Source organism: Rhamphochromis sp. 'chilingali' (assembly GCF_963969265.1).
Source record: "Rhamphochromis sp. 'chilingali' genome assembly, chromosome: 19".
NCBI classification, from domain to species: domain Eukaryota; kingdom Metazoa; phylum Chordata; class Actinopteri; order Cichliformes; family Cichlidae; genus Rhamphochromis; species Rhamphochromis sp. 'chilingali'.
In genome coordinates, this window is record NC_137946.1 from 32,036,034 (window position 1) to 32,158,744 (window position 122,711).

The 122,711-nt window shown below is 43.1% G+C and overlaps 4 protein-coding genes and 1 long non-coding RNA gene across 7 annotated transcripts; 2 read left to right on the forward strand and 3 right to left on the reverse strand.

Annotated features, from left to right (window-relative positions):
- Positions 1-1,304: 1,304 nt before the first annotated feature.
- rars1 (arginyl-tRNA synthetase 1) lies at positions 1,305-26,086 on the reverse strand. The gene is made up of 15 exons (XM_080866868.1): positions 25,931-26,086; positions 20,234-20,368; positions 19,941-20,132; positions 19,439-19,547; positions 18,791-18,891; positions 17,663-17,784; positions 17,451-17,571; positions 16,534-16,663; positions 16,243-16,347; positions 15,769-15,947; positions 15,564-15,673; positions 13,289-13,394; positions 5,899-6,071; positions 3,520-3,767; positions 1,305-1,601 (listed from the first exon to the last, which is right to left on the reverse strand). Exons 1-15 carry the CDS (start codon positions 25,973-25,975, stop codon positions 1,492-1,494), a joined length of 1,986 nt encoding a protein of 661 aa, XP_080722994.1. The 5' UTR covers positions 25,976-26,086; the 3' UTR covers positions 1,305-1,491.
- A 2,593-nt stretch (positions 26,087-28,679) lies between these two features.
- wwc1 (WW and C2 domain containing 1) lies at positions 28,680-75,416 on the reverse strand. Its single transcript, XM_080866740.1, has 22 exons — positions 74,447-75,416; positions 58,410-58,519; positions 57,907-58,110; positions 57,012-57,088; positions 56,140-56,219; positions 49,964-50,093; positions 46,521-46,667; positions 46,176-46,246; positions 45,624-45,869; positions 43,701-43,790; positions 42,079-42,734; positions 38,262-38,379; positions 37,907-38,077; positions 37,273-37,465; positions 36,984-37,076; positions 36,345-36,394; positions 36,026-36,224; positions 35,624-35,794; positions 35,455-35,547; positions 34,162-34,392; positions 33,842-33,960; positions 28,680-33,734 (listed from the first exon to the last, which is right to left on the reverse strand). Exons 1-22 carry the CDS (start codon positions 74,563-74,565, stop codon positions 33,668-33,670), a joined length of 3,435 nt encoding a protein of 1,144 aa, XP_080722866.1. The 5' UTR covers positions 74,566-75,416; the 3' UTR covers positions 28,680-33,667.
- LOC308386910 lies at positions 52,591-57,102 on the forward strand. The gene is made up of 3 exons (XR_013969871.1): positions 52,591-52,725; positions 56,753-56,883; positions 56,967-57,102. It is a non-coding gene; the product is annotated as an uncharacterized lncRNA (long non-coding RNA).
- Positions 75,417-78,364: 2,948 nt separating the features above from the next.
- arl10 (ADP-ribosylation factor-like 10) lies at positions 78,365-117,112 on the forward strand. 3 transcript variants are annotated; one of them, XR_013969893.1, is made up of 6 exons: positions 78,365-78,645; positions 87,096-87,279; positions 97,286-97,461; positions 100,917-101,833; positions 110,378-110,505; positions 116,396-117,112. XR_013969893.1 is itself a non-coding variant. In XM_080867008.1 (4 exons), exons 1-4 carry the CDS (start codon positions 78,508-78,510, stop codon positions 101,088-101,090), a joined length of 672 nt encoding a protein of 223 aa, XP_080723134.1. In that variant the 5' UTR covers positions 78,365-78,507; the 3' UTR covers positions 101,091-104,445. The 3 variants fall into 3 exon arrangements, 1 of the variants encoding a protein (XP_080723134.1); XR_013969894.1 differs by lacking the exon at positions 110,378-110,505; XM_080867008.1 differs by lacking the exons at positions 110,378-110,505; positions 116,396-117,112 and having other exon boundaries at positions 100,917-104,445.
- nop16 (NOP16 nucleolar protein homolog (yeast)) lies at positions 111,656-119,717 on the reverse strand. Its single transcript, XM_080867009.1, has 5 exons — positions 119,489-119,717; positions 118,231-118,339; positions 117,119-117,173; positions 115,523-115,629; positions 111,656-112,364 (listed from the first exon to the last, which is right to left on the reverse strand). The coding sequence occupies exons 1-5, from the start codon at positions 119,593-119,595 to the stop codon at positions 112,221-112,223; spliced, it is 522 nt and encodes a 173-aa protein (XP_080723135.1). The 5' UTR covers positions 119,596-119,717; the 3' UTR covers positions 111,656-112,220.
- Positions 119,718-122,711: the final 2,994 nt, after the last annotated feature.

Below are 122,711 nucleotides of genomic sequence, written 5' to 3' on the forward strand. Positions count from 1 at the left end.
GATTTGCTAACCTGTCACACGTGTTCTCCTGCAGGAGGTTGCCAGATGGTCGCGGACCAGTGCAACTGAGGCCTTATTCACTTGTCCAAGCCAGACAAATCAACGTTGCTAGCAGTCACATGTCTGCAAAGGCAGTTACATGTTCGTGTCACATTTTAAACACAGACTTAGAAGTAGCATGTCCCACTTTTATATTGTCTATGATTCAACATCAGCAGACTAATAGCTTAAGGTTGGATTTGAGCTGAAAAACCAAACAATCCTTCTGCTTCTTGTTTTTTAGAGCTAATATTAGCTAATGCGGGCCTGCTAATACAAAATGCTAGCTCTGCTAAGTCCTATTTAGCATCATTAAATTATTCAAACGAGGTCTAGTAACTTCACCGTCCATTTTCATAGTACTTGATGTTTAATAACCATATTAGATGAACTCATTAACCATCAGTAAACAACATAATTACAAAATATGCATAGCTAACATTTGCTTTTTAGAGTAATGAAATCTCATAGCAGATTTTTATTTATGTAGCCAAATTAAAGCTAGCTAGCTAAGTCAACTTTACAGCTGACTTTGACTTAGCAGACCTTAATGTTGGCATACATAACATGAGATGCAGAAGTATATTGTCAGTTTTGTGTGCTGAATACCTAAACACTGTTTCATAGATATTAGCTTACACACAAACACAAGTAATAATATTATCACTGCAAATAGCAATCACAGATTTTTCAAGGCTTTTTTAGTTCATATTTTGTATCTCCGTCTTTTCTGGGTGAGGAAAAAAAATCATGTTAATCAGGGTTTACAAAACGCTGGGTACGCTGATGAGCCAGGTGTAAATTACCATGTGATCTCTCTGTGCAATGACATCCAATCAATGGGCCTTTCCAGCTGCACTTTCGGAAATTAAACCCAATGAGCAAAAGTGGCACCCATCCATCTCTGTGCTACACTTCCCAACGTAGAATCCCACAGATTGGCCGTCATTATCCAGACAGATCACGTGTTAACAGCATGAAGTGGAAACAGGCTCTTAATGAGCAGCAGCACATGTAATCTACCTCTGCTTGAAAAACAGCCAGTTTATCCTATGACATCCAAGATCGTAATCAAAATGCTTTTACTCACACACCAATGAACCGATTTCAGAGCTTTACCCTCTGAAGCACCGCTGTGTACACATTTTTTTTCCAGAATAGCTCCCAACCACGGAGTTTATATCCGACCAAACCAGGAAGCCGATATGTCTCAACTGAAGTTTACAGAACCAGCTTTAAAATGACTGACAGCAGACTGGGTGATATTTTGGTTTCAGAATCGCCCTTTAATAAAAAGATCCTTCACACGAGACATTAATAAATGAGTCGAACACAATGATTTCCCCGTCCCATGTTTGATTTAATAAGTGTTATGGAAAAATAACTTCCGGTTCACTGAGTTCAGACTGCCGAGGTTCATCTTCAGGCTTCCCCTCGTTCTGAACTCTGACATCACATCCTCTCGACCGGGGTCAGACCCAGGATGTCGAAGCTTTTGGCCATGATGGCTGCAGTAGCTTCGCAGAGCAGCATCCTCCACATGTTGATCTTGATCACCTCACCTGAAAAGGTAAAAACAGACAAACGGAGGAAATCAAAGGCGTGTTCGAGTTTATATCTCTTGAACTATCGGATTATTTTCTCAGTAAATACGCATTTTACAAAAGTGCTAGCACAAACCAATCCCATGATGAGTGTTTAACAGGACTTTATTTCCCCATTTATTGTCCTTATGTAGAGGATAAGAAATAACAAGGCAGCTAAAAGATACAAATTCTGAAACAAAATAAAATTAAGGCGGCGATGATGGGAAAAAAGACAATAATAAACAGAGGTGAGGTGAGACTGAAGCGGTCAGAGGTGCACTAGACAGCGAGACTAATAAACAACAAAAGGATCAGAGGGCGTGTTTAATGATGCCGCCATCACCCGGCAGCATCAAATAAAAATCAGTGACCTGAACATCTGCATCCGCACACAGCAGCCGTGACAGCCTCGCACTGTCAGACGGAGAAGAAATCCAATAGAAATTAAGTCGTTAATGAGCAGCAGAGGAGCGTTACACAGACAGGTCGTTAAAGGGGCGTGAACGTGGACCCAAACAAGCCGACATCCTGGTGTGCGGTGATGCGACAAGGATGGAGACAGGAGAAGATTTTTTTCCATTTAGTAATTAAACACACACTGATCTGTGGATCGCCATTTTCTCCATGTTGATTTGTTGAAGCCGGCAGTGATCATGTTCCAACGAGAAGGTGGAGTTACTCTTAGGTCACTCTTACTAACAGGCTGAACGAACTCGGCCAGTTTAAAAGATGATAATGGACCCAGCAAAGTGCTTCAAAGCTGCATTCTATTTAACAACCACCAGAGGGCGACTGTTCTGGCTGGAGAAAGAATTGCAGCCCTCGGCTGTGAAGGTTCTCAGTCATCCAGGTCATGGTAGTCTAAAGAGCTTGGAAAGAAAAACTTCTGGACTTCTTTAAGTTGCTTGAAGACGTTTCACCTCTCATCTGAAAAGCTTCTTCAGTTCTAAGGTCAAATGGTGGAGAGTCCCAGATTTAAGCCCTGTGGGAGTTTCCCCCAAGGGGGTCACGAACCCCCTAGCCCCACCCTATCATGTGATTTCCTGAGGTCAAGCTGGTCTTCAAGCAACTTAAAGAAGTCCAGATGCTCTTCTCCAAGCGTTTTAGAATTCCAGCCCTCGGCTCCTGGGATTTTTGTCCTCAGCCATCACTTTCCTTTAACATCAATCTCAAACTGAAAGCAAGGCCGCTCTATGATCTGCACACAGAATCGCAGGCTTTGTTTGTCCATCTCCGAAAAAGATCGTGTAACGTCATTACAAAGAAACGTTGCTGTAGTAAATCTAAGAAACCCACCAGCAAGGCGCTCTGGGCTCGAACGACCTTACACTGGTGTAGTCTAATAAGCCGTGGGCTCTTTGTTAGCAGGAAGGCTGTACAATGAGTCAGCCCTCAGCTCAGACTAACAGTCCAGACATCCTCTCTCTCATCAGGATTCACTGACGACCTGCAACACATCGAGTCCTTCTGCAAAAGCAACAGTGAAAAGTCGAAAATTCAAACCCTTCTTTGCAGCTTCATACTAAACAGTCGGGTCTGGATCCTTTGGCCATCCAATAGGACCTTGGCTCAAACTTTTGTTCTGACCACATTATGCCAAGTTTATTATTTCAAAGTTTGGACAGCTTTGGTTTTGTTTTACAATTTAGGACACAGAAAAGAAAACCAAAGAATTTAAGTACTTTAGAAACACAACTTGGAGTAACTTTTAAAAGCACATTATGAGAGGAAAGGACGTCATATCAAACCAAACTCTGAATATTCAAATCAAAGTGAAGAAAAAAAACGATCATCGGATGCACTAAACAACCAACACGCGAACACCAAACTGAAGTTTGGACCCTGACCAGAGAGTTGTCCCCCTGAAACTGATCTAAACTTCGACCCAGCTCACCCGTCTGCCGGTCCTTCTCCACGCAGTAGCAGCTGTCGTAGAACTCTGTGAAGGTGGTGGCGAGCTCGTACACGTAGTCGCACAGCGTGTGGAGGAGCAGGTCGTCCAGAATCTTCTGCAGGATCTCCGGGAAACGCTGGATGCACTTCCCCAACTTCCACTCCTTGTCGTGGTCCAAGAGGATCTCCGTGGTCTCTGCCGCCTTCTTCAGCGTGGCCTCGTCGATTTTGGCCAGACGGGTGATGGACCTGCGAGAGGAAGACAAACGTTTAAAAACCAGTTAAAGAGTCCAGGCTAAAAAGAAAACGACTGGGAGGGCTGTGCTGTCTAACACCTATAGCCTCAAATAGTTAATAGTTATGAGACGGGTAAATCTACTACAAAGGCCCATGAAAACGCTCAGAACCAACACCTGATGATCTCCAGCAGTGATTTTGTGAAGAGCTCAAAGACTTAATGTTAAAGGCAGATACCAAATATAATTGTTCTGTGACATTCAGGAGAATATCAGAGCAACAAATGATGGACAAACCAAGTCCTGAGACAGTTTATTACTTATCCAAACATCGGCATGAATCAGTTCAACTCAAAGACTAATGGGCTTTTACTTGTGATGGTTTTGATGTTTAAAGCAGGGAGAGTCGCAGTGGTTAGCTCCAGTATCCTGCACTCTCATTGGTTGTTGACCACTCCAAAGTTGGTTTAACTCAGGACCCGCCTACTTCATATGAACAGCGGTTATTCTGCTCAACGTGACTTTAAATCACTAAATATCAATGACCTTCGACAGTTTCCACGTCACTGGTCACCAAAACCCTTTCACACGCCCCCGATCTCCTGCTGGTGATAGGATGAGAACTCTGCTTTGGAAAAAATGTATAAAACAAGTCAAACCGGTCTGATTCTCCAAGCATCCACTCGGCCACAGTTATCCCATCGTGTTCCCAATAACGATCCATCTTTTATCCAAACCAAGCAGAAGCCGGCTTATAAAAATGACCCGTTGATAGTTCATCGTTTTCTCTTTTTATCCTCCACCTCAACAATGAATAAACCAATTTTAGGAAAATACATGAAAGAAGTGATGTTGGGGTTCATGTTGAGGAAACCCAACATCTCCTAAAACACTGATTAAGCTCAGTTTTTTCCTTCTGTGTCCATGTTCAGTTAAACTGGACAGCCCAGCTCATGGTTTTAAGTTCTGCTTCTGTCCATTTTTCTCTCTCTTCTTCTTCTCTGAATCTTGAACAGCACAGCAGGGGGCAGCTGCCGTCACTGAGTGCTCTATTGACTGAACGCACGAACATCGAATCCTCTCGGGCGAGCCTGCTCACCCCTCCCGGTTGGAGGGGAGAAAAAAAAAAAAAAAAAGAGAGAGAGAGAGGGGATCAATCCTTTGCCGGGCGCTCTGCCACCCCGACTAACTCCTCCGGGAAGCTGGAGAGGAAGATCAGTGCAGCTCTTGTGCAGCCTGGAGACGCTCAGTCGATGGAGGGGATAAGGGTGAGGACAAATTGGGTCTCACTGAGTGGAAATACCCCAAAGACTAATCCCAAGCCACAACGATCGCAGAGGGTCTGGCGAGGCCGATCTGATACGAGTAATGAAAGTATACTGGTGCTGATGGGAGGTTCTCGTACAGGACAGACGAGAAAAATGGAGGCACTTGATTTAACTTTCAGGATAGTTTCAGTGTCCTAAACTCAGGGTCAAGCAATAGTTCATATAACCGATGGACAGATTACTAAACAGACCGGCTTCTGCATTGCTACATAACTAATCTTAGCAGCAATGCCGCTCATTATTTTACACTGGGTTTGATGGGCTGCATGAAAAGAGCTGCAACAGAGGCGCAAAGCTGCAACTTTCCACTTTATCTCTGGATTTAGTCCGAATCTGAATCTTCAAGTGTAAAGTGAAGCCAAGACTAAGGTCGTCTCAGTGACTGTCAAATGCCAAGACTGCTGGAGAAGACTGAGGTGGCACAAAGACAGGATGGAGTGGGCCACCCAGGTTAAATGTGGAACTCCTGGTACTCAGCCGGGACTCGTCATCCATTCATCTAAGACTTTCAAACCTTTCCTGTCAGCCAATAACTTTGAACCCTGAGTACACATGTTTGATTTACCTCAGTTTTCATGTGCACTTCAGTAAGGCTGCAAACACTCGACACTTCATTAGCTCCTTTAGGGCTGTATAACAGATCAGGACTTCCGATTGGTCCACGCTCGTTTAGATCCAGGCTGTTCTAAACTTCAGAACTCGTCTAAATCTATATGCTATTTGTATCCTTGTGTGCCTGACTGTGTGCGGGAACACGTGCACTTCTTAAATCTTTTTTATCTAAACTAAGTATTAAAAGTTGTAGTGAACCCTGACCTGATGCGGGTGAAGGCGTAGAGGAGATACGCCGCCGTGTTGCCTCGGTCGTCCAGCATCTTATCAAACGAGAAGACGTAGTCGTTGTTGCGGTTGTGGGAGAGGTCGGCGTATTTGATGCAGCCGAAGGCGACGGCCCTCTGAGCCTTCGTGAGCTCCTCTGGAGTCAGGACCTGCAGAAAGAAGGTTTTCTTTTATTAAAGCAGACAATCTCTCCCCATCGCCGCCTTCGCCCGGCGTGCTTTATGGCATTAAAAATGCTGATAAGTGTCGTTTTAATCAGCTTGTAATTACTGAAGGCAGTGCTTCACCTTCTGCTTCCAACAGTTAAACCAGTGAGATGAATTTAATCCAAATAATGAAACCAATTTACAATCCTCAGGCAGAGATTAAATTGACTTATTGAGTCATAGCCTTCCCTTGAATCTGTGTGTGACGTGTTTGATACCGTAGGGAGTGAAGAGGAGGATTATGAAGATTTCGTGATAGTGATTAAAAAAAAAAAAAAAAAAACTGCAGTCAAGCAGAACACAGCAGATAGAAGAAGTGACGTGACAGGACAAAGATTAATGGCACAGGTGAAAACAGGGCTGCGAGTAACGGGCAGGTTAGATTTAAGGTCAGATTTGGAACAAATGGCCACTTTTCCACTGCAGAAACTTCCAACGTTTACACAAACTGGCCTTCGTCTGCTCCTCCAGCTGTTCCCACTGTTACATACGATCAACTGAACTTTCAAATCATTTTGAGATCGACTGAAACACCAAAATAGAGCTCGAAAAAAACAAAGATAAATATGATGGGAATACTGGTTATGTAACGTAACTCGGGCTCTATGACCAGAGGTGCACAGAGATGACCGGGTTCAAGCTTTTTCGGCCGATGTACGAGGAGGACATTTGTCCAGCTTCTGATTTTTTCAGATAATATGGAAATTAACTGTGAAAATATCCTGCAGTCTACATAAACAGAAATTCACATTAACTACGTATATTCAGGGTTTGAAATAGGGTTGGGCGATATTTTACAACCAACAAGCGTCAGTCCAATAATCGACGATGGAGGTATATTCACGCATGCGCAGACTTTTGATGGGCGGAGCAATGTAATCATGCACGGACTGATTTGTGCATTTACAACACAGAAGAAGTCCAAACATGGACGAACTAATTTCCCCCCAAAAATTAGTGCTGTCAGTGTTAATGCATTAACGTGGTCATCACCATTAACGCCATTAAAAATTTTAACACCCTCAACCCATCTGGAGCGCAGAAACTTTGGACAAACTGCCCGAAATGTGTTGACAGAGACATTTCAGGTATTTTGACTCTGTGCTCCAGACGGGTTGTTAATCACATTAGTTGTGATGATGGTGCGCTAACGCTGACAGCACTAAAAAAGAAATATAAAAGTTGCCAATTTGGGAATTCTTTGGCTTTAAACTAGATGAAAGAGGTAAACCTAAGGATGTAACTAAAGCGGTGTGCCGCTTGTGCAGACGTATAGCGAGCAAAGTACTCAAACGCGACTAACTTTGTTTCTTCTCTTGCCTGCTTCTATTAGCTCCATCACTATTAGCAAACTGACTCAAATAAATAAATCGCCCTTGTAAAAACGGCCGCCGATAGTCGATATATTCGTCCAATCGCCAAACTCTACTTTGCAGTCACTCTGCTTTTCTAAATTAGATCCAAGAGTCTGAGAGTGACTGCAGTGAGGTCGACTGTGATTGTTTGTAGACAGGTTGCCTCCCACAACGCAACCTGTGCAATCAGCTTATGACCCAAAGTGGTCGAACAGCGAGTGGTCGAGTGTAAACCTCTGGTTGAACAGCTGTTTACAACATCGAACATGCAATCGCTTATTTTTCCTGAACAGAAAAACAAATCAAGCACTAAAACCTGCAGTTCCGCTAATGTCCACTAGAGGCCGCCTCCAAAAGTGAGTCAGTCCCCATGGACATGTTAAGATGACCAACCTTACAGCCGTAAATAAATCTTCACAGCCCGCTATTAAATACAGTTTTGGTCTCCATCAATACTTTCCACCTTCAACAACTACAATGGGTGAATTTATGTAATTATTCCCAGCGGAGGAACAATTCCGGGCTTTGAGATTCTGGAATATAAAAATGTAAACATAAATATTTTATGAAATGATTGCAGTAAGTGTTTTTAATCATCCTGGCATTCACAGACATTTGTCTCTGGGCCGAATCTTCCATTTTCACTCCATTTATGAACCAAATCCTAAATCCAAATCCCCCTCCTGCTCCAGAGCCTCTAAAAGACATCAATGTGTTTTCAAAATTACCGCAGCAGATACAAGGTTTTCTCATTTTTGTCCCATCTTTTCAAAAGTGTTGAGGGGAAAAAGTTTGAAGTGGAAATTTCCGAAATGTTCTATAAAAATATGAATCTTTAAAACTCTGCCTTCCCCTCCTTTCATTGCATTCTGCCCTGAATCTTAATCCCATCTTTCAAACGGGGCTTGATGTTCTTTTATTTAGTACTAGAAGGTGTATGTTACTTCGCTGAGCTCTCAGAGTGGCTCCAAAGAAACAATAGATCTCATCCCCCTGGTAGCTGTGACCTGCTGATTCAAGGACAAACCTTCAATGTTTTATAAAATCTTGGATCCTTTATTGAATTACAGCAGAACAGAGCGAGCTCTGAGAGTTTAAAGGGAAGCCTCTATAATCCAAGACTGAGAAGCCTCTACTCTAAGAGTGTAGGAGAAAAGAAATAGCCTTAAAGACACATTCAGACGTTTAATAAGCTGGAGCCAGAAGTACTCGACAACTGGTACAAAGACTAGCCAACTGATTACTCGTCTTATCAAAGAAAGGCACTTTATTTTAATTCTCTTTGTATTTAGTCAGAAATTAAACATATTTATCACCATTTTTTGCTCCTAATACACAATTATTTCTTTTAAATGAGATATCCTGATCAAGGGGTGCAGTGATTCTCCAAAACCAGCGTCTGGGCCGTACCACTAGTTTCTTTAGAAGAGGGTCAGTGACATAAAACAGGCCTGACCCATTTTTCTGATGTGTTTATATTAACATTTACTCAGATTAAACGCATATCTTTGGAGTAAGTTTTACTTACATGTGGAGCTGCTGTTTTGAAACGTGAGTGAGGAAGACTGATGATCTTATTTTGATGTAGTAAGAGGAAGAGCAACCATTGAAGAGTGCAGATTAGAGAAAATCCTAAATAAATTCAAACTCGTGCACCCAATTCTTGTTTTAAAAGGTGAAGATAAAAATAAATATATAAAGTAAAACATATACTAGAATCTTTAGAGGATCTAGTGTCGTTAGGTCCAGAACACCTGATTACCAGGTCGCACAGCTTAACGGGGTGCTTTAGTGACCTCATCCACCATATCCAATCAAAACGGAGAACCAGGAATGAGAAATGCTAAAATAATCATAAATATAAACCTTTCTGAGACCCTCAGAGTCCAGCAGAGCTATAGGTGGATGTTTATGACCAAATAGGTTTTTGACTAATATTCTACTCAACCTGGCGACACGTTAGCGTTTTATGTACGCGCCTTGAAAATAAGCGACTAATCAGCTGAGCTGTTACATCCAGCAGATTCTCAGACCAGTTTAATCGATCCCAGATGGCCTGAGTGTTTGTCAGTTTGCGATGCTGAACATACGTTAGCTGTGTGACTTTTTCAGAAAACCTGACCTCTGACCTTGAGGTTACCTGTAGAGGCACCTGTGGTTTTAATTTGAATTTAATTCATAAACACTGCCTGATGCCTGCCCGGCGCTTCAGCCTGATGGAGAAAAAGAATGAACGGCTGAAGTGGTTGAAGGATTATTTTGAACAGTGAATCATGCAAAGCTACTTTGCAAATAAAAATATGGAGCTAGAATGAGGAGAAGAGGCCCCATCATGCTTAGAAAGGTTCCTGCTCTGTACTATGAGCTAAAAAAACCCAAAAACTGAGCTGTAAACTCAACAATCGGTCCCTGCAGCGAGAAATTCTTACAGTCTGGTCTGAAAGGCGCTTTTCTAACAGCCACAAAAGGACAGGTCAGGGCCGGAGAGGCCAGGATGTGTGTGACACACGGGGCAGGATGAGACAGGAAGGGCCAGAAAATAACAGGAAATAAAAGCACCAAACACAGAAGACAAAAAAATGAGGAGAGAGCAAAGTGTGAAACATCACAACTGCTGAAAACAAACATGAAGGAGCAGCAGTGTTAGAGAGCGGGCTGAGGTTCACGGAGGCCACGGCTGGGGTTTGTTTTTAATGAGGCCGGGTTAGCAGATGGTAGACGTGGGCACCGACCCAGACGGAGCGAGGAGCGCCGGGCCGGAGGGGCCTGCAGGGGAGCTGGCACCGGCTTCCGGCAACCTTCTCAGCATTAAAATTGCTGCAGTGCAACTGAAAGTCAGCGACTGCTTGCACCACACCTAGTGCTCCACGTAATAACTTAACCGGGTCAGGTTCTCTTGTTTTTCTCCTCTTTTAAAAAAAAAAAAAAAAAAATCTCCCTGCAAGTTTAACATCACAGAAACACCTCAGCACCAGCAGGTGAGACACGGCGAGTCAAAGTAACGGGAACGTCGAGAGCCTCGCTGTGTGAGGCGGAGAGAGCGGCTAACATGGCCCGGGGAGGGAAGAAAAGGATGTAAACAGGTATTTTCTGAGTTGAATCAGGCAGGAAACACTTCCCACCTCCAAACAACCAAACAAGCAGCTCTTAACGAGGTCCGGGCGAGCCGGTGATGGAGGATCGGGGCCGGGCGGCGGCGGCGTGGTTTGGTTTGAGGAAACAGAGAGGAGGGAAAACCGGACGGGAAACACGCTGGCAGAAGTTTGTTTTTCTGAAGAATGACTTTAGAAAAAGGAAAATAAACAACTCGAGGCTCGAAAGACTCGAAGGACTCTCCGCTGACAAACGCTCAATCCACCGAAGATAAAAAAAACGTGAAGTCTGACATTCGTCTGAGCTCTGAGCCCTGAAATGGGATCGCTGGGTCATCAGTCAAAACGCAGAGGCGCTCAGCAGAGAGTCAGGAAGTTTATGACACACAACTTCCTGCTTTATCTGTGCAAAAACTTCCATTTAACACAGAATATCTGCTGAACTCAAGCAAACTGAGGCAGTCAGCTTCCCTTTTACCCTCCACTAACCTCTGGTTTCCCATGATGCACTTTGCCTCTGTGTTTACACACCAGTCAGCTTTTTATCATTAATTATTACTAATCTCCGTCCCTCTTCCAGTGTCTTTGTCCTCCTCTCACCCCCAATGGCTCTAACAGAGATGGCCCCGCCCCTCACTGAGCCTGGTTCTGCTGGAGGTTTCTTCCTGTTAAAAGGGAGTTTTTCCTTCCCACAGTCGCCAAAGTGCTCATAGGGGTCATATGATTGTTGGGGTTTTCTCTGTATTACTGTTGGGGAGGACTCTTATATACACTTTACAGTATAACACACATAGTATACTATATAAATACATCTGAAGGGAATATGAAGACTCACTATGGGAATGGATGGAAAGTAAAAAGAAGACGTGGAAAAACTTCAGAAACAAGGAAAAGTGGGAGCATCTAAAGCACGACCACATGGTGATGAACGTTAGCTTGTTTTTAGCGATGTCATAGCTATATGAGCCGTTAGACGCACGTGTCACATGACTTCAGTTCAGGATCACCAGGTAGCCTAACGAGCACATCTTTGGACTGTGGGAGGACAAAGAAAGAAAAAATAAACATTTTCTGTGTGTTCTCCTAAACGTCGATGTTTTTAGTTAACGAAGCGAAACGCTCGTCCCATCGAGCCTCTGATCACCAAGCTTCACGTCTCCCGTCCGATTCTCCTCTCGAGGTCTTTTTAAAGCTCCACGTGTGTGTGGTGAATATTTAACCACGAGTCGTCCTGCTGATTCAAACTCGATCGATGGCGGGAAGTCTTTTTTTATTCTTCCTCCTGGGTTACATCTGCTGGAATAACTCCTGTTATTGCGATGATGTTATATCCATATTCTGTGTCAAATATTTTATCTTTTATAAGCAGACGTTTGGAGCGGCGAGGGACGCCGTCCAGCGAGTCGCTCATTATTTCTTCCCCGAGCCCGGCTTTCGATTCGCTCCGACGAGGCTTATTTTACAGCAATGACCACCTCGCTCTACAGTAGCCATTAATTCTTCCCGCTCTCATCCCGCTCAGAGAGAGCCAAACTTGGGAGCTTTCTCATCTCGTCCAGACACACTGAGGCTGAAACGCCACCGCCCGGCTGCTTCCCTCTCATCCTCTCAGCCCCGTGTGGTCCTTTCATCCTCCTCTGCTCATGTGTGAGCTCAAACCTCTGCAAACACTTTTCCTCTCGGCTGTTTTGAGTCATTAATCCAAACAAGAGCAGAACCGTTTGTGTCTGATTGGTCAATTTCACACTGATCGTCCGCTGATGAGTCAACAACAGGAAAACAATCATTCCGGTTTGTAACCTGATCTGTTTTTCATGCCCTCTTTGAGCTCTCCACCTCCACCACACGTTAAAGGCACACGTTTAGAAGTAGCACCGGCTCTTCCTGCTCAGAATACACTGGTTACCTCATACTGGGCTGTACTGGGACCCCAGGTTTGGTCTGTTTAAAGATCCAATGGGATATTCCCATTGATAACCTGTTTTTTTTTTTTTATGTGAAGGCGATGTACCAAACTGTAATATTCAGACGTTACCAGCAGCCTATGGACCGACCCGGGTCCAAAGAATGTGGCGTTTCCTTATGTTTGAGCAGTGATCATGAGGAAAAAGTTACATGCAGCTCGTTTTAAGGTCACGCTGCAAGTTGTTATTGTATCTATTTTATAATAAGTTAAGGCCCAAAACATTTTTACTGATAATAATAAAAAGACATTTGATGATTAATTCAGTCCATAATATGGCCCCTGAGAAGCATATTTACGATGTAAGATGAGGAAAACATCCAATTTTCAATATTGTCTTCTTTAAAAATCTGACCTGTTACCTTCTTGTTGTGCCTACTTTCAAGTATTTGTAGGTAAATATAAAGGTAGATTATTTATTTATTAAAAATGAAATGATGTTTAATTACACCCGTGTTATGAAGTGTTACCTTTTTTCTTTTAATTTCTTTGTGTGCTTTTCTTATGTTGGAGTGCTTTTGACCTCTCAGGGCCACCGTAGGGTCGTAAGTGTTCTTGCTTACGTCATCTCGTGGAAATTATATCTGAGTTGAAATGCTCGTTGGCCAGTTAGTTACTCTAACTGGGACTGTTGGTGAGGGCCGTCCCAGTTTCTCGTGTGGAGCCTGAACTCCTCGCTGCCGTGTGAACAGGTGAGGATTTTCTTAAACTTCCCATCAGGTTTTTGTTCTGCCGCGTCTGCAGCCTCACCTTGTCTCGCTCCTTCTCCTTCAGCTTGTCCATGGACCTCTTCAGTCCCTCGTCCAGCAGGTCCATCAGCCTCACCGTGTCTCCAGAACGAGTCTTAAACTTCTTCCTGTGGAGGAAACGGCAGAAACAGCGGCTCAGTGCGAGGACGCCGGGTTACAAACCACCTGCAGGGGAACCAGTAATGGAGCTGCTGCAGTTTCACATCCCCAACCTGAACCAGCAGAGGTTCCACTTCCTGTCTCCAATAATTATCATGACAGCAAACTATTAGATTACTTCTGCTCGCCTCGGGGCGATACATTTTGTACAATCAAGCAAATCAGCTAAGCATTACAAGCCGAGCACGAGCCAAAAATTTAATAACCCCCGCCTCCCCTCCCTCCTCTGTTTACTCGCAGCTATAACGGCTCCCCCCGTGGCTGCGTTAAGCTCTTATTGTCTGGATGAGCGATTATGAGAACAGCGTGATAAATTTCTAATGGAGTCTGCCGTAGTGCAGACATAGTGGGGCCAATTTACGCCCCCTCAGGTTACCGCGGGGCATTTAGCGGCACTTAGTTATGGCCTCCGCGAAGCGTAACGTCAGCCCGCCGCCTGAACCCGGCGCTTCTTCTCAGGTCGACTGATTAGGAATAAACAACAACGTGACAGATAAGCGGTCAAATCACAAATCTGCTCACCAATCAGAGCGCAGCGATCGCTCACACGACGACACGATAAAACCCAACGCTCAGAGACGAGGTGCTCAAAGTGCACGACAAAAAAAACGGGAACGCGGCGGGAAAAATATATCTGAGGTGTTAAAGTTTATGAACGTGATGACTTGGAATCTACAAATAGATAAAAGAAGAAGAAGAAACAAGAGGAGGAGGCGTGGAAGAAAATGGAGGTTTGATATAAGCAGCGAGAGGACAAAAGAACAGGAGGACATAAAGACAGTGGAGGAAGAGTGAAATGAAAATGTTGAAGAACAAGAAGAATAAGAAGAAGCTCCAGAAAAGGGAAAAAAATCAAAGAAAAAGTTAAAGCAGCGGCAGAAGAAAGAAAACGAGGAAATAAGTGGAAGAGAAGGAGGAAAATAGGAGGAAAGGGAGAAGGACGAGGAACGCAGGAGGAGGAGTAGACGAAGAAAAAAATGAAGATAAAGAGGAAAGATGGAGAAAGGAGGAAGACGCAATGGGAAGGAGAAAATGAAGGAAGCGAACGAGCACTGCTGAAGGAGGAAATAAGTGGAGGAAGAGGAGGAGTTAAACAGAAGAACAGAAAAGTTTAATTAAACAAGCAGAAGAAGAACGAGAAGAAAGGAAGAGGAGGAGGAAGGAGACAAGTAAAGAAGATGAAAGAGGAGGAAGGAATAATAACAACACGGACTCTGAGTGAACTTTTTCATCACTGCTGTCCTCCTCTTGCTCCTCCCCTTGCTCCTCCTCTTGCTCCTCCCCCTCACATGCTGAGTAAGGCAGGCTCTGCGATTCGCTGCAAACGACTAAGCTGTTTGTGGGGCAGTGGCTGAAAATCCTGCGTTTGATTCATCGACGCAGAAAAAATAAATAAATAAATAAAACGAGCCTTTATGTGAAACACAGGAAGTCTGCCCGTCTGGCGAGCAGAGACCTCGGATCTGAAGTTGGCTTTAGACACTTTTTTTTTTTTTTTTTAAACCCCAAAAAGCAGTTTTATTGTTTTAATGTTTGTTACGTGTAGTTATTCATTTACTCGTTTACTTTGTGGCATTCCAAAACCGCCGCAGAGCGCCCTCTGGTGGACAAACTACATAACGCGGCTGCAGGGCGTTCCTCCCAGCTCTTCATTTATCAGCCAATCAGGCGGGCTCTCATAATTGAGCCCTATTTTAGAATTTTGACTTCCCTAACCATCCACGGATGAGGTCAGGGGCGGAGTTATAAGTGCGCAGTGGGCGTCGTCCAAGGGCAAGACCTAACCACGTACACCTCTGCATTGAATCCATGTAGAAACTATGGCGTAGCCTTCGCGAGCGGCCGACACTAAAACACTAGTGGCAGGCTGTCCCCGGGGAGGCGGTCCTTTTAAACCTCAGAGTCGTCACATGATCCACCTCAGGTGCTTCAAACCCCACTCACACTTTGTCCCCAGTGACAATGCCCCACCCCTTTTTTCCACCCCTTTTCTCAGCACCACCTCCCCAGTGTGTCTCCACCCGGTGATGTCGTACCTGGCAACAGTCGGGTACCTGCGGCCCTCAAACAGCACTCAGAAAAACAAACCCTACTGTCAGAGCGTGTTTTGAACTCACTTGTCCTCCCCCAACACCACTCCAAAGCCAGCGTGCTCCACCCGGGTCACTTTGGGGTCGTACCAGCCGATCAGCTGAGCTGCGGCGAACACCACCTGGAAGTGCGTGCTCTGGAGGGGAAAACACACCCTCCAAACGTCATGTTCAGGAAAGAGACGGAGCTCAGACTTAAATCCAAACCCTCTGTGGTCGCGTCTCCACCTACCTGTCCACTGTCAGTGACGTAGATGATGATGTCGGCCTTCTCTTCAAAGATTCGTTGGCGAATGGCCGCGAGGTCTGACGTGTCGTAGGTGTAGCCCCCGTCTGACTTGACGACGGTGAGGGGGATGGGCTGCCCTGGGGGGAAGACGACCTTACGACCCTCGTCGAGCTCCATCAGGCCTGAGGTGGAGATTTAAAAGGATGGAGGTGGTTTAATGAGAAGGTCCAGTCAGTCCAAAAAAGACAAGGAGATAAAAACAGGAGGGCACCAAACATCCATGAGGCAATGCTGCCACCTGGTGGTGACACTCAGAAACTACAGGCTGCACTTTATTATCCACTGAAAGAAGAAAAACTGATTCTATAAAGATTTCTATTAAAATCAGTGTGATCAAGGGAACAAATAAGCTCTATTTCTGGTAACCCTAAATGCTCAGAAATGCCCTCCGTGACCTTTGACCTGCTGCACACTGACCTTTCTTCTCAAACTCCTTCACCACCTCAACCATCAGGTCCTGGTAGTACGACTCTCCTCTCTCGATGAGCTCGATGTCCAGGCAGTCGTAAATTTTCTGAAACTCTGGAGAAATTAAAAAAAAGAAATAATTAAAACCTGTCACAGGTAGACGGGCTGCTCTAAAGAGGGGGAGGAGCTCCAACGGGTTAAACCCATCCTCGTGTCACATGACTAATTTAAGGCCAGCGGCTCTGAATGAGGGACGAGTGTTTCATTCCTGTTAGCATGAAAGGCTAAAACCCGACGTACCTGTCCTGGACACGTCACAGATGAGGTTCCAGGCTTTGATGAACTCCGGCTCTTTGCTCTGCAGTTTGACGACACACTGGTACGCCCGCTTCTTAAACTCCTCGTCCGTGTCAAAGCGCTTCTTTGACTCCTGAACGAGAGCACGAGAGACTGTCAGCTCCCTCGTTTCACTGTCACAGTCAAAGCTGAGAAAACGTGTCTCCCACACAATAACTCCAGTTCATCTAATGAAGCCACGAGAACATTTTCCCCTCACACTGAACATGTTCAGAAGCCTCCGGGTCGGTTTAATTTGGGGCTTTTTTCTTATTTCTGCAGCATTTCTGAGCTTTAATACCTTCACAGTTACAGGAAACGTTGACATGAAACCTTCAGGGCTGAAGACGCGTCTAAGCTGCACCAGATTCATGTCTGTACCCGAACATTTGATCAGTGTCATGAATGCAGAAACTTCAAAAAGTGCATTCTGGGCAAACTTTCAGGGCTCGCATCACCATGTGGGACAGGTGGCTGTCCCAGGTCAACTTTCTGGCTCAAAGGAACAACGGCAGCCACATCTTTTTGTGTTTGAGTCCGTTTTTTTTTTTCCACAGAACTTAAATCTGTTTTTCAGCCCTGAAAGTTTCATGTGAACATGCGATCGTGGCTCAAGAGTTGGCAGTTCGTCTTGTAATCGGAAGGCTGCTGGTTCGAGCCCCGGCTGTGGCTACAATGTAGCTGCCATCACCAGTGTGTGAATGTGTGGATGACTGAATGCAGTGTAAAGCGCTTTGGGGTCATAGGGACTAAGTAAGTGCGAAGTTATGATGGTTAAAAAACTGCACTTGGGGTAAAAACCTTAAAGGGTCCTAACCCCACATGGGATTTTCCCAAAAGCAGCCCGATCACACACAGAGACGGGATGAGCATGAACTGACTTTGTAGAAGGCCTGCAGGTCACCGATGGGAGGGGAGACGGTCAGGTAGTCTGGAAACATGTCCTGCAGGTGGGCGATCAGCATCCCAAACTGGGTACCCCAGTCCCCCACGTGGTTCAGCCTGCAGAAATAAAAACTAACTTTTTAGATTTTATTTCTTGAAAGGTTTTTAACGTTCGCAGCTACGACACAGCGAGCGCGGCCAAGCTGACCTGAGGACTTCGTATCCCAGAAACTCAAACAATCGGCACATGCTGTCCCCGATGATGGTGGAGCGCAGGTGACCCACGTGCATCTCTTTGGCGATGTTTGGAGATGAGAAATCCACCACCACCTGAATGCAACACAAACACACAGGAACTGATAAATGCAGACGCTGAGACGGGTAAACCCATCACAGGTGAACTCAACCAGCTCCACGTTTTTATTCCTGGACTCTATCAGAGCAGCTTTGCATGAGTCATGGTTCATAATAAGCCTATTTTATGTTTGATCAGCGCCGTTTTGGTGTGTTTAATCAAACTTTTTGACATCCGCCTTAAACCACACACGTTTTTACTTCCTGTCACAGCTTCAGTTTAAAAGCAATCTTCTTCTTTCCAGTGTTGCATTAATATTAATTTCTGTCTCTATAGAAAAAGCTTATTTTGGATTCTCCCTCATTCACATCCTCCACCTCCTCCTTCTCTTCTCTGCTTTTGTGAGCATACACACATTTTTTATGTCGCACTTTATATGAATAATTTCAACTCCACACAGATAAATGTGAACGTGACTTTTACAGCACCAAAATAATTAAATGAGTAAGTGTGGTTCTTTATTTTTGTAACTGAAATAAATAAATTAATAAAATAATCTAATCTATCCATTTTCTGGTTCCTGCTATATTAAACTGAGCTCCTCACCTCATCTCTGCGTCCAGATTGCCTTCACAGGAAGCTCATTTCTACAAGTTTTATGAAAATTTTTTATTTATTAAGAAAAAAATTTAATTTTCCTTTTCACAACTTGTAAAAAATATTTAAAATGTGAACCTAAAATCTGCTGTAATTTGCTTTGATGTCACTCTATAAACTGTTATTGTTTGTGTGCGTTCGTGGAAGGCTTTTATTGTGAAAGGCAAAGACCGAAACAATAAAACTGGTGGGCGGGGCCTCTGTGGTACTCTCTTTGACATCACACAGAGCCAAGAGTAGAAAAAATGCACGTGAAACTGTGTTGAATACCAGATAATTAGACACAAATAATTAAATCAAATGTTAAAAAAGGGATCAAAGACTTCCGAGGTTAACTAAAAAGGAAAAACATGGCGGGAAAATGACTTCAGCATGTGCACAGACCTTCTTCTTGGATGGCAGTGGTGGGGGTTGCACTCCGTTAATCAACAAGTTGCTCAGCTGTTTGGACACAAATGTCTTCTGCAGGTAGATGTTGATGAAACCTGAAAGAGAACTTTTTTTAGACTCACTTTTTAGGCATTTATTTACTCTAGTTTTAAATCTTTTAATATTTATACAAAACAAAGAATTATTTCTCTTTAAATATGTACACATTTGACAAGGTTCTAAATTAAATTAAATTAAACTAAACTAAACTAAACAAAACAAGAAAAAGTTGCATTTCCTGCGAAAATGCAGTGTGAATGCCGTGTTGTGGAAATCGGCTTCCGAAAACAGCTGAAGAAGCAGAACTGTCTGCTGAAAACATGCTGCAATGGGCGAGAGTGGAACCAGCCCTCCTGCTCATCTCACTGAGCTAAAACACAGCTCAACACAGCTGGCATTACCAGAAAGAGCTGAACAGTTTAAAATTTGAATGGTGAAAACTGTCAGAGTAGTTAACCAGCAAAGAAACGGAGCAACTAGAATAATAAGGTAGAAGAAGAAGAAAGTTTAAAGAGAAACAGGAACTTAATCGCGTTCCTGTTACTATAATTGTGTGAATGCCGTGATGTCTGTGTTGACATCATTAAAAGGCGGAGTCTCTACCTGGCCCCGCGACCTCCGTTTTCTGGACGAGTTCGTTGTCTGGAAGATTTTTGATAATCTTCTCTGCGATCTCCCTCGGGTTCATCTTTATCCCCTTTGCCTTCAGCATCTGCAACCCGACAGCCAGAGACAGTCTGAAGCAAAGCTTTTTAATCTGACCTGCTGAGACCAGGACACACTGCACTGCTCAAATACAATCCTCTAATTTGACTCAATGCAGCTGCAGCTTTTAAAACTGTAAAAATCATAGTAAGCTATTAGAAATCACAATAAGCAACCAGAAATGAAAATAAGCCACAATAATTCATAACAAGCCACCATAACAACAATAATTCATAATAAGCCACCATAAACCATAATAAGCCACCATAGATCATAATAAGTTGTACAGTGTCCTTGGGTGCTTTGAAAGGCGCTATTTAAATAAAATGTATTATTATTATTATTATTATTATAAACCATTAAACATAAACTCGTCAGTTTTCGGGCGTGGCGGTCTAACCTGGGACATGCTCATGGCGCTGTTGCACTGGTAGTCCCCAAACTTGGCCTGCTGGCTGGGCGCAATAGAAAGTGGCGGGTTGTCGAGCTCGGGGCAGGAGGCCTGGATGGCCTCGCCGAAGACCTCCTGAAGTCGCTGGTTGATGTTTAACATGGCTTTGCCGCGTTGACTCAGTGAGTCTTCCTGCAGACTCTGAGGACAGCACAGAAAGGTTTAATGGTTTTTCATCAATGTGCTTTTCTCAGGTTAAGATTAAAACGCCTCAGGACATCTTTCAGCAGAGCGCCACTCACCTTCTTCAGGATGTTGAGGCGGTACTTGAGTCGGGCGTTTTCCTCCTGCAGCTCTTCCAGGCGTGGAGATGGACTGAGGTTCTGGGAGTTTTCAAGATTTTTGATCTCTGCAGACAGACGCTGGATCTCTTGCTCCTAGATATCAAAATATTTCCAATTTCCAAGAAAGACACTGAGAAAGAAAGTTCCAACTGGAGCTGCTCAAGAAGCTTTAACGCGCTCCTATAAATAGTAAATATTTTTACACCGAGTTCCAGCCTGAGAAAATGCTTTAGGGTCTTAAATGCTGCCCATTTTTAAAAGGAACTGTGGAAGTATAAATATTTTTACCTCTATGGCTACGAGCATTACATCAATGATCATTAAAAGAGGACCGAGTTAGCACCCTGTGGTACACCTCAGGAATTATAAAGACACATATATTCATAACCTTTAACTCTTTTTCTGTATTTCACTGTTGATCTCTTATACACCTGTTTTTGATATTTGTAAACTACTGTGCAAAAGTCTTGAGCCACCCCTAATTTTTTTTAAAAATCTTTTTCTTTGGATATTAGCCGTTTCGTTTTTACTCCAATATATATACCTGACCATTATCAGATGTGGGGGGTGGGGTATGTGGTAAGCCAGTTAACATGACCATGAATCATTTAAGTATAAAACAAGGAACTTAATTCAACAAATGAATCAATGTAATTGCGAGAACTTAAGACTCACGTTCGGACTTCAATTACAACTTTGGTTTTTAAAATAACTTTAAACACATTTTTTTTTATTAGAAAAATAAATAAATTTAAAAAAAAACAGCCTTGGGTTATGTGAGATTAGACACACTTTCACTTTCTTCAGCTAAACAACATCTGCATTCTTTTTAACCCAAATAATAAATGTTTTGACTCAGCAGAGAAACCTGCCAGTTGACTTTCTCCCATCAAATCTTCTCAGATCAGGTAGCTGATACATTTTCAAAGCCATTTTAAGGCAATATACAGAAAATAAGGAATTTAATGAGTCCCTGGATACATGTTGGTCAGGTGGGCAAGAGAGCTGAGCAAATAATAACTGTATGTATAATGTATAAAAAGTTAATAATACATTTTAACAATTTCGACAGGGTGCACAGCAAAGTTAATATAACCAACTTAGACTAAAATTACACTTGAAAAACATTTTAGTTAAGAAAATAAAAATTAGAAAAAATTTTCTATAAGAGTTAAAACGAAACTAAACAATTTGTGAACTTGGAAAACTAAAATAAAATAAAAATTACATGTTTAGTTTTTCAACCTTGTCAGGGCCCGGGGCTAGCGATTTTTCCAGTCGGGCTACCAAAATCTCTCTCTGCCCTGCCCGTCGGGCTATTGTAGGAAGGAAAAATATATGTCAATGCTTTTGCATTCTTTCGGAAATGTAGCTGGGTAATTATGTCATTGGCATCGGTGAGCCACTGTCAATATGTGACATATTGAAATCGTGTTTGAATTTGCGCTTGTTTTTTTGCTTTCACTTTGCAATCGTGCGAACTGTGTATAGAGAGCGACAGCACTGATCTGTGAGTGATGATAATTTGTGCACCAATTCCTCTGACATCGTCTTATTAATCGTTAGCTTACTATGCAAACATGACAAGTGAAATCTCCCGCAGCTTAAACATGTGAGAGGTTGATCGCGCAGAGAATCGCTGAGCTTATGTGAGTGAGTGTGTAAAAGCATTTCAGTTCTGCTGAGCCAAATAAGACAGGTCAGGGTGAAGAAGTGACAGCCAAAGAAAAGCTTACCACAAAACGGAGAAGTTATGACAAATCAGACTATAAGGCAAAAAGAAAGTGCAGCTTTATGGTTTCATGGACAAAAGAATTTCTGTGGCTGCAATATGACGAGCTAAATAACCGGGGCTGCACATAAGTGGTCCGCAGGTGCGCATTCGCTGTCAAAATAAAAAACACGCACAAGATAAGAAGTTGCAACGCGTGTTTGCGTACATAGGATTTTCAGGAGGAGGACAGACATTTGTTTAGAACTCTTAAAGATGTCGAAGACGCTCCTTTAAGCAATTACTGTGATGTTCCTCCACCTCCAAAGAAATGTCAGAAGGAGTCCGAACCACAAAAGAAGCGCGTATTCTCGGAAAAGTAGTTGCAGGAGGTGAGCTGGCTTCAAACAAATGATGAACGCACAGAGATGTGGTGCAGAATGTGCCGTGAAAATCCCACTCTAGCGGACAAAAACAGTGCTTTTATATGTACGCAAACGCGCGTTGCAACTTCTTATCTGGTGCGCGTCTTTTATTTTGACAGTGAATGCGCACATGCGGACCACTTATGTGCACCCGTGTAAATAACATAATGTTCTGCCGGGTGTGTTGTTGGTTTTCTCTCGATTTCTGAGTCGACAAGCGCCTTTGTTACTGGGACCAGTCATTTTAAGAAAGGCCCCCATTAGAACCCATGAGAAATGCAAGAAATGCATTATTGCTCAGTCTGGAGAACAAACACCAATTGCAAATAACATACTAAAAATAAACCTGAAAGATCTGTTTAGAACAGCGTACTATGTTGCAAAGAGTGAACTACCACAGGCACAATGTAGCAGTCTTTGCAAACTTCAAAAAGCAAACGGCCTCGATCTTGGTTCCACTTGTCTCTTACCCGTGACTTCAGCGGAAATTTCAAATTCAGGCTCTGACACAGACGGATTCATGTCCTACACAGTTCTTACAAGTTCATAGAAATTTCTGTTCAATTAGAACCAAGTATTTGAGTTGATGATTGTAATTTTTATACAATGTTGTAATTTGTGTTTCAACAATTTTTGATTAATGTTTTGTTTCTGTTACCATATTATACTTTAATGTATAATATGGTAACAGAAACAAAACATCAATCAACAAATTGCTCTCTTTTTTATTCGGGCTACTTAAATTTATTTTGGGCTACCAAAACCTGAAGAGTCCCTGCCCGAAGGGCTACCAGGGACTTTGAAATTTTGCGAGCCCTGCTTGTAATATTTGTTATAGCTTAGCTGATGAGGCTTTTATGGAATTTCAATGTCTGCAAGACTGAGAGTCAACAAGTAAAAGATTAAAAACGAAAGTAAAATTAAACGTTTCAAGCAATAAAAATTAACATGAAGCAAACCTGTTTTCAAAAACAACTGAAACTAAACTGAATTCAAAACTGAAAATGGCAACAAAGTAAAAAAATAAGAAAATACAAAACTATCCCTCCACCAAAAGACCGACCACACAGCAGGACGACCTTCAGTACGCCATATAACTGAGTAATTAATAACTACTTCTTATCAAACAATAAAGCGAGTTACTCTTTTTCCAGCAGCTCAAGCTGCGCTGTGCAGTCTGCTGAAAACAAAATGCAAAAACACCCACATCACATTTACGCTTCAGTTTATTCATAAAAGCGTCTCATCGCTTAACGTGTCCAAAATCAGATGAAAGCGCCACACAAAACAGAAGGAAAATTAGGAACCGACAACTTTACCTAAAGTCCACTGAACAGAAGTGAGCCTCGGAGTTCAGAAACACATCGCTGTGGTGACTTTTAAAGTCTAGCCCAGGTCGGGCTGGTGACACACCAACAAAGTGATAACGAAGCAGACCTGCAAGTCTTTAAAGCGCACATCGTTCACCAAAGCAAAACTGAAAGTATTTGTTTTACAATGTGCGCTCAACAGCTGATGCAAGAAATGCTTTCATTGCAAACCAGAAAGACGAGCGCTCTTTAAGCTGCCATCAAACGTGTTTAAATACCTGGTAACAGGAACTATTTCAGAAAGGCCTTAAAGAGACACTGTTCAAAAGAATAAAGAAAGTTAGTTAAACTTCTGAATTATTGATGTTATCAGTTAGTATCAGAGGTTATTAATCAGGTTCAGCTGCTTTGGTGTTATTGACGTTAACCAGGTGCAACGATGAGGCAACGCTCGCCTGATCCGACTGAACGCCTCGGAGACGTTATGTTTCAGCCCGTCCAACGCCTCCAAACCTCGGACTGAGCACAAGCTCGCTGACGCCCTGGTTAGATATCCAGCATGATTTTTTCCCCACACCTTTGTGTTTGTGAAAACACACCTGATGTGTTTTCAAAGTGTATTAAAACCTGCTTAATCTCCACTAGAGGGCAGCAAACACCACCTTAATGCTTAGATTTCAAGGTAAGGGCTGCTCATGTTTTTATATCAGATATTGGGTAAATGTGACATTATGTTTTTTCATATTGTGAAACATGCTAGTAAACAAACTCAGGCAGACTAACTGTAATTTAAAGGCTGCATGAAAAAATCCTCACATATGTGACTCTGCAGGTTAGTGCAGGATAAAAAGGTTACTTTGCTGCAATGTGGTGGATTTAAAGTGGAGAACCGTGTGTGACTGGTGCACAGTGGCTGTGGGTTCATGGTCACAGTTAGCTTACATCAAGTGTAGCAGAGATTCATATAAAGTTTAGCTGATGATGCTGTGATTCTGACTGAATTCCACTATCATATTAACTTCATACCGTCTAGTATAAACACAGCATAAACAGTGTACTGTGGGTGTAGAGGATGGAAATCAGCCAGGACTACTATTGCATCTACATCTGCTCACATCTGGCTGACCTCAGTTGTGTACATCCACAGAGAGCAGCAGGTCAGCTGATCACAGCCTGTACACTAAGAAAATCTACTGGAGCTTTCAATAGAAATTATTATGAGTTGTGATTCTTTTCCCCACACAGAGGCATTACAACTGATTCCTCCACCTGCTGAATCCACTTTAACGCCTGACTGGACACATTTTCCTGTTTAAACACAAAGTCACCCTCTACAATGTAGGTAACACAAAATACAGCTTTCTTCTATTTTCCTTATTTTTCTTCAGATTCAAACTACAATTAGAATTAAAAAGTTTATATTCCCAACGACTGATATTATTTTATCATTATGTCAATAAAGCACAAGGTTCAGTTAGCTTTGCATAAAAACAGGTGGTAAAAATGTCCTTCAAGAAGATACTTATACTTTCTTACTAGTACATTTCAAACTTGGTACTTTTTTTATTTTTAAAACAGGATTATCTGCACTTCTACTTAAGTACAGAATATGTCCTTACGGTGGGTGGGTGGGGTAATTTATTGATTCATATACATATCATATATCATAAAAGCTCCCAAAAAGGAATGTGAAATATTTATTTTTCTGAAAAATAAGTTTGATGCCAGGGTTAAGTAGAGAAAAATGTTCTCGCCAGACTCAATTTAAAAATCTTCCGATTTAACTCCTTTCATTTTCAGTAGTCACTCATCTTTCTGGGCTCCACTGTGCACAGGTGATAGCCAATCACATCTGGTAAGTTCGGCATATATGTGACTTACAATAACGAAGCACAGCTCTTTAACAAGTAAAAACTCTTCATGCCATTCCTCCTTCATGCGCTGTCAAAGCAGTGTCCTCGAACAAATCAAAGGGACCTCCGACTACAACAAGACACGTTTGATTTAACAAACTTAACCCGAATTTGACACTAATGCATAGATATTCAATCAAAGCATGTCTGGTTTACTCGACACTGCACCTATTCAATAAAAAGCCAAAAAGTCTTAAATTAGTACTTTTTTTTCATTAAGTCTGGCAGAACTTTGGAATGTTGCTATCCGGCGGCAGGATGCGCATTTAGCCCTACAGCTCGCATTAACCGCTGACCTGTTGCTGCAGCCGGGCCGTGTACTCGGTCACAGGGTCTCCCATGTTCCTGAAGCTCTGCGGAGAAACTCTTCTGTCTGCTGGACTTGGAATCTCGTGGCTGACGAAATACAAACCGGAGGAAAGGAAGAAGCCCGTAACTTTACAGTCCACTTCCGGTGCCGGGGAGCGCTTCTTCCTCGCTGCATTGCGCCGGATTGAGAGCGCCTCCTGCTGTATCGGAGCTTCCAGGCGCGATTTCAGTGGATGTTTTAGCCAAAATGACTTTTATGTGTGTCATGTGGTAAGTATCACTAAAAACACAACCACTGGCACGATAAGACTTACAAAAGATACGAAGAATATAAGATGTTGGACTGTCATCAATTAACAGACATGCATTTGCAGCAGTGTGATGTTGCACTGAATGTGCATGGGAGTATTACCAATTATAAATTTAAACAATATGAAATCAATTTGATGAATATATAAAAATATTAACCCTCTCGAGGCAGGCGTTGCCGATTTGCAACAGTTAAAAACTAACAACCTGATTACCCCACATTCATATTTTATGAGTTTTTCATTTACACCACTGCAGGACTTGGTTGCACTGCAGGACTTGGTTGTGCATTAGCAACAAAAAACTTAATTTGAGCCTGAGAGGGTTAAAAAGATCAAATAGATGGTCTCAGGGGGATGTCATCCTCTCTCCTGCTGCTTGTTTGTGTGCGTAGTTTGATTTTTAGGTCAACTTACAAAGAGCTGCAGCTGTTAAACATTTTAACTTTTTTCTATCTACTAAATCAATGTATCACTGTTATCAGAAATGTCAGAAAATGAGCACAATAAGCTGGTGTGTTTGCATGAAGAAAACCTTGGTCTTGAATCTCTTTACCTTTTACTTTGGTTGTAGAGTGACTGGTTTTGTCTCAGGATCAAATCTTTGCTTTTTTGTAGATGATGTGATTCCGCTCATATCAGCTCAACAATACAATGTATTTAAAAAAATAATTTAAAAAATCACTTTTTTTCCTTCTCTCCAGTTAATGACTGGCATGTAGTCCTAAAATTGTCAGCATATAATAAAAGAAAAGGGCCCAAGTCCAGAACCCTGTGGTGTCCCACAGGAGTAATTAAGCTAATTAGACATGCAAGCCAACAATTTAATGCCAAGTTTTCAGATACCAGCATTTTAATAGTCATCTTGAAACCTCTCTTGATCATTAGGATTTCAGAGAAATAAAATTGCCTTTATCATCTCTGCTAGAGCAGGGCGATATGGCCAAAAATATTTATCACGATATATATTTGAAAATTTGCAATAACGATATAACCGACGATATAATTGATGCGAGACAAAATACAACTCCACAACATTACTAGCGCAAAAAGACAACCTTCCATTTATTTTCACTTAAACAAGAAGCTGGTTTTTATGTACATTAAAGCTTTATAAAAATATAACAGTGCAAATGCAAATTCCTTGCTGAAAGTTTAACCAAAAGGCATTTCCAGTAGAAATGGGCTGACACATCCTGAGCATAACCATGTATAATATCCACTGAAGTTAAAAAGAGGTGCTTTGCAACATTAAACTGCAGTGTGCAGTACGCATTTTTCGGACCATAAGGTGCACGGGATTATAAGGCACATTAAGCGAAACAAAGCAGTCAGATAAATCAAACTTTATTAAACTCATTCTTCTTGCTTCCTCCACTTCTGTACCATTGATTCATTAATGTTGAATTCTCTGGCAGCTGCTCTATCCCCATGTTGTTGCAGTATATTAATGACTAACCTCGTATTGTGGATGGATTATCTCAGTTGTTCTCCTGACTGAAGTTTGGTCCGTTTACAGCATCCTGCCATGCGATTGCATTTGTCTCTAACCATGAAGAACCTTCACGTTAACTTTTATAAGTGGAAAAGTGTTAGTGTTCGTCCTCCAGCTTCACTGTTTATGTTATGCTAACATAGCTGTGTCGCTAGCGATCACGTAGCACATCATTATATACTAGCTAGCCCAACTTCAGTAACCCTACAAACGTCACTGCTGTTTAGTTTCCTGTCTTCATTTATGTTGGAAGTGATAGCAGAGCTGTACGTTTGATTTTTTTCAGAAATCTCTCAGTCAGAACATGCAATATCATGCTTAGGTAACTAGCGAAACTAGCGAGCTAACTTCCGCTAGCTTCCTGCTAACTTCTAACTCCGTTAAATGTAATAACTTTTGTTTTCATGTATGCCTGGAAGTTAAACTTTATAGTTACACCTGGTAAAGCAGCAATGCTGATCGTTTTATTAAAGATGAAAGAATTTAGACAGTTTTTAACTCTCAGTGATGCTGCAGTGTTGTTTGACCTGAAGCATACGGAGTTTAGGACCCAGATTACTCCCAGATTTAAGAGCATCTTAGTCCGACAAATATGACAATAACAACGGCCGCTTGCATGTTCTGCAAAAAAATGTGCTTTGTCGTGTATCTGACGGACAAACACCAAACCAGTTCCACATCACTGAAGTTGCACCATTTTTACAAACCAATTCTGGTTCATCTGTTTCACTCAACAATCGGCCATGTGCGTATGAAAACAAAGGCACTGCGCATGCGCGTTTTACTCCCATTCTATCGCGATATTTCATTTTCCTATCGTTGCCTAACATTATACCGGTATTACCGTGAACGGTATAATATGGCCCAGCCCTAATCTCTGCTATCATGGATTTCAGGACAGGAAGAAAAACACACAACACACGAGTAGAAGAGAAGAACTTTTTTTTATATGTTGTGAAACTACAAAACATATCGTTTGTTTTTTGTGCTGGTGAAATATTTACAACTCTGGTCGACAGTACAGTGTCTGAGAATAAAATTCACAGCTTTTCAGGACTCTTACGATAAAAAGGAAAAAAAAAACAAAAAACAAAAAACAAAAAAAAAAAAAAAAAAAAACAGGAAAAAAGCACCCCCCCAAAAAAAAATCAAAAGAAAAAAAAAATCACAGAAGTGCAATAAATACATGCAGTGTGTTTCTCGTAGCCGCCTGCAAACGCATCACCGGGTTTGAACAGATTCATCAGATAAAAGAAACATAAAAGCACAAAAAAAACAAAGATTTGCCTACGTGATGAAGAAGAATCATTTGTGGCTAACAGCATTTGTTTTTAAAAAACCTACATTCCTTCATCCAGATGTTTCAAATAAACGAGTCTTTTTTAATCAGAGGTTAACCGCTGAATTCCTATAGGTCCAACCTACTCGAGGAGACAGAGGACAAACAAAAAACGGCTAATATTAAAAAAATGAAAGTTCCTCCAAGTCTTCTTACACACCCACCGACGGCGGCTCGGTTGGACATTAAACAAAAACATCTCCAGAGCTGCAGTGAACCCGCTGCTCGCCCTGCAGCACGCCCAACTCCGTAACGTTCGTTCAGTTCTCAGTGCGAACAGTCGCCACAAACTGGAATCTACAGCTGATCTGCACTCTGAGAACAACGACGCATTTCTCGTTACCAGCTTTTTTTGATTTATATAAAAAAATACACCAGACGGCGAAAAAAACATGCAAAAGCTCACGAAGTGGTCTGATGAGCAAGTGTATGATTAAAAGTAACTTTTTGTAATTCCCCTCTGCAGACTAACTAAAATGTTCACCACCAGGGGGCAGTGTTTGCTGAATGAGTTGAGCCTTATTTCAATGATAAAAAATGCTCAGTGTGCAGATCAGGTCAAAGCAGCCGTTTCTTCATGTTGTCTTTAGTTAATTTTGGAACATTTACAGTATTTTTTTAAACCCTGAAATTTACATCAAGTACCTTAAAAAGAAAAAAAAAAAACATCTGGCTGCATCTTTACGGTGACATCAGCAGTCTGAGAGTAAACCAAGGGAAGTTTCAGGATGGTATTGACTGGCAGGTGTTAGCTTAGCTTTAGCACCACATGCTAGCAGCTCACTATTTCCAGCGTCTGATTTTCTGTCGTGCCGTAGCAGAGGGTAAAATTACAAAAACACCTCGTGACGAAGGGGTTTGAATCGTTTTACGTCAGAGGACGGGGATCAGCTTTTAAATCTTTGGTTTTGGTCTTTTTCACTGACTGTTCACACTGATGTCGGGCGATGGTGTCAGATTCACATCCTACCGAGGCTCTTTCAGAAGTCATTCGTGTCTCGTTATTTCAATCTTATTACCTTTTTTAAACATACATTCTAGAAAAATATATCTACTCCTACCTGGATGTGGTGGGACTATCTGACGCTTTAATGAGGACTGAAAACACTCACAGAGACTGGGCAGCAACAGGAAGTGGAGATGACGAAGGTAAACGGTCAAATTGGACAATAAAAAAAACCTCAATCATTTCCTAGAGCTGCTGTTTCTCTACACAGAGTTAAAAAAAGAAGAGAGAAACATCTGGAATGACAGCAGCAGCAGCTTGGTTTTCGTCAGCTACGTTCTTCTTTACACGGGGAATGGAAACACGAAGAACAAAATGCACCGACACCATCAGCCTGGTGGCCCAGCAAGAAGGAAAGTCGGACATTCAATAGACAGCCGCTTATTTCTGCATTCAGCAGCTACAGAGTGACAACATCAGGCAGTCACAGGCACTTTAGTGACCATTCAAGGCCCAGCGTTCATTTTTAGCTCCATTTTTGGTCTCCACCACCTGAATAAATCATCTGCTCCATGTTCAGCAGGTAGTTTATAATCCCACATTTTGTAATAATCTAGAATTCATGTTAAATGTTTTCCATGTGAAGAATTTTCCACTTTTTAAATCGTTATTTTGGAGAAGACTTCCTGACACATGCCAGTATGGAGGATCAAAACCGCCAAAATAATAATGGAACAGCAAGCAAATTAATAAATAAATTACAAATGTAAAAAACAACAAAATTCTTCAACATTCAAGGCATTCAATTATAAAATGTAAGACAAATATCTGTTTACTGACCTTCCCTGTATTTCTGCATAAAATTAATTTAAAAATATTAACTCATGTCACATTTTACAAATTAATAAATACCTACATGTATCTATTTTTTCGAACATTTAATGTCATTTTATTATTCACTCAGTCACATATTTTGTTTATTTTGGCACCTTCAATCCTCCATATGCTGAAAAGTAAAAAATTTCCTGTGCCAGATTTCTGTTTGCTTGTTTATGTAAACACTACATTAAACATCAGTTTATATAGAACGTGTCAGGAGTCTTTGGGAGTGACGTTTTTCTAATATTTACCAACTCCTGAGGCTCTTTAGCTGCTCAATGCATCGATAAGTTCACTGAATGTGTCTTCCTCCTCGTTTCAGAGCTTCAAATAGACTGAAACGAGGAGAAAAACAGTTTAAATAACCAGCTGAGGAAAAAAAGGCGACATGCTGAGTTTTGCTGGGGCACCACACTAACACCATCCAACAGTTTTAAGTGCAGAAGGTCCAGTTCTAATAGAACTGAATGCTTCACAAACATCCAGTTACAGGTGGAAACGTGAGGGCAGGAAGTCTGAAATTAAAACTGCAAAAACTGATCAGCCAATCAGAGAGAAGCGCAGGAGCTTATGAAGCAAAGCTGGACTTCCGTCTTCCTATTGGCTGACGACTCAGTTTTTTTTCAGTCGCTTCCAGTCAAACAATCATATGATCAATAACAAGTTCACAGTCATCAGAAATGCGTTTGAGATCACTTCCTGTTCCGACAATCAGAAATCGTTCCAGCGTGAGGCAAAGGTTTCCAGGCGTTTAACTTTCCAAAAACCCACATCAAGTTTTTCTTTTTTCAAACTTCTACCTCAACTTTCTTAAAGTGCAAACTACCCGATCAACTACCTGAGTGTTAGTGCGAGTTAGTGCTGTTTCTACACCGATGTGTTTGTGTGACGAGAGACGATGATTACGGATTACGCTCAGAGCGACGTGTCTCCTCTGAGCTGCTATCGTGCGGCCACGCTGACGTGCTACGACCACCTGTGCCGTCAGCACGACGTCGCTCAGTTTACAGAAAACGTACAGTTTGTGCCAGTGTTTGAAGATGAAGATAATCCTTAAGATTTCAGTCCAGGTCAGTTTGGCAGTAAGCGTGGCAGCTTATTTTTAACTCTTCGACTCACAGAGAGCAGCTATGCTTTAATAACAGTTCAAAAGAATCCTTCTTTATGGCACACTGGACCTCAGTGCAGCCGCTCAGTTAATCCTCTCTGTGAAGGAAGCTGTTTTAGCCCTTCCCCTTTGAGGAAGGCTTTCTTTTGGGTGGAGCCTGAGATGGCCATATTAGGGAAATCCCCTCTGTGTGACATCATATAGAACTAAGAATAAATAAAATGTGTTTGGACAGAATGTTGCAAAATGTTGCCGTCTTCCAGTCCTCTCGTGTATTTTAGTCCGTTTCACTGTTTACAGTACCATTTGTACATGGTACCAATTACTCCTGTATAGTATTTATGTTTATTAGTCTCTAATTCACTTTTTCTTCCTGACTCTTGTGCTGCTGTAACAGGTGAATTTCCTCAGTGATGGATGATTAATAATAAATATGCATCACACAGGAAACCTAAAGAAGTGCGGCGTTAGCTGAACACAAATGCTGCATTTTGGCTCTCTTTGCTCCAGTTTTGGTCTTTGTCACTTTAAAAATCCGGCTCTTATGTTCACAACATAAAAAAAGCAACTTTTAAGTGCCTCATTTTGCAATAAACTGTAGATTTAGTGCATTAAATCTCTTTATAAATGAGCCATAACATGTGATTTGTTGTCTTTTTGGCCTCTGGACTTTACTACGCCCTCCTTACAGTTTAACAGCGTAGTAAAAACCTATTTAATCGACACTGGGCCATAAAAAACTCAAAGGTATGTTTAAGGTTTAAACAGGCACATGAATGACAATTGGACATGATCCAAAAACTTTCTCCTGCCTGATTGGACGGGATATAATCTGAGGTTATTTAACTTTACTTAATCTTTAGCGTCTCCTTAAAATGAATCTGACTGGATGCTTCCTGTTGAAATGCACCCTGGGAGTTGTAGCTGCCCTGCTCTAAGAAACAGCTGCTTGTTTTTTGTTCTGATCATTTAACCAGCAGAAACTTCACGTCTGTGTAGAAAATAACCTGACCTGGATTAAAAATCTTAAGGATTATAACTGCGGCGATTCGTCTGCACAAACATGTTTTAGTGTTTCACTGTTGTTGTGTAGGGAGAGCCGCATTTAAAAACAAATACAAAAATTAAACACTGTGCTGTTTGTCTGCTCAGAAAATACTCTAATAATAAAAAACTAATCCCACATCATCTGAAGGTCAATATTAAATATCTTTAAGTTGCAGCTGAATTTTCCTTTGAGTACCATTTTTGATTTTGTGCCATTTTCAGTACAAAAGTCTTCGTATGCTCATGTGTGACTGTATGATTCTGTGCTGGAATGATTTTAAACACCTACGAGTCTAAGAACAGCCGGTTAGTAACAGGAACAAAAACAAAAGTGGAAACGAGAATAAAAAAGGAAAAAAACAAAAGCTCCAGCAGTGCTATCGCTAATTTACAAACAAAGACTATCCACATTAGAAATGCTGAGCTCTTTAAAATTACTCTCTCCACGGTTTCAAAGGTTTTTTCCTACTTATTATTATTATTATTATCAGTGTTATTTTTATTATTTATTTTAATTCTTCATAATACCGCCAGACGTTTGCTTCGTCGGTGAGGGAACAGCAGGGAACGACTCCGGAAGGAAAATACTTTGAAATGCTTCTCTACACGTCGTCGGCCGGCAGGTCGGGGATGCAGGTCTTCGCTCGTGTGAAGAACGCCATCTTCTCTCTGAAACCACACACAGCAAACAGTGACATCATCATCGTGCGCGATGAGGTCGCCACCTTCAAACTGCCCCACGAATGAATCTGTGGTGGTGACGGTGCTTTTCGTACCTGAAGGTCTGCACCTCGGGGACCTCTTTGCGGCTCTGGCCTCTGATCTTGTGGACGTCCTTGGCTGCGGCCTTCATCATTTTCTCCACCCTCTTCTCCTGCTGCTGCTCCTCTCGAGTCTGAAGAGAACAAAAGCAGAGAGTTTTTATTCCAGCGGGACAACTATACTGTGACAGTAAAAAAAGAAAGAAAGCGCCCTCTGGAGGATTATCTGTTTCATCTGCACATTGAGAGCAAACGAGGACACAGACACTGATTTCACCATGTAACACGTGGACAGAGGCTCCACGGGAGGCCTGGACACTCGGCGGTAAGTTCACCTGTTTCTCGGCCTGCCTGAGGAGCAGCCGGAAGCGTTCGTCTTCTTGGACCCAGGCGGGCAGCTCTTTCTGGCCCTGCTGCCTCGCCTTCTCCAGCTGCGTCTTCAGCTCCCGCAGCACCCGCAGTTCCTGCGCCAGCCGAGCCTGCCGCGTCCGGGACACCTGCAGGTCCAGCTCCAGGTCCAGAGAGGTCCGCAGCAGCCCGTCCAGACCTTTAACGGGTACAGGAGGCTGAGAGAGGATGAAGGGGCGGGGTTAAGTGCCGAGGACAAAACACAAATTTGCTGGAAAATCATCGACTATGAACTGACGAGCTCTTAAAAATGTGACAGACAATCTGACAGAAACTGAACGAGTGCAACAGTAACACCATCGACTTTCTGCCCGCTGCAGCACAAACTCACAACGTCACAGTGCTTCTGCTGCCTGGTTCTGTCAGTCAGACAGGCTGAGTTTGAGCCGAGGGCAAAGAAAGAAAAATGCATAAAGAAACAAACCCAAAGCTAACAGAATCCAAACATCAGGGTGAGGCTGATCTAAACTTAACCAGGGCTGGACCACAGCTCGACGCACACAGTCCTGCTACGTCTGCGCAGGTTTAAGTGCAGCCATCAGCGATGAAGCCTGTAAAGTCCTCGATTTCTGGAGGGGGCTTAAAAGTCACCCGAGTGTTTAATAACACCTCGACCTATTTGCAAATACTGTCACCAACACCTGCTGCCGTGGAGCCCCGAGAGGCCGAAGCTGCTGCCTCGACTTTAAATTAATAGAAACTGGCAAATGTCAGCGCTGCATTAAACATTCAGACGGTCATTAAATATTAAGAGTCGCTTCACTGGGAGTCGTTAGGAGGTTTAAAGCCTCACAAAATGCAAATTGTCTTAATGCGGTCAGCAAATGTGAAGGTATTACTTTCAAGAAGTCGAGAAGCAGGAGGATCAGAAAGACGAGAGAAACCGCACCACTGAAGCTGAAACACGGGACCCGAGCGTCCCGCGGTTCAGCGTGAACAGCCACGCTCACAGGTGAAGGGGGAGGGGCTAAAATGGCTCATTATAGACAGTGCTGCACCGAAGCTCAGTATCAGATAAACTAGGATTATTATGAACTGTGAATCATGCAAAGCTACTTTAGCAGAGTTACTTACTCAACAAATACCAACAAAGCTTCAATGACGAGTCTCACAAAGGAACTACTTTCTTTTGTCTACATCCGCCACACAAAGTAGGCGTGACGCTAGCTAATGTATAATGGTTCTGCAGTGATGTAGAGGTGAGGGGGCGGAGTCTTTACCCTCTTCATGCGCATGCTGCGTCTCTCGGAGGCGTTTCTGACAAACGGGGACTTCTTGGAGAGCGTGGAGCTGTCGCTGTCACTGCGGTTAATCTGCGAGGACAAAATCGAGCGTTTAATGAGGTCGCAGCGTCACCATCGGCGCAAATCCTGCGTAGGTCTCACTTACCCTGCAGATGTACTGGCTCTGAGGTCCGGGCGAGAAGGTCTTGGAGCGGATGATGGTGTTGCCCCTCATGAAGGGGTTCTGCTGGCGGACGTCCGGGCGCCGCTCTTTGGGCCGAACCACGGAGCAGTGATGCAGCGACGGCAGGCTGTCCATGCTCGTCTCCTTGTTCACCTGTAGGAGAGAACCGCAGCGGTAACGAGGACGCTCACCGACCGAGGCGCCGTCACAGTGTTAGTTCTAAAACTGCTTCTGCTTAAAAACAAACTCGAAAAAGGTCCACTGGAACGGGAAGTGATTCTTCTTCTTCCCCTGCTTAAATGTCAGCGTTCCCAATTATCAGAGAAGAAGAACTCTAAACACAAAGCGGCTCGTTGACCTTTAAGCTGAAATAAATGACGTTACCTTCTCTGTGATGGCGGCTGCCGCCACCGCCGTCGGAGGAGGAGGGGGTTTGGGCCCCTTCTCCTCATCTTCCTCCTCCTCTGCTTCCCATTGGCTGCTCTCGGGATAAAACTCATCCTCGTCCTTCAGAGGCCCCGCCCCCTCCGTGCCGTGCCCTTCGTCGTCCTCGAACATGTCCGCCTCCAGAGGCTCGCCATGCCTGATGAAGACCAACCACAGACACTCGTTCTTACTCGCTACGCCACCATCGTCTTCCTCAGACTGAACACGAGGCTCGCTCATAGTTTGCATCACTCAGGTTTTCATCCTCAACACTCACCACTCGTCATCCTCAGGCCCTCCGGCTCGGTCGCCGCTGGAAACGTGAGTCTGAAACACAAACAGTTGCATCAGGACTTTTTAATCCTCCGATCACTTCAAACATTTTTTAGATCATTCAACAACGACATCCCCGTCACACTCGTAACACACACAGCATTTATGTCCCGAACAGTTTTCCACACTGATTGTGCAGCAGTAGAATTCCTCTTATATCCCTACTGCAACCAACATGGCGTCTTACTTTCTATCCCTTTAATCTGATTTATGTATTTAGATTGAAGCTCGGTGATGGATATTCTATTCTATTCTATTGCATTCTATTCTGTCTCACTCACAGCTCCACCTTTAAAGACTTTTTGACCTTTTTATTGACTCGTGTATCAATTTAATGACAGAAATGTGTAAAATTGTAACTGTTACTTTTCCTCTTCCTTCTTCATGTGCGCACAAACGACTTTATTATTATGATCAATATTTCCTCACAGGGACGTTAAACTCATGTTGTGACTCACTGAAAGCATCTAAATGTGAAAAAAGGACATCTGGGAACTAAAATGAGAAGAATTAGTTTTGAATGAAACTGGAGAGGAAACGAAGCACGGCTCATTTCTGGGCCGCTCGCCGGGCTTCTGCTGACCTCGGGCAGGTAGACACGACTCAGCAGGTTGTACCACTTGGTGCACTTCTCCTCCGAACAGCTGACGTCAGCGAGGCTGATCTGAGCTCCCGCCTGCAGCGAGGAAGAGGAGGAAGGGAGTCAGAGAGAGCGTGAGCATGTATTAAACTGTGTGTGACAAGAACCTCGTTAACAGCTGATTAATTAACAGCTGATGACCTTTAACAAACAAACAGTGAGATCCTCGATGATTAGTGAACATTATCTTCTTTTTTTTTTTTTTTACAGTGACGTACGAACTGAAACTAACCAGACACTCTTCGTGGCCCGACTTGCCGGTGTCGCACACGTCCACCCTCAGGGTCTTCTGCCGCAGTGCACTGTGGGATATCTGCATGCCAAACACCTCGTTGAACTCCACGGCGTCTCGAGGTGGCGAGCTGCGTGTTCGGAAGAGGCAGCGAGTGGCCTCCACGCAGGGAAGCACCGCCACGCGTACATACCTGCAGGAGGAAAGGGCAAAGGTCACGCGATGATGTCGCGATGTAAATTACAGACTGTACACTAAAGATGGACGTAGCCTCCATGGCATCAACCTCTGGTTTAGTTTTTTTACTTTGGAGAAAAAGTTTGTTTACTTTTTTATTAACTTTATTACTTCATCACCTAAAGGCGGAGCTAAAGGCGGAGCTAAAGGCGGAGCTGCTTGGCTGTGTTCTGGGATTATACTTACACGTATTTTAGTTTTCTAACGTTCATTATGATCTCAGTAAATAATCATTTTAGTTTTAGATCCGATTCCATAAAACTGCCCCGTAGAAAAGAAAAAACGACCGTATTGAGTTTTTCTGTTGAGCGCCTCAAACACACGGCAGCGTGGCAGAGGCCATTAAACCTGCTGAGATACGTTTGAGGGACAGGAAACACAGACTGAGACTTCGTACATTTTCTGGTCGGTCGGCAGACAGAGGGCGCTGCAGTTGGACAGCTGCATGACGTAGACGGTGAAGCGCCGGTCTCTGGCCTCGTAACGGAAGCCGAGCTGCACCTGAGGGCAGCCGGGCGCCAGGCGGTCCTCGTAGGAGCTCAGCAGGAGGTCAGCGGGGAGGCCGGGTCTGCGGGAAACAGCACGCAGAGTTATTTTAACCTCCAGCTGCAGTTATGGGAAATCCGTCCAATGCCACTCATTTATTAACAAACTGTAACTTTAAATTTCTGAAACAAAGAGCCAGACCAGGAAAAATAAAAGCGTAACAATACGAGGACAAACCTACGACCTCAAATGTAAAACCTTCGTACTTGCGCTCTGACGGCTCGTACACGCCACTGTCGCCGGCGACCGACTCGTCGGACACGGCCGAGGTCACCCCAATCTTCTTTGGCCCCGCCCCCGTCCCTCGCAGCTCCGAAGCTGAGCCTAAAAAAACCAAAAGAAGAGAAATAAATAAATAATTTGATGTGTAATTGTAATCTCCATCAGCTTTGCACGAGTCACAGTTCAAAATCATCCTTCAATAAAGCGCTGAAAAGCAGAAACAGCGACCACGTGTGGCGTCTTTGACTCCCGCTCGTGTTATTTATGTGCAAGTACAAAACTAAAACGTCCAAACTGTAGAGAAAAATGATGAAACCTGAACACGAGTCTATCTGATCCGTGAGCTGAGGTCAATGAAGTGAACCAATCAAACCTGGCCTGGAGCTGCACTGCAAACAACACATTCAAACTAATATAATCAATAATCTGTGGGCTGCATGTGATGTGGACCTGAGAAAGGCTTCAGGCTCGTGTGGCTTCGACCTGATAAGAGCAGGAAACCAGACACCAGGTGCAGCTTTCACCTGAGCCTGACTCTCACTGCCGCTCTCTCATTAACCACACAAAGGTGCAACAAGCTGCAAAAAACGTAAACATGTAAAAAACTGTTTCTTTTTTTATTTGAATTAAACTTTCTTTTTCTCCTCGTCTGACGTTTTCTTGATTGTTAAACACATTATTCAACAACACCGACCGTCACTGAAGTTAAAAGTGTCTCTCGCAGCGGCGTTATTTCATATTTTAACTATTTAAGTGAAACTCAAATAAAGAAGTAAATGGGGGGAGGGAGATGAGGGTGGTAGGGGTCACGTCCAGCAGAGATTTGGGGAATTTTTGCCCATTAAAGCCCTCGTTGCTGGTCCCAGTCAGTCTGACATCATGGCGGGACGTCTGCGAGCTCAGGTGGAGGCAAGAGCGCCACGAAAGACGTCGGAGCCGACAGCAGATCAGGAGAGAGACAAGCCGGTAACAAAAGCAAAGGTAGGTCAGCGCTCAGGTGCAGAAAGGGGCCTGGGAGGGGAGTGAAACGTGAAAACATCACATTCATCGACTCACTCGGTCCTAAAACAAACACGTCAGGCCCACAGGCCCCGCCTGATCCAAAACACAAGACAAGACCCTCAGAAGTGTCCTTCTAAAGCCTGAAAATGTTGCTCTCTCCGGTATTTATGACGTTACGAGGGATCAGAAATAAGAACTGATCAATACACCGGCACCAGGCTATCAGCTGATATCGATATCGTATCAGCATCAATAACAGCCGATAAAAAAAAATGTAAGAGTAGAAGAAGAAACGGGAGAAACATGCGTGAACCGTGTTACAGGTGTTGATGTTGCATAATTTGTCCTGTAGAGGGCGCCCTGCTGCTGCTGCAGGCTGGCACAGCGTAAACGAGCAAACGAGTAATCCAGCAAAACAGGATTAAACCCAGAAAGGACTCGTTAATAACGACACTAACAAGCGTCAGGCAAAGATGTTTGTGTTTTATGTCCCTGAAATGTCCCACATATCGAATGTTTTAGTCGCCAAATACAAACGTCAGCCTAAAAATCCTGCATCTGTCGGCCGCATCAGAAATACAGGAAAAAACCAAATGATTGTACTAGGGCTGCTCGATTATGGCAAAAATGATAATCACGATTATTTTCACTGAAATTGAGATCACGATTATTTGACGATATTTATTTAACCCTTTAAGACCTACTATAGAACCAAGTCCGCCAGAGCTTATATTATTATTTTTTTTACATGTTGTAGTGCCATTTGTGGGAGCATTTCAAGTTGCTATACATCAATACAACTGTTATAGCCCATATTTTAATAATATGTATGCATTAAGTCCATAGTAACAACATTAATTGCAAACAAGTGCAATAAACTACAAAAAAATTGAAAATTGTTTTTGTTTTTTTTACATATATTTCTACTTGGAGAAATTTAAGAGGCTTATCCCTCAAAACTTTAAATACAAAAAAAGTTGCAAAAAATAGTTTACAACAACAGGAAATTTATTTTGAGTGTCTTCATAGTTTTATTTTGGAGATACAGCAATTTTTATATACTGCAGGAAAAACAAAAAAACAATCCTATGATGCAAATTTGCAAAGAAAACAGCAGGTGCATCAAAATAAACTATTTCCAGCAGTGCAATTCAAGTCCTAAGCATCCCAGCAACTATTCAGAAAAGTCAAACATGACTTATAAAAACACCAGTATAGGCTTTTAAGGCCTACAAGTAAAAAACTAGATTTTCTGCGAAAATGACGTCACTTCTGGTTTCGGGCAGGAAATGCGATAGTTCCCGTTGACGTCTTTTCCAAAGTGGGAAGTGTTAAGAACAGCTGATGGATCGGCAAAGCGTGTTTCTGGAATATTATGTTTTTGTTGCTGCAAGTGCTTTTTATGCACTTTTTGCAAAGCTTTATGTGGAAGGAAACCGTGACCGAGGACAAGCTGATGGCATCAGATGTAAGTACAACTCCTCCGGTTTCATATGCAAAACAAATTATTGCGCTAGCTTACACGGTTCAGGTTCTACAGGGATTTAAAAATGGTTAAGCAAAACGGAGCGTGCTGCTCTGACGGCTTTAAAGGGTTAACAATAACAATGTATTGAATAATGACTTTAAAAAAGAATATAAAATAGTGTGCAAATACTGATAACAGTGCAAATGTTTGCAATATAAGAAATAAATGAAAAATGTAAACTTTGCAGTGTTGCTCTGTGGTGCAGCTACTACATCCTAGCAAAGTTTACACACTGTGTCTACTTGATCCACGTCTGACTCCGCGAACCCACAATGTTTCCACACCACTGAAGTTTTGTTTTTTTACCTCTCTTTTCAACCAACAGCAGTCACTCTCCTCTCCAAATAACTTCTGCTTAGCTTTCCGAGCTTCCCTCGGGTCCTCTTAATTGTTGTGACGCGTGTTCGAAATGGAGAGCGGTGCGCTCGATTTACCACACGGAGCAGCGCGAGAGTAAAGCATGAGGGAGGAGCTAATAATCGGCTCAGTCGTTTTTAATGATCGTTGAAAGCCCAGATCGTAATCGTGATTAAAATTCGATTAATTGAGCAGCCCTAGATTGTACTGAGAGGATGTAGGAGGAGGAGATGAAATATCATAAAAAGTCTTTTTTTAAAGACTGAACTGATTTACCTGGAAAAAAAGTTTTTCAATTATTTAGTTTTAAAATGAATAAAAGTCAAAATTATACCTGAAAAATTAAACTGGAGCAATGAAGCGATCACAGCGATCACGTCTCCTGATGCAGAGAACGAGCTTCAGACTGAACAGCTGCAACCCTAAACCCTCCAGACCTTCACCTCCACCCTCCTCATCGCTGCCAGCAGCCGTCAGGTGTCACACACAGTATTAGATTCCTCATCACGCACACTGAGAGGAGGAGGATTCCTGGAGTCGGGCTTTCTAATAAAGCTTTTTCTCTGAAGTCAAGAGCGGCCTCTGTCACAGCGACTCGTTCCTGACTATGTTTTACAAGTCAGACCTGACTGCTGAGCGGCTGAGAGGCTCCACAGGTCTGATGAAGAGTCACGTTTCCACTCAAACACGCAGCTTTCATTCTAGTTTCTGATGGCGGGCAGTTATAAAGACGGCTCGCTGTCACCTTAGCAACACTGAGGATTAGACGTGCTTCCAGTTCTTGAAGCCTGAGGAGTTCGTGTGATTGCTGATGCAGCAGGACTCAAAGTGAAACCAGAATCAGTGACTGGGATCAACAACGACTAAAAACATCAGACAGATCGTGCTGTGTAATCGTGCTGCTTCCTGTTTACCTTTGACCTCCTCGCCCAGCCTGCCGTGGTGGTTCTGCTTCTCCTCCGGACCTCCCTGCTCCTCCTGACGCTGCTCCTCAGAGTCCAGCCTGAGCTCCAGCTCGGCCAGCCTGCTGTGGAGCTCCAGGTCGAGGCCCAACCCGGAGCCCCCCGACTGGCCCGCGAACGTCTCGCCTGACAGGAAGGTAGCGTCCGTGACCAGGGGCGAGCACGGCGGAGACAGCGAGGAGAGAGACGAGCGCGGGGATAAGGAGTTCATTGAGCGCGGGGTTTCTGACAGTTTGAGGGCCTGGATCCTGGAAGGCTCCGCCCCCACGCCAGCCCCTGTGCCTCCTCCAGTGTCTCCTCCGGTGCCTCCCGACTTGCTCTGGGGTCTCCCGGCGTCTTTTGTGCCGCTGCCGGTCACCACCTCGTGCTCGTGTATGGTGGTGATGGAGCTGGAGGGCCGGTACCCTCCCTGGACGCCCTCCTGCAGGAGGCTGTCCAGCTTGTTCTGGAAGTCCGGGTCGGCCAGCTCCGGCTGCTCCAGGTAGATGTCGGTGAAGCTGAGGGAGGAGGTGGAGCCAAGGCTGGAGGTGGTGGCCAGCGAGCCGCGGCTGGAGGTCAGAGAGCCTCGACTGCTGCCGGACGAACAGGAGAGGGTGCTGGCCGACAGGCTGAGGAGGAAGAGGGAGGAAGTTAACCACAGACACAATGACGCGTGAGTCGGCCGATCGGTGCAATCGTGTCAACGTTGGAGCGCGAGTCTGTTCACCTGCATCTACAAACACAAGTCCGTTTCTCGTATCTGCGGCGCTACGTCTCAAACGTTAACCCGCTGCTCGGCTTCATTATGATTTCAAAAACATATTTAAAGAGTCTTGGTTGACGTTTGTTTGCTTTGCTTCTTTTCTTTGAATAATTGAAACGACTGTGGACAATAAAACCCGTTTTTTGACTTCTTCGTGATAAATAAAAGTCGTCCTCGTCGCTCCACCTCGGCCTCTGGACGACGAGCTAATTAAAGCGTGACGGCTCGTTGACACGGACGCGGCGCACTTCCTGTCCTGTTACATCCACCAAACTCGGGAGGAGACGGAGAAGCCGACAGCGCTCAACTTGTGGTGTTGAGCTTCATACGGCACTGATTTTATATGAGCAGAATAACAACACAAACGCTTTCATCCGTGGGAAACGTTCGGCCGCTAAAGGTCGAATATTTCCATCTGTCGACCGCCCGCTGAGAGCGAGCAGAGAGAAATCTGTCCCACCAACGAGAAACAAACCACGACACAAACATTTAACAAAAACACTTCTGCTCCACTGATCCACATCATTTTTCTGCATCCTTATTTCTACTTCATGTCTTTTTATAAATAAGGTCTTAAAATGAGTGACACAGAGCACAGAGTCCGTTTTACGTTCCCTTATTTAACGCACTTTTATGTACTTCCTGTTATTTCTGCCCATTTGGTTTAACATATTCAATGCCTGATTCTGTCTTGAGCCTTTATTTTGAAAAAAAAACTGTGGAAACTGAAACTTCAGTCTCACTTCTGCAGATTCTTCCATCATTCTCTGAGTAATCGTAAACTTTAAAGACGTGTTAATTATCTTTAATGAGCTCAACGAGAAGCACGAACCTCTTGAGCTGCGTGTGCAGCATGGTGGCGAGGCGAACGTTCTCCTCCAGCTCTCTGACCAGCTTGTTCCTCTTGCAGTGAAGACGAAGCCTGAAACAACAAGAACACAAAGACGCCGTTTAGTTTCTGCAGTACAGAAACAAATCGATGCCGACAGCAGCTCCTGAACGCCACACAATCTGCAGCAGTTAAGGAGATCTACAGCCTCGGTGCAAACAGACGTCTCCCTTTTACACATTTTTATTTAAACCTCTGACTCCTCGCCATCAGGATCAGGACACCATGGAGACACTGCCATCTTCTCTCCGCATGTTAACAACCCCTGCAGCAGGGTGACGTCCTCCCCGAGGCCGCTTACAGCAGGTCGAGGTCTTTCTCCGTCCTCTCGCCACCGTCTTATCACAATAAAGCTAGGACATCTTTTATTTACAGTGTGTGCTTCTCCACCAAAGGCATTCAGATAGTTTTAACTAGTAAATGTGCATTAAGGACATTTCAGGAGCTGTTAAAGGAGCTGCAGAAACCCTGCTGTCCACATGGAGGCAGACCTGAGCAACACTCAGACTGAACCGCCCAAAATCTTTAACCAGAACCTGCAGGTGTGTGTGTGTGTGTGTGTGTGCGCGCGAGTGTGTGTGTGAGTGAGTGTGTGCGAGTGTGTGTGCGAGTGTGTGTGCGAGTGTGTGTGTGTGAGTGTGTGTGTGCGAGTGTGTGTGAGTGAGTGTGTGTGAGTGAGTGTGTGTGAGTGAGTGAGTGAGCGAGTGTGTGTGCGAGTGTGTGTGTGCGAGTGTGTGTGTGAGTGAGTGTGTGTGAGTGAGTGAGTGAGTGAGTGAGTGTGCGAGTGAGTGTGTGTGTGTGTGTGTGCGAGTGTGTGTGTGCGAGTGAGTGTGTGTGAGTGAGTGTGTGTGAGTGAGTGTGTGTGAGTGAGTGAGTGAGTGAGTGAGTGAGTGTGTGTAAGGGGGGGAGAAGGTGGACTAAAAGAGGTTCTTGTTCTTTGTGTAGCCTCTCAGGTTACAGGAACAGGAGACGCGACACAAAGAGAGTCTGAGCTCAGGTAGAGTCTGACCTGAACAGGAACAACAGGAGTCCTGTTGGAGGATGAGGAGGAGGGGGGGGGGGGGGGGGGGGGGGGTGTCTGTGGTATTCAGGAAATGTGAAAGTGGTGCTACGAGGCTAGGAGGGATGCAAGGGACTGATGATGATGATGAGGAGGAGATACTTTATGCTCTTTGGGGAGGGCTGACGTCTGTAAAGGTCAGCTGCATCACCAGCTGGTAAGGACATAATGACGCTGTTTACACACACCTGTCATCACCTCTGACCTCCTTTACGCTGCAGCTGCTTTTTAGTTTCTGCAGATGCGTTCAGGAACTGAACCAGCAGGTGATTGATGAGGCGCTGCCGTACCATCGGGCTCTTCGTACAGGTCGCCACCGCGGATCGGCTCCCGGCCCCGCACCCTCTGCAAGTGCACGAGGTTCCTCATCGCTGCACCGTGCATGACGAGCAAAGGTAAATCACTCCCCGCTGGAGTTGCATAACACACTGAAGCTTGCGACTTTGTGCTTTTTATACTGCCTCCAGATTACAGGAGGTACACCGAGTCCTGCTGCAGCAAACCACAGGAGGAGGAACGGTTATCCGAGCACGGCGAGAAAATACAAATGTCACACAGCAGGACGCTGACAACCTGCAGAGTATAACCTGCAAACCCAGACGCTCCCTGAACGCATCACACACAAACAAAGTTTTGGTAAAGTGCGTTTTCACACTAACGACTGGAACCGAATCCTGGTTCTAAAAGTCAGGAAAAAATGAAAGCCGCGGTGTCAGGGCGACGTTTCTCTGGGTTTTGAACTGTGATTTGTAGCATCAGCGCTCACCCTGCAGCACACGTTCTCATTACAGTCGTACATTAATCACCTTTCGGTCAGCGCCTTGCTCTGGTTGTCTCTGGCGGCCTGCAGGTCTCGCTCCAGCCGCTTCTTCTCGGACTCCAGCTTTTCTGCGTCGTTGGGCTGCAGCCGCTGCCGCGGGCTGATGTACTGCAGCTCCTTCAGAAGCTCCTCCTTCTCGTTGATGAGGATGAGGCGGTCCCGCTCCGGGTCCAGCAGCCCCGGCCACGCCTCGCTGTCCAGTTTGGCGATCTGCACCTCGATGGTGGCGATCCTGGGAGAGGAAACGAAGGAAACAGTTTCAGCTTTTTCAACAGAAATCGTCGTTCCAGCCATAAACAAACGTAACACTTTAAAATCACCTTTAAGCCCAGAATCAGGCAGATTATCAGGAGCAAACAGACTTTAAATGCACCGCAACGTCTCGCTAGTTTGATTAAATCTCACATTTTTGTGCTGAAGATCAGACTTTTTCATCTCAGAGATTCTGAGGGGTTTCCTTCTAGTATCCACCTCCAGCCTCATCATTATCTAAGCTCTACATTTGAATCAGCTGACAGTGTGAGAGACAGACGGTTACCTTCTCTTGGCCTCCTCGTACTTCAGGCTCACACGAACCTTCTCGGCCAGTTTGTTGCTGCTGGTCATGAACTGAATGAAAACAAACGAAACAGCACGATGGAGGTTAAAACTCAACGTTTTACTGACAACACTCATTGAAAACTGTGGACAGTGTGAGATTCCACTTCCACTAATGTTCCACAACAACAGCGTTCGACCATCTTGACACACCAAAGAAGAAGAAAATAATAAAGAAACTAGCTGTGGAGTTATAAGTACACTGGATTATATTTGACAATTAATTATGGCGAACAGTCATAATCAACGAGTTCGTGCCCTGGACGCGCTCCGGCTCGGGGCTTACCTCGGCGGGGATGTCAGTCTGCGAGCTGGCGTCGGAGTAGAGCCGCGGGACGGACAGGTCGGAGTTTGCAAGCGAGGTGCTGCTGCCCCACAGCTCCTGCTGCGAGCCCGAGTCCAGCCGGAAGCCGTCCTTCAGCACCGCCAGTTTCTGCAGGAACACGAGACAAACAGAGAGGGCGCCGAAGGTCACAGCACGAACCGCAGCGAGGAAAGAGGCGCAGAATCACGACAGCATCGCAGAACGCTTAACAGCCACCATCATCATTATTGTTACTATTATAAACCTTTAAAACCTGCGCATATATTAAGTGAATTACAATTTATATTTGTGATTTATTACATTATTTCAGTATAAAAATCACAGAAATAAGACCATCGGATTCCACCTGCGTGAGGGTGTCAGTCAAATGTTTGTGAGCCCGACATTCCTTTCAAATGCTCTGACCTTTGCCCTCGAGTCGTATTCGATCATCGAGGAACTGAAGCTGAGAATAATTTATGAACTGCAGCCTGTTTGCACAGAGCCACTCAGTGAACGCCGCTCAGGGCAAAGGGCAGGCGTGAAGGAGCGACTCCTGAAAGTGAAAAAGGAGACGCTGCTTCTGTGTTTGCGCTGCAGCCGCCAAAGCTGCCGCGTTCCCTTTCATCTTTACGACCACGATGAAGTCTGCGGTTGGTTTTGAAGTGTGCTGAGGATTGCAGCTTATCCCCGCTTTTATATGGAGCAGAAAAATAACACTACACCTCCATCATTACAGCATTTACAGTCCCACAGTTTTATCTGCAGCTCCATTAACGCGTGAAACGCTTTAAATCAGCTTCTCTGCAGATCTGTCAGCTGAATGTTGGTGCTACCAAATCTCCAGTTTAACCACCTCCCGAAGGCGTTGGACTGGATTCAGATGTGGGGACTGAGGAGGTCACTGATCTCCTGCCCCGTCCTCCTGCAGTCAGCCGTGAAGAGCCGAGAACAAACCAACACGACCGGACGACTGGGCGGGACTGAGGTATCCAACGAGTGCCTCCCCAGACCTTCACTGATCCACCAAACCGGTCACGCTGAACGACGGTACAGGCAGCGGAACGTTCTGCAGACCCTCCCACGTCTGACACATGTGCTCAGGGTGTGGCCTCTGCAGGGTCCAGGTCACCTCACGCTAACAGCAGTGAAAAGACATCAGTGTGAAACTGTCCCTGTGGGGTTTGTGTCATCATTGCCCCTCTGGTGCACCTTGTTAACGTCATTCAGGCCAAAGCAGCTGAACCTGATCAACACCCCCCTCTGATACTAACTGATGACATCAGACTTCATGCAGTACTCCGATAGAACAGGATTCCTTTAATATTTGTGTATATACTCATATTCAGAAATAAATGTGTGGTTGTTGACATGCAGATATACGATGTGAACACACAGGAACAGACAGCCTGACAGACGGAGCTGTCAGCTGCAGATGGTAGAGGGGGAGGAGGAGGGAGACGGACAGAAGGAGGAAGGCAGCAGATTATTTATTATTGAAGACACTTTCCTCCTCCTACCTCCGAAGCAATCTGCAGTCACAGCACACCTGACGGTTTCCATCTTTATGTGCGTCGCAGTGAATTTTTACAATGATGCACTTCAAATGCACACGTCTGCACCCTCAGCTCCGTAAATTACCACCGCATACGTTTTCAAGTCGTTGCATCAGAGCCCAAAAAACGACACATCAAACACTCGAAGTTCGTCTCAGTGCACACCTGTAAACAAACCCTCATCCTCTTCATGCAACTTTAATCCCCCTGCAGCCGTGGAGGAAATATGGACGAGTTAATGCTGTAATGAAAGGACGTGGAGGAGCGAATGGGTGCCGGGAGATACCGGCGTAGGTCGCCATGAGGCCGTCATTCATGCAAAACAGAGAGCTGCAACCTGAAGCTGTGGGAGAAGAAAAGCAGACCGAGCGGCCTTTAAACGGCTCGACACACATGACGGCCTGCAGGCTTTTTAAAAGTCACTTCAGCGTGAGTCACTGTGTACATAAGATACAGTACATGAAAACAAGATAACAGAGAGCCTGGAGCTGAAGCTACACTTCAGGACTCGAAACCTCTTTAAAAATGCCTTAGATTAAAATTAGGATCAACTTTTTGTGCAAACACTGATACCAGTTTAATATTAACAGCGAGGAAGAATGAAAGCTTTGTTCACGTTAACGATAATTAAACACGTCCGTTTGCTCCTCGAGCATTTCAGCAGCAGCTTTAACCACCGACTTCTCCGCGAGTCAACCGAGCTTTCCATCTCTGTAATCCAGCCCGCCGTCTTCTTTTTACCTTCAGGTTCCTGCCGCCGTTATCACCCCGGTCCCGTGGTCACCAACGGGTGGATCGCGGTCCAGGTCTGGACCCATCTTTACAGGCCCAAGTTATTTTAATCTTTTGTCTTTATGTTGGTGTACGTACAGACGAATGCTTTCTAACTGTGCCCATGTGATGCTGCTCGGCCAATCACATCAATTACAGAGTGAAAACAGAAAAACAGGAAGCAGCTGAGCTAGTTCACTGTAAATGCATCTGATGGAATGAATAAAACCTTAGAGGAGCCTCTCCTCATCATTTAAATGTATGTTCTTTGTTGTATTTGACAGCTCGACTGCACGCAGAAACTGAATTCTTTAAGGCTGTTTTCCTCTAACCGGACCTCCTTAAATCGTAGCTGGATCCCCTTCCTTTGGCCGAGCTGGGTCTAACCCTCAGACACTTGTATTTTTAATGCTTTACGTGAGCGCTGACGTACCAGCCCGACGTTGCCTCGCGGTTTTAACGGCGTCAGTCTCTCCCACTTTACGATGACGTAAACAGCTGCACCGCAGACGTTCAGACGTTCTCTTACAGAGTGAGAAATGCCAATCACATTACTGCGATACAGAATGACACCTGATCGTTTTTTTATCGATGCCTTTGACTGAACTCACACGGCGTCTGCTCCACGAACACTTTAAGACCATCGCCTCTGTCCTCGTCATCATGTGACACACGTGCACAGCTGTAAGATGAACATACACGATGCTCCCAGCTCGTCTAAACTGAACTCAAACCTTTAACCAAGCCAAGCAAGGTCCTGCGTCCAAAAGTTCAGCTGCACATTAACATCGAGTGCCCTCCTGTCGATGAACGAAAGGAGGAAGAAAGACGATCCAAACACCGGCGTGAAGCACATAGAGTCAAGGTAGCTCTGTGGTTTTATTTTGAAAGGTCACGCTCTGCTGAAACATCCTCACAGCTGTCTGATGTTTTTAACCGTTTATTGGTCCAAACTGCTTCTTCACGCAGGTCGAGGTAGATTTATCATCTCTCCAGACGTCCCAGAGTAACTGTTAAGCCTTAAATAAGCCATAAATTACACGTGAAGCCTACTGAGAGTGTAAATGTGAGAAGTCCAGGCTTCCAACCCAGGTTTACCTGCATGAGCTCCTGCTTCTCCTTCTCCCCGGAGCTGATGGCGTCGCGGATGGAGCGCACCTCGCTGAGGATGGCCTGGGCCTCCTGCAGCCTGTAACCGGACGGGCTGTTGGACACCTTCTGGTCGATCCTGGAGGAGGAAGAGAAAGAGGAGGAGGTCAGTTAGGATTCAGATTGAAAACCAAGTGAGCAGATGTTTGTTCACTTAGCGGCGCTTTGATACAGGGCCAGAGGAAGCTGCTCAGCGCGAGCACGTCACTCAGCAGTCTTCTCACCTTCGTGGTTTCCAGTAAAAACACGTCATTCAACATCTATCGGCTCTGACTTTTTACTCTTTGTGGCGGAGCGATACACATCGAGTGTAAATGTCAGGGACGAGGTTTGGATTCCACTCATGACTGTAAATCGAGCTCCGATGAACCGAGCTTTGATTTTTCCCCCAGTTTCGGGTACGTCGCGCCCCACAGGTGACCTCAAGTGAGTCAGAACTGAGGAAGCCGACAGGGCCGCGTTCTGACATTAAATCGGAATAATTGTGTGAAAATACGGTCAGGATGTTCTCCCACAGCCGTCCTTTCTCACAGGCATCACAAGCTCAAACGCAACCTTACTGCCCTGCAAAAAATACCATTTACTACGCCATAAATGTGCAACAGTCTTGTATAATTTAGATGGATTCATGAATCCCACGCCTTGTTTCAGATTAAAAGACTCTTCCAGCTCTACTGGTGAACTCATAACTGTCACTGGTATGAATGAGTCACCAGTTTATCAGCTAACGTGTAATCAGGCTGTTGACTACATCAAACCCTCTGCAGGAAATGGTGTGCGGTTTAGGCGCAGGAGCGTCGACCCGGACAGACACGCACGCGCCTCCGGTGGCCGGTCTCTGAATCGCTCAGGGAGGCGGATGAGGTCCAAGCTTCGCCTCGCTGGGTTTTTATTTGTTTCTGTTTGTTTTTGCTGTGAAACAGCTGATGGGACAGATGTTTTCAGGACGCGAGTGAGTGTTTAATCCCTCCTCTAATCGGCCCACAGACCTTTCAAATATGATGGATGATTTATTCTATATTTTAATGAGAAATTAAAAATAACAACACGCTCAGTCGTGGTTGATATTTTAAAAACCGAGCAGTCAGTGGAACGTGTCAGTAATTCCAACTCTAACTACGACGAGGGTCGACTGTTGGTTCAGGTGAGACGCAGGATCCCTGTCACGGCTGCGAGTGCAGCTTGGCTGCGCTCGGAGACGGCGGCAGCAGCCGTGTAAAGCCCGTCATCGGTAAGTCATTCATGCATCTGAACAACCGGCCCGTCCACATTCTTCAGAGAGGGAAGAGGGGAGGGAGGATCGGGCCGAGAGGGAGGGAGGGAGCGAGGGACAAAACAAGGTAGAGCAGGAATGAGGAAGCGAGCAGGGAGGGAGGCACTTGTCTGTAACAGGCCGAGGGGACGAGTACCGTAATTGTCGGGCTATAAGCCGCTACTTTTTGCACAAGCTTTGAACCCTGCGGCTTTTAGTCAGGTGCGGCTTTTCTATGGATTGTCCATGATTTTTGTGATATCGTAAGACGATTTGTTTTGTGTGTTCCGCTGTTGTACGGCACTACGTTGCCTGGCGGAAGGATCGGGGTTCAAGAGTGGTATGTTAGTCACATGTCCGTCCGCCAGGCAACGTAGTGCCGTACGAAGTAGCACGAAAAACAAACTTCAAAGTATCGCTACGCATTCAGCGGGAGGCGTGGATGACGAGCGGCGATAAACTTGCGAAAAGCAAGTTATGCTCAACTCCACCGGTGGATTCTGACAGCGTGGAAAAGTGTGAAAACATCCACGATCACCAACGGATTTTGAAGGGCTGGACTCCTGCATGATGGAGAGGAGGACACCGCCACGGCCCTTCTGAGGGTGTTCGACTCTGACACTGACAACGAGGATTTCTTTGGTTTTGAAAGTGACAACGAAGGAAAGAAGCTGAGAGTGGATGATGAAGCCACCCTGAGCCTGTTCGTTTCCGACATTGGAGGAGAGGACTTTGGTGGTTTTAGAGCGCAGGAAGAAGAGAAAGATGGTGAATGACTGACTTTTCTTCTTGTTAAAGCCGTGTCACTGCACCTGAGCCTAAAAGGTAGTCCGAATCTATTTTTCTGGTGTGCTGTAGGTTACTGTTATGTACTACATGTGCAAATATGTACCCATAACTTGTTTTTCAAAATATTAATAAAAGGGGTGTGTCTCCAAACAGCCATCTCTTTCCTGACAATTCGCTTTGTGCATATTCTCTTACATATGATGAGTCAACATTGAAACACCTGCGGCCTTTAGTCAGGTGCGGCTAATGTATGTACAAAACAGGATTTTCCCCTGATTTTAGCTTGTGCGGCTAATATTCAGGTGCGCTTTGTAGTCCGGGAAATACGGTAATCCTCTGAAATCCCTCTCAGACATGGACTCATGTTCACTGAAAGCAGCGCTTCAGATCTAAACGTGCACACACACACACACACACACACACAGATATATATATAATTTATACAGGAGAGGAGTGTTTGCTGAAGGGGGAGGTGCCCTCTGGGTTTTTATGGTCGAGGGAGGTCACCTGGACCTGGTCATCAGCAGGTCCTGCTCCCGTTTGACACATGTGACCTCAGACTCACGTCCGCACTGAAACCCGCAACTTTAAGGCTGATTCACGGTCACGAGCACGTTTGACCCCGTCCTGTCAGACGAGGGCGGGCAGCTCATGAAAATCACTGTGCTTGGTAAGTAGTGTAGTATATTAATCAGCTGTAATCTTTAGGCTCCACCTTTAATACCAAATATAACAACACGTACTTCAATTTACTGAACAGCCATTTATCAATAAACTGAACACATGTATTCAGATTAATCACTTCATATATTTGGACTATTCTCCTTTCAGCTCAGTGTGAAGCTGAAACATCGATAAAGGTTCAAATTAATCTCTGTCTAATTTACAATCACAGGCACATCTGCGAGGTTTCCCTCCATGTTAACAGATTATATTATAATCCTCTACGAGAGCAGGGATGTTGGGCACCTGTCACATCAGCCCTGCCACTTTGTCTCAGCCGGTCTCTGTATTATGACAGACTGGATCAAAGAGCGGTTGCAGACCTGCTGCCGTCTACAACATCCTGGACTTCATTGCGTACAGTGTCTGTTTTCCTGAGTGTGCCTGAAGTGTTCAGAAGAAATCAAATCTTTTTCCTTCGTGCTAAAAAATGTGATTTCACGTCAAAACGATCCCAGTCCAGTGTTTTTCTCCTTTAAACATCCAGATTTGTGTGTAATGTTGATGTTTGATGGGACAGCCTGGTTGTTGAATTTGTGGGGAATGCTTTACTGCATCTTTGGTTACAATACTTGCTTGGATTTGATGCATTTATACGTTAGAGCTTGTGCAGGAGCTACAGGTGGATCTGCTGCGAGGCCTCTTTTCCATTTTTCAGAGCGCGGTCCAATGAACGAAGCTAAACTCAAGTCCCGGGAAGCCTGCGTTTACTTTTGGGTTTACATTTTTCTCTCTTTTTTTGCTCGTAAACTTTCACTCTCGTGTGTGGCAGTGAAAACTTATCAGGAGCCGAGCATGTGGCTGCATTCCAGTCTGAGCCGGGGGGGGATTGGCTGTCCGGACGCCGTCTGCGTAGCGAGTGGAGCGGGAGGGGAAAGTCGCGGAGGAATGCCGTCCGACCGCTCGCTCTTTAATCCTCCTGACACTCTCACTGTGCCGTGAGGGGCAAGACAAACAGACCCAACATTCCTGTTCGCACACAGAGGGAAAAAAGCCTCGGCCACTTTAAGTTCATATTCGGAGGGGTGGAAGCAGGTCAGAGGCGAGCGCTCACATCTGCATTGTTCCTGATAGAGTTTAACGATCAGAAGGAATGTGTGATATCAGCCGAGGCGATAAGTGGCGGCTCGTTTACACCACTTCAATCTCCACTTTCACGTTTACAGTTAGACACACACACACACACACACACACACACACACACACACACACACACACACACACACACACACACACACACACACACACACAGGGGCAAATTCCAAACATCGCTTCACTGTGATGCAGACAACAGAGGAGAGCACGGCGACGATATCGGTCAGCATCTGACACGTTCATGAATTCATGTGACGTGTTTTTCTGATTCTCCTGATCTCAGCTAGAAGACGCTTGTGTTCATTTTATTTATTTATTTATTTATTTTTTCAGTTTATTCATTTTTATTGTTGCCCGTTTTGTTTTCTTGCCGTAGCTCAAGTGCTTCGAATGTAGGGATGGGTATCGAAACCCGGTTCTTGTTGAGAACCGGTTCCCACTGTTTCATTTCCTTGGAATTGTTTGCCATTTTTGCAAACGATTCCCTCATCGATTCCAGAGCGTCATTTACCTGGCAGGAAACACGGCGGCTCAAACGCTCAAAAGTTTGGTTTTACTTTACGAGAGCGGATGACAACAGGGCAACTTGCAGTACTTGCAAAGTAGATATTTCATTTAAGGGAGGAAACACTACGAATATGCAAAAGCATTTGTTCACAAAACACACGATAACCTTAAATGAATGTCGTGTTTTTAATTCCGCTCCGGACTCGTGAATCTCAACCCAGCAGCAGCGGTAACGTTTGCACGTCCTCTCCTGTTAATGCGGCAGGTAAATAATCAACTAATAGAGCATATTATGTTAGCGCGATCTGCCTTATTACAAAACCTGCCATTACTGTGCATTTAGGCGACCACGATGAGACAGACAGAGTCTGGCTCAGATGCTGGCAGTTCTCGCTGCAGTCTACCGGTAGCGTCTCCTTTCAGGCCAGGATATACGAATGTCACCGAGCAGTGACTCAGTTTGTGGTCAAAGGCTTGCACCCATTTGCCACAGCAGATGATTTTCAGTAAGTGAATGTGTTTAATTGTAGGCAGGGACATTACTGGATATTCTTGTGTAATTGCTACAGAATAATTTATGTTATACTTTGTTATTGCAACAGAAGAATATTTATTTTATTATTTTACATTTACAATTTTTTTTCCTGGGGACCCTGTGACACCCCATTGAAGAGCCGCAGGCTGTGGATCTCTTAAGATCTCACTGTTGGGTTTGTAAGGCCATGTTACTCCTAAATTTCTATCTTGTTCAAAGAGAAGATATAAAACAAAGTTCTAAGCTAATCTTCTTTTTTAAAAAGAGTTGATAAGAGAATCGATAAAGAATCGAATCATTAAACAGAATCGAAAATGGAATCGGAATCGTGAAAATCTTATCAATACCCATCCCTATTCCAATGATAAAACTTTAATTTCAGACTCTTGAACTGTTATTACTGCATAACAGTTTTTTTCCATCCATCGTGAAGCTTTTCCTCCCAGACCAGACATTTGTGTTAGTGTTAGATTTTTGAATTTTCTGGAATAAAACAGGTGGTGGTTTACTCTGGATGAGGAACAGGAAGAATGCGAACGATAGCCCTGATGATCTGGGATCTACAGTAACCTGTGGTGAATGAGTTGTTTGTATGATAACCTGGTATAATATTCAAAACTGCACCTCAAAAAAGAAAAAGCCCTCCAGATTTCATCAAACAGGAATATTAATCCTGTGTTTGTTTGTGCCCGAAACGTCAACAAGAACTCGAGAACGGCTTCGGTCACACAATCTGAAATCCTTTTGTTCCTCGTTCGGGACGTCACACCAGCTCTGAACAGCACAAACATGGCTGCGCTTGATTTTCAGCCACAGCATCAGTAAACTTCCTCTTTGGCTGACATGTCGATGCAAACCCAGAATGAAAAAGTGAAAACCTGCCCAACAAACTAATATCGAAACAGCTGAGCATTAATCTTTAGGACGTGGCTGCTGATTGTCTCTCCGGGTGGAATTAATCTACCTGTCTGCCCTTTAAACTGGGCTGTGAGACTGAGGGAAGGTCACACAAACACTTTCTATTCATGTCAGATTCTGACCGCCTCGCAAATTAAATAAGGAGCCGAAAAAGGTGAGGACCGAACCCCCCAGCCGGCTGCTCGCGAGCACGCCTGTCAGCACTGCCCTTCAGCGAGGAGGACGGACTCGCTTTGCACCCCTCTGGACTCCAGCAAGGCAATCGAGGTAACGCAGCAAGAAGACACGGGAAACTTCAAAACTCACTCTTTGAGCGTCTCGAAGCCTTGCTCTTTGTACAGCAGCTCCTGCTTCATACAGGCGAGGTCCCGCTTCAACTTGTTCACCTGAGAAGAGGCAGAGACAGGGTGAGGGTTAGAGACCAAACCTCCAGGACCAAAACGTCTTACATCTTTAAAAGTGGCTCACAAATATGGAGTTTAATGCTTCAGAGCAGCTGAGCTCTGTGTGTTACCCTACAGGTGTTTAAACAAGACATTTCAGACAGTTTTTTCTACTCTCAGATCTGTATGATGTCACAGAGAGGGGCTCTCTCTTTATGGGGGGCAACCAATCAGAAGAACGTTGGCTTAAAAGTAGTTGGAGTGAAGGCGACATGGTTTGTATCAAAGGGAGCCCAGTATCAGGCAAATAAGGATCATTCTGAACCGTGAGTCATGCAAAGCGGCTCTAAAAGAGTCCAAAACATCTCACGAGGAAAGAATGAGTTTGGTATGTGGTCGTGCTGCTTTGAACAAATTAAAATGCTGACTATGTGGGGGGGCGTGGCCAGAGTTCGACTCAGGTGACTCTTCAAGTGCATAGTTGATCCACAGCCAGGAGGTGTGTGTGTGACGCTCTTTGTTTTTCCCCTTTCAAGATGAACAACAGCAGGGTTTACACCAGCCTAGGAGGCCAGAAAGCTCAACACCCCCACCCTGCAGCGAAGCGCCCGGCAGCCCGCAGTGCCCGCCGGCCGTTAACGTGTAAACTGTTCACTAATCAAAGCAGGTGGGTCGTCCTCTGCTGTAGGTAAATGTGACTCCGTGCTCTCTCTCACCTTATTTTCCTAATGTTTGTTTACATGCCTGCAGGCTCAGCTAACGTTATGCCTCCTATTTGGACGGAGGTGGTCTTACCCGACTTTTGGCCGTGGATATCTCGGCTTTGAGGATGTCCGGGTCGTACTTGCTGGAAGAGGACGATCTGGAATTCACTGTGGAAACAACGGGACGTTAGACGTTAGAGAGGCTGTGATTTCAGCTTCAGGCTGAGGCCGAAGCATTTGGTACAGTCTCAGTGAGGAAACCTCTGCTGAATTAGTTTTTAACAGAAAAGCTGAAAACCCCAAAAAATTATACAGAATTTATTTATTTTTTAAATGTGACAATGTACAGATTAATAAAAACGTTATTTTACTCTTTTTACTTTTATTGAACTATATTTATTAAATATTTGTATTTTTATTCTGAATTTGAATGCATTTTTAATTTCAATTTTATTTTTAAAAATATTTTCATTTTTTATTTTTTATATCTTGATAAATATTTTTATTTTACTTTTACTTGTTTGTTTTTATGTTAACTTTATTGATATTTATAAATATTATATTTATTTGAAAATTTAAAAAAAATTTCTTTTTTCAAATTAAGGAATTGTTTTTACATTTTAAAGTACATTTTATTATTTATTATTTATTTATTAATTCCCTTTTTTATTTTTAATAGTTTCTTAATTATTTATTTTATCTTTCTATATTCTTTTTATTATTTTCTTGTACTGACGACTGTTTTTGACACTTTTCTCACGATCACATGTATGAATGCGTGATTACTGCTGTCACTGTCACACTGTGTGATGCCAGCAGAATTAGGCGTTCTTCCTCCTGCTCTCACATCAGTGTCGTCTGCAGACATCAGTCACAGACTCCTGCTGACCTCCTCTGTCCATCACATCGCAAACACAAAGAGGTCAGAGCTGATCTCTCGTGTAAAATCAGACAGACGGAGGTTTTTGATTTCGGCCGTCACTCACAGCTCGTCTGCGACGTGGACTTGTCCCTCCACGCGTCGTTGAGCTGGCGGTACTCCTGCTGTGCCAGGCGGAGCCTCTGCTCCTTCACCTGGTAGATCTCCTTCTGGGCGCTGAGCGCGTCGCTGGCCACGGCCAGGTAGTCCCGCAGCATGGCCTCCTGCTCCCGCTGCCACTGGGCCCGCGGGTCCTCCAGCTGGGTGCTCTCTGGAGGAAAACACGATGAAGAGGAAACATGAGCAGGAGTTCAAAGGTTGGAAGAGGCACAAAGCTTAAAAACCTTTCTTAGCTTTCTTTTGATGCAGCAGAGGAACTGATCACAGCTTCTTAATGTACAACAGAACAGAAAAGACTGTTACGACAGTGTAATTCAGCAGTGTCCCATAAACCTGCCGGTCCTTTGCTTCATGAAGCTGAGCCGCCTCCAAGCCTGAGCGAGAGGCTGACTGGTGCCTTAGCTCATTCACAGAGGAGGGAGAAACAGGATGATGAGGAGAGAAACTCACTGGTGTTGTGGTCGACATAGTACGCTCCGACGACGGGGTCGTACGCCTCCTCCCAGCCAACCGGCAGCTCGTCCCCGATGCAGTCGGCGAACGTCAGAGGCTTCGTCTGCCTGAGAAACAGAAAAACAGAGTCAGAGCACAGAAAGCTCTTCATCACTCCTCATCATCAGGGCTGCCACAGATCCGGATGCAAAGGAGGGCTCTGACTCGCCTGTTTGCATGAGTTCTACATGTTTTTGTGTTGCCCGCTCGATGTTTAAGATCGAGTCCATTAAAGCTGTTTATTTGGAAACGCGTCCAAATCAAACCCAAACATTCAAACCCTGCTGAATGAACCCACTCAAACACTGTTTTTATCCCCACTCGCTCTCTGTGTGAAAGCTTCTTCAGCAGCAGCAGCAGGAGGAGGGGGATAGGAGAAAGGCTGGGTGTGTAGGGGGGTGGTCCCTGTCACTCATCACAATAGGAGGAAACCGACCCGCCACATTCCACAGGCGGTGGTGACGCATCGCCTGGAGGTTTCCGGGGCAACCTCTCGACCTCAAAGCGCCTTGGCTGACATTAAATATTAAAAATCCCACGTGGACTCATAACAACCACGTTACCGTGTCATATTCTCCACTTCACAGTCCTGCTGTGCGTGAACTGATCTCAGGACATCAACCAGAGGAAAGCTGGGACTTTTTTATTAAATGCCCACTGAAGACTCATTTTATTTTTTATATTACTCCTACACGACATCTTTAGAAAGCGATTTATAATTTAATTTTGAAATTATATTAACTATATGGAAATGGATGGAAAGGAAGGATGCGCCTCCATCTGAGCCGTATTTGTATTTATAGCTTTGCCAGCTTGTCCCCTGCTCTCGGCCTCGCTGTGTGTGCACCTCCTCGCACACAGAGTGGAGCAGGCTTGACTTCAAAGTAAAAGTCGTGCTTTACTGCTGAAACGACACATTTCAAAAAGCCTCAACTTTTACTTTGACGGTCTCCGTTTACAGTTTGCATCACTCTTAGTTTCACAGCTGCTTCATCAGCGGTAACCTGCGAGTAAGCAAAGCACACAGGTCTTTGTCTCAGTACGAGTACCTCTATGTGATCATGTTTCCTCCAGAAACCGCTCGCCAACCATTTTTGATCGTTGCCTCGCCAAATGGTTGCTAAGCGCTCACTGTGTGGCTTAAGTTTCTACTTCCCATGTCTGTGAGTCTGCAAGGGTCCGAGTGATGTAAATTTGACCATCAGACAGCGGGCACAGGGGTTTATATGGATGCCATGTGCCTGTTTTGGTGGTCGCGCACACTCGTCCACAGGCAGAGTCCACAGAAGTACAACCGGAATGACCGAGTGTAATCAAGGCTGTAACGACGACTTCTAACTTAAGTGCAACAAAAGCTTCCAAACAAGTGTTTGGCACATAAGAGCTCGAGCGAGCGGGACAGAAGCCGAGAGTCAGCTGTGATTTTCAGTCACGTCGACACGCTCAAGAAGTAAAAGCTGCTGAGTGAAAAAACTCCACACTGTTCGTCCTTTTAATGCCAACTTCCTCCGTCCTGTTTCAGATCTCCTGCTGCTGACGTGAGCTGAACAGATCCACACCCGATCCAGCTGGACTCAGAACCCAAACACTGGATCGTGTCCATAGTTTCTGCTTCTTTGTACTAACAGTACTCATCTTTTTATATATAATTCACAATGTTCACCACATGTTTGGTGAATGGATAACTAAAAGTGAATACTTTCAAAACAGTAAACTGAATATTAATCTGTTTTTTTATGGTTTATATTTTCAGAGATGTTGACATGTTAGCCACAACTTAAAGTGAGTTTGACCCTCGTGGCTCACGTCATCCAAATATGAGAAGCTGAAAATCCACATCCATAAATGATGCTGCCCTCGTTTTCCTCACTTTAAGGTTTCATTTTGTTTAGATACGGAAACTCAAACACATCATCCCAGCGTGCCAATTATCAGTCGACAAAAAGCCTGTGTGTGTGTGTGTGTGTGTGTGTGTGTGTGTGTGTGTGTGTGTGTGCGTGTGCGTGTGTGTGTGTGAGATAAAAGCATTTGGATGTGTCTGTGTGCTAAGCTTTGTCCAGGCAAACACACAGATGTATGTGTGTTTGATTCACTGATTCCGAGGTTTGTCGCTAGCGTTTCTTTTCAGCGTTCCTTCGTTATGTCGTGACTGCAGATAAACTCGGAGTCGGCTCACTGCTGACGGCAGAAACTGAACTGGGTCCTTTTTCAGCTGATGAATAATGAAAGGGGCCCGGAGAAGACCCCCTCAGCTCAGCTCTAAATTTAGCCGGGGAAGACGGAGAGGCTGCTGATCCCAGAGAGAGCCGGCAGTCCGACCGGCCGGCAGCTCAGGTATCCCATTATTTGATTCCTCTCTTTCTGTTTCCTCCCACTGGCTAAATCCTATCCTCTGATCGTCAAGGGGAGTCGCTAACATAGTCGCTCTCCGTCACAGTTTCCCCTCACAGCGGCGGACCAGCTGGCAGCGGTGGCGACGGCCTTCGTTTCACCGTCAGTCAATCAAATGGTGCTTGTGTGCTTCTCGCATGCTTCACTGCATCAGCGCTCAAACCGCCTGCAACGGCCAAGGGAGCAGATCAAAAACAAGCCACAGTGAGCGTAAACAAGCGTGCCGATAATACCTCAACAATGAGACGTGTTCAGTCATGTGTGTTTGGACCGTTAGTGTCCAAAATCAACAAAATCTAAATCCAGCACACTTTAAGAAGTCCTCACATGCCACAGCGTGAAGGTGAACACCTCGGGTATGTGTGTTCACGTGTTTTTACTTTAGATGACAGGAAAATTTAAAAAAGGCAACTTTCTCCTGAGTGGGATCCCCAAGATGACCATATTAGGGATATCCTCTCTCTATGACATCATACAGATCCAAGAGTAGAAAAAAAATTGTCTGAAGCGGAGTGTTTCGATCAGGCTCGCAGGGGCCTGGAGCTGGAAGAGGAAACCTGTTGTCACACAGCTCACCTGCAGGGCTGCCAGTCATCCATGTGGATGCTGGTTTCTACTTCAGACCAGTCGAGCATTACTGAGCTAAATCTCCATTTACAGGGCACTTCTGAGCGTGGAAATCACGCAAGATTACACATTTAATGCACCGCTGCCATTAGAGAAGCAGTAAACTGTTATTTTCTTTGCACTTACAGATTTTAAAACTACATCCTGTGAGTTTGGGCGTAAGCGGCAGGATTCAGAGGGGATAATGCTGGAGTCGCCAGCCCCACCACAAAAAAAAAAAAAAAAAAAAAATTTAATTGCACCAATTACAGGACTTTTAGCGTCACATGAAAGGCTGCACATTTTTGAGCTCACACGAGACTCAAAGAAGAAGCATAAAAGTCATTCTGGTGACGTTCTGGTCAAAAATGAATTTGCAGTCTAACAAAAGTGGGTGAAAACCTGATACGAGTACGTGCACCCCCCCACGCTCAGGTTTCACATACCAAGGTAAACACTGAGCCGAGCCTCGGCGCTCTGATGCAAACTGACAAAACGAGAGGCAGAGTGCAAACACACAGGGCGGCGAGCTGCATAGCTGAGCGGTGAGTCAGGCGGCGTGCAAATTCCTCAGGTTGAGTTATGAGGCTTCAAACCAGTTCATAGCTGCTCAAGGTCCAACTGTAAAACACCCTCACCACATCACAGCCATAAAGCTCCACCGACAGATAACCAGTGGATTCATTACTGAGACGGCCTGCCCCGTGTCACCCACCTCATACCTGCGTTATCTGACCAATAACATTCCTTTGTTCTGATGACACACGTTCAGGGCCAGCAGCAGAGACCTGACGCGGCAGTCTGGACAGTTTATAAGCACTTTCCTCATTCTTTGAGTCTCGAGGTGTAAAACCTCCCGCTGAGAGCGAGAGGTTGTTGACTGTACAAGAAGAAGAGCGGATGATACGTTTGAATTTGGACTCCACATCCCTGTCATCCAAACCTGTACGCCGGCTAAAGCTGCAGACCTTGGGCTGTGGAGCCCGCTGCCCTCTATAGATGGGTTTCGCTTCCCAACAGATGACGCAGTTTTGTAAAAAAAATAATGCATTTTTGCTTTTAAAGCTCAGTGAAAACCCGTGTCGACCAGTTTACCGCCCCAGAAAAGCAGGTGCTGCGTTCAAACTTTGGGCGCCTGCAGAAGACTCAAGGTCTGCATCGTCCAAACTCTGACCTCGTCGTGTCCTTCAAGGTACTCAAACTGATTACAAACAGTTTCTTTATAAAGGAAAGCAACATAATTCAAAATGAATCAAATGACATCCAAACATTTTTCAGCGTGGTTTGAATCAGCGAGGACAAAATGACACATGTGTAACCGCATCTGTGTTTTTAACCCCGTCACACACTCAACACCCCGGGTACACTGAGCCGTCACCCAACATCAGCTGCAGGTGTCGTTTCATACATTAAAACAGCCATCTTTATTATATTTCCCTTTACAGAATCATTTATTATATTACAGTCACATTTTTAAGTTGACATTTTACCGTATTTTTAGCGTTTTACTTATTTATTCCATTTATTTGAGCTCTAAATGGAGTAAAACTAACAATCACTCAAAAATGATTATTTTTTGTATTTTTTTTATCCAATTGATTAATTTTGTCTTCTGAGTTATTCTCCTTTTAATTATTTCAACTTAATTAATTCTTCTCAAGCCACAGTTTTGTTATTAGTTGGATATATGTTGCATATATATTAGGGGTGCAACCATACACAAAATTCACGATTCGATATTTTTTCGATACAAAAAAAAAATGTTCATGCCTTTTTAATTTGTCATTTATTAAAATTATAAATATATATTTTAACTCAAAAGTACAGTTTTTAAATTTAATGTTGCTGAAACAACAAAGTAGTAAAAAAATAAATATATCTGATTGAGGAATCACTCAAAAGAGAGTTTATTACAGAGAAATGTCTCTTTCCAAAATAAAAGCTATACTATCCGCTTCTTCTGGGCTATATTCTCAGCAGCATATTAAACATATCAGGTCCCCATAAGGAGAATCCTGTGCTAACGGCTGTCTAAATGACTCTGGTAAAGTTTGTAGCATGCGTGCTTGTTGTTTTTGTCTTGGCACTAGGATGATGTCAGCGCAAATGTGCAGTCATATTCGTTGTGTTCCCACTAGTGCTTTCAGGTTAATCTCGTTGAAATGACCTTAACGCCACAACACGGCAAATCTCCGTTAACGAGCTACCTCTGATCGCCCCGTGCATGGGGCAGGACGGCCAACACGTTAACGAGCTAACTGCGCTAACACACTAGTTCCCACCCATGTAATTGAGCATTGCGTGGCACATCCGACATACTGTTTTACTTTAGTCCATGACTCGCTTACCTTCAGGGTCATACGTCACATGAAAACCAAAATAGTTCCAAAGGCCAGATCTGAATGAGGGTGGGGGAGGTTCAATTTGCCATGTTGCAAGTAGAGCTTAACTTCTGTCTCGCTAGCTTGCCCTGCGCTCTTCCTTCTGACTATGCTTTCTGTGTTGAGCACTCAGTGGATCTGCGCTCGACTCCTAGGCGGAGTAGTCGAACGCAGATTCACTGAGCGCTCAACACAGACAGCATCGTCAGAAGGAAAGTTGATAAAAGAAATTACAAATGTTGTATTGTTCGATACATATGCGTACCGAACCGAAAGCACTGTATCGAACGGTTCAATATCGATACGAATATCGTTGCACCCCTAATATATGCGTGTATCTTGAACATCTGGCCATCAGAACGTGGATTTTGACTGAATTTTCAGCTTTAATGATGACTAAAGACCTCGCACTGTTAAATGTTGAAAACCGAGATCAGAATCAGGATGTGTGTCCATGGATGAGGATGAGTTTTCTCGTGTGAATTTGTGTTTAGTCTGGGACGTGTTTGTTTATGTTAAAATAAAAATCTAAAACAGAAATCCTGGTTCTGTTTTTTACTTGTTTTCTTCCCCTCGTTTCTTCTTTTCATTCGGGCTGAAGTTCTGCATAAACCGCTGCATGCTGAGCGAGCTTTAGAGCCCAAGGCCACCATTAAAATGGGACTGCACAATTCACAAATAGCCTTGTTAATTAACAAAGAGCAGTTTTTATAGCTTCAGAATCAGGCCATAACAGCGCAGGAGGAAAGCACAGTGACAGAAAATAACAAATATTCCTGCACAGCTGCAGGTGGACTCCATATTCAAATACAGAGCATCAGCTAAGCTGCTGCTCTCGCTTTAAATACAGGACGAGTGTAAGAGATGCTCCGAGTGTGGAAATCAGACTCGCTGTCCGTCTTCATTCCTGACTACAATGGGAGGATTTACACATGACTGCAGCCTTCAATTCAAACCACCTCGTCCCCGAGGTTCCTTTACGAGAAACGATGCTGTAATCCAGAGCAAACATCGATGAGCGCATGAAGCGATACGGGAATGAGGGGGAAACCTGTTCGACGCTGCAGGAGTAAAAACAAACAGCGGAGAGGTCGTCCTTCCATTTGTGAGTCAGCCTTTAAGTTCACGCGGTGCACATTTCTGCTGTCAGGCGAACGCACGTCTGACAGCGGGAAGCGTTCCACCTTCGTTTCCTCTCCGTGTGAAGAAGTCAAAACACGTCATCTTCCAGGTGTTTGAACTCATCACAACAAGCTACACCCAACACACAAACACATCCTGTTCCAAAGTTTCACCCCATGAAGCCACACACGAACGCCGCGGGGCCTGAGGGCTCACGCTGGGTCTTTCCCAGAAGCATCAATCAGACACGTTAACCAAAATTAAGCCTTTAAAGTCGCCGCCAAGCTGAAAGTCCCTGAGCCACTGTTACCTACACATGTACACTCGGTACTCATTCAGAGGGTTTGCTTACATTTATTTACTTTTCCTCAAAACTGCTTTTGTATGTCCTCTAAATCTTCCAGGCTTTAAGCTTCTTTCTTTAACTCAAGTCATCCAAAGTTAATCATGAACAAGACGGAGGCAGGTGAAGGAGGAACTGGGTGACCTCCATCTAAAGAAGAAAGAGTGGGAAGCAGGGGTTTCTAATTCATAACTGCTGTAATGTTACAACATGAATAAAACCAACTCTTTAGATGAAGGAGGAGGAGGAGAAATGGCTCGTGAAAGCTTTTGTTTCTGCACCAGTCCGACCAAAGTAAAACCCTCTCATGCTTTGCTGAATAATAAGTCATGAGAGTCGCTGGTTACGCATTAAAACCAGCACGGAGCGGCGGTTAGATCCCGGTTTACAGTTTGCAGGGCCTCACGCTGCACTTTGACCCCGTGCACCTTGGCAGGCAGTGAAAGGGATTTCAGATGAATCGGGCCTTTTGGTTGGCGGCTCTGCGAGCGCTCGGCCCCTCACGTTGTGTGTTTCAGGAATGCGCCTGTGTTGTTTTTTGTGGGTTTTTTTAAATTCAGGACTTTTGTTTTCTTCTTTCTGCACTTTTAAGACTGTCGAGTGTAAAACAACCAGAGGAGAAATTCTCCATTCCACCTTAAAACACACCAGCGACTGTGTGTTTGTTATCTCACCAGCAGCCCAAATAAGTGGAGGCCGACAACCGACGGTACGCTGACACCTGCAACAAATTCTCACTTCCTCTGCTGACTGCAGCTCATCTTGTTTTAATAAAAAACAGAAAAACCTGAAGATTTAAAAGATTTCTAAAAATTCCCAGCTGGTAACTTCGATCGCCTCCCGGCAGTTATTTTATAGACCGTGAGCTGACTTTGCCCTGTGTGATCAGTCTGGTTTTGTTCAGATTGGTGTTGGGGGTTTTTTCGCATAACTGCTCAAAAAGACATGAAAGTGTCACCAGATCAATGTTTCTCACACTCGGATCTCTCTGGGAATCTGCCACAAGCCGTCGGGCAGCTACACCGCCCGTGAATAAAGACCTGGATGGGAAGCTTGACATCTGCAGAGATCCAGCTACAGGACAGGCAGCTAACTGTGGTTGCCTCCACCAAGGAAAAGCTTTGAATGAACTCTGATGAGACCCTGTAGGGGTGTCGACTGTTAACAGTCCATTAACACTAACACATGCACGAGATCTTCATGGTCAACTTCAGGATTTGTTTGTGGAAAAATGGACAAAAAACCTGATAACATAGAAACTATGATTCTTCCAGGTGTTCTGTGTCATGTCACATTTGACCCCCGACCTCCCCTAGAAGGTCACTATATTGATCTGCAAGTCAAAGTGATAACAATGCTACATAGAGCATTAAAGTTAAAGTTATGTTTTTTTACTGCCATTTCTTGTTCTGCTAACATGAAGGCATGAAGTGATTCATGGGGGTTCTAAATTATCACCTCATGTTGGACTTCTGACCTCTTCTTCAAGCTCAAATAAGGTCAAACCTCCATAAAATACCATGTCACATTTGACCTCTGACCTCACTTTTATATTTCCCATCTGGCTTCCCTTCAAGTTGACCTCATTGTGTTTTAGAGAAAGTAAGAGAAAGACAGTGAGCTGTTTAGTTAGTGAATAAACTATAGTATAATAATAATAATAATATATCACAAGTAGGGCTGGGCCAGCTCATACCGTTCACAGTAATACCGGTATAATGTTGGGCAACGATAAGAAAATTAAATATCGCGATAGAATATGGGTAAAACGCGCAGGCGCAGGGCCTTTGTTTTCATACGCACATGGCAGAAAAAGCATGGCAGCGACGGAGAATGAGAAGGGCGAGAGCGGATCGTTCAATGAAACGAACCAGAATTGGTTTGTAAAAATGCTGCAACTTCAGTGGTGTGGAACTGGTTTAGCTTTCCCCCGTCAGATACACAACAAAGCACTATTTTTGGTAGCACATGCTAGCGGGCCGTCGTTATTACCGTGTTGTTTGGAAAATACGGCACACTTAAAATCAATCCTTTGATTTTTCTGAAAATCGACAGAGCCCCGTATAATCCCGTGTGCCTTATGTATGAAATCTGGTTGTGTTTACTGACCTCGAAACGATTTTATGTACACGGCGCTCGAAAATCTGTCAAATGTTTCAGTACGACTTTGCTAAGCTACGAAGCCGCACCGCTTGATGGATTGTCGGAGCATTACGGCTATCGTAGGCGGAGCCTCGCGGAGTGATACGTACTGTGCTTCAACATAATATTACCGTATTGTGTGTGTATAACCTCTTTTTAAGTTTTGTGGATATTATACATGGTTATGCTGAGGATATGTCGGCCAGTTTCCACTGTAAATGCCTTTTAGTTAAACTGTCAGCGAGGAATTTGCATTTGCACTGTTACATTTTTATCTAACTTTAATGCACATAAAAACAGCTGCTTGTTTAAGTGAAAATACATTGATGGGGTTTTTTGCACTAATAAAGTTGTGGAGTTGTAAAGTATTTTGTCTAGTGTCAGTTATATCGTCAGTTATATCGTTATCGCAAATTTTCAAATGTATATCGTGATAAATATTTTTGGTCATATCGCCCTGCTCTAATCACAAGCTCAAGGTTCTTCATGTCCAGTTATTTAAAACTCCATGTTTGTGTAATCAAAGTAAACATCTGTCACGCTGCCCTTCACTGCACTACAAACTTCTGAAAGTTCATTTAAAAAGAACAAAGAAAACAAAGTGAATGTGTAAAAAAATACAGCGCTGTTCTCTTCAAAGCAAACGCCGCCCACAGAGCGAGAGGGTTGGTGGCGGTTTGCGCTCTCAGAGTGCTTCTTGTTTATTAGCTGTTATTTATTAGGCCGGTATGCGATTGGTTTGGCTTGTCTGTCTGGTTATTTACGTGCAGATAGAGCTGGGCGATAGAACGATAACGATATGTATCGCGATATAACTTTTACTCGATAGAGAAATTAAACTATCGCGATAGACCTCGCCACTCTTGTCCTCTTAAAAAAAAGAAAGAAGAAAAAAGAAAGAAAAAAAAAAAAAAGGTCAGCCAATCCAAATTCAGTAGCGCAGAGCCGAACCAATCACAGCCGCAGCGTCACGTCGCGTGACTTGTTACGTACAGCACAAGTGCCAAGCCGCACGTGGGTTTGTTTGGGAAGCAGCCAGCGGGTAATGGAGCCAGCGCGTAATGGAGGAAATGAGTGTGCCGACTAGAAAAATCAACCGAGCGTGACCGAAGAGAAAACAGATGATGGTTCCAACGCCGGAGAGATTGTCGAACGGAAGAGCCATAGAAGTTCCGTAGTGTGAAGGTATTTCTGCTATTTCAAGTCTGACAAAAAACAGAGTAGCGTGCACTGTAAATTGTGCCGAAAGCAAGTCTGGAAATACAATAAACTGGTGCATGCGTCACACTGTGCGCCACGTTATTTCTACAATACTGTTACTGTTAATTCTACTCTCTGCAGTGTTTAAATGCTTACATATACACACAGTTACTGTCCCTCCACACATACGGCTCGGTTCTGCTTCTATGCCCCAGCTTTGTTTACTTTTTCCCACCGAGGCTTCTAGACTTCTGATTGGCCAACATTTCTGCACGGTTAGGAATCTAGCGCCACCTGCTGCTTTGGCATGTTCATAGCAGCGTTTTCCTTCATTTCTGCCTTTATGTGTGGACGGGATTATTTTTTAAAACGAAAACGGAAAATCTCCGTTTTCAAAAATACCCGTGTACGTGTGGACGTAGCCTCAGTCTCTGACTGGAAGCGCTAATTCGTCATTCGGCTTTTGTCAGACTAAAGTAGCTGTTAAAACTGTTTGAAAAGCTCAGCTATACAACAAGGAGAGATTGAGAATTTCCTTTTAGTTCTCAGTTTATTTGATATTGACAAAAGTTAGTCAGTTTTGTCTGTTCTTCTGTAAAACAAACTAAGATTTATTTTTAGAATTAATATTTTGTTTCTAAGTGGAATTGACAATTTAGTCTGTTTCGTTTGTTCTATTTTGAAACTTAAACGCTTTAGCGGCTGCCTTTTGTGTAGTTTGCAATATTTGCCTTTATTTATCTGAAAAAGTCTCATGTTCCTTAAGTACATCTACCCTGTTGAACTTATTATGGGAAATAAATATTTAAATAAAAACAAACTGCTGATTATTTCACATTTTACTTGTGAGCAACGGCACATTTAAATCTTACAAATATAGTTATTTGGCTTATATCGTGATAGATATCGTTATCGCCTGAAATGAAAAAAACATATCGTGATATGAAAACATCTCATATCGCCCAGCTCTACGTGCAGGACGTCTAAAGATTGCCAGAAAATGTTTTCAAACTGTTTTATTCACCGGAGTTTTTACTGAAACATAGCAGACATTCCTGGAATATCACATGCTTGGAAATTGTGGGAAAAATGTGAAGATTTCTGTTAAATGCGGTGAAACAGACTTCTGACGAATCAGGAACCATGCAGAGTCAGCCCCCTCACCCCAGAGGCATTTTCTGAGTCCGTTTACTTACAGGAAACTTTATCAGAGGTTTGGAATTATTCTGGGAGTCAAATGTTCTTGATTAAGAAAAACGGGCAGACGTTCAAAGATGGAATCATCCTCATTTTAATCTAACAGCTGGAAGCACGACCACTTCTCAGACACAGTGTCAAAGTCTGAGGGGTCTTAAGTGACTGGTAAGACTGAAAAACCCTGTATAAACCCACCCTCCCCTCTGCGCTGTGGTGAGCTGAACATGCGAGTCGTTGTCACGCTCGCCTCTTTAAGCCTATTACACTAATGGTTTCTACGAGAGAGGAGAAAAGAACAGGTAACACACCTCCACGCCTGACAGCAGGAATGTAAATGAGCAAACAAGAAAGCACCTCTGGCATCCTGAGCTATGAGATACCCAAGGTTTTATGACAGGTTAACAAACTGAAGGAGGCTTTCTGCTCTGTGACACACTCAGCTCGAGGTTCCATTCTCAGATTATTCCCGAGAGAAGGAATGATTCCTCACGCAGAGGTAAACAGGTATTTGGAGTGAGTTATTTGGAGGAACCTCACTGGACTGGCTGTTCATTACTGACCCGTTTAATCATTAGCAAGATATCAAAAATCATCTACTACAAACACAAAATGACAAACCATCCAGAAGCCAAAAATAATAACGTTGCTAAAAAGTTATTTAAGAGCAGTCTAGGTGGTCTGATTAAACATTAATAAATGAACATGTTCAGGCTGCCAAGAGCTCAAAATACTTCACTAGCTTCCAGCTGCCTCACTGCAGCAATAAAAGCATGATTACAGGGTAAAAATGAACTTTTCCCATACTTATCAAAGTGTATATATATATATATATATATATATATATATATATATATATATATATATATATATATATATATATATATATTAGGGGTGCAACGATATTCGTATCGATATTGAACCGTTCGATACAGTGCTTTCGGTTCGGTACGCATATGTATCGAGCAATACAAAATTTGTAATTTCTTTTATCAACTTTCCTTCTGACGATGCTGTCTGTGTTGAGCGCTCAGTGGATCTGCGTTCGACTACTCCGCCTAGGGTCGACAGTGCAGCCTAGGCGGAGTAGTCGAATGCAGATTCACTGAGCGCTCAACACAGACAGCATCGTCAGAAGGAGCAGGGCAAGCTAGCGAGACAGAAGTTAAGCTCTCCTTGTAACATGGGCCTCCCCCACCCTCATTCAGATCTGGCGTTTGGAATTATTTTGGTTTTCATGTGACGTATGACCCTGAAGGTAAGCGAGTCATGGACTAAAGTAAAACAGTATGTTGGATGTGCCATGCAATGCTCAATTACATGGGTGGGAGCTAGTGTGTTAGCGCAGTTAGCTCGTTAACGTGTTGGCCGTCTAGCCCCATGCACGGGGCGATCGGCGGTAGCTCGTTAACGGAGATTTGCCGTGTTGTGGCGTTAAGGTCATTTCAACGAGATTAACCTGAAAGCACTAGTGGGAACACAACGAATATGACTGCACATTTGCGCTGACATCATCCTAGTGCAAAGACAAGTGGAAGCAGAAAAAAAACAAGCAAGCATGCTACTAACTTTAGCCGAGTCATTTAGACAGCTGTTTAATATGCTGCTGAGAATATAGCCCAGAAGAAGCGGATAGTATAGCTTTTATTTTGGAAAGAGACATTTCTCTGTAATAAACTCTCTTTTCCAAAGATGAGTGATTCCTCAATCAGATACAGGGCTCGCAATATCGCTAGCCCAACGTCCCGGGGCTAGCGATTTTTTCAGTCGAGGTACCAAAATCTATCTCTGCCCTGTCCGTCGGGCTATTGTAGGAAAAATATATGTCAATTAGGGCTGCCACGATTAGTCGACTATCAAAATCGTCGACGACTGATTTAATAGTCGACGCGTCGTTTGAAGCTTTGTAAGATCCCAAAAGACGCAGGAATGAGTAGCAGGATTTAAGAGTGTAATAACGGACTGAAACAGAAGATGGCAGCACTGCATGTACAAGGATGCCAGCTGCCGTTAAACCCCGAAGAAGAAGAAGCTGTGTCCCAGAATTCATAGCGCAGCCCAGCTCAGTTTCCAACAATGGCGGCAGCTAGTTAGTTTTAATATTACTCTTATTATTCTTTCTGGGTCACAAAATAAACGTTTAACATATTTTCAGGCGAGAATGTAGCTGTGTAAACCTCAAATATCTGCTCAGTTTATCAAGACACCGCATATTTTCAAAAGCGCTCCGACGTTTTCGGAGACGTCTGTTACCCACTAGCTCGATAGCTAGCCGGGGGCTAGGCTCACTAGAGCCCAGCGGACTCCCGGCAAATCGTTTTCAAACCCACCGCCGTCTTTCGCTACTCAGGTTAAACATGATATATAAGTCACTTAGATAACTTAAAAATGTTATTGTTTGGCTTTTTTTTAGTATTTTATTTGTTCCTGAGTAAATCGGTTTGGCTGAGATTAAAGTTATAGTTTTTACACAGCTGAATAAACGTCAAGCAGACAGCTGATTATCAGAAGTGTGAGATGCTCGAGAATTTACTCCGGTGTCCTGTTATATTTTAGATAGCAAGGAGTTTATTAAACTTCACTGAAACAATCTGCAAATTTCATTAAAATTTAATAAACTATCATCTTGTCTTTATTTTTAGTTAGCACAGACCTTAAACACTTAAAGCTGTAAGCTAATGATAGTTATATAAGAGCAGATGCTGCTGGTGCAATAAGCTGTACTTTTATGTCCAATGGATGATGATCTGATTAGTCGACTAATCGCAAAAATAATCGGTGACTAGTCGACTATCAAAATAATCGTTTGTGGCAGCTCTAATGTCAATGCTTTTGCATTCTTTCGGAAATGTAGCTGGGTAATTATGTCATTGGCATCGGTGAGCCACTGTCAATATGTGACATATTGAAATCGCGTTTGAATTTGCGCTTGTTGTTTGCTTTGACTTTGCAATCATGCGAACTGTGTATAGAGAGCGACAGCACTGATCTGTGAGTGATGATAATTTGCGCACCAATTCCTCTGACATCGTCTTATTAATCGTTAGCTTACTACGCAAACATGACAAGTGAAATCTCCCGCAGCTTAAACATGTGAGAGGTTGATCGCGCAGAGAATCGCTGAGCTTATGTGAGTGAGCGTGTAAAAGCATTTCAGTTCTGCTGAGCCAAATAAGACAGGTCAGGGTGAAGAAGTGACAGCCAAAGAAAAGCTTACCACAAAACGGAGAAGTTATGACAAATGAGACTATAAGGCAAAAAGAAAGTGCAGCTTTATGGTTTCATGGACAAAAGAATTTCTGTGGCTGCAATATGACGAGCTAAATAACCAGGGCTGCACATAAGTGGTCCGCAGGTGCGCATTCGCTGTCAAAATAAAAAACACGCACAAGGGTTAGGGTTAAATTTAAAAACTGTAATTTTGAGTTAAAATATATATTTATAATTTTAATAAATGACAAATTAAAAAGGCATTAACATTTTTTTTGTATCGAAAAAATATCGAACCGTGACACCAAAGTATCGAACCGAACCGTGAATTTTGTGTATCGTTGCACCCCTAATATATATATATATATATATATATATATATATATATATGTACATAAAATGCATTCACTCTAATTTACAGATAATAATTCATACAGGTGATTGGCTTTCACTGCAATTAATTGATTACTGTGCACACCTGTGAGGCTGATTCATCAGGTAGCCATCACCTTCTGTTTCACCCACCTTGACTCCAGCAGCTACCCATTTCATTCACGCCTCAGTCACACCAGCTGGAGACTACCCGGCAACCACCGTTGCTAGGGAATAACAAGTATTCCACCATCCAGCTGTGAGTGGTTGCTGTGAAACTGACTGGTCAGTGTTTCCCTGGTAATCAACAGTCGCTAGGGAAAAATAAAGTATTCCCGACCAGTTGGCGAGTAGTTTTGGGAGGTTGTATGCAATTGCTTGGTGGTTAGTTGGTGAGCGTTTCCAAATGAGTGGGCGTCCTCCAAGCAAACTAAAGGTGATCAAAGCAACCTGTGAGCCACCAAAGCAATCCCAAGGAGGATTTTGGTGCAGCACCCTCTTTGCAACCAATTTAAAACCAGGCACCAACCAGCAACCACTCTCCAACCAATCAGAGGTCTCTAGCTGTTGGCCAGCCACTGGGCAACTCTTTTATTGGAAGGTTCATACCAACTCTCCTCCATCACCTGCTACCACTGATTTTACTATGATGTCTTATCAAATAACTTAATAAACAAATAAACCTGCCAGAAAACTGGGAACAAGGTCCCTAAAATCAGGCATTACTGGGATTAGTGTGACTGGCTTTTACCTGCGACAGCTCCCTAAATAAAAAAGCCTCAGGTTTAAATATTGGTTTAAATATTCGTCATATACGTCACACATTAAATCCATATCAAGGTACTTCAGTGCAAACATGGTGTAGAACTCTGTGTTGACTTCATGAACAGACAACGATGTTTGGGCTAAAAGGCTCACACCTCCTCGTTTACCGCATGAATGGAGCCTTTAACACATCATGTATTTACATGTATGTGCTTTGACTATCTGCCAGAGGTCAAAGGTCGACGGCACCTGTCCTCGCGCAGTCCTACCTGTCTCTGGGGTCGATCCAGCTCGTGCACTGGTTAATGTGGTCAATGTAGTAAACTTTGCCATCAAAGTCTCTGGCTTCCTCCCAACCGTCAGGTAGTGGCAACTCCTTCCTCGGCATGTCAGGCGAGTCTCCATGTAATGAACTCCTCTCTACTCAGAATCATCGCGAAGAGATACCATCATCATCATCACCATCACAGTCAGACTCTACATCTGCAGTTAGTCCCCAAATTCAGAGTCTGGCTGGATTAGGCCATGGTAAAAATCCATAATAATCCTCAGATTAACAATCAGACCCTGAGGAGGAGGAGGAGGAGGAGGAGGAGGAAGGGGGTAAAACAAACTGTTTCATCAGGCTGCACTTGTGCAACAATTCATCCCGGTTTGAGAGCCTCAAAGTATCCGTAACGTAAACACAGCAGCTGGAGGAGTGTCCAGGACGGTCTGGAGTTTCCCAGGTCCGCGGGCAAACTTTGAGGCGGCCTGGAAGAACTTTTTCGGGATGATTATCCACGCTCCGCCGAACACGGACGGGGTCCTGCTGACGCCGGTGGTACTGCTGCTCGGGTTTAACGGAAACACACGGGGAGCCCCGTAGAAACCTCCAGATTAACAAAGCGCAGACTTAGAAAAGGGTGGAGCAGCAGCCAGCGTCCTCGCGTTCCCTTATAACACCCCCAAACCCGCAGAGCTGGGGCTCGGCTCCTCTCCGTGCCGACAGGCCACCATGTTTAGCCGCAGTAACCGACGCTAGCCTCCAGCCTGCGGGACAGCGAACAGTCCGCCCGCCGCTTGGAGAAAGGAGAAAAGTACCGAGAGAATTCACAGCCGTTAAAATCCGCTAAATAGCCGAAGAACTTCTCTGTTATCCCGTAAAAATCCTCCGGTGAAAGCTGGGCAGAGGGAGACTGCAGCAGCGGTGGCGGTAAAGTCTTCTTCGGTCCCGATGACTTCGCTCGAACCGATCAAGCTAACGGCAGCCGCTCAACCCGACTTCCGGTTTCAAAATAAAATATTTGTTGACAAACTCCAGGACACAAAATAAGACTTCCGGGCAAAACAATTTCCGAAAAATACTTTTACTGATACCATGAGAAAAATATTGTTTTATAGCAGCAGGAAGAAGAATAAAATATACAGGGGTCTATGAATAACACAACATAGTAAAAGGCCTATAGTGAAGGTAAACATTAAATGTAAATACTTTTGGTTATTGTATTGAAATATCACTAAAATTAAAAAAAATCTATGTTAAAAAAGAGAATGTTGCAGTGAACTATAGCTAAACGTTAGTTAAAAAAAGTTACAACTAAAACAATCAAAACTAGATGTGAGTTAAGTTAGTAACAAACAAGATTAAAATTCACTAAGAATAAACACTTGGAACTTACCATAAAACCTACAGTAAAATAGAAATGCACACGTGCTGTGTTTTTATTCAAACAGCTGTTCCGATTTTGCAAAATCTTGCTCCTGACAAACTTTCATGATTAAAAATAATGATCAAAAATCCACCTGAAACTATAAAATCTACTCTGTAAATTGAATCAAAGTGAAGTATTTTGAAAGCAAAAACTTAAAAAATAAAAATTTCAAATCTCAGTAACTCAGTTTTCATTAAATTATTTTTATTTTTATGGAAGCATTGCTGTTCTACCTTAATTTAATATTTAAAAATAGCAAATTATGCATTTATGCATATTCTATAGTTTGTGGTATAATTTTATTTATGATTGAAACTTTTATTCTACTACAACAGTAAGAATCCATTCAAAATTTTGAAAAAAGTCCTTATCTTAACCTATGTCATTTTACATTTTTTTATTATATGGATATTTATGGATTATTATTTATTATTACTATATAAATAGTAACAATAATTATTATTATTGGTAAATTTTAAACGTTATATTTTGTCTGTTTTGTACTTTTTAAATTTTTTTATTGTTTGGTCTAAAAATTTAAATCAAACAAATAAACATAACAAAAATACCCAGATAAACCTCCACATTTACAACTTTTATTATTTTTATTGACAGAAAGTTTCATTGTAGGCTGCGAGTTATGGTGATACTTAAAGTTTTGTTCAGTTTTGTGGCTCATACATTAATGTTTTATTCATAAAGCCTGGTTTAAATGTTATTCACTTATTTGTTAGCAGTTAAACCTCCTAACCTGCCCAAACTTTCAAGCCCACAGCGCCCCCTGGAGGACAATATTCCGCAGTGCTGAACAGGTTGGGAGAGATGATGGTTATCATCACCTGCAGGTTCTTCCATCGTGCAGATATTTCTTCAAACAAGAGTCCAACATCAAGAACAAAGAGTGAAACTACTTCGTAGTGCAGATGTTACGGGCATGGCTGCATTAGGCTTAGGCTACTGAGGGTTTCTCATGATGCACTGGGTGCATCTTCCTCACTCACTGTGTTTTTATACACCTCTTATTTATTCATCAGTTATAATTAATTTCTGGCTCTTTTCCAAAGCATCTCTTTATCCTGTCTCCCTCCCCTCCCCTCAAGCAGTCGCAGCAGATGGCCCCTGTTTTGGGGTTTTTTTGGGGGGGGGAGACTATGTGAGGGACAGGGATGTGTCCAACAACCTGTAGAAGAGTTAAAGTAGCTGTGACAGCAAAAGGGTCCAAAATAGAGCCTTTGACCATTTCCATTATTATAAACACTTATGCGTCTGTGTTTCTGAGCAGATAATGTCATCTTCCACACGACTGCAGGTGTAACTCAGACCAGTGGAGCGCGAGCTAGAAGGGTTTTTTATCCCCTCAGTCACAAAGTGAAAAACGACGCTGCTTCTCCATCATTATCCCAGCAGCTGTGTCACTCTTTTGGCACTGTTGCATTCATGAAGCAGTGCATGAAGCTGTGCCTGCTGTGGGATGCAGGGTCAGGCCTCCATGACGCCTCTGTTACTGTGGAAAAAAGAAAACGCCTTCACTAACAGATGTGTTTCCAGCTTTGAGTGCTTTCTTAATGAAGCACTTTGCTAGATTTGAGCTGCTTTTTCAGGAGGAAATATTCAAACGATGTTCTTCCCTTCATAATTGTTTTATATAACAGGAATAAAATATCCACTAAATTGAAGTGAAGCATGAAATATATTTCTTTTTAATGTTATTGTAATTGGTTACAGCAACAGTAAAATCCACAGTGCACTTCACTGTGGGGTACATCACTGTGGGGTACATCACTGTGGGGCACATCACTGTGGGGCACATCACTGTGGTGCACATCACTGTGGGGCACATCACTGTGGGTTACATCACTGTGGGGAACATCACTGTGGGTTACATCACTGTGGGGCACATCACTGTGGGGTACACTTCCAGTATATATAAGCAAATACTAGCTGTCTACCTTTATATTGGTCTTGGAATTTAAAAAAGCTGATAAGTGAAAAAGTAATGAAGAATTAAAGAAAAACGTTTAATTTCTGTTATGAATGTTGGTGCTGCATAGTCTGGTTTGTACACCAGGGGGTGCTTTAGAACTTCTCTGTTTGCAACAGGTGCTTGGAACATTACAAACACAACAATCAGCTGATCCGAGCAGAATTTGTGTAAATAGTTATCTATGACTTGGTATTGGTATCAGTCGGGCTCTCGTACAAATATGCATATTCACAAAATTCAATAATTTTATATCATTATAACGCAATAATAAATAAATGTATCAACGTTAGTAGGCCAGGAACAAATAAAATCGTCATATAAATCATTAGATTATGACAGATTAAAAAAGAAAAAAGTACATTTTGTTCTTAATCAGGGATCAAAGCAGTCGCTGACCGTCAGTGTATTAGTTAAACGCGCTTGTACAGAGGAGAAGGGAAATTTCCGAGCAGCGCCTGAACGCAGCATTTTTTCTGCGTCTGGGAACAAAAACATCAGAGCGGCTCGGTCACATGTAGCGCGCACAGCCGCAGCACGAGCGCGGAGCCGCGAGGAACGAGGAAGTCAGTCGAGCCGTCGGCGTCCAGGAACAAGCAGCAGCGGTGTGTCCGGCTCCCGTTCCCGGCTCCCTCCGCCACCTCACCCGCCACCTATGGTTCTCCTCCGGCACATCTCCATCGCCCTGACCGCCGCCGTGGCTGCCCTCGGCTCCGCGCTCTTCATCGCGCTGAACTACTTCTACAAGAGGCGGTTATGGTCCCCGCAGGCGGAGTACTGCACCATCAAAGAGGTGGGAGGGCAGGTTATTCACTCAACACTCAGAGTTTGGTAATTTTAGACGTTTAATCGATTTAATTTAAATTAAATTTAAATTGAGCTGAACTGTTTAACTTGGTGAGGAGCGCGTTCAGGGACCTCTGACTGAGGCGAGGAGACGCTGCAGAGTCATTAGAGCTGCTGGAGATGTGCTGATGCTTGGTGGAGATGTGCCGGTGGCATTATGAGAAAACAGAAAGATGTGATGAAGAAGAAGAAAAGAAGGAGGTGGTGCTGATAATGAAGCCGTTACTGATAATTAATGATGATGATGAAGGTGGGAGAATGTAGTGAGCATGATTTGAAGACTTTGATGTATTGCACTTTATTTTATATTAACAGGACAGCATTATGTAACGTGACAGCTCCAGAGGTGTATTGATCGCCCCCTGGTGGGTGGTTGAACTGTAGGTCAAAAGCCCCGCCCCCTCCACATTAGTAACCATGGACACCAGTGATATTTAAGACATGGGCGTCACCCACCCTTGACTGAAGGAAGCTGTTCTACTTCCTGTTAATCCCACTGTACAGAAATCGGGTGCAGTTATGACAGAGCTTCAGCAGGGGGCACTCGTGAGCTTCTCCTCATTAATTATAACGTTACGGTAGCTACAGCGATATTTTATCTGTGGTGTTTTAATGTATTAGTAAATGAGACAAACCATCCAAAGATGGTGTTTACGTCTTAAAGTGGGTGTCTATGGGACCTCAAGTGGCCATTTGAGGAACTGCAGGTTCGGAAACTTCCATGCTAGCTTAATTTTTTTAGATGTCAAATAGAAAAGCACGCTGAATTAATTTCTTCTCAGACACGTTTGTTTTCTGATCAGCTTTTTTAACGTCCTCATGACCGACGGCTTCTCCAGAAAGAAGCAAAGATTAAGCGATTACATTTGCTGATTGTGTTCTCAGTTTACAGAGTTCTGTTTTACTCAAATCAGAGAAAAAGGCCACCCCAGTGTCTTAAAGACAAAAACCCCCTGAAGTACTCACAGCTTTTCGTGGGTAAATGACTGACTTAATAATTAAAACACTTGCAGATTGTTTCAGCTTTAATTGCTGCTGCTGAAAAGAGAAAAAAGTGGGAAATCATGTTCAAGGTGATGCTGAAGTAGCGAGCTTCCTTGTGGGAATATGATTGTTTATCTCAGCTTCCTGCAGAGAGACAGAAAAACAGAAATGAGGCGGGCAGCGAGCGGACGGTCTTAATGAATGAGTCTTCACAGCTGCAGCCTGAATCTCTTAATAAAATCTATTTGCATGTTTCTAATCTTGTTTCCTCGATTCAATCAGCAGCAGCCTGTAATGGGCTTAGCCTGGTTTATCTGGCTCAGCCCGTCTTCGGGGGATAGTGCCGGCGTCTGCCGGCGGCTCGCCACAGAGGAGATGTAAATGTTTCAGTCTGGGGATTCGTTCCAATCACGTCTCGGGAAAGCGGGGGGGGGGGGGAGACTAACAGCGTGTTTTTGACCCCAAGGAGTCGAAGCAGGTGGGAGGGCAGGACACGCTCATTTACAGAGCGACAAACACCCACAGGAGCACTTCGTTTTACTCTTTCTTTCGCTATTTTGTTAGGTAGACGATGGTTTCCGAGGCCTTTATCTTTATATTAATCCCACTTTTTCATATCGTCTGTGACTCCGCGGCCTCGTCTCTACAGGCACTTTCGTTGTTGTTAAATGTTGCTGTTGTTCCTCTGAGATTTGCTCTGTGTTGACATTATTAATCGTTTGTGCAGTTCTGCCACATTCGAGAGGTGTTCAGGTACCCGTGACTGCGATGGTCTCCAGACTCCACAGAAATGTCCAGCAGTGAAAATGTGACAAATTTATAAGAATCTAATCTGTTGTGCACGTACAAGACATGTGTTGTCCTTTTGTTGTTAGTTAGCACAACTTTAACTAAACCTAACCAGGGTTGTATTGCCTAAACCTAACCGAGTAGTTTCACAACACAAGCCTAACAGAATAAGTTTCTTTCCTTAAATGTAACATAATAGCAGTTTTCATTATAGGTTCACTACTTAAACATAATTAGTTTCATTATTTAAACCTAACCAACTAGTTTTACTACCTAAACCTAACAGAATTATTTTCTTTACCTTAATGTAACATAAGAGTAGTTTTAATTGTCTAAACTTAAACGAGTAGTTTTAATTAGTTACCTAAAACTATCCAGGGATTTATTGCCCAAACCTAAGTTTTCATTTGTAGTTTCCAAACCATACTGAGTAGTTTTATTCTCAAAGTAAAGCTCATAAGAACATGTCATTTTAGTGTGTAATGCGAGATTAAGGGTAAAAATAATAATACTTGTTGGCCTTGAACATGAATAATGGGTCCAACAGCCTCCAATTGTGGACGGTATCACCCTTTAAACCAGGAAAACCTCAGTTATGGGAACACGGTCACAAGTATCTCAATGTGGTGCGATTCATGTTAGCGTGAGTTAATGCGTTAGGTTTAGTATTTCATACATCGACAGGCGTGTGTGCTCACTCTCTGCTTTGTGTCAGGGTGCAGTGGTACGGGAGTTTCATCTAGTCTTAAAATATCGCAGCATCATAAGTAGGGCTGCCACAAACGATTATTTTGATAGTCGACTAGTCACCGATTATTTTTGCGATTAGTCGACTAATCAGATCATCATCCATTGGACGTAAAACTACAGCTTATTGCACCAGCAGCATCTGCTCTTATATAACTATCATTAGCTTACAGCTTTAAGTGTTTAAGGTCTGTGCTAACTAAAAATAAAGACAAGATGATAGTTTATTAAATTTTAATGAAATTTGCAATTGTTTCGGTGAAGTTTAATAAACTCCTTGCTATCTAAAATATAACAGGACACCGGAGTAAATTCTGGAGCATCTCACACTTCTGATAATCAGCTGTCTGCTTGACGTTTATTCAGCTGTGTAAAAACTATAACTTTAATCTCAGACAAACTGATTTACTCAGGAACAAATAAAATACTGAAAAAAAAGCCAAACAACAACATTTTTAATTTATCTAAGTGACTCATATATCATGTTTAACCTGAGTAGCGAAAGACGGCGGTGGGTTTGAAAACGATTTGCCGGGAGTCCGGTGTTCTCACGGCGCTAGTGAGCCTAGCCCCCGGCTCGCTATCGAGCTAGTGGGTAACAGATGTCTCCGAAAACGTCGGAGCGCTTTTGAAAATATGCGGTGTCCTGATAAACTGAGCAGATATTTGAGGTTTACACAGCTACATTCTCGCCTGAAAATATGTTAAACATTTATTTTGTGACCCAGAAAGAATAATAAGAGTAAAGTTAAAACTAACTAGCTGCCGCCATTGTTGGAAACTGCGCTGGGCCGCGCTATGAATTCTGGGACACAGCTGCTTCTTCTTCTTCTTCTTCTTCTTCGGGGTTTAACGGTAGCTGGCATCCTTGTACATGCAGTGCTGCCATCTTCTGTTTCAGTCCGTTATTACACTCTTAAATCCTGCTACTTATTCCTGCGTTTTTTGGGATCTTACAAAGCTTCAAACGACGCGTCGACTATTAAATCAGTCGTCGACGATTTTGATAGTCGACGTAATCGTGACTAGTCGACAAATCGTGGCAGCCCTAATCATAAGTCAGAGGTGTCAAATTCAGGTTCAGCGAGGGCCAAGCTGGGAAATGAGATCCTCACCGCGGCCCAGATAAAAGGTCTACAGGCACGATTTCACTGCAAATGTAACGTCTCAACGGCGTTTTCATACAGCTTGGTGAGGATGAAGCCCGCAGCCAGTCCACATCGAGTATTTTAGCCTGTGTGACATTTAGTCCAGGAATATAATATATTCTCACTGCAGTTCCAGAGGAGGGCTGCAGACAGTCAGCTCCCAGCAGTCTGTTTCACAGACCTTTATCCGACAGCCTCTGCTCGTTTGTGGCCTTTAATAAAACCAGAAATGTCCTGAGGTAAATGCAAAGTTTTCGATCTTGACTTTTGTCCTTGAACGTACTTCCACAGGTCTCACAGAGCCCGTGTCAGGAAGTGAGCCTGTACTATAAGATAAATACAAGTAAAGCTCGGCCTTACAGCTCCATCACTGAAACGGGGCTGATTACACATGTTGTGGCGTAGCTGCGTTCTTCTCTCTGAAACCTCCGTTCACCGCTGGTGACCCCACATCGTCGTTGCTGTGTAGCTTCAAACATCACCGTGAAGACTGTGTGGTTTGAGAACGGGAATTCTCTCACGGTAATGGGTATAAGCTCAGTGACGACGCAAGATGCTCTGCCTTCCTTCTCGGCTGAAATCATCTCTCTCCCAGTTTGTTGCTTTTTGGCTCGAAGATGCTGTGAATCGGGTCACAGGCTTTCACCATGAAGCTGCAGTTTTTTTAGGAAGTACATGTCAAAGAGGTTAAAACCAAAACCAGCTCTCACTGACTTTATTAACACGTCAGTCAGGAAGTACTCAGCGAATCACAGGCTGGCTCTCTAACCAAAACTTCTGGTTATCTTTGGACTCTCGACTTCTGGGCGTTGATAAAGCTGCTGTTGATCAGATAGTGTCCGCAGAGAGCCTTCCTGTCACTTCCTGTTATTCCAGGCGAAGCTCAGACTTGAGTTTGACTTCCATTTCCTGGGAAGGAGGAAGCATTTTTAACCCTCAGTCGATGCTTGATGGTACTCGATCGTGTCTTTTTGCCGCAAGTTGAAGCTTGTTATTCGTAGTCTGGCTGCAGTGAAATCACTGAAGTAGATGCGAGAGAGAGAGGAAGTCACATGTAATCACAGGAGAAGTCGTGGAACACGAGCGGCCGACGGCATGTGGCGTCGTTAGAGGATGATAGCTCCTTTTGCCTCCTCTCTGAGTAAACCGCAGCTGTACACTTGCTATTCAGAGCTGCAGGCGAGCTGGCTTTACCGCTCCCTCGGCTGGAAGCTGCTGCGTTGCTGAGCGTCTGCTTGGGTGGAGTGTCCTTGAGAGAGACGTTAAACCTCTGTCAGATCCAGCAGCGCTGATCTGCAGCCGAGCCGGGACTCTTTAACCTCCCCGCGGGGCAGCAAAGCAAAAGAAATCGATTCAGTATCACCAGTTTTTATGAGAAATGTCTGAAGCAACAAGAAAAAGTTTAAAGAGAAAGTTACAGAGGGAACAGGAGACGATTGAATTGCTGGTTTCACTTAAAGTCATTTTAGATCATTTGAATACGCCTGCAGTCCAGGTAGGAGCCAATCAGACGATGGAGATGCAGGCACGGCGCGCCCTGTTAGGAGCAGCGGTGGCTCTGCAGCCTCAGCAGCTACAGTGAGGCTTCTGCGCTGTCAGGGTTTGAGGTTGATCTCCCAGTGGGCCGACTCAGCCAGAAAAACACGGAGGCGAGCTTCAGAGCTTCAGAGCTGTCAGAGCGGCCTTGTTTATCTGCTGCTGCATTTATCTGGCAGCACCAGGCGGCGATTACAGCCAGAAAGACGTCAGAAGAAACGCAATCCATCATCAAAATATCCCAGACTCTTCATCTGGCCTGTTTCTGCAGTGCTTGCTGGGTAATTATGAGGTGGTTTCATCTGTTAGGGAATCAAATTAACTGATTCTGAAGGAGTAATTTTAGCGCTTGATGATCCATCAGCAAAGTGGTATTTTTAATAGGAAGCTGACACATCTGCACTCTAAAAGGGCTGATATGAATTGGTAATTAACCTCTACAGAGCTGCGGCTGCACATCAGCACACGGCATGAATAAAGACCAACCTTGTGTGACTTTTAAAAAGGAGATGACTGACGTGTGAGGGATCTCAGAGGGGCCGTGACGTCCCCAAGCCTCTCAGGCGCTTTCAGAGCGCGTCGATGTTTGAAGCCTTCTCTGAGACTCGCGTTTCTTTATTCCTGCACACGCAGAAGGCTCGCTGAGACAAATCTGCCCTGAAATAAAAGTAATAAAAGGATGCCTGCTCTTTCATTAAAGTATAATATCACGAGCGGTGCCCCTTGAGGTTTGCAGAAGCTGATTCATATTCCTGCACATTATGAGGAGTCTTCAGTGCCAAATTCCCAAAAGTCTAATGCATTCAGTTTGATTTGAAGAGGCGACCCGGTGTGAAAAAACAAACATCAAGTTAAAATACCTGCTTCTAGCTGAAAGGCAGAAGAGTCGGGTATTCGGTTTGATCCAACCAGAGCTGTGCGAACATCCTTTCATTACTAGGTAATCTGTTTTTGCAGTTTGGCTTTGTCCTTTATTAGGTCCCTGCAGCCAAGGTGAGGTTCTTGAAATGTCCAGAATGGTGAATTTAAAAAATGTGACAATAAGACAAACACGTGTCTGGGCTGTGTCATATTACAGGTGGCCCTGAAAAACATGCTCACCAGCTATTTTTGGACTCTTGACTTTCAGTATCTCAGTGTCTGTTAATCAATTCTAAACTCAAAGACTCACTCCGAGCAGAGAGCCTTTTCTGCTGTACTGAAACTGGCAGCAATTTAGCGAATAGAGCTGAATTATTTCCACCTGTTTCTAGGAGGCAAAAAGCCGGCGTTGTTACCCATATGGAAAAGATATTTATAAATTTTATAAAGTTTTTATCTGTCTTGTGTGAAACTTGTATGAAAATCATACAAGAGTGAAAACACATATAAGATCCCTTGAAAAATTATATAATGAAACTTGTATGTTTTGTATACATACTAAAAAAAAATATGAAAGTAATGAGAAAGTGGCCACTTTCATGAGTAAATCATAGAAGTTTTTACTATTTCTTTTCCATATGGGTAGTTTAAACATAAATTCTAGTGCGTGTGAAATAAGATGCAAACCAATTGACCCAAACAGTAAACAGATGTTAGAAGTTAAAGCTCGACAGAAACATCCTTCCTTGTTGAAAAGCAGCTCGTCGCGGTGTTTGAAGGTAGAGCCAGACCAGTTTATCCGTTCAGCTGTTTGTATGTATCTGCATTTGTAACGGCCGGTACATGATTACACTCTGTCGTAGGCTCGGACAGCTGGAATACTTATTATCGTTAAACTTCTTTAAGTCTGATTGAAGTCTGTTGCCTGGGACACATGCATCGCCTGTAGTAAATACAGGCGGACAGATGGACATCCTCACAGCACTCACTCACTGTCTGACGACAAAATTAACGTCACTGGGACCCAGTGTTGGTCAAGTTACTTGAAAAAAGTAATCAGTAACTAATTACTGATTACTTCCCCCAAAAAGTAATTAATTACTTAGTTACTTTTTAAAAACACGATTTACAACCTGAATAGGTGATAAAGTGATAGATCTTTCAGCCCAATTCTACTTTTTCTGCATAATCCATCATACAAAATGTAATCAAATGGAAAGGTCTCTTTTTAAAACTTGTTTTATTAGTTTTAATCTTTTAACTTTATGCATCAAGCAAAAATTTAATTATATGCAACATTCTCTGACTGGAAGAAATTAGTTTAACATTTAAACCTATTTTCTGCACATTCCAGCTCATAAAATATATTTTTTTTTGTGTTTACACTCAGTCTTTCAAATAGATGCAAGTAAAACACAGCAGAAAATAAATAAAGTCACAGACTCAGCGGTCCTGTTGCTCTATTTTCACCTGTAAAGCAGGAGTGGGGCAGGCGGAGGTTTACCCTGGTGCAGGTGTGCCGCAGCGGTCAGTGGAAGAATCCGCGAGTTTCTCTGTGAGTTTCCCATTACATCGTAGCTACTCGGTGCTTGTTGGAAGTTTAGGGGATTTTTTCGCTGTAAAAAGAAGTTTTCTTCCCACGCACAGCGGACACTAATGTTTTTGTCACTTTTTATGGAATCAAACTCAAAGTAAGGTCAGTACTTCCACGCTTTAAACGCTGCACGCTCATACTCTCTCCGCACTCGATATATGATCCACTGTTGATCTGCACACAGCTGTTGTCAAGAACGTTGCACTCGCTTACGTCACTGTCATGAGACACTCTCGCAAAAAAAAAATCACGGTTTTAGTAACGCAGTAACGCAGCGTTCCTACGGGAAAGTAACGGTAATCTAATTACCGTTTTTGCAATAGTAATCCCTTACTTTACTCGTTACTTGAAAAAAGTAATGCCCATCTCTGCTGGGACCTGAGCAGACTTGACCTGGCTTATAGGAGAGACCGGAGAAACACCCTTCAACCATGTTCTGAGTGTTGACTTTGCAGAGATTTTCCACTAGAACAACTGATGTTCACTCCTGGAGGTGATATTTTGTTGTAATGTTCTCCTTGATGTGCGAAGCCCTCCAACCTGGCCCATCACTGTGCATATATTTCCTGTATTTTGATGAACTGCTTGTGGTTTGGTAAGCTCAAAGTGCAACACAAATATTCGAAACCAAAGGCTTCACCCTCACTCTGTGTTGAATAAGTGATGTGTTTAATCTTTGCCTCAACTCAACATTTCCATGCGTTTGCAAACATTAACAGCTCTGCGGTCTGCCTGCAGGAGGAAGAGGAGCGTGGGAAGCGCCAGGTCCTGGTACTCGGTCTGGACGGGGCCGGGAAGAGCAGCATGCTACAGGGTTTGACCCCCGGGGATTCAGGGGCTAAGAGAGGCCGGTGCCGGCCCACCCGCGGCTTCAACTTTATGAGTCTCAACGCCCCCGCCTGTCAGCTCGACTTCCTGGAGAGTAAGGCTCCTTTTATCCGTCCTAATCAAACACTGCTCTGTGTGGAGTCTAGCGAGCATTGATGTTTTATCAAACAGCATGAAATGGAGAAATGGAAAGAGCACAACTGTTCAGTTCAGTTGGCCATTTGTTTCATAAAACTGCCTCGAATCAAACAGCTCTGCAGACATGCCGGAGACGCACTGTGGAAAACCGGATTCATAAAATTAGCATGAAGTTGTGAGAGCTCAGACTTGGTGAATGAAATTTGCTGATTTTTTTTAAACATTAGCAAGTTATGGAGATGAGTGAGTGTGTGCTAATGTTAGCACATCTCTGCCACTTTAAAGTATTTAGCTCGTTAGCTTGTTGACATTTGTTAAGCTAGACCCTTTACTACCCTTTACCACTGTTAGCGTCAGTTAGCACAGGATGATGCTAACACTAATTAAACATACAGATTAGCATCTTAGATTACAGTCACACAGGCCTAGAGACCAGTTGACAACCATGTGGTAACCACCAGTTGATTGAAATTATATTCACTGTCCAGTTGTGTGAAATCGACCCATAAAGCACAGGCCCAGAGACTGGTCATGCAGAGGGTGCTGCACCAAATTCCTCATTGTCATTGCTTTGGTTGCTAGCATGCTGGGTAATGTTGGATTCCCTACTCATAGTTGGCTTGATGAAGTACAAACAACCAAAGGCTTTTAGCTTGTTAACATTAGAATATTTCCAAGCTTGCAACAAGATGTTCTCAAAAAATAACAAGTGGTGTAAAAGAAATTTAAAACAGAAAAATATGTTCATACAGTTTTGTTTGGTCCAGAAAGTATGAAAACGTGAAGCTGGTAATGTCCATAATTGATCTGCTCTAGGTGCTGGGAAGTAACTCCATTGGCTTTATGTTTGAGTTGAACTTGAAGGGAGACTTGATCCACAACTTCAGTTGTTTTTCTTCCCTGAAAGCTCACATCATCCATCACTGCCAACACAAAGGCAATCACAAGGCAATCTCTGGCAATGGCTCTTGTTATATTGTTATTTGTTCAGCGACTGAAACGTTCAGTATCAAGGTATCACGAAAGTTGACTGTGACAAAGAAGCCTGGAAAGTGTATTTCTGTTTAATTTCACACTATGGTGGTAAAGTGAGATTGCATTACGTTTGCTGGCAGGATCAATAAATCCATCACATTAGTGCTCCACAGCACTAATAATAACCTGAATGACTTCGCTTTGCATTCAGCCAACATGCGTGGTCAGCCGTGATTGGCCGATGTATTTAGAGGAATGTGTCACGCTCACTGATCTGAACACTGCTATCGGTGGGCGCCACTAATCTTTTTCTCATCCGCGAAAGTAAGAAGAGCTCACGCCGCCACCCACACAGCACAATACTTCAGCGGGTCTGTGCATTAAATGTCTCAAGTGTCTTTGTGTCGGTGACGTTGACTCAGAGGCATGCTGACAGGTGAGACGCAGTACGATGCACGGATCTCTTTATGGAGTCCTCGGGGGAATTATAAATAAAAGAACTAACACCAGATCAGATGGAGAAGTAGTTTTAGGCTTTGAGCTGATGATGAGATTTGGTTTTGTGTAAAAGGGAAGTGAAACTGTCAGTGGTGAGGCCCTAAATCCTCAGCTTTTTCCTTCAGCATGGCATGTCCACTTTACAAGCTATGATAAACAAATTGTGTTGCCATGTGCTGGAATTTAATCACTTAAAAAATAGTGTCCGATCAGAGGTAACAAAGGCAAAGAAGCAAAGGAACGAAGAAACGGAGAAGACGAGGCAGGCGGAAAATATGAGAGAGCAGACGAAGAAATGAAGTAAAAGCACAGGAAATGAGATTATCCAAAACAAACAGGGATGATAAAGGCAAGAAGAAGACAGAGGAAGGCGAAGGCATGGAAACTCTGGGGAGACTGAAAGAAGAATAAAATCAAAACAAACATCACAAAAACCCGAGACCGCGATACAGATACAGCGGTCTGTGATACACGTATAACAGATATAACTCTAACTCTACAGAAATCCTTCAACCAGTCTGATGTCAAAAAAAGAGACAAAGCTGCATGACCTTTAATGGCACCAGAAAATATCCAAGATTTTTTCTTATTCTCATATAAAAACAGGTTTTAAAAGTTCGGTCTTCGTAAGCCGGGGTTCCACTGTATTGATAAAAATCACAGAGTAACACTGATATGAAACTATTAGGATACACTGCCTATGACATCAGTCATTGACACGACACTGTTACAGCAGTCAAACAGATCCGGGCTTATCCCAACCAAAAGCCCTGGATGACCCGGGAGGTCAGGCAGCTGCTGAAGGAGAGGAACATTGCGTTCAGGTCTGGCAACAGGGATTACTACACCACAGCCCGATCCAACCTGAAGAGAGGCATCAGAGAGGCAAAGGGGGACTATAGGAGGAGGATCGAGGACCATTTGAAGAGTAATACCAGCCGGCAGGTGTGGCAAGGCATCCAGCACCTAACCAACTATAAGATCAATCTCGGAGCTGCGGACGGTGACCTGGAGCTGGCAGAGGAGCTGAATATCTTCTTTGCCCGCTTTGAGACCAGGGTACCGGAGGTATTGGAGCCACAGCAGCAACACGCCACCCATAGCAGCACCACCCTCACCCTGGAAGAGCACGAGGTGAGGCGCATGCTGCAGGCTGTTAACCCGAGGAAGGCGGCGGGTCCTGATGGTGTGCCAGGTCGAATATTGAGGGATTGTGCAGGACAGCTGGCTGGGATCTTCACCAGGATTTTCAACAAATCCCTCGCACAGGCGACTGTCCCACTCTGCCTGAAGTCCTCCACCATAGTCCCCTTGCCTAAGAAGCCCCACATCACCGGCCTGAATGACTACAGACCGGTGGCACTCACCCCAGTGGTAATGAAATGCTTTGAGAAGCTGGTCCGCAGACACATCACAGCAGCCCTGCCCCGCAGCCTGGATCCACACCAGTTTGCCTACAGAGCAAACCGATCCACGGAAGACGCTGTAGCCACAGCACTCCATGCTGCATTAACTCACCTGGAAGAGCATGGTAGCTATGTGCGGATGCTCTTCGTGGATTACTGCTCAGCTTTTAACACCATCCTTCCACACAAACTGGTGGCCAAGCTACAAGACCTGGGGCTTCCATACAGCACCTGCATGTGGATCAATAGCTTCCTCTCGGGCCGTAGACAGAGAGTCAGAGTTGGCCATCACACATCCTCAGCCCTGAGTCTTAGCACTGGCTCACCCCAGGGCTGTGTGCTCAGTCCACTGCTCTACTCTCTCTACACACACGACTGCACTCCTCGGCACCACAGCAACATCTTTGTGAAATTTGCAGATGACACCACAGTGGTGGGGCTCATTTCCAAGGGAGACGAGTCTACGTACAGAGACGAGGTGGAGCAGCTGACGTCATGGTGTAAGGCCAATAACCTCCTCCTCAACACTTCAAAAACCAAAGAACTCATAATAGACTTCAGAAGGAAAAAGGCAGAGATCCAACCACTATTCATAAATGGGGACTGTGTAGAAAGGGTGGCAAGCTTCCGCTTCCTGGGAGTCAATATAGAGGAGAACCTTTCCTGGAGTGTGAACACCTCCGAGCTGCTGAAAAAGGCCCAACAGAGACTGTACTTCCTGAGAACTCTCAGGAGGAATAACATCACACAGAGACTGCTGGTGTCCTTCTACAGAGCCACCATTGAGAGTGTTCTAACTTACTGCATATGCATCTGGTACACTAGCTGCACAGGGGCTCAGAGGAAAGCACTCCAAGGGATCATTAACACCGCCCAAAAGATCACTGGCTGCCCTCTCCCCACACTGGAAGTTCTACACAACGCCCACTGTTTTAAAAAGGCCCAAAACATCATAAAAGACACCTCACATCCTGGCCACTCCCTGTTCGAACTGTTGCCCTCAGGCAGACGGTACAGGGCAATCAGAGCAAGGACTAATAGACTCAAACACAGCTGTTATCCAACTGCAATAACACATCTGAATACTACAAAAAAATGTCCATCACGCCACTCTTGTGTTAATCTATGCACGGTCTGAAGCATGTGTGTGGGAATGTATGTGAATGTTTTACTGTTATATCTTATTAGTATTTTAAGTATTCTATCTATTTTATTTATTGAATTTTATTGTTTTATTTATATTTTGATATTGCTAGGGATGATGCAATGATCGGGGACCATTCTTAATTTCGTTGTTCTCATGACAATGACAATAAAGTTTCTGATTCTGATTCTGACATCCCAACATCTGAGGGAAAAAACCCCCAAAATGCTAAAAATTACCAAAATAACCAAAAATCATTTATGGTTCTTTGCACAGTTGTGTTGTCAGTGGGTTTGTGTTTTATCATTATTACAGTGCTGTCTGCACTATCCACCATTTCCTCGTTCTTCCCCCTAAGCTTGAACTTTACGTTACCCTCGGTCATAAGCGCTGCTATGAGCGCTCATAACGTAGTCGTCATACCGACGGGGACTTTCAGCACCTGTATGGTTTGATGAAAATATTGATGGGTTTTTGTAATGGTACAAAGAGTTTAACGAGCATCACCGCACTGTCAGTATGGTTTTTTTATTCTTAGCTTTGAGCAGCTGTTTGTGAGTCAACATTTGTCCGACAATGTCATTAGAAATGCTAAAAAACCAACTTACCAACTAAATGTGTCAGAGGTCCAGTTAAATTGAATTAGTTCATGACTGGTGGCCGTTAGGACTGTGTTATTAATTTTATTCCAATTGCAATTACAACCTTACCTTCTATTAATTAAAAAAAAATAGATAATTAGGGTAATCCTCTTTTGTAATAGCTAATTTTTCCTCTGCACACATCCCTGTTCTTTACTTTTGCTGCCAGATGAATTCCCAAACTAGCCATGGCATGCTCAGTTCATTTCATATATATTTATTTACTAGGTTAAATAATAGTTAAAGTTTTTGGAAATCCATTTAATAAACTCACTATTTTTCTAATGTCTGTGAGTCATTATGTAGATTTTTGACATGAACGAGGAGCCGCAGTGACAGTCAAGGTGAATGTTTGATGGTATTCATGTTCAGACAGTAAATCGGTGCTCTGCTAATTTAAATCAAGCCTAGGTCCACTAATTAGTGTTTATTTTAAAATTTACGCTACCACAGTCTACTTACTGTCCCGTGGACGTGGTGCACGCCTGTGAGAGTGAAGACAGCGGTGCAACAACGGGTCAAAATCTGGATTCAAGTCAAAGTTTTGAGTTGAACTTTGGCTGCGTTAGCAGGCATGAAGCATGCCCACGTGCATCTGTGAGGCTTTAAAGAGGCAAACTTTAAAGACCTTTTGGAGAATAACAGGTTAAAAGGTTCTGTACTTAAACACCAAGTTTTGAACTGAGATATCATGTGACAAGGTATCAACACGACGAATCTGGGTGGGACAGTCGAACTTTGGCTGTAAAATCAGGTGTAAATTCCTCGTCGGCGCTGCTGCACAGAGGCCTGCAGCTGAAGCAGTTAGGTGGGTACAGACACACGCCCACATCATTCACACCCATGTGACTCAGTGTTGACTGCGCGCACACGTGTGGGAGGGTGTTTAATAAGGTGGCCTGTAGAGCAGCAGGACCAGCATCCCTTTGAGATCGCCGTGACAATAAAACACAAGCTGCTCACGCCGCCGAGCGCCGGGTCCGGCCTCCATACTGCATCGGTTAAACAGGTATTTATTGCTGTCACATCACATCAGCTTATAGTACAGCACTCCCCAGTTTCCTAGCAACATTTCCCATTAGGTCCAGCACTAATGAATTCTTGCTACTCTCTTGGATTCAGAGGCAGTTAGGACCTAAAGTCTTACTCGCCGCTGTGAGCAGTGATTCGTTTGGCCGTCGAGCACCGCTGGTTCCTGCAGCCGGAGGTCACTTCTGCTGCAGACTTTCCAAACCACTGAAGCTGGAAACTGATTTTCTAGCAAATGTGACCTGTGACTGTGTTTGGTACAAGCAGTGTTGGTACTGAAATGCTGTAGATGGCTGTTTTTATTCTTCTTACTTTACCTTATGAAGGGTTTTTATATTACAATTGGTCTCATTGCTCCAGGTTTAAATCACGCTGCAACAAATACAAGAATCTTGTACATCAGTAGATTTAAAAATGAGATGTGTCCCCGATTACTCTTATTACTCAGTTCCACTCAAAACAATGGAAATAAAAACAAATCAATACTGAGTTGTTTCCTCTGTGATCCCAGAAAGCAGGAAAACCAAATAAAAGGAAAACTTCATGCTCAGGTCGATGGATTACACAACGTAGCTGAGTATTCTGGTTGATTTATAGGTCTTATGGAAACAAATGGAAATCAATGACTGCCTGGGGAGTGCAGAAAAACAGCATTTTCTTACAAATGTAAAACAGATCTACAACTCTTAAGTTTTCTCATTGATTTACTGATGATATGTAAATTAATGGAAGTGAATGGCTGCTTATAACGGTTTAAAAATACAACCAAAGTCTAAAAGTGCACAGGATGCATTTAAGCATAGGAACATGTGAAATACATGTGAATGTGCGTTCATATGTAAAATCTATTAACGTTCTTAATAGATTTTTTAGATCACTAGTCATAAAAACAAGAAACACTCCCTCCCCCCCAGAAATATGTAAAGAAGAAGAAGAAGAAAAAGCAACCCCTAAATTGTTATTTATGAGTGAAAAAACTAACTGAATTCAGGATTTTATATTCAAGTTAGAGCCAGCAAATTATTCAAGCATAACATTCAACCACTAAAACAAAGTTTTCTGTTCAGGAAAGTAAAAAACTGTAATTTACATCTTGACCACAAAATAATGATGTCCTTAATTTTTTCTGCTGTTTTGTAAAACAGCAAATTTGAAAATTCTATAATTTTATTTCAGGATAAAGAATATTCAGATTAGAGAGTTTTCCCATACTGGTGTATTAACCGTTACTGTACTTTAAAATGACCAACACTGGTAATTAGCTGTGGGATTAAATCACATGGATGGAGTCCAGTGAGGTCTAAACGTTTCAGAGCACAGCTAAATGTTTTCCAAAGCACTGGACATTTGGAGCTACATTTCTAGGCAACGTTTGATGTTTGTTCATTTCTATAGTTTAGTATCAATTTACGTTTATTGATTTAGATAATAATAATGATATAGCGCTTTTCGAGAACCTCAAAGCGCTTTACAATTCATTCACACACTGGTGGAGGCAGCTACAGGTGTAGCCACAGCTGTCCTGGGGCAGACTGACAGAAGCGAGGCTGCCATATCGCGCCATCGGCCCCTCTGGCCAACACCAGTAGGCGGTAGGTGAAGTGTCTCGCAGTGTCACACAACGGCCGAGACTGTCCGAGCCGGGGCTCGAACCGGCAACCTTTCGATTACAAGACGAACTGCCAACTCTTGAGCCACGATCGCCCCCAGATTGTACAGAAGTTAATGGAAGTCAGTGGTGGCCTAGTAAGAGTATTTTCACACCTGCACCTTTTAGGCCGTCCAAGTCAAACTCTGGTTCAGCCCAGTTTGGAGGACTCGATCTGGTTTGTTTATGAAGAGAATGTGATCCAACCTCAAACCGACCAAACTACCAGTTGTAAGATAGAAGTTAGAGCTGAAAGCCTTTGGGCTTGACTTGCAGTTCACTCTGTGTGCAAGGAAATCAAAGTGTGAGGAAAAGCTAAAGTTTATAGACTCATCAACTGAATCTGGTCAACGTAACTGAACTACAAGTGTTAAAATGGCCCAAAACTCCAAATTACGCCATTAAAAATGTTACACTTTGATGTTGCTCTATAACCAACCACTGACTTCCATTATTTACTGTGTAAAAATGTGAATGGATTAAACAGCCTAATCAAAATGAATCCTCACATTCCTCAATGTTTAAATCATGATGACTGAGCTGCTGCTGTTTCATGCAGCCAAACTAATCCAAGAAGCCTGCACACATTATAAATGAGATGTGTCCTCAATTATTTATAGTGTCTCTGGAAAAGAACACAAGGAAAGGAAAACAAATAAGAAAAAGTTTCAAGAAGGGGACAAAATATAAAGTTAAACCAAAACCACATCAATACTAATGTATTTCCCCCAAAACTAAGAATAAACTGAGCCTCTGGGCTGCAGGAAAACAAGAAAAACTGAATAAATTCCATGAAATAAAACCCAATTCAGACCCATTAAATGAAGAGAAATCGCTGCTGCACTGTCATATTTTACCCTGAGCCTCTTTAACATATCATGTCTGGAGGCAACAAGATGGAAAAAATGAATCAGACTAATTTGCCCAGGAGCGAACTGTGGATATAAATAATGCCTGAGTGCCGTCTCAGCCTGTTTCATCCCTCGGTGAAAATCAGATTGCATTCAGTCCGGTGCAGATGTGAAATTAATCTGTGGCCAATTTGTTTAAAGTGGGGATGCCAACAGCGCATCTAATTCTGCGTATCGATCTGTCCTTTTATTTACAGTTTTTACCGAATGCCTAAACACTAACTGTGATTCCTGTAGCACAATTTCTAAAACTAGTCAGACGTATAGCAAAACCACTCACTGAGTTTGCAAAACTAAAAGCACAAAAACTGCTTTGCACTCAGTTTGCAATTTTGTAACACACACTTTGCAAGACTGTAGGCACAATTCACTGCACAACACTCAATTTCCAAATTTCCAACACACTCCTAGCAAAAGTATACACATGTATGGCTATCATTAACACTAATTTGCCAACTGTCTGGCACACTTTCACATGTGAAAACTTTTTTAGATATTAGTTCACTTTGCAATCAGCCTAAGCACTATAATACAGGTAAGCTGTGTGTGCGGAGTACAATGGAGCGAGCAGAAAGAGTGAGAAGTAGAGGAGGCCGAGGAAGAGGACGTGGAGGTGAAGAAGTAGGATGAAGAGGACGACAAGGACAAGGAGGAGCAAGAGGAAGACGAGGAGGGGGCAGAGGAAGACGAGGAGGGGGCAGAGGAAGCATGTTCACTGCAGACCACGTAACCCATATAGTCATTATGGCGATTGCAAATAATCCTATACTTGGAAATAAACACTTGTGTTTGTTTTGATGTGTTTGAATAAACACCAGTACTTGAAGTTTGGATCCCTCTATGCTTATGGATCTATGACAGAAGTATGAGCTCAAACTGACATAGCCTACCTTGTGGACAGGGAAGGCAAAAGCCAGATGTGTTTTGTATTCATACCATCAGTGTGCAGTTGGCGCATTGTGTGCTTAGTAGATGATGGCTTGTGTGTACTGTTTGATACGGAAACACCATTTTTACGAAGGTGTGAAGAGTTAATCTAGCTGTGTTTGCTTTTGCAAGAGAACTACAATGTTTTGATTATTGGTTGACAGGTTTTCTTATTTGTGTGAAGAGTTTTGCAAAATTAGCCAATAGTTACAAAAAATGTGCTTAAGCAATCAGGAAAAACTGTAACCGAAAGCCTTCCTCCAGTGAAATGGCCTTGAGCATGGCGGTCAGTCGGGGTGTGTGGGGATACTGTGTTTCTTTGGCTGACAATTGTTTTGTCGTTGTTGTTGTTTTTTGGTTTTTTTGTATGAATCAATGGATAAACAGCCTCCTTTTCTCTGAACGCAGTGTTATGTGTGCTGGTACACACTTAAAAATAAACCCTTTTTATTTTGGGCAAACAGATCCCCTCTAGGGAGCGACAGTAAAACAATGTCTCGTCCTTGTTTGTTAATTATGAGAACTCCTGCTGAGGAGAATCGTGTATCGCTTCAGGAGCTGAATCCTCCACAGATACTGAAGCCTGCAGGCCGGGTGTTGCTCAACAACAACCAGTTTTTATTATGTGTTGTCCAGTAATTTCTAAAGACTAGCCAAGCTTGAAGATCACGTAGAGAAGTCCAAGTCCTGCCAACCGTCTGGTAGATGACTCGCGCACCTCAGGTGGAAAATGAGATCGCCGACGCAGTCAAAAATGTCTGCGGTGTGTTTTCTGTGCTGCAGTTGGTGGTGGTGAGGATCTGCGGCGCTACTGGTCAGATTACCTGAGACGGACTCACGTTCTGGTGTACGTGGTGGACTCGTCTGACAGAAGCCGCCTCCCTTTGGCTAAAGCTGAACTGCACCGCCTCCTGAGGGTGGAGCCCCAGCTGCCTGTGGTCGTCCTGGGAAACAAGCAGGTAAACCATAAAACAGATGTCTTTTTATGTTTTTATCATTTTAAGCAACCGTTGATTTCCATTAATGCTGTGTTGAATAAAAGATAGTAACTTATAAAGTTTTAGGGGACATGAAAATTATGGTTTCAGACATTAAACCTCAAGTTTCAAACTATATTATGTCCTTAAAAACTAAAGCAAAGACCAGTATTTAATTCAGTTTTAATTACACAGCGCCAAATCACAACAAATTTTACCTCAAAGCGCTTTATATTGTGAGGTAGACCCTACAGTAATGCATAAAGAGAAGAATCCAACAATCATGTGACCCCCTATGAGCAGCACTTTGGTGACGGTGGGAAGGAAAAACTCCCTTTTAACAGGAAGAAACCTCCAACCAGGCTCAGGAAGGGGCGGGGCCATCTGGCCGGTTGGGGAGAGAGAAGGAAAACAGGATGCTGTGGAAGAGAGACAGAGATGATCAAATTTTTTTAAGGATTATATGGAAATTAATGGAAATCAATAGCAACCCAGAAGAACAAAAAAATAATCAATTAAAAATCTGTGTAGCAGACATTTATAACCAGGATGGTGCTCAAGTTATTTGACAAACTTGTTATATACAGAATATGATGCCTTTTATTTCTTTTCTTTTTTATATGTAGACACATGTAGACAAATGTAATTCGGTTTTCTAAGTCATTTATGGATTATATGGAAATGTATAGAGATCAATGTAAAAATACCCCAGAAGGCTACGTGCACACAGACACCAGTATTCTAGAAAACTCAGCTTTTTCTATGCCTTTACACCTTTCGTCCACATGTAAACGGCGGTTTGGGTCACTGAAAACTGATATTTTTAAAAACTCTGTTTTTGCGTCTACGTGTGGAAGAGGAAAAGACTTAGTCATGCAACGTCAAAGGTGTGCGCCGTTTTTGACGTCACGCTGCGCGCCACGTTATTGTTTATGTCAGATGAATTTCTACAATGCCGAAAAGAGACAAAATACTGTTGCTGTTACAAACGCAGGTACAACCAAATCCTGACGCCAACGTCATCATCGGTTTTGAATAAATTTAATCTTTTTAAAATGTAATTAATGTATGCTGTGTGCATTTTGTCCATTCCTAAGTTGTGAGTCTACACCAGTCACATTTCAGAGCGCTGCGACTTGTGATTATGAATCACTCAGACTAATGTAAAATTTTCCGTTTCTTTCTTTATCGAATAAACTTTGACCAAGAGAGCCAGTGAGGCAAAATCCAAAATACTGTCTTTAGTTATGAACATTTGAAATGATGAAGACATTAGAAAAGTAACACAAAATTAGATGCCTTTCCAGGAAAACTTAAGGTTTGGTGAGGGCACAAAACTCTGTTTACGCGTTCCCTCCCAGGCTTCTAGATTTCTGATTGGCCAACATTTCCACATGGTTAGGATGTGGCATGTTCTTCACAGTGTTTGACTTTGATTTTTGCATTTACATGTGGACGGAGATATGTTTCACTGCACGCGTGGATGGGATTTCTTTTTTTTTTTTTAAACAAAAACGGAAAATCTCAGTTCTCAAAAATCCCCGTGTACGTAATGAAACGTGAATTATTTTTTTCCTTCAAAAATAACAGTTAGCTGAACGCAGCCATGCAGAGGTTGAAATTTGCATGCAGTTAAGTTCATAACCAGAAGAAGAAGATCCATCAGAGTCCTGAAATACATTTCCTCCTCAGTTCATATTTCCTTTCACAGTGTGTGGAATTATGCATGACACCGCAGGGAAAAAGGAATATTAGTCACATTTAATGTTGGATCACTGCGGCTCGATCCTCACAGTGCTGTCAGGTTTTTTTGAGTACTAAGAAGAAAAACGTACCTGAAACCTCGCAGAGCAGCCGCAGTCCGGTTACATCAGGTCACGTCATGTTTAAAAGATCAAGAGGCTCTACAGGTGTAAAATGAGCAGACTTTTACTGCTTTCATCTGTGAAATTAATAAGGAAATTTGGATCATCAAACAGAATGGAGAATAGACCTATTAATTAACCTGTTGATACGAACGTGTACAGGAATTCAGATTTTTCATCAGGTTGAACTGCAAAGCTTTGAAGTTTTACATCAGCAAGTACAACAAATTCAACAATTCCCAGCAGTTTGGGTGATTTGCAGATCAAACGATGTGTAAGCTCCAGTTAAAAGGTTTAGTTGAATGATAAAAGGCCGTTAGATGTTTGGATGACATATAACCGTGTCATTTTCGGGAGGAGCGTGTTTCACGTGAGAATATAGCAAAGTATATTTAAAAGTCTGTACTGTTCAAATCATTCCCTGTTTTTAGAGTTAAACCACTTATGCACGATTGATTATTACCCGTGTTCGATGTTATGGCTTCATTAGTTTTCATATTCACAAATAAGGTAATATCTTATGTTACTTATCAGACACTTGGAGTGTCCATATTTATTTATTTATGTCCTAAAAATAATAACCAAATCTGTCAAAAAGTTGTTTAAGCTAAAAATGACATTGTTATTTATCATGCAGACTTTTCTCAGAAGTCAAAAATTATTCAATCAGAACTTTTTGTGTTCAGGAATATAAACTAATAAATGTAATTTATGGTCTTAATCACAAAATTAGTTTTTTTCAGGTTTTTGGTAAATGCATATTTTTAGCATTAAAGGTATTTTCATTAAAGAGCTTGTGCATACAGAAACATTAAAAGTTATTTTGGTAATTACCAATATCGTTAATTTTAGGGCAACTGTGGTGGTTTAATGCTCCTGTTGAGGTGTTTGCTAACTAAACCTTTGGCTGTACCGTGACATGGGCTACATAAAGGAGCTCTTTCTAACAGTGATACTGGCGTTCGCCCACCAAGCCTCTGTTCTCTGCCTCGGCTCTCGCTTAGTTTGAACAGCACAGAGATCGTTTCCCACAGAACTCGTGTGCTGGGAAAGACGTGGTGCCAAGAAACGAGGCGGACATCTATAGAGTCGCACCGGGGTTGAATGGTTTGTGTAGGAAGGTGGTTTTAAATTCACTCGCTGCACACGTGAGTTGTGATCACAACAGAGACAACCAGCATTTAAACAGTGTGACATGTAGTAATTTGTAATGACACACTGTGAAGATTTCTGGAAGTTAATGGGAAGGTGTTTTATTCAAATCAGCAAATTTTTTTTGTGGAGGCGAACTCGACGGTATATTTGTTGATAGATACTTTGATTGAAACCTGGGTGGATTTCTAATGTAACTGCTCAGACTTTTGGGTAAATTGGGTATAATTTAAGTTTAACCATTTTTTTACTGGAGTGCTGCGTTAACAAACTTCATACCAGAGATGATGCTTACACAGTTAGATGTTACACAGTTCTTAATTAAAGGTGAGAAACTGGGTTCATTTGCCACAATTAGAAGGTACAAAGCAATAGTGAGATTGTAATAAAAACTCAACCTTTTTTCCCTCCTCTTCGCAGGATAAGCCGAACGCTGTGAGTGTGTCGGAGCTCCACGAAGCCTTGTCTCTGGGCTCCGTGACCAAAGACAGAAAGCTGTTTCTCTTGGCCGCCCAGCTGGACTCTGATGGAGCCCTGAGGAAGTCCTGCAAGTGCCTGGATGCAGTCCAGGACCTGCTGCTCCAGCTAGTCTGATCAAGGATCCTTCCCACAGAGCAGAAGAGTAGGCATGGAAGCAAAGGGGTGGCTTGAGGACACCCTCCTCCTCCTCCTCCTCTCTGGTTTTCTTGTTTAAGCTCAGAGGCAGAGGAGGAGGACGGCGGGAGAGTGAAAAGATGCCAAAACAGAGTGCTGTTTTTTTCAGCACCTCTTCTTCTTTTCTTCTGGTCCTTTTTTTATTAGTTGGCTTTAGAAACAGTAACTTCTCAAGCATCTTACACTTTCCCTCTAACTCATCTGTTCTTGCTCAGTGGAGAAGAGGAAGTGCAGACTGAGGAGGATGAAGACAGAAGGTGGCCCTGAAGTGACTCAGATCTTACAGAGATCACCTTCTGCTGCTGACTCAGACTCTTATTTAATGTCGGCCTGTTACAGGTTTATTTAAGCATGTAGTTTGCGTGTATATAAAATGTGTGCTGTTGGGTGTCAGGTTTGTAGAAACAGATTTTTGTCAGGTTTTCATGTTTTATGAAATGTTTTTGTGTAAAGTCAGATCAGGGCGTTGGCCGAGCAGAACGGTTGGTGTTTGGGGATTGGTTGAGTTTGCTTCAGAGGATGACTTCTGCACTGCAGCTTCTCTGAGATCTGGTGGGACATCGTGTGGAAATTCAAAGGGAAGTCCGAGACTTTAAAAAAGAGTAAAAAATGCAGCATTTTTACTTCTTGCAGGTTTTGTCATTATCAGGGGAACAAAGATTAGAGACTCCAAAGGTCGTAAGGTGAGAATAACTCCTTGCTTATTAAACAGTTTGTCGTTTCCTAGGAAACACTTTTAACAAAACGATGTACAGACACTGGGCGTTAGCTGCTTTTCATTGTTAGCTTAACAGGCTAACAAACATGAACAGCTACTCTTTTTTTCTTCTCTTTCTCTAAACTGTGGCTGAAAGCCTACGTATTCAAATGCTTCATGTTTGAGGTGTGCTGTAATTACTTTAATACAGATACTTAATGTGGCTGCTGTACTTTAAAATAAGTGAAAACAAGCAGGAGTCGTACATTTATTAGTCGGCACAACGTTAGCTAGTCTAGTTCTACTACTGGCAGCTGCAATATAAAAAACCTGTGTGCATATTAATCAGTGATAAATCCATGCACTACCAAAATAATGTCACGCTAACACCATAATGAATTACAGATGTTTATGTTTTCGGTACAAACTCAATGTCTGTCAACTTGGGAGAAGAAGAAACATTCAAAAGTCACGAATCCGTTTCTCGCAGTTTATCCAGCTCGGTCGTACAAGAAAGTGGAAAAAGTCGCCAAAAAAAAGAGTTCATGTTAATAGGATCGAATTGTCAATTGTTTTTGAAACAGCACGACTTTGTAAGTATATTTAGTGTCTGGAGCATGAATCAGCTTTATAAGACGTGGCGCCGTGACGTTTTAAACCTAACCCAGTGTTTTAAATTCAACCAATTTTACATATTTGAAATGTGACCTCTGAAATAATTAACTCTACATTCAGAACAAAGTGATGGCGGACTTTGTTGCTCTGCAAAAGTGGAAAATATGAACTATATGTACACAGATATGAGACTGGATGGGTAAAACAAAAAAGACACAGTTGGAACTTTGTGTTCAGGAAGGTGAAGAAAAAAAAATCAACTTATTTGTGTTCCCAATACAGTTTAATATAATGGCTGTGAGTATTTTAAAAACTCCTGTGAAACTGCATTTTTTTTTTTAAAAAAATGTGTTTGTGGTCATAAAAGTCTTACTGAAGAAACAACACAAGGGGCTGCTGCGACATGGTCGTGAAATACTGTTTATGTCGTGCATTTGCCTGACAAACTTGTGTCTCAGATGGGACATCACTGCTTCTGAGAAATTGGGCTTTTAGATCAATAGAGGCTCTTTGTGATTTTAGATGTCCCGTTAATTCAGAAAACAGGGCAATTGATTTTGTGAACTGAACCCATCGTGCTTCTGTAAACCCTCAAACAATTTCCCAGTTGTCTACCCTCAGATTCTCTAGTTATGGGCAGTAATAGTCAGCAGTGGCTCTAAAATCAATTCTTCGTCTTTATTTTGCCCGTGCAGTCTGGACGTCATCCCATTTATAAGCTCATACTTCCAGTCCCATTTCAGTAGCTGCGTAGGAATCGGTTATCCCGTAAATACACGTCTCCGAATGTGTAAATGCAGTATTTGACTTTTAAGCTCTGTGTAAGATGAAATGGAATTAGCTAGATCTTGAAATGCTGTGTGTGTGCAGCAATGTTCGCTTCCGACGCACAGTTTTACTTTTTAATGAATGTGAAGTTTTATTCCTTGTGATGTAATTCAGAAATGTTTTCACTTTAAAGTTGAGTGGATTTGCTGTTTGAACACTGTTTTATAACCAGTCACTGCATTTCCTGTTTTATGTCTTCTGTTAGATATACATTCATGCATGTCTACATGGATTTTTATCACCAAACCTGAAGGGGACCTTTTCAGTTCATTTCCAGCTCAGTGGGTTTATTCTTGAATTCTACTAGAGTTGCTTTGCATGATTTACGGTTTAAAATAATGCTTATTAATCTAATTACTGGCTGTTAGTGCAACTTGAGAGATGTTTTAGTTCCTTTCCTATCACTTTTCAATCCAACTTTATTCTGAGAATGTGGTTCCCTGGAGAGCCAGGTGGGCGGAGCTTCTGTGCGTAGCAAAAAGCTGCTTGAAGCATGCTGACTCAGTCTGAAGCCTGAACTTGTGACTCACGTGTTTAATATGCAGATCCACCTTTGTAAATGCTGTGACAAAATGTGGAGAAAGATAAAGAAGACATAATCGAGTCATCTCAAACGTCATTCTTAAATGGAAAATTGGTTTAAGTTTGTTTTGCTTGGTTTTTTTTCCGTGTGATAAGAGTGACACAAAGTCTCATGTTTGTCAAGTATTTACTTTACTGACTGCTCTGCTGTAACAAAGACATGCAGATTTGTAAAAGAAAAGAAATGACAACACTGTTTTTCTTCCTTAAAGCATTATTAGTTTTGTCATTAATGCCATCTAAAGAAAAAAAAATGCTTATTTTACTATTACAAAGGTATAACTTGTACTAAACTAAACTTTTCAGTAATACAACTTGCAGCTTTTATCCAAAGTACAATCCACGATGTTATTAAAAAACCTATCCAGTCGTTAAGTCTGACGTCACTAGCCGTGTCTGGGCCTAAACTCCGCTGCAGGTCCATATATCAAACGATCACTATGGCATTACTGAGAGTTGAAAAACTGTCTAAAGTCTTTCATCTTTAATAAAATGATCAGCGTTCTGCTCTACCAGGTGTAACAATTGAGTTTAACATCCAGGCATCCATGAAAACCGAATTTATGACATTTAACGGAGTTAGAAGTTAGCAGGAAGTTAGCTCGCTAGCTTCTATCTAAATACAATATAGCATGTCCTGACTGCGGGGTTTTGGAAACAAATTAAAACGTACAGCTCTGTTATCACTTCCAACATAAATGAATACAGAAACTAAACAGCAGTGACGTTTGTAGGGTTACTGAAGTTGGGCTAGCTGGTATATAATGATGTGCTACGTGACCGCTAGCGACACAGCTATGTTAGCATAATATAAACAAGCTAACCTTTTTTCCACTCGATAAAAGTTAACGTGAGTGTTCTCGGTGGTCAGGAACAAATGTAATCGCATGGCAGGATGCTGTAAAAGGACCAAACTTCATCCAGGAGAACAACTGAGATAATCCATCCACAATACGAGGTTAGTCATTCATATACTGCTGCATGGGCTGGGCTGTAGTTACATCCTAAGGTTTTAAAAACTGAGCTTAAATAAATGATTAGCGGTAATAAAAGCTGAGGGAGGTCAACAGGGATCACTGACTGTTTCAGGAGCTTTTTGAGATCAAATAGAAGAAAATACAAAACATTAAACATGTTAACAACACAAAAGCCATATTAAACGCAGACTACTTTAGACCCGGAAGTAGGATTCGTCACGTCATCACTTAACGACCGGATTTGCCATCCTGTGATAGTATTTCAGGGGTCAAAATGATCCTCCCTGAAATTATTGCACAACCAGCCCAGAGACATAATCTCTTCAGCATGTCCTGGATCTGCTCCAGGCCTCCATTACATGTACGAAGCACCTCACTTAGGAGGAGGTGCCCATGAGGCACCGGGGTCAGATGCTGAACCACTTCAACTGCCTCCTTTTGATGTGGAAGAATAATGGCTCTACTTTGAGCCCCTCTCAATTGAGCCTATTTCTACGGCTGAGCACAGACAACCTTCAGATGCTTCATTTCTGCTGCTGATCTTATTCTTTCTATCTATAGGTCGCGATCATAGGAGAGGGTAGGAACATAGATCAGCCAGTTAATCAACACGTGTCCTTTTACACTCAGTTCTGTCATCACCACAACAGACCAGTACAGCATCTGCATCACTGCCAGGACCACACTAATCTGTCAGTCCATCTCACGCTCCACTCTTCCCAAAATACTAAAACTCTTCCACCTGGGAGAGGACCTCATTCCCAGTCCAGCTGTTCCTGGTTGAGAACCATGGCTTCAGACTACAAGGTGCTAACTCTCATTTCAAGTGCTTCACACTTGCAAACAGCCCTGGTGCAAGCTGAAGTCAACAGAATCACATCGTCTGCATAAAGCAGGAACAAGATCCTGAGACGATCAAACCTTTCAAACTATGGCTGTGCTTGGAAATTCTGTCCATAAATATTATGAACAGAATCAGTGACAGATGGCAGACCAGCGCTCACTGAGAGCGAGCCAAGCTCTCAAGCCTCTCAGTTTGTACAGGAACCCAAAACAACTATAGCTCAACACAGTTATAGACCACAGTTTGCCTCATGCTTTGCACAGGTCGTGCATGAGGCACCGCCTCTCGCCAATGACAGGAAGAGCAAACAGTTGCTACCTTACTGTCCGTCTTGGTTTTAGCGTTGCAGGCCTCACCTCGTTCAAACAGAGTTTTAAAGCCAAGAGTTGGAAAGTGTCATCGATGGTGGAGTTTTCCTCTCCTTTGAGTATCATGGACATGATACAGATCAGATTAGCAAATCTAACCTCAATGTACAAGGACGTTACTTCTAATTGGATGATTTACAAACTCATCCCGCCTTACTACACAGCTTACTTACCCATATGGAAAAGATTTATATAAATCTTATAAAGTTTTTATCTGTTTTGTGTGAAACTTGCATGAAAAGCATACAAGAGTGAAAACAGATATAAGATCCCTCAAAAAATTATATAAATGAAACTTGTATGTTTTGGATACTTACTAAAAGAATATATGAAAGTGGCCACTTTCATGAGTGAATCATATAAGCCTTCTATGATTCACTATATGAAGTAGGCCACATCTGATGCAAGTCTTTTTTTTTCTATTTCTTTTCCATATGGGTAGTTCTGATTGGTTCTCATCTCTCAATATTTGTTTTGTTTTTATTTGTTTATGAAGTTGTAAATACATTTTATGACAGTTTTGTCCTGCATTACTTTTTATTAAGTAATCTTATTTTTAAAGAAAGAAAACCAAGGTCGCTGACAAAAATGCAGTTATTGAGGAGCAAACATCTTTTTTAATTTGTACCCTCAGTTGTAAAAAAGCTGATGAGGTTTTGTCGTCGCCCTGCCGTGTGGAAAGGCTGGCAGTGTGGACACCTAAGGCTACGTTCACACTGCAGGCGAAAGCGCATCAAATCCGATTTTTTTGACCCTATGCGACCCATATCCGATCATGCTATGACAGTGTGAACGGCGCAAATCCGATATTTTCAAATCCGATCTGGGTCACTTTCATATGTGGTCCTGAATCCGATACATATCCGATGTTTTAGAAAGCGACTGCTGTTTGAACGGTCAAGTCGCATTAAATCCGCCTTTTACGTCACCGACACAAGACTGAAGCCAATTATCAGCGCCCGAGAAGACATCGCGAACGCTTCCTGGCCATCCAGTGTAGATGTCAGTGAAACTGTTGGGAAGACAACGTAAACATTTTATTTGTACTGTATAATCTGCAGATTCTGACAGAAATCTGCAGCTATCCTTTGAAGCACCGCTCCTCTCTTAAACAGCAATAAGGATCATTATTAGGTTATTTACATTATTATGTAAATAACAAAATAACTTAAAGCAAAAATTGGGAAACGTAAAGTCCGAAGTCTTTATATTAACGGCCATCAGTCAAACTGTTTGTTCTTGGTCTAAACAGAGCGCGTTGTGTGTGACGTCTTCTTTTGCGCATGCGGGCCGCTTTGAGCGTTCACACTAGAGCGCGTTTGCTGTCGCATTTTATTTGTAGTGTGAACGAGGAGACAAAAAAATCGGATTTGATCAAAAAATCGGAATTGAGCATTAAGACCTGCAGTGTGAACGTAGCCTCTGTGTGTGGGCACTGGGCACAGGTTTAATTCTTTTTATCTGTAGTTCATTTGTTTTGATTTCCCAGAAACAACCGATGGTTAAAGAATTACCAAGAGAGGATTTCATGTCATTCAAAGCCATCAAACCTTGTCGCTCGGCTTAAACAGAGATGAATCCCATGTAAATGAGATGCTAAAGTACAAGTGGGGAAACATGCAGAGTAGACATGCCATAAACACAGGCTTGCACTCAGCTTGTAAGTATCCTGTTATATCACCCGTTGAGTGGAGCTCTGAGATATCCCCTAACAAATATCCTATTTGCTTGCTTGCCTTATCACCCTTGCGTCTGCTGTCTGAGCAATTCACTGCAAACACTGACAATACGAACCAAATCTATAAGTGTCCGGACTTGTTTCTTGGGTGAAGTTCCCCTGCCGGCAGAGCAGGACTTTTATGAATTTGCTGAGACGTCACTCTGGCTCAGTTTCACTCTGTTTTCACGGCAGACTGCTACGAGTGTGACTCAGTCAGCATAAGCCTCACAGCAGGTACGACTCAGGCATAAAACACCCCAAATGACCACTGGCTTGTAACGATACATAACATCTAAAGAATGAAGTGATTCATGAGGGAAAGAGAGAAGGCTGTGCGATATGACCAAAATCTCATATCCCGATATAAGAATTCTATCGTCCGATAACGATATAAATCACACAAATGTAACATTTTCTGTAAATTCTGTGAATCTCGGGCAGCTCGACTTGTGTGAAGTGTTTCCAGCTGGGCGTCGTGTACCTGGAGTCGAGTGTTTTAACCGATGCATGAAACGATACATTTTTAGACTTAAGTTGTAACGGCTGCCGTTTCCTTTGTGAGTATTTATTACACGGCGTGCTGCGGGGAAAAGCCTGTTCTAACGTTTGAGTCTAAGGTTTATTTTTTAGCACCTGGCGGCTCTTTTTTTACTTCTCATCCGTAAATAATCTGCATCTTTCACATGATTCAGTTTATTTTGAAAAGTCTCAACAGGATCTTGAGCTTTATTGTGAAAGGTTTATGTGGAACATAAACAAGCGGACACGCGATGCTGTTACCGTCGTTGTTGCTAACGACAACGCATACACACAGGCGCTCGTCCGTCCGTAGTGTGGTTATATTACATATAAGAGAAAGAGAGAACTTTAAGACATTAATATAGCCACGACAGTGACCATCAAAACCATGAAAAAATGTTGCCGTAAACAGTTTATTTTGCGACACCACGAAACAAACGATAGCGTAAAATGAAACGATAGACGTTTTTATATCATCATCTGATATATATCGTTATATTGAACAGCCCTAGAAAGAGATGCACCATGGGTGAAACCTGACTTCCATGAATGTCATTTTAGTACATGACGTAACTTCCAGGAAACTGCACCTGCCAAAACAGTTATATAACAGATACAAGACTGTCCTTGCATGCTAGTGTATATACAGAATGCACAAGAATGAGTATAACGCCAAAAGAAACCCCCCAAACCTTATCAAGGTAGCCTTATCAAATCCAAGTCACAGAGTTGCTCTTATTGATTGCATTGATTGATTGCACAGGCCCAGCAGCCACCATTCCCTAACCAGTTAGCAAGTGGTTGCTGGAAGTTGCTGTCACTGGTGGTGGGCTGGTTGCAAAGAGTGTGCTCCAGTCAAAAACTTCCTTGAAATGATGTTAGTCGCCCACAGATTGCTGTGGTAGCCCAACATTCGCCATTTACTCTGAGCTGTGCTGAAACTGTGAATTTCAAAAGACAGTTTTTACTTAGAAGCCAAACGACCTCAGTTTAGTTGCAGAGTGTTTACAGGTAATCTGCGAGCTTTGGGGTCTTTCTCACCTGGTGATTTCCAGCAACCACTCGCCAACCAGCGGATGCTGGTGGTTGCAAACCGGGGAAATACAAATATTTCCTCAGCACTCACTGTACACAAATATGAAGTAATGTCTTAAACCAAACTTGGTAAAAAAAAAAAAACCCCACAAAGGTCCTGAATTTTCACGCTGAACGACTCTGTTAATAATTCACAAGCAGCGGTGTTTATTTATAAACTGAGCAATCACGCCCGACATTCCTTCAGTACGACCTCAGATAAGAACTTCCTGCTCTCACGCCAAAGATCTTTTTCTTGGCTGTAAATGATTGATGAGAGCTCAGAAGGTGAAACAGCTGATGAAGAGTTTATCTCCTGCACGACAGCTAAACAACATCTTGACAATCTAACAACAACCAAAGACGATAAAGGTACAAACCAGATGTTACCTAGTCTCAGTTTAACAGACGGGGTCATAAAAACTTGCCATGATTTCATAATCAGTTATTTTTTGCTGAATAAAAGGAATCATGCCAGTTTTATGCATATATATATATATATATATATATATATATATGTGCATAAAACTGGCGTGATATATATATATATATGAACACAAAACGTAAGCGTTTGATCGATTAGTTCAGAAATGATCACAATAGAAACACTTTTCCTTGTTATATCTGAATTATTAGATGTTACAGCAGATCTGCCATCAGTGTTTCACACAGGGAGGGAAATGACTTGGATTCATAGGCACGTGTGGATTGAACAGGACTGATTGGTTAACATCACCTTCATGGTCCAACCAGGATGTGTCCCAATCATTTTATTTAATCTTGGATTTATTTGGTTTTGTTTCTTATCATGATAATTTGACATTTTACCATGAACTCTGGGACAGATGTTCAGTGTTCCCACAGCATGAATTTAAGATTTTAAGCGAGGGGTGTCAAACATAAGCCCCAGGAGCAGAACTCGACCCGGCAAAGACTCACAGCTTTAGAATAAGAAGGAGTGCATAGATCCTTAATTTTAACTGTATTTTCATGACTTTTACAGCTTTTCTTATTGACAAAGACCACCCAGCCACCCTTAACCACCATTTTTGCAACTCTTGGGTTGATTGTCGTGAAGAGCGAGAGGCGGGCTGTGAAACTGAGGGACGCTGAACGTTCATTGGTTAGCCAGTGAGTAAATTATTTTACCTTGGTTTATCTGCCTTTCTGACTAATGGAGACCATAATCTACATCATCAGTATCACAACGTAGTCATGAAGACAAGAAACTAGAAGCTGAGCCCTTGAACTCATCATGGCTCAGCGGGGCCATCGTCTCACAGTCGCCGCCCCCTTGTGGTCATTAAAATAACTGCGTTTTGTCTCCTTTGTTCAAACCCCCCAGCCCTGTAAAATAAAACTCTTCATGAGAGCACCTTTTAAAAATAAATCATTAGGACAACGTGGAGGTCTGTTAATGGGATTCACTGAATACAGGCTGATTCATTAGACCTAGCCTGTCTTCAGAGGAGCTCACGGACGGGTGTTTCCCTTTCTTCAAAAGGACATCACGACCTGTCTGTTATCACGCATCTCCCGTTCGCCTCAGGGTCATCGTGTCTGTCCTCACTTCCATCTCCACTGATTAAACTGTCGTCTCCTCCAGGTTTTTCAAAGACGGTGAAGCACTTCGAGCGTCCGATTAAAACATGTTTTTAAATTTAAGACATCCTGATTCGGCTTCTCCTGCAGAATTAATCTCGTATCAAACACTCAAATTAACGTGTACGTTTATATTAAACACTTGCGTGTTCAGTAAAAGAGTAAAACCAGACTCTAATGAGGTTTCTACCTAAACACAGTGAACAAACTTCCTCTGCATTTGAACACAATTAAAGCAAAGACTGAAGCTGAACTCCACTGCAACGAGAATTTAGTTTACAATACACATTGTGCACAAAAAATAAATAAATCACAAAATATTTTTCCGGTGCGCTCCCTTATTGGTGGAATTTTTAAAGCCTTTCAACAAGTTGTTTGAATCAGCTCGAGAGCTGTTTAAAGACTTGTTTCAAATCTCCAAGTTTCTACTATTGGACTCTGCTTAAGGAGCTTTGCATGATTGACAGTTTGAAATAATCCTTACGTAGTTCCCATCACTTAAAGAAGAATTGCTTAAAACAGAGCTGTGCAATGTAATTTTAGGTCTTTAGAGCCACGCCAAAAGCAAGATCTGGGTCACGCTTTCACACGGCGTTAACATTTTTGTAGAGCTCTCCTCCAAATCAGCAAAAATATTTTGATCTGTCGCTTCTGGTCACATCCAGAAACTCTTTGAGCGTCCCAACAATCATCCCGACTTTTATTTCTGGCTCAAAAAACGCTCACATATTTGCTATTTATCAGTAAAAACATTCACCAACTTCTTTATTTTAGCACCTCACTTGATATTCGATCTCTGCACAGATCATTCTTGTCTCGTGGTTTCGGACTTTGGTTTGCTTGGGAATAAAAACAGAAATCAATTAACACACCAATAAAAATAGATCCATTTTTCATGATTTTACTTGGATGTTCGGGTCCTCCTGTGGTTTATGAGGATTATGGAGGAAACTGAAATACTTTTATCCCAGAGAGGGAAAAAACCCACACCTGCTGGACGAGTTTCAAGGGGTTTAAATGATTAAAAATCTCATTTCAGTCATGTTTGACTTTCACAAGAAGGAACGAATAAATCCTGAAACAAAATGACTCAATTAAAAATACAACAGGAGAGAGAAACGTCCCAGAACATGGACGTGTTTCCTCGGCACTCGCCAACAGCTCCGGTATTTTACTCTCCGTCCAAACACTTGACCTCAGTCTGAATGTCCACAGTCCACTTCCTCAGACCCACAGCAGATCTTCTACTGGACCATCGGCTCTGGAGCTGCGAGCGAGCTGACGAAGGCCTCGTAGTGCTGCGGGTGGCAGCGTTTATACTCGCTGATTTTCCTCTTGATCTGTTTGGGCGTGTCCTGGTAGTAGTTCTTCTCGTCTCTGGCCATCGCCTGCAGAGCGGGGAAGGAAGGGACAGCAGCGTGAGAGAGCCTTCCTCTGTGAACATTAACATTTTTACTGTCAGCATCTTGCTCTTGTTTTCCACTGACTGATGGGTCTTAGTTTAAATAATGGATCCATGCTGTATTAGAAAACAAGTGGTCAGTTTAACTCTCAGCATTTCCCACCTGCTACGTGCTGATCTTTAATTTTTATTCCTCCATGATCGCCTGTAAGATAACCTTCTTGTTCAGCTAACCAGCTTGTGCTTTCAGACACCAGCTAACTTGCTGTCCAAGTTGTTTTCAACATTTTTCAGCTTCCTTTCCAGTGAGTCTCTCATCCTTTGGACCGACTCCAGCTCCCCCATCCACTCGACTACAGCTGTCAACTGAAGTCTTTCTTCTGCGGAAAATTAAAGGATCTCCCTAAAAAGATCTGCAACCAGTGGAGGACTGGTTCATGTGCAGCCCGACTGCGCCCAGGAAGGTGGAGCTGGAGTCAGTCTTTGGATGAATGACTCACTGGAGAGGCAGCCAAAAGTCCCTCCTAATGAGAATCTGTGATGAACGCCTTGTATGAAATATTATTATACAAAGAGCCGGGAGATGACTGCTGTTCTGCACCAGGACTTTTCTTTTTCAATTTTGTTTACACATAATCCCAACAAAATTCCTCTCAACGTGGTTCATACTGTAAGCCAAAGACCCTACAGCAGGGTCGGCAACCTGCGGCTCCTCAGTCCTTATAGTGCGGCTCCGCGTGGTTTGGGAAAATAAATTAGTTTTTTTAAGTATTTAACTGAAGTGCATTTTATTTATGTCAGTTCTTTTTTAACTTGTAGTTCTAAATTGGAAGATTATTGTGATATTGAAATATAAAAATAAAATTATATTCTATTATTTTTTCATCACTCAAAATAAGCGTCACACTCGCAGAAGCCGGTGTACCCGCCGAAACGCCGTGCATTTATCGAGACTTTCAACTCCAGGTAGGCCAGTTATGGATCTTCGGATCCACATTATGTCGGCAGCTGTTCTCCACCGTGAACTACGTTAAAGACAAACACCGCTCACGCCTCACAGACGACAGCTTACAGTCCTGTAAAGATGAAAGTGACTTCTTACAGCCCTGATCTGCAGACGCTGTGCGCAGAGGTTCAGGAGCAGAAGTCCCGTTGTAAACATATCACGGCAGACCCGACGATGTTTGCATGAACACGCTTTTCAACATCTCTTTATTGACCACTTTTCACACACGGTTGCTGTACGCACACAGCCGGCTGTAGCTTTGCAGCTCACAGCCCGACACACGCCAACACAACAGCACAGACGTTAAGGCGGCGAGGCGTGATTGCGGGTGCCGCTCAGGTGCGTCCGCCTCCCCTGTAGCGGCGCTGCAGACCACGCCCCGCCACACACATTAACCAGGTAAAATACATATTTATGCAGAATTCTGCAAAGATCTATTTTTCATTTTTTAGCAGCATAGTGCTTTTTTTCCAATTATTTTTTAAAAGTCAGGTGAAGGCTCCAAAAGGCGATATGAGGGTGGCAGCACAACAGTTTTTGTTTGCTGGATCATTTTCGTTCAGCTTTCCTTTTGTTATATTTCTTTAAGAGTTCAAATGTGTTCATTACATAAATAAAATGTAATTTTCTCTGTAGCACTTCATGGATTTCATAAGCAACACACCTTAGTTGTTCACACAAAGCATAAAGGTAAAAAACAGTATATACAGTGTTATCTTCATTTTAGATGTCAAAAAGTATTTGCGGCTCCCAGCGTTTTCTTTGACGTTGAACCCGGGTCCAAATGGCTCTTTGGGTGTTAAAGCTTGCTGACCCCTGACCTACAGTAATACAGAGAAAACCCCAACAATCCAACAACCACCTAATGATGTAGCGCTTGATGACACCGGGAAGAAACCTCCAGCATGAGCGGTGTTAGGGGCAATGAGTGTTTCCTACATATTAATTATACCTGGGCGGTGATCAGGTGTAATAACCACCAAGTATATTCAGCACCTGATTTTAAAGTTTATTAAAAAAAGTTTCCATTACATTTTATTTTGAAAGTTCAGTCGTTCCTAGCCAGAGAGGCCTCAGCCTTCCCTTCAACCTGCTGTTGAGATGATCCTCGATGTCATTCAGCCGACTCACAGCTGGAACACAGCTAGTGACGGCTGTCAGCACCTACAGCTACAATCCAAGATGGCGGAGTCTGATGGGATCAGTGGGACGAGTGAGTCACCGGAGAGCCAGCTGATCACATCGCTCTGACTGATGAAGTACTGCTACAGTTCAAGCAGTTATTCCATCTGCTGGTAATTCGATGGTTGACCTCGGTCTGAATGTTCTTCTGTGTTTTGATTTGTAAAATAAAAAAAGCATCACTTTGATGGGAGCAGAAGTATACACCCGGGTCTGAACTGCAATAAAACCCTTGAATCTGCCGACACGTTCTCAGTGCGAAGCTCCAGCTGACACATTCGGCTCAAAAAGTCGAGGGTGGAAAATTTCTCCGTGAAGGACGTTTCATTGTACAGAGAAAAATCCACACTCTCACAATATCCCCTCTTATTGACTGACTCTGGCTTGGCAGCGCTCCCGGCGGTGACTCAGTCTCATCTAAAGCAACTGTTGAAAATTCATTTTAATGAGTCATTTTTCTAATAAAAGCTCGGTTTAAACCTCTGCCACACACTGCTCTGTTTATCCAAGTCACTTCAGGGTTATTCCAAGTATAAAAAACTACAACAATCAATGCCTCTGATCCGACCCCCTCAGAATCAGGTGATTTTTCTGTGCAATAACTGCAGTATATTTAATATTTATCCTCACAACGTGATTATTTTCTGAGTTACAGGCTCATGAAACACAAAGATGACACATGCTCCGGCCTATCTCCCCCTTAAATAAGATAAAGCAGGCCCTGACGTGCTTCGAGGCTGTTACAGGTGCAGATATGGGATGCCTCTTGCAGAGACCATGGGTGACGCACATGAGTAACGGTCACTTGGGGGTTTCTGACCTTTTACTGTCAGTACCTGCTTATTTTTGTGAAACTTTCATGAATAACTCAGGAAATTGGCCGTAAAATGAAGGAGCTGTAATTTACTGTTAAATCCAGATGAAAGTCACTGTGGTCCAAGCTTGGTCGTTCTTACCTTGTAGTCCTGGTTGTGCTCTCGGATCATGTACTGAACGTATTCGATCAGGTCGGTCGATAACGTCTTGGTGTCTTTGCCGGGGAGGCTGGCCTCTGCCTCCAGCTCTGCTCACACAAACCAAAGAAGAACAAAAACACTCTTCTCAGGTTTAACAGGAAGAAGGTAAATATGCAAACTGAAATAAGGTTGCCGACGCAGACGAGCGTTTCTGAGCTGCGACCTTGCCACAGGTTGGAAATAAAAACGGTGAATCTGCAGCTGCTGCTTCTATAACATCACAACAAACACACAGAAGTGAAACACGGCTTCATTTTAATTGGTTTAGTTAGGCTGCATTCACAGAGCGCGCAACGTGAAAAGACTTTTGGAAGTGAAGTGAAGAAGCCGTCATTAAAAACACTGACATGTCATTAAGCAGCAGCAGCCGAGGACGATTTATCCTGACTCCGCCCCCACCCCAGCGCCACGGTAACGGTCAACTCACCATGCTCGTGTATTTCCAAAGTGTCTGTCCGCTCAAAGTGCTTCACACTACAAGTCACATTGTTAACCATGTGCTTTATATTGTAAGGTGACGACCACAACGCTACTGAGAAATGCCAACAATCAGAAGACCCCCTATATCAGAGGGGTCCAACATAAGGCCCGTGGGCCAGGATCCGGCCCACTGGACAAACTCTCGACGTTTAACTGTTTTTCTTGAACTGTACAGTTGTCCCGTTGATAAAGACCTCTCCACAGCCGCTCATACTGAAGGAATAAAAACTAGATAAACGATTAAATGGCAGTAAAGTTTTTTTTTTTCACTATTATGGAAAAATCCCCCAATCTGGACGACGAGCTAACAGAACTTTTTCTGTAATTTTACAGATTTGCTACCCACTCTGGCTGCCTCGTGGTCGAGCTCACGAGCTGAACCGGACAGACCGGTGTACGGATGAAGTGTTTGGGAATATTTGCTAAATCCTAGAAGCACAGCCTGGTTGGCATCCACGAGCAGGCTTTAAACGAGCCGTGGTGACCAGCATCCAGCCAACTCTGACCACAACAAACCCTCCTCGGGCTCTGTGCAGCGGCCGGCTCAGTGGCCTCTGTTGGGCTACGTTAGTGACGGAGACGAGCGCCGATCTACGTTCCTGCCCTCACCTGCACCTCAGAAAGGTGAATAGACTCAGACTCAGGGTGGAGACATCAGACCCTCAGACGGAGTCCAGAGTCGGGACAATAACCCTCCACATCTGAGTGAGCAGGCCGGGATGCCTCTGCTGAGGTCACCGACCTTTCTGTTGTTCTCTTATTGTCATTTATCAACCTTGGCATCGCCCTGTAAACTTACTGCTTCTCCATCGACTTATTGTCTTTATAAGATCACATCTTATTCTCACGTTGATCGGAGCCAATGAACTAGAAATCATCCCTAAATCATAGAAGTGTGACAGAAAAACATGCTGACATCATGGACACACAGCTCCTGGCTCCAGATAAAAGAAGAATAAATGAATAAATGAGCAGGTGGGGTTTAGTTTAGCGTTTCCTGTCACCTGCAGGATGAAGTGAAGCAGACATTCATGTACATGAGGAGGAGACACTCACGCTGTACGATGAAGGGTTTGGTGACGACAGCAGGCTTCTTGTCTTCCCGGGGGAGCTGCACGCGTGGAAGAAAAACACAATGAAGGTCATCAGGCAGCCTGTTTGGACTCTGGGTTAATAAACATAATCATCCGTCTTCCACCGTAATGCGACGCGATGACAGCTGTGAAATGTGCTTTATCTCATCTGCGACGACGTTTCGGGAGACAAAACCGTTTAAGTGTCCTCGCCGCCGAGCCCGGGGGGAAGACACGAATTCATCATTTAGTCGCCGTCACAGGAGAACAAAATGAAAACGTCTGAATGTCTGAAGGCTGCTGGAAAACAAAGTGCAGCCCGCAGGCCGGCATTCACTCGGTTTAGCCCCGGGTTGAAACGGCAGCGGTGATTAATTAAAAACACGAGCAGCTGTAAAACATCAGCCGGGATAAATTCAGGAGGTAGCATCTCTGTTTCTGTCTGAAACCTGGAGCAATCAAACATCTCAGGCTGAGTGCAGACTTCATAATTAACACTCTGTCGCCCCCTTCAGGCTCAAACTAACATTTGCAGGAGGTCAACACAAACATGCTGCAAGTTTAATGTGCTGGTTGTTTTTAACATTAACAGAATTTATAGCAAAAACTTGAGGTCATTCCTTCATTTCAGGTGTTTGCAGTTGCTATAAATATGACTGATTTAATCACTTTCATCTTTAGCTCTACACTCACAGACCACTTCATTAGGTACACCACCTCAGCTGCTCGTTAACACAAATATCTAATGAGCCAAAAACCACTCATTACAGCCAAGGTAGGCGGAGGAACATCTCTGGGTGCATACTGCTTGAAGCAGATGTGCTACAGCGGCAGAAGACCACGCCGGTGCCAGTCCTGTCAGCTAAGACCTGAGGCTAATTCACACAGGCTCACCAAAACTGAATGACAGATGATTAGAAAGATTGGATAGAAGACCTGAATAAAATATAAACATTCACAACCAGAATTTATGAATAAATTCATATTTATGTTTCGAAACTGACTTTGGACCCTTACTGCATCTAAAACATGTTTTTAGAGCAAATTAAGCGCAGCTAAAGAGATCCGAGACCTAAACTGTGCGCAGTCTCTTACCTTCTGCTGTTTTATGGGCAGAGAGTGGTTAGGATCAAAAGCCAGACCCATCTCCTGCAGGTTCCTGGCGACGGACTTGTTGTCGTCCCACGCATTTCGAATCTGAGATCTGACAACGACAACATGTTAGACATGAGAACAGCTCATCTACTGCAGCCTAGCACGTGACCAAGAGCACAACTTTGTCTGTAGAATCGAGTCTTTAATGCACAGGAACAGTTATTCACCAGATTTATTACTAATAAATGAAACCCTTAGTCCTCCAACACAGCCTGTATTTTCTTTAAGAGGTCTTCAGGAATACTTCGCCAAGCTTTCTGAGGACATTCAAAGCTCTTCTTTTGTTCCTTTCACTTTCATGACCCCACAGTGCTTCAATAACGTCGAGGTCTTGGCTCGGGGAGGCCGATCCATGACTGATGCTGTTCTATCCAGATATGCTTTTACTGCACTGACACTGAGATCACTGTCATGCTGACAAATGCAACCGTTGCCAATCAGATGCTTTCCAGATGATCTGTGTGGTGGATCAAAATCTAATGGTACTTTTTAACGGTGTTGCCAAGATACCCAGCTCCACTGGCTGAAATGCAGCTCCAAACCATCACAGAGGCTCCTCTGATGGAGTGATGATGAGGAATAATCCCTCCATCAGATCTGCTGCCACTGATTTTCAGTCCAGTGTTTGGATAATTGGCAAACCTCAGCCCAATCTTCCTGTTTCCCTCCGTTAACAATGACTTCCTGACAGCCAGTAAACCGCAGATCCATCTCTCAGGCCCTGTGTCAGGTCTTTGCGGGATTTATTTTCCTTCCATTTCTTAAGGACATGACTTGTCCAGTTTTCTCAGCATTTTTAAAGACACCCTGCACATCTGCTGCAACATTTCAGTTGTTGGTTCACATAAAAGAGGACATTTTAGTGCCTGTCACCGTCACTAATGATCATTTCCATCCTCCGTCTGTGTATCACTCAAACAACTGCATTAAAAACAGCAGGTGAGGTTTTAGTGGGCCTCTGTACATTCATCCTCTAACATCAAACAGCTGATTTCATGACAAATATTCAGTTCACACTCAGATACTTGTGTTAAAAGTATAAAATACTCTCTTTTATGAAGACTTTATCCAAATGGAACAAATGGGACCAACAATCTTTGGTCCCATTTTCTCGGGGCACTGATATGTTTTGGCTGCAGCTTTAACAACGTGTTTTTGCATCATTCCTACTAATATTAGCACACATGCTAACACTCACTGCTCGATCCTCGGGTTCGACTTCTTCTTGTTCTTCGTCTTCACGTTCTTCCGGTTCCGGTTGTAGTCAAACTTCTTCCTCCGGGCTGACTGCTTGGCTCGCGGCATTTTAGAGATTTTCCTCCGTTTTCAGAGCCGCAAACTTTGTATTGCTCTTACTGTGGCTCAAAAAATCAGAAAGGAACAGCCAACGTGCGGGCAGCAACAGGAAGCACGTGTTTGGTTTGTGCAGGTCATGTGACGACTAGGCCACACCCCTCCAACCCAACCGCTTTTCTTTTCTCATTTTTTTCAGAATGTACAGAGTCCATCTGCAAAAACAAAATAAAATAAAATAAAAAAGAATATAGTACAGGAGAAAATAAACACATTTTAATATTTACAAAATAATGTGACATAAAAAATAAAAATATAAACGAAGAAATTATTTTCTCTGCTTAAAGCAATTATTTTATAAATCAAATAATTCAAATAATTTTGCGGGAAAAACTTAAAAAATAGAAAGTTTTAAGTTTACTGTATGTTATGCCAAATTGCTAAGATATTAACAGAGGTGAGTCCAGAAGGGGACATGTGGGTCTCCCATCCCAACAAGCCGCTGGATCAGAGTATTGTTAATCTTACAGTGGTACAGTGGTACAGGTACACACCGGCTCACTCCTTGGCGGCCGCTTATCGGGGCCTGGAGCCTGGGGCTTGCTCGGGCCACTTCGGAGGTGGGGTGCCCCCGGCCTCTCGGCCTGGGGCTCGGTCACTCAGGCACGGCTGGCTGCCGGCGGAGCTCACGGGCGCGTCACTGCAACTCCCCCTGGCTTCTGCTCCGCGGCTGCTGGTCTTCCTTGGTCTCTTGTGTTCTGGGGGCCTCTGGATGTCTGGAGTTTTGATCTCCTCCATACCTGCTTCATGCCCTGGAGGACGGGGCTGTGCCCCCCCCCCCCCCCCCCACACACACCCTCTAGCAGATCATTACATGAAGGAACCTTTTAAAAAACAAAAAACAAGCGCGTCCATGCTCACAGGTGTACACACGGGTGATCACACCCACAAACTACACCCTTTTTGGCTCCTACCTCAAAGCACACTGTGTTCTGTTGATCTTATGTGCTGCACAATAATGTTTAACATTTAGTATTTACTGTCATATTCCCATATATCATTGTGATGTTGTTTATTCTATTACTCTTGTTCTCTTCTGCTTGTTTTCTTTTTTCTTTCTCAGCAGGTGATCCAGGTGATTGATATATGCATTTTTTTTTCTCTGCCCGTTCTGTTGGTTTTTGTCTTTTGCCCTTCTCCCCCGTCCCTCTTCTCAGCTGTTTCTCTTTCCCTCTTTCTTTCTCCCCTTCTTCCCCCCAGTCAAGTCTGTCCTGTATTCAGTAAGTGAAAATAAAAGAAACAATAAAAGGTGAATCAAATGGACCATTACGGCAAGGTTGGGATGGTCAATTTGGTAAAGTAAATCCGTTGGGCATCTTTCTTTGCCTTTAGACAACAATTCTGAGGGCAAAAGAGCCAAACGGGACAGGCCAAAAAAAAAAAAAAAAAAAAAAAAAAAAAAAAATCTTACAGTGGATGAGAGCAGAAAGAAGGTACAACCATTCACTCACTGTAACATTGTAACATATTCCCATGTTATGCTGTTTTCTTCTACTCTCCTGTATGTTGGATGCAAATAATGCATCATTTATTTGAAACCTTTATCTTATCTTGCAGATAAATTGCATTAGCAAGCTACCCAACAACAATATACGTCATTAATATATCAAAGGCTTCAGCATTAAATTGGTTTACACGTCGATCAATCTATAATTTTCATCCATGTCATGTATGTGACTGTGAACATGCCATGAATAATTCATTCATGAATACTTTGATTATAAATCAGAATTACAACTTCCAGCTTTTTTATCCACTGCTAAAAGTCAAAATCCTGTTTTTCACTTGACAAAACAATTATCCAACACAAACTGATCTTTAAACATGAGCAGTATCGTTCATTACACCACCATGTAACAAACCTGTAATAGCATCTAAAAACAAGCCCGGTGTTTTCTACGTCATTTTTCTGTGGTGATTTGAGGGGATCTTTATTTTTAAATGAGATGCTTGACATCATGTTTTTCTGAGCTGCTGAGTCAGAGCTGAGAACCTGCAGCTGATGACTGAAACATCCAGAGGTCAGTGTGATCTAACCTACTCCACACCTGCTCAGAGACTCACAGCGCTGAAATCCAGACATCCTCAGAGTCGTCATTATTCATTATTGATCAGATATAAATAAAATCTGCACTTAAACCCTCCTGCCTGTTTGCTTAAAGGTTAAAACCCTGCTGATGATCTGAGTTTCTTCTCATAGTTTTCTTTGTGAGAAACACCAAAGTAGAAATACTGACACAATCCTCCTGAAATCTAATATATATCAGACTTTAGTGCCAAACCTGAGGAGCAGCCTACAGTCTCTTTAAATACCAGTCGCTTGGGTGTTTTGTATTGTTCTACTGGATTCAGGTGATTATCTCACCATTTTTTAATACGTTTCTAAAGCACTTTTTGACATGTCCTCATCTTAAAAAGCACTATATCAATAAACTTTACATATTAATAAAGCAAGTTTACCTGCACAATATTACCACTTAAATTCACAAATAGCTAAATGACATATGATAACAAAGAAACATCAATAAATATATGCAAATAGTACCACAAGCAGTAGATCTACTAGCAGTTACAGTAGTAGACACATATTTCCTGTACAGTTCACACAAACACACACTGTCTTCAATATTACAGGAAACAATAAAAGTTCAGATGACTTATGAAAGTTTAAATTTCCCACAGCGGTGGAATTTCAATTCATACATTGTAAGCTGGAGCTCCTGGAGGCTCTTCTGATTCTAAGAAACGAGTCCAAACTGAACTGAATGGGTTTAATAAGTAAAAGTAGAAAAAAGAAAAAAGTAATTTTAGTTATTTTCAATAGGATTTGCACAAATGTTTGCAGTTAAATTGTGTTAAACTTACCTAAATCTTAAATTGATTTAGGTAAGCTGATTGAACTGAAAGGCTCAACTCTGTGGGGGTCAAAGTTTGCAGAACTACAGAGGCAGCTGGAGCCACAGCTGTGCGTGTTCATGGAGCTGCAGTTATTATTTAGATAAATGTAATAAAGACTTAGCTAAATATAATAAATACAACAGGTAGTAAAAAAGTAATAAACTATTAAT

Bases quoted from the DNA above. Each gene is read 5' to 3' on its own strand.
- nop16 (XM_080867009.1), bottom strand. From the start codon at position 119,595: ATGCCGCGAGCCAAGCAGTCAGCCCGGAGGAAGAAGTTTGACTACAAC. The intron at 118,340-119,488 runs GTGAGTGTTAGC...TGTCGTTGTCAG, and splicing joins TCGAACCCGAGGATCGAGCA to ATCTCAGATTCGAAATGCGT. The intron at 117,174-118,230 runs GTAAGAGACTGC...CCACGCGTGCAG, and splicing joins TGCCCATAAAACAGCAGAAG to CTCCCCCGGGAAGACAAGAA.
- rars1 (XM_080866868.1), bottom strand. From the start codon at position 25,975: ATGGGAGACCCTGTGACCGAGTACACGGCCCGGCTGCAGCAACAG. The intron at 15,674-15,768 runs GTAGGTGGAGAC...TTTCCCCTCCAG, and splicing joins ACGTCACTGACAGTGGACAG to AGCACGCACTTCCAGGTGGT. The intron at 1,602-3,519 runs GTGAGCTGGGTC...TTACCTTTTCAG, and splicing joins GGAGAAGGACCGGCAGACGG to GTGAGGTGATCAAGATCAAC.
- wwc1 (XM_080866740.1), bottom strand. From the start codon at position 74,565: ATGCCGAGGAAGGAGTTGCCACTACCTGACGGTTGGGAGGAAGCCAGA. The intron at 57,089-57,906 runs GTGAGTGACGGC...TTGTTTCCACAG, and splicing joins GTCCACGTCGCAGACGAGCT to TGAATTCCAGATCGTCCTCT. The intron at 42,735-43,700 runs GTTCGTGCTTCT...CTTCCTCCTCAG, and splicing joins CTGCACACGCAGCTCAAGAG to CCTGTCGGCCAGCACCCTCT.
- arl10 (XM_080867008.1), top strand. From the start codon at position 78,508: ATGGTTCTCCTCCGGCACATCTCCATCGCCCTGACCGCCGCCGTGGCT. The intron at 78,646-87,095 runs GTGGGAGGGCAG...GTCTGCCTGCAG, and splicing joins AGTACTGCACCATCAAAGAG to GAGGAAGAGGAGCGTGGGAA. The intron at 87,280-97,285 runs GTAAGGCTCCTT...TCTGTGCTGCAG, and splicing joins TCAGCTCGACTTCCTGGAGA to TTGGTGGTGGTGAGGATCTG.